Source organism: Conger conger, chromosome 6, assembly GCF_963514075.1.
Source record: "Conger conger chromosome 6, fConCon1.1, whole genome shotgun sequence".
Taxonomy (NCBI): Eukaryota; Metazoa; Chordata; class Actinopteri; order Anguilliformes; family Congridae; genus Conger; species Conger conger.
This window is the reverse complement of record NC_083765.1, coordinates 48,802,644-48,946,247: the sequence shown is the minus strand read 5'-3', so window position 1 is coordinate 48,946,247 and position 143,604 is coordinate 48,802,644. Positions and strand designations below refer to the sequence as shown.

Here is a 143,604-nt window from a genome sequence, read left to right as displayed (position 1 = left end):
GAATGAGCGTGATTCTGAATGGCTGTTTTTCATTCCAGTGTGGTTTGGGGTTATTTTCATAAGACACGGCTTGTACCAGGATGGGGTCTTTAAGTTCACCGTGTACATCCCAGATAACTACCCCGACGGAGAATGCCCCGTAAGTAACATGCATGACTGCTCATTTTTGCAATGTTATTGTGTCAGGAGTGTACAAAAGAAATAAATGGACAATTATTTATTTAGTTTGAACTAATTTATATTCATACTGGAGAATCGATAAACTGTTCCATACCTACCCGCTGAACAGTGTTCCCTGGACTTTAGAGAGTGGTGTTGGACATCCCGGTTTCCCATCCTTTGTGTAACGTGTGCTGTGTCTCTCTGGACTTTAGAGAGTGGTGTTGGACATCCCGGTTTCCCATCCTTTGTGTAACGTGTGCTGTGTCTCTCTGGACTTTAGAGAGTGGTGTTCGACATCCCGGTTTTCCATCCTTTAGTGGACCCGGTGTCAGGGGAGCTGGACGTCAGGAGAGCCTTTACCAAATGGAGGTCAGTTCCATTCCACACACTGGTTCTTAAAGGGACAGTTCACCCACGATTGAAATTAAAGACAAAATAACATAATTTTACTTACACTTATTTGGGTGGCTAGATGGCACTCCTTTAATGTGATTTTTGGGTGAACTGCCCCTTTCAACACTTTCTTTACTAAAGAAATGTTTTGAAACAGTTTGTTCAGAAACAGGGAGATAAAGCAGTGCTTTCCATCCCTCCTCTGGGTGTGCCCTGCCGAGTTCAGGTATTTGGGCTACGCCCCAGGCCCTGTGGTGATGAAAGGGGCTCCGTGGGGGAAAGGACACTGCTCTAGTTAATGGGTAAATCGTGAGCCGGGCTGGACCAAATTGCTTGTGTTCCTTGTGTTTTTTATTTTTTTGCCATATTTTAAGTGCTATTATCCTGAAAAGATTATAATGTGTGAAGTCCAGAGGGAATTGCATGGTATTGAATATAATTGCAAAAAGGCCCTTTTAAATCTGGCACCACAGACCAAGAACACTGACAATAGAAGGTACACTGAGCAGCAAATCCTGTATGCAACCTGGTGTCTCTATGCTGGGAGCCATATGTATGAAGGCATTTTCCTTACTCTGAAGTGGTGCTTTTTTCAATGATTTAGTGCATGATCCAACATTGAATTAGACCCTTAGATTTATTTTAGGTCCTGATGTCGATAAGATGTTTGTGTGGTTCTAAGTACCAAAAACGGATCCCCATCAGTGCTTCTCCAGTGCTTCTCATGAGCTTCACCGAGAACAGACTGTGTTAGTGTCTTTTAGGCTTTAAGGGAAATGTAATTTTCCACAATATGGGACCTTTAAGAGACTGGTAGTCGTCCCGTTCTCCGTAGGACACCAGGGCAAAGTTTAATTCTCTTTAAACTTTGAGATTTGTCCGGCTCACGTGTCCCTGTTCTTTCGGCTTACCCAGAGTACCATCCATCCATCCAGATAGGCCTGCTGAGATGTGACAATATTCAAAATTGTATGACTTTTTTTAGATTCAGTTCACAGTGATATAATGGACTTCTACAGAACGATCCTTACCTGGTACATAAAAACTCAACCTCGTCGTCTCTTTCCGAATATAATGCCGCAGTTGCTCGCCAAAGTTCACAGCTGGCTGAAGTTGACTTTGCCCCGGGATAGTGATTGGTGGAAAGTTGCTTTGGTGGAAACCTCTGCTTGTTCCAGCAGCAGATTAAATGCTTCTCGGTTGAGATGTACGTGTGACCTCGTCCCTGTCGACTCCTGCAGGCGCAACCACAACCACATCTGGCAGGTTCTGATGTACGCCCGCACCATCTTCTACAAGATCAGCACCGTGGAGCCACTGAACCCGGAGGCAGCAGTGCTGTGAGTTACCCCTCAGATACCCCTCAGATACCCCTAAGATACCCTTCCGTTTCAGGGCAGCGTGCATCACCACACCACATTCACCTCTGCAGCAGTGGGAGTCATCAAACCCCCTCTGCAGATTTAACATGTCACATTTTCGGGAAATATCACAACAAATGTATGTATTGTTTGACATTTTCAGGTATATTGTTAAGCATTGCAGTTACACCTTCCTGCAAAGAGCTGTGTATTCCCTTACTACGGGAAGTAGATGAAAATATATTATTATCATCATCTCATTTAGCCTCCCTGGGTTTCCCTTCTAGATTAACGAATGGAAGACCTAGATAGTCCATACACTTAATAAGTGATGTCACAGTTGAGAATTTGAGGATTGTAATAGTCTTGTTACATTACATTACATTACATGGCATTTAGCAGATGCTCTTATCCAGAGCGATGTATAATGAAGTGCAAATCAAACTCAAGTATGAGTGCTAAGAGGACCTGAGAGGACAGTACAGTTCCGAGTCCTAGTGTAAACACAGATAATCAGAACCCTTGAAGAGTACAATCAACTTTCAAACTGGCATACGTGCCATTACAGTCTAAGGCTAATCATGGTGGTGAGTTAGGGAGGGAAAGGTGTCGCCTGAAGAGATGAGTCTTCAGTCTGCGCTTGAAGGAGGTCAGAGACTCTGTCGTTCTGACATCCACCGGGAGGTCATTCCACCACCGTGGGACCAGGACAGACAGCAGTCCTGAGCGTGAGGTGCAGGTGTGGCGAGGGGGAGGCGCCAGACGGCACAAAGTGGCAGAACGGAGGGGTCTTGTTGGTGTATAGGTCTTGATAAGGGATTGAGTATATACAGGGGCTGATCCCTTAACTGCCTGGTATGCGAGCACCAAAGTTTTAAATTTGATGCGAGCCATAACAGGCAGCCAGCGGAGTTTGCGGAGCAGGTGGGTGACATGTGAATGTCTGGGAACATTGAATACCAGACGGGCTGCAGCATTCTGGATCATCTTGTCTCCTCCCCAGCTCAGAGCGGCCATTTTGATTGTCTCTCCTCAGTTATGACAAAGACGTCCAGCTCTTCAAAAGCAAGGTGGTGGACAGCGTGAAGCTATGCAACAGTCACCTGTTTGACCAGCCGAAGCTGGACGATCCCTACGCAATAAGGCAAGCGCCTGCCATTCGTCACACGCCAGAACTCTCCCCTATCACTCGCCATCCTTCATTACTTAAACGTGCAGGGTTCAGAATGTGGTCATAATGTTCTCTGCTGATTCACAGATCGTTTACATTACACAACCTGTTTTTTAAGTTTATAAGTTCGTTTTCTACCTCTAACTCTGACTGAAGCACAGGTGTCAGAATGAATCTACCTGTGATTACTCTAGCCTGTGGAGGTGATCTGTTTCTGTTCCATAAATACAAAATCTGTTGTTCAGTTTCTCCCCATGGAACCCAGCCGTCCACGATGAGGCAAAGGGGAAGATGTTCACGTATAAAGTGAGTACCGCGGGCCCTGCGTTCCTCTCACTCAGACAAACGTACGCTGGGCAAGCTGCCACCATTTTACAAAGTATGCAGTAACATTGTCACATACCAGTAGACCGCTTAAGAAGCCTGCAAGTTAGGAAAGTGTCACCTGAAATCTTTCTGTTAGATGCATCTAATAGTTAGAAATGTATAGTACAACGTGAATTGCAAAAGTATTGTATTGTCCCTTACATAGTTTGAGATGCATTATATTTATTTTCCTGCGTTCTGGCTCTCTTTATCTGCAACAAAGAAATCTGCACTAATGTGACACACAAACACACACCATTGGGGAAAAAAAGATCTGGAATGGATCTTGGCAAGAAATTGCACAGCATGGAATCAGCGTCAGTGTTAACGTATGTGCAACCTGTCCATTGTACAAAACTAAAATCAATGTAAAACTATGCTGAATGTTAACGTTGTTAAGATATTTCTTGGCTACAATGTTATTGCCTTGTTGATGTACAGCAAAGTAATAATTCCCCCTCCATCATTCTCCCCCAGAGTTATATTAAGTGATTGAGAAAGTAAGGAATTGAGTTTTTGTCTCGGTGTTGTGTTCCCTTCGGTATTGGACATTGCGCATGTGTTTACGTGGTTAAGGGCAGTTTTCTTGCTGCTTATCTCGTTTGTGATGCGCTGCTGTTGCCTAGAGACGGCCGGAGGATCACCATAAGGGGCTGCAAGTGTCCGGACTGTCCTGGGTAAGGCCCGGGTCGACCCAGCCCTTCAGCAAGGAGGACAGCACTCTCCAGACATGAGCCTGGAGTGCAGTGCCGCCTGTTCACCAGCAGAGGGAGTGCTGCCAGGGCGGGAGTCCTGACCGGCTCTGCGGAATCTGCAAATTCAGTGGGAACCAGATTTATGGACTTCATTTGCACCACTCTTGCTCCGCTTCAACTGTACTTTAGGTTTCTGCTCAGAAAGTAGAGTTAAAAGGCTTTTGTGTAATCCGTGTAAATCCGCAGCAACCAGCTTGGATATTGAAGCTAGTACTAGATGAAGTCAACCATTCGCAGGGTGATTGGGGAATGTGATCGTCAAGTTCTGGGGGCGTTGAGTTGGTCAGAATACGAGAGTCACGCAACCATTCATGTGTTATTTTGTCAGAATTGTTTTGAATCGAATTCAACAAAAAATGAGACGTTACACGTTCTTTCATTTTATTTTCATTTGTTTTAGAAGTATTTTCTTAATTCAGCCATATTGTGTATTACATGTCTTGAATAGTTTTAATATATACTGACATATCAAGTTTTAAGATGTATAATATTATACATATAGGTGACTTGGTTTGTTTCCATATTGTGCATGTGGTACTGACCGATAAAGTTTTAAGATGTATAATATTACACATATTAGTAACTGGGTTTATTTCCATATTGTAATTAATATTTTAATTCATCTTAAATGTGTTCATGATCTTTTTAATAAATCGATCAATGGTTTTCTGTAAATATACTGAACATGCCTAACTCAATGTGAAGGTGACTGAAATCAGCAGTTTTCACTCTGTCCATTTATACACAGCTGGATTTGGACAAACATTCATTTTGAAGGTTTTAGAGCTTGACGAGTTGACACTATTTGCTTCTGGACCGGTGAATACACCAAACGGTTGTTTTAGTTTAGCATTGCGCTTATTTTTATCCCCCGAGGTGATTGACTTCAGACAAAACTGTTTGAGATGCCATACCGTGAAGGTAATGTGTTTTTAAAAACCAATAAATGACTCATGAAGTTGTCTAGGTGGTCTGGCGTCATATTTTGAATCTGCATGCCTACGTCATGAAATGGATCCGCAGGTTCCACACCTGGGTTCCAGGCACCCCTTGCAGTCTGTGTGTGGCTGATGGTGGCTGTCTCAGTGTTTCCATATTTCACACATTGGTTACATATTTGATCATTTGATATTTAAAAAAATAAAACCTGTCTGGTTGTATCGTTTATGCCTTCAAAATTCAGCGTGTGAAAAGCATGATCAGTTGTATGGCCCTGAAAGGCTCCCCTCTCTTGCTTCAGCGGTGTGTTTGGGCTCACTGTCCTGCTGCTGTCCATTGAGTTTTGAAGCATGTGATTGGATCTGTCGGAAGAGAAGTTTAATGTGAATTCACAATGTGTTAATTCACAAATCCGTCAACGCCCCCACCCTCGTTTAATGTCCGGCACTCTCAACACCAGACACAAGTGTATCAACAGTTAAACCCTTCACTTAACCAACATGTAAAATGCATTTATTTCATTTAATTGATCGATTATTATCAAAAATATAAATTGCCAATTAAAATTATTTGATAGGCACAGCAACCTATAGGATCAACCTTTATCAAGATGCACAACTCACAGGCGGATTAAAATCAGGTTTATGAAGTTGCAACACAGATCCACGTCTAATCTAGAGACGGGTTCAACTGCCTTAAAACAATGAAGTTTACAGACATAGGCAAGTAACAGTCACGAGAAATGAATGAAAGAAAATACCGAACCTCCCAAAATTAGTCCCAAGGAAGCCAAAGTAAATGCTCAAAAATCGGAAAAAATATTCCAAAATGACCCGGGATGAAATGTAGATTGCCAGACCAAGGTGCCAACTTCCATCTCAAAACTGCCTGCTGTTAGTCAATAGCTTATGCATTATTGCCTCAATTATTATTACATATATTTGCATAATTTGGGCATTATGGTAGCAGGAAAGCGTAATAATCAGTATATATCGAGAAGAAGGGATGAGAATACTTAGCTAATGTCGATACATTGCACCTAGGTAGTTTGTTGGCTTGCTATATTCAGTAAGTTATCTCTCTCGAAAGCACTCGCCAGTCACATCGTTTTATCCTCGTCTTTGGACGTGGACGTAACTGATCTGTCATGATTGTGTGTGACATTGGCACCACGGGAGGGGGGAACGTGAATTTACGTAGGGCGCTGTTCTGCTACCTACCACCGGAGGACGCCGTACGCTGACGGCCGTTTTCCTGCACACTTTCCCGACAGCTTATCCATTAGTATCCGGGAGACTACAGTTTATGCGAAAACAAAGTAAAACCTGCGCCGATTGGCTTCAGCCACTACGCGGCCATCTTGTGCGTCCTCCCATTATAACCACTTGTCTCCTGGATCTCTCATCCGACCTGAGTATTAGCAGGTGCTTTCAGGACAAGTGTGCGACCCAAGTCCCCCGCTGCAAAGGGATTCAAAATCTCGACCGCCGGTGGTCCAAACTGTACAACTCACCGCTGTCCAATCCGAGATAATATCACTATGCAAATTAAATGTATCATCAAGTTGGCGGCAGTGGAGCAACTAAAACTTCGCAAATAAGCTTGCCCTAACCATAATAATTCAGCAATTATTGCCGTTTGCCCGGGATGATTACTCCACCTTGGTAAGTGTTTTTTTTGTTTTTAGGTTTGTTTTCAATACAAACGCTTAAAACGACAATTAAAGAAATGTTTTCAAATTTTTGCCTGTCACTTCGATTAAAGTAATTTATAACGTTATTGTTCTGTCTTAGGGAATCCCTTTGCAAACGGAACTTTGTTAGACCATCTTCAAAATATTTGGGCTAAAGCTGTCATCCCCCTTGATAATGAAAAAACGTGCAATTAACAATCGACTGTTCAAATGCTGTTCCTCAAGCAGGGGCTAGAATGGTGTGCGCATTAGTGGCAATGATGCCGGCAGTGACAATGATGTCGGACCTAGTTGCATTCTGACCGTAGAGTATTGACATTATTGATTGACATGTTGAGAAGTGGAAACACATTTGCGATGTCCACACTGATACAATGAAAGGTATAATGTCAACATCGGAGTACAACTTTTCATCTGGGTTCTTCTAAGTCCCGCTAACTGAAGAGTTTCCACATCAGTATGGAGACCCATCACGTAGCTACTGTTAGGACCTCTTATACAAGTGTCGGGTCAGCTGCCCAGTATGCGAATGTAAGTGATAATTTTAAAAAAACGTTCTGTAATGTATGTGCCCATCCACGTACAGTTGTTCAGTGCGTCATGATTGCTAGCTGCCTAGTACCTGGATCTGAACACACTCTTGGGTGTTTCAGAATTTGGTTTTTGCACGGTGGATACACCAAGGAGAAAGGACACCATGTATAGTTTAGATTCATCGTGATGGTGGTTGCTATCCAGGGCATGACATCGAATCCCGACATCCAGCCTGGCTTAAGCCGACGTGACCCAGCAGATAAGGGGCGAGTTTTAACTAACGATAATATTGTCACCTCTGTGTACGATGTAGGCGGCGCGGACATCCCCCTTTTTGCATTCTGGAAAGATATTTAGATAAGGTTCCGTCGAGTTCAAAATGTCAACGCCTATTTTGCTAACGGTGCGTGTTGGGCAGGGAAATATCTAGCCTACAGAGACGTTAACGTTTGCTGGAAGGCTAACACGACACGGTAGCCTACACCCCAGCGCAATGATTCAGAAGTTATAGAGAAGTGAGCGCACGCAATAAGCGGGAGGCTAGCCTACATAAAATAAAATAAAAACTACACAGTGCGTTATATTTTGGCAACCTGTTGCTTGTTTTTTACTTGCATTTTTATTAATCGAATATACAAGCTGACTGACTTGTTTTACTTAAATGCACCAGTTACTCAACTAGCTAAAAAGGAACTAGATCGAGGGCACCAACACGAATGCACAAAATATTACACCCTAAGTAGACCTACACTCATAGACCTACGTGCATCTTATGGATCAGCGACGTCAGAATTATTTCGTCTGAAGTGTCATCATAAGTCTTTGGGCGCGTGTTCAGACGAACACGAACGAAGCCGTGTAGGTTCAGACCAAAGAGCTTGTTCATCGCATTGCCGAGATCATCTTCATTTGATGTAGTAAAGATTGTCCCCAGGACACTGAAGCTGAAGGTTATATTCACTAATTGCATGTCATTTACATGTAGGCTATGTAAAATGATGCACATCTGGCTGGGTGTGGCTTTGGATCAAGAGCTATGCAGCTGTGATATCATGCCTGTTATATGAGCTGACACTTATTAAAACCTGTCAGTCATAATGACTACCTGTTACACTGGCATCGACAATAAATTATCTGATGAGAAATTATTTTCATTTATTCATTCTTTTTTTATTTTTTATGATGTTGTGTATGGCTTCCTGGCCGGGAACAAGAAGCCACAACAAATTGTCCTTTTATTGCTGTTGTAAAGACATGCTTTAGCCAGATGAGATCTAAATTTAGCTTTTTGGCCACGCCGGCCATGGATTTTGCATTGGTAGAAGAATGCTCCTGGGGCAGGAGGTAAGAGCAGTCTGGAAGTTGGAGGGTTGCCAGTTTGATCCCGCCCTGTCCAAGTGTTCCTGAGCAAGCCACTTAACCCCCAAAATGCTCCTGACGGGCTGGTTGCTGCCTTGCATGGCGGCCAATCACTGTGTGTGTGTGTGTGTGTGTGTGTCTGTATGTGTGTGAATGAGAAGCGCTTTGGATAAAAGCACTATATGAATGCCATTGTATGCGGGGGGGGGGACAGAGGAACCAAAAGCAGACAGAGCTGAAGAAAAAATGGCAGATTTAGTTGCAACAGCAGGGGCAGACAGAGCGGAGTCAAAAACCAGGGGGTCAGTCCAACAAGGCAGAGGTACAGATATCCACAACACGCAAAGAAGAGTCCAGGGAAGCAGGCAGGGGTCAAAACAGGAAATCCAGATATACAAAGGCAAGGAGTCAGGAACAAGGGCAAGGAAACAAGGAGGCTAGAACTGGGGGAAGGAATAAAGGGCTCGGGACTCAGAAAACTGGACAAGACGAACTAGCAGGTTGCAACTGAAAAGGACAGGTATAAATACACAGGGGAATGAGACGAACTAGGCGGGGCATGGGAGTGAGGGCGGTCTCACAAATAAATATCAGGTGAGACACATGAAATGGTGAGAGCACACTAACGAGGGGGAAACGAAAACGCGGACTAGATTCACAAAGACACACATGTAATACAAACGGCTCCGGACTAGGGAGTAGACAATTGCAGAGAATCAGGAGATGCAGAGATACGGAGAGACGGGTGCGAATACTTCGCTGAAACTGAGCAAGTAATTAGTGATAGAATAAGGAGGCGGAGTTACAAACAGAATTGAAACTGGAGATGCATTAGTAAGTTAGTTAAGTGATTTAAATTACAAATACCCCAAACTAGTGAATGTTAGTTTGTTAGTTTGACAAACATATTAGTGTGTTAGTATAATTAGCACTGTACAACTTCTATGTTAGTTGGGATTAGTATATTAGTGCTATGTACAAACATGAAATGGAGAGAAAGCAGGAAGTAAGGAATGCAAGATTGGAAGGAAGGTTGAACCCCAGAACTACCGTAAACACCCGAATAGTGAGGCACGCAAACAGGGGAGTGACTGGGCTAGTAAACATTCAGACTCAGACATCACAGGGGAAGACGAGTGCAAAGACTAATGAATATAAACAGAACCAGACATGAATATGAAAAATAATAAATTACATGAATAATGATAATAAACAATGATAAACTAACAGACAGAACACAGGAACATAACAGCATCACACCTACATTGAAATATGGTGGTTGGCCTTTGTTACGGAGTTGTTTTGTTATGGAGTTGTTTTGCATCAATAGGTTCATTGGAAGGTCAAGGGAATTGCATCCTCCAGCAGTGCCAAAACATTTTGGCCACAGGTCCCTCCTAAAGGCGACTTTCTGCAAGACAATCATCCGAAGCATACCCCAAAATCAACCAAAAGAAATGGCCACAAAATTGCTGTTTTGCAAGGGCTATTTCAGTTTATAAACTTGAACCTGGTTGAAGACTTGTGGTTTGAATTAAAGAAGACAGTCAACAAACTGCAGACAGAAGCATCTGAAGTATTTTGACAGATCATGGTGATTGAATAGCTAAATATGCCCCCAGCACATTTGCAAATCTCATAAAATGCTATGGAAGACAACTTGGTAGTTTTATCCTTGCACGTGTGCATATTGGTATGTGTGCACATTGCAGAAGTGGAATCTGTGTATAATGTTCTTGTGTTACAGTTGTGCAAGTGTTCAATGGCTGTGACTGGAAGCGTGTTAAATTACTGCTGCAGTCGTGTTTTATCGCTGCAGCTTCAGCTGAATCCTGTTTGCAGCTGTACGCTGGTCTCACAGCTTCAGTGACGTGACTGTTGCCGTAGCAAAAAAGCGATTTTGAGTGGCCAACAATTTTCGTGTAAGATAAAGGATATTTTAGACACAGAAGTTTCTGATGACCTGCCTACTTTACTCCCAGCGTTCATCAAATTACTGAAACAACGTTCTCAACCAGTGCCTTTATTCCTCCTGTATCTGTGCATATTACCTGATCATTCTTCTTCTTCCTTGGGAAGAGAATAGTATTTTGCTTGGGAGTGAATAGCTTGTTTTGTTTCAGAAATGAAAAGAAAAGAAGTACCAGCAGAATATAAGAAAAAACTATTGTTTATGAATACTATAAAATGAATCTGAATTTACACTGGGAAAAATGTCAGTGAATTTTATAGTGGAAGTCGGTAAAGCAAAGGTACAACATTGTAAACAGCTGAAATGTAAATAATTGTATTAGTTATGGTGAAATGGTAATACGTTTTATATTTTTATACAGCTTGCTGTATGCTAACTGTATTCTTACTGTTGTTCATATCATACTGTTGAGTATCCAGAAGTTGAAGTGTCTACTGCATCACCTGGATTTGCTAATTAGTACAATTCTTCAGCCAAAAGGTAGAAGTAATTAGTTAAATCAGCTTCAGGGGTGGAAGAGACAAGGAAGTACCTGTACTCTCTGGACTTTTCACCTGTGGTTATTTATATGGCAAGGTTCTGGCAACACAGTGACCAGTATTTTGCTGTAAAATGTACTATTTCTTTACAGTAGCCTCAGTAAGCCTAATATTTTGGCACAAGCCTAAAATAAAGGCATCAAATAAAATGATGCCTAAAATATTTGCATACTACTATTGAATAATAACAAGCATGCACAACATAATATAACATAACATAATGAAGAGAATAGGCCATTCAACCCAGAAATGTCTTGAAAATCCCCAGCATTTCTGCCTCCACTACATGTCCCGGCAAGCTATTCCACACAATGACCGCTCTCTGTGTGAAAACATACTTCCTGATGTGCAGAATGTTTCCTTTGCTAATTTCCACTTACGCCCCCTTGCTCTGCTGACCAAACTCAGCTCTTGTAGCTCACTTTGGCCATGTCACATTGTGTACCGTCTCGAACGATCTTCCAGCTGGAGGCGAAGGACTCTGGACGACAGAACGAATGAATAACGAATCTGGCAGCGCTGCAGCGGTGACCAGAGGCGCGCGTCAGACGCTTTTCCGGAGCCCTGCTGTCCGTCATGTCGGCAGTCGGCGGCTGACTGCAGCACTCCGTCGTTCCGGGTCGTCGCGGGGTCAAGACGAGCAGCAGCCAGACATTTGAAATGTTATCAGCTGTTTGTGCCTCCCCCCTGCAGGATGGCAGGTGGCGTGCCGCTCAGTGCTGCAGGCGGCTGCGTGCTTCCATTCGAGGTGTCTGAAGGGAGCGGACGACACAGCAGTGTTGCTTGGAATTTGGCACACGTCTGTCCGTGGCCGCACCTGTGATGTACCTGTTTAAGGGATAAGCACTGGTGTCCAGTGCAAGGGTGACCCATCTTCTAGCAGTTTGGGAGGAATAGGGGGAAACGGGGGCACCGAGCCTACTTGCTACTGAAAAATGAAACCTGTAGATACATACAGGCACCCTTAATAAAAAGAAAGAAAAAAGGCTGCATATAATAAAGAACACAGATAATTTGTTAGAGATGGGCGATATGGCCTCAAATCAATATCCCAATAATTTGATTTGTTTACCTCAATTACGATAAATACACAATAAATGGTCATTTATATAGCGCCTTTATCCAAAGCGCTGTACAATTGACGCTTCTCATTCACCCATCACATACACACACTCACACCAACGGCTCAGGAACACTTTGACACACCCACAATAATTTTTGTTGTTAATACTTTTCAAGGGCTGCATTTTTGGAACTTATGAAAGTACCAAAAAGGTGCTATTTTTGCGATAATATCTTCACTATTAATGGCAGATGGTATAGTGGTCAAGGCAAGGCAAGCAAGACTTGCAACAACTGTAAGTCACTTTGGATAAAAGTGTCTGCCCAATGACATGTTATGTAATGAATTCACAAGTGAATATTTTATGAAGTGGGCCTGACTCCACCGGAACACCAACTGACGCTTTGCTGTGACTACATTACAGCAGTTTATTGCGTCCCATATGTTCTACCGAGCTCTGTAGAAGACAAAGGGAATCTGCAATCATTCTCCACCTGCAGGACTGCCAGATGCTTCCCTCAGAAAAGAGCTGAGGGAATTGTGTAAATGTTTAGAGACATGTTTTTTTGTTTTTTTTCCCAAGTTGACTGTTGAAAATGGTGAAATTTTAGGCTTCTTAAAGAAGGTTAAAGTGTCCGTAATAAGCTGCATCATTGACTTCACACTCGCATATAAATAACAAGCATGAAAGCTGCCAAATTGCTCGCTTCTTAAAACTGTAAATTTTGTTCCAAATTTCATGGTTTTATCACTGTCCTTTTGCGATGCATCTAATCTGCAGCCTGGTCATTTGATTCAACAAAATACACAAGTGACACGTTCTTTTTAGTTTCAAATAGACCTGATTAGTTGCTGACTGATTAATGTAATTCATCAGCGTGAATTTGGACTAATTTGCAATCTTACTACTGTTGGATATTTCCATGGTAATTTTCTGTTTTCACCAGTATTGTCTAATTGTTAAGTTCAGTATAGGGTTAGATGGCCCAGAAAATGCGTTGCGTCTTTGTTAAACCAGCGCACTGCATGCTGCATCGTATTGCAGTAGCTTACAGGAGCATCTCCTTGTGTGACTGATGTTGTGCTTGGGAACTTGCAGAGTCTGACTGGCCTCTCTATTTCACCATACAGGAACGCTTTGGGACGTGTCACAGAGCAATCTCAACACCATGTGCTCCCGTAGCCTCTGAGGATTTCGGCCAGCCGACAGCTTGAAGTTGGCTGTCCTGTCCGTGGGCCCGGAGACACCACGAGTTGGACACAATGGCCGACCCCATGATGGACTTCCTTGACGACCCAAGCCTGTTTGCGGGGGCGCTGGACGGGCTGTCAGAAGAGGGCTTCACGGCGGGGCCTGTGTCTCTGGTGGATGAGCTCAGCCTGGGCCCTGGGTTTGGGCCCATGCAGGGGGACCTCTTGGCTGCCGGGAGACCTGCTTGCCTGGACCCCCCTTCATCATCCACGTCCTTCCACCAGGGGTTGAGTTTTGGGCTTGAAGCTGGCCATTTCCACACCACGACGGCCTTTCCCCCGACGGGGCAGCCGTTCCCCAGGCACAGCTGCGTCCCTTGGGCTCTGAACCAGCTCCACGGTCCCTCCGCCCACCAGGGCCACCAGTCCCACGGGCTGCACCCGGGCGGCAGCCCCATGTGGGGAAACCAAGACCCCGACGGGAATCACATCCACCCCTCACCCCAGCAGCAGCAAAGCCACCACCGACGCCTTAACCATCATCACCAGTTCCAGAGCTCCCAGCAGCAAACCTCTGCCTGGTTTGTGCATCAGCACGGACATCTCTTCACAGACTATAACCAGTACCATCCTTCCTTTGGACTGAGCAGCCTGGCCCAGAAGCACCAGCAGCAGCAGACCCATCATCACTCTCCTCATGCCCCAAAGCTGAACGCCGCGCAGAACGGAGGGCCGCTCCAACAGAGCGGCATGCCCAATGCCTTGAACCAGCACAGGTCCTACCAGGAGATGTGCAACGCATCGTTCTCGGGTGGCCCTGAGCTGCGGCACGGCTTCCAGGGGGGTTCACCGTACCCCGCCCCGGCAGGTGTGGCCCCGCCGTTCCCCACGACGTCCGCCCCCGCGTCATCATCACACGCCCTTCCGCCCTGTCCTGTGAGCTCTGTCACCGCCTACTCCCCATCGCCGTACTCTTTCCCCCGGCCGCCGGGGCCCGCCTCGGGCAGGCCTTCATCTTCATCTTCTTCATCATCTTCAGCTCCGGCCCCGGGGAGGCCTTCATCTTCAGCTCCGGCCCCGGGGAGTACCCCCTTCCCTGCCGGACCTGCCGGACCTGCTGCCCTGCGGTCGTCTGCACCGGACTTCTCGGGGGCCGGAGACGCCTTCCCCCTGCTCACCCGGCCTGGACAACGCCAGCCGCAGGCGCCTGCCGTATGCCTGGGCGGGGAGTGCCCTTACCAGGGCGTGCGATCCCCGGGGAATTACAACCACCGGTCAGAGACGTTCAGTGATGACCTGTGTTGGCTTCCTGCCGCTGTGAGCCAGCTCCAGTCAAACCGGCAAGCAGGTCACGAGTCAGGCCTATCGGCTGAACCCTGCAGCAACGGCTATCTGGAGGAGAACCTGCTGGCAGGGGCTCACGGCGAAGGGTTTGAGGGCCTTCAGACCTCGGATAACCTGGGAGATGAAATCCTGCCCCAGGATGCCCCTTTGAAACAGCTGGATGAATCAGATTGCTCCTGGACAAATGGCAGTCAGGGAAAAAAGGTCTGCTCTGTCTCCTTCCTCGTCGTGCAGGTAAGGCACGAGGCTCAGGTGTGCTAGTTACAGCTGAGTCATCGGCTAAACTGCATCGCGGTCTCCCCAGAGTCTTAACCCTTGGTGATGCTCGAATATGAATGTGATACATTCTGGAAATAGTGATTTAAGAAAGCCGCTATACCGAGGTTTGTGAAAGGTGATAGTTGGAATGAGAAAATATTTGAGTATTTGTTGAGTACCAGCTGTCAGTGTTGTTTGATGGTCTGTGGCTTCATAGAGTAAACTACTGGGAAAAAGCTGGGCTTGTAGACGGTCAGGTAACACAGTCGTGCTTTTCCAAGCATGGCAGGGCAAACGCCTGCCGCCCGTGTAATGTTTAACCAGGCTGGAAAGAGCTTCTGAATGTGTTTTTTGGAAGCTATCAAACATGGCTGAGTGCTTTTCTCCTTGAAGTGATGACTCACCTCAGCCACTCAGTCCTCAGGCAATAGGTACAAGCTAATCAAGAGCAGCAGCGGAGTCTTCAAGACTTTAAGACTGTAAGCACGCTGAGGGCTATAATGAGATGTAGGTCAGTGAAGTCCCTGTGTGGTTGTGAGTCGAAGTCTGGATGTGGTTCAGCTACTGTACTGCGTGCGTGTGTGTGTGTGTGTGTGTGTGAGTGTGTGTGTGTGTGTGTGTGTGTGTGTGAGTGTGTGTGTGAGTGTGTGTGTGAGAGTGTGTGCATGCGTACATGTGTGTGTGTGCATGTGCGAGTGTGTGTGCGTGTGTGAGTGTGAGTGTGCGTGTGCGAGTGTGTCCATGAGTGAATACCCTCTATTGCTTTTTCATTAGTTTCAATACTGCAAGCACACATTTCAGTACTGCTCTCGTGTTATTATGCTAAACTTTAAACCGATTCCACACTGTCAGGTTATTAGAGACCTGAGTGGCATCCCAGGTGTAATGACAGTCGGACTGTTGCCAGGTGAGCATGTGGGCGTCTGTGACCCGCATCGTCATGCTGGTGTTTATGGTTTGAGAAAGGCCCACGGAGTGCAGTGACCTCAGATGCAGGTCTCAGCTCATTTTACATTACATTTACATTTTAGTCATTTGGCAGACGCTTTTAATCCAAAGCGACTTACAAGTGCATAGGTTCTACCATAAGTCAGAGCATCACATACAGAAACTAGCAAAATACACAGGAAATGCTGTTCTAAACATAGTTGTCATCAGAATTTATTTATTTATTTATTTATTTTTGGGGGGGGGGTTAGACAAGGATAGGGATATCAGAAAGGAGGGGCAGGGGAAATCAGGAGGGAGGACTAAGGTAGAGTTGGGTAGAAAAGGTGGGTTTTGAGTCTGCGTCGAAATAGGGGGAAATAGGCTCGAAATAGGCTCGCCTCTGAACCCGTAGCAGAGCCTTACATGCCCATCCAGCCAATGGCAGAGCTGCTGTTCTCCGGACAGTCAGCCAGTCAGCATTCATCGAGCTGACCAGCACAATGTAGGCTAACTGTGTTATGTGTCTAAGTTACAAAGGTATGTGGCCAGTGGCTTCTCTGGCTGCTGGTTAAAGTGACCCATAGTTCTGTTGGGTCATTCCTTGTCTACTAAAATTAAGTTTCTTCCATTGTTTGTGTTTGGTAGGCAATGATCAGGACACCTGAAAAGGTGAGCTTCATCTACGGCTTAGATTTTATGCTAGAGCCTTCTAACATTAAGGAGGGCACCGCTTAAAAAGTGCATAGTTGCATGAGATCTGATTTTTAAAAGGCCATAATTCTACAATCAAACTAGATATTTGGTGTCTTGGGAGTATTTAGCGTGTGGAATTCAAATCACGGGTCAAAAAACATTCACCTCTTTTAAAATTGTAGTACATGCATATTTTTACACCAAACATTTTTTTCCATCCACTTCCTGGAAAACAAGATTTCCTAGGAGATTTGATGTCATAGTGTACCAATGGGTGTTTTTTAAGTGATGGTTTAGAAGGCTCCAGCACAGAAAGTGCCGTATATGAAGAGCATTGCCTACCACCACACAAAAAATACAAAACTGAAGAGATGTGCAGCTGCAGTGTTGAGTTGACACCTCCAGTATTTTTGTTGTTTAAAGCTATTATTTATTGTTTATTATGAAAATTTATTATTTTACTGTTCTTGGCACGGATGGTGCAGTGGGTAGCACTGCCGCCTCACAGCAAGGAGGTCCTGGGTTCGAATCCCCGTCGGCCAGGGCCTCTCTGTGTGGAGTTTGCATATTCTCCCCGTGTCTGCGTGGGTTTCCTCCAGGTACTCCGGTTTCCTCCCACAGTCCAAAGACATGCAGGTTAGGCTGATTGGAGAGTCTAAATTGCCCGTGGGTATGAGTGTGTGAGTGAATGGTGTGTGTGCCCTGCGATGGACTGGCGACCTGTCCAGGGTGTATTCCTGCCTTTCGGCCAATTTATGCTGGGATAGGCTCCCAGCTGCTGCCCAAAAGGCAAAAGAAATAAAGAGATAAATCTTGTGAATTGTCATACACTCAGTGTCGTGTTTGTTTGTGAAGGTCCTGATTATATTCAATAGCCCCTGTATATATTCAATCCCTTATCAAGATCTATACACCAACAAGACCCCTCCGTTCTGCCACTTTGTGCCGTCTGGCGCCACCCCCTCGCCACACCTGCACTTCACGCTCATGACTGCTGTCTGTCCTGGTCCCACGGTGGTGGAATGACCTCCCGGTGGACTAGTTTGAAAGTTGATTGTACTCTTCAAGGGTTCTGAATTTCTGTATGTTTACACTAGGACTCGGGACTGTACTGTCCTCTCAGGTCCACTTTTGCACTTGTTCTTGTGTTTGATTTGCACTTTGTTGTACGTCGCTCTGGATAAGAGCGTCTGCTAAATGCCACGTAATGTAATGTAATCATTAGCACAGGGTGTTTGGTCTCACGTTCCCAGGCATGTATATGTACACTCAGTGAGCACTTCATTAGGTATTTATTTGACTTATTTTTTAGACTTCTACTGCTGTAGCCTATCCACCTAGAGGTTTGATGTGCTGTGTGTTCAGAGATGCTCTTCTGCATACCACTGTTGTAATGTGTGGTTATTTGCATTACTGTTGCCTTCCTGTCAGCTTTGACCAGTCTGGCCTTTCTCCTCTGACGTCTCTCATTAACAAGCCATTTCTGTCTGCAGAACTGTTTGTTTTGTTTTTTTGCACCATTCTTTGCAAACTCTAGAGACTAGTGTGCGTGAAAATCCCAGGAGATCAGCAGGGTCTCCCCATCTACTTACTGTGATGGGGAAAAAGGCGTCATTGAAAAGCATAAAATTAATGCTCATAGAAATGTATTGAATTAATCAAATGAATTGCTATGAATGTTTTACAATAAAATTGAGGCCAAATCTACTTTACCTTTACCTGACAGGGACCCCCTAAAAAACTTGTATTGGGCCAATTTGACCCCCTCTAGCCTAAATGAATTCAGGATCACACACTGCACACACTTCTTACATGCTCTTGTTTTTCTTCTTTTTTGGTACACTGACATTTCACAGTGCAGTGTTGCTCATGCTGATTCATTTTTCTTGCACATGCGCCGTTTTTAATTTATGTTCTGATTGTGGGTGAGTGAATGTCCTGGAAATGGTACAGTGACTCACCCCCTGATTGAGTAGCTGGCTAACTCCCTGAGTGGCCAGGCTCAACTGTAATGCTTGGCTTCCACTAGGGGCACTAGAAGGTTAAAACCAGAAAAGTAGTCGCAACCAATGACAGGCACCTCTGGCTCTTTCTGTTCCTCAGAGGAGAAAAGACAGGGTTAACCATCAGCTCAGCTGTCTGTGAGAACATTGTGGGAAATTGTGTTGTGAAGTGAACATGTCACTACTAGAAAATCTGTTCCTAAGAAGCACTCCGAGGAGCAAAAAAAAAGATCAACTACAGTATGCTCAATACTGTTATTATTGGAAGGTGATGTACACTGATGCGTGAACTTTTTATATCAGAATGTAAATGAGATCCCCATCACTGAGGGGGAGAGGCGAGCGCGAGGAGGGCCCGGGGGGGGGGGTTGTTAGCTTTGTCACTGGGGGGAGAAAAACTGAAAAAGATTTATATAACTATGAGCCAGGCACAGCTGCAGTCTGACCTGAAACCCAACACCATGTCCCTGCGCCTATTGGGGGAGGCGGTGCGGTGTGGTGCTGGGGGCCCGCCCCCTGCCCCTCCGATTGGCCGTCTGCTCGTTCCTCCAGACGTCCTCCTCCCAGCCCACAGCACCAACTGCCTCGCAGAGCTGAGGGAGGGGGGGTCAAAGGTGAAGAGGAAGTAGGTTTTGGATAAACCGGGCGTTCCTGGCCACGGGCGGGTGGACGGAGGGGGGGGGGGGGCGGAGGCGCTGTAAGAGAGGAGGGAAGTTGCTCCTGCATTTAGACTCTGAAGAGCATGTCCGATCCCCGGCGCTCCAGAATCACACAGTAGGTTAAATGAACTTTCTCCCCTTCTTTTCCCCCTTTTTTGGGCAGTGGTGTCTGTGACGTGTTCTGTCTTGAAGGCAGCGGTTCGAGCCGGCCGGCGGCAGGAAACTCAGGCTCGCGGGCGAGTGACGCAACGTGAACTCAGCCAGCCCCGGCCTTTAGCCTTTTAACCCCGCGGTGGCACGAGACGCTTTGTGCTAGCAGCCCAGCGAAACCCGTTTCCTGTCATGTGTGCGGGAGAAGGGAGCGGGAAGGGCTTTTCTGTGACTCCGAGCAACAGGTGTTTCTGCTGCTGTGAAAACATAGAGCCGTATGCAGCTTGACTTTTATCTCCATGTACTTTTTACTTCTCAAAGGCGGTATTAGAGGTTGGTTTATTGCGACTGTAGTCAGTTTTGTAACTTTATATCGGGTTATTCGCCCATAGCGACGGTAGTTGGCGTGTGAGTTACTTATTGTTGGAGGGTTGAGGGAATCATTGTGTGAACAGGTTTCTCAGGTAGCTAGGAGATGTAGAAAGGTCGTTGGTTGCCATGGATTGTGGGCACTGAGTTGGGGTTTGTTTACATAAAGAAAGCTGTGCTTCACAACATTCCTGTGCTCGCAAGGACAAGGCTTACATTACATTATTTATTATGAATGGCTTAAGATCAGTGTGGTATTCCTACAAAACCAAAAGGCAAATTTCTTTCAAGCTGGCTGAATAGAAATTCTTTTTTATTTTTATTTTTATTTTTTTACAATTGTTTATTCAAAGTTAATGTGTTGGTCGCAAGGTGCATCTCCTTCTCATCTGGCTACAATAAAATGTGTAACATTTAGATTAAATCAATTTGCATTTGTTTCATTATCGTTTGATGACTGTCAATGGACTTTGTTTTGTCTATAGTCGGCATTTCATAGAAAAACCTTGCCATAAAAAGTCAGGTACAAATAAGGTACAGTAAAGACATTATGCTGGCCTGTGGTTCTACCTTTGTGTGTGTGTATGCCATTTAATGTCGTCAGCATGCAGACGTGATGCTCTTTGAGAGCAAAAGCATGTTCTTTAGTTGGTAACACTAGTAAGTGTCTTCACCTGCATGGATATGCCACTGGTCATCTGGGACAGGTCTGTTTAGATGCCTTCTTTGGGACATGTATGGCCGAAAGATAATATCATACAATACAATACAATATTATATAATACAATAATATTCACTAGATGTTCCAAAGGACTGAACTTGACGTGATTGTAAAGAGGTTATTTTGGTTCGTAAATGGCTACCATTTGTTTTTGAATCATGAACTGTTTCCGATCTAGTTGACCCCTGTGGTTCATAGTTTGCCCAGCAATCTGTGTGTGTTTACCTTCCAGTGACCTGAAGTTAGCTTCTCTGGAAATCCCCCCCTCCTTTCCTGCAAATTATATCAGAAGTACTTTTTTCATAAACCTGTGATGTGGGTGGCTAATGATAAGTCGTTTGGTTCAATCTATTATCATTATTGATGTTAAATCTGCAACTTGAAGTTCAGAACGATTTCTCCTCTTAAGAGGGAAAATTGCCTGCATTATGGGAGATGGATTTCTAGTTGAATGTTCTTGTTAATCCCACTGGCCCTCGATCCGACGGAACGCACCTACACGACCGTATGTACTGTATTACGGACATCTTCGTTTTGGACAGTTGTCTGAAGTTAGGTGCGCTCGTTGAATCTGGCGTAGCGTATTCGTATGAGCTGTTTGTTCGAAGAGAAATTTATGAAACTGTTACATGACTGTATGTAAAAGTATTTCCCTATTACTACCCTAAAAGGACATACACAGTAATTGCAATGCTTCTCCTAAAAGCCTGGTAGTGTCACGTTTCGGGTCTGTCTCACTATGTTTTATGTTGATTTATGTTTATTCATGTTGTCTTAGTCACGTAGTGTCTTATCATGTATTATGTTAGTCTAGGTTCGTCATGTTGTTTAGTTTATTTCTTGTTACGATTTATTTTCTCGTCATGTCTAGTTATGTTTCGTTACGATTATATTACCTGGTTATGTTGAGTGATTATTGTCTTAGTTTCGCTTTGTGTTACGTTTCGATTTATGTTTATTGTTACGTTAACTGGTCGTTGTTATGCATACACTTTTACATGTTTTTCCGCAAACCTTGCGTTCCGCCTTTTCTCTCTCTCTCTCTCTCTCTCGTTCTGTCCTTCACTCCCCTAATGTTTCTATTTGTCTATTTACTAAAACTACTAACGCTAGATCAGGATTGGGTAGAAACTAACAAGACTAATCATGTGTTCATGTTACCTTACGTTTCTCGTGCATGTCATTTACTAATTTACTAATGCTAGGGCAGGATAGGTTTATTACTAACGATTACTAATCTCCTTGTTAAACTTGTCATCCATCGCACCTGTTTTCCATTTCCTTGCTACGCTCTAACTAATTGTCTACACCTGTCTACACCTGCATTTATAGCCCAGTTGCGCTACTGTTCACTGCGAAATTGTCTGCCTCTGTTTACCACGCAACTCTTGAGCATTATTTACTGTTTGATTACACGTTACGATCCACGCCTGTTTACCGACCATTGTTTATTGATTTCTGTTTTGTGACCATCGTTTGTTTTTTGACTTCGTCCTTGCCTACCGTTTTTGTACTTTTGCTTCGCTGATTGTTTCATGGTTTCGACTCCCGCTTCGTCCACGACTACGCCTCTGCCTGCCGTCCGTCTGTTCATCTGCCCCGCTGACAGCTCTCCTGCTACCGGACCTCCCTGCACGTCTACCGACTACGAGTTTGCCTCTTCCCTCGGCACCGTGCTTTTTGTTTGTTTACTTTTTGTTTGGCTGGATCTACGTGTATGGACTTTGCTTGTGTTGACTACTCTCCTGGGATTCGTCCCTAATAAAGCCCTGAGGGGTCTTTATATTACTATTGTTTCTGAGTCGTGCATTTTGGGTCCAACCCCCACGCACCCGTCTCAGAACAATTTCGCCACAATGGACCCTGCTGACTCTACTGCCATGTTCCACGCCCTCCAGGAACAAGGAGCCATCGTCCAGCAGCATTCACAAGGAATCTCCGAGCTTCACCTGGAGATTCGTGAACTGTGTGCGGAGATGAAGAAGCTTGCTGTCGCGGTCCTGCTACAACCACGGGAGGAGCCTACCCACCCACCCGCATCCCCAGCATTCAACCCCATGGAAACCTGGCAATTCCGGGAGCCCCAACAACCCCCCCCGGAGAGGTTCGGTGGAGAACCTGAGAGGTGCAAGGCTTTCCTACTCCAATGTGACTTCGTATTCAGGCAACAGCCCCAGACCTACAACAGCGACGACCGTCGGATAGGCTATGTGATGGGACTGCTGAAGGGGAGGGCATTGGACTGGGCTACTGCGGTGTGGACCGGGGGTTCATCTCCTCCTCGTTACCCGGCCTTCGTCGAGGAGATTCGGAAGGTTTCCCAACATGCATCCAGCGACCAGGAGCCATCCCAGAGACTGATTGCTCTGCGCCAGGGACGGAAGACCGCGGCAGACCACTCCATCGACTTCCGCACCCTCGCGGCGGCCACTAGTTGGAACGACGCGGCGTTGGCGAATCTCTTCCTGGCCAGCCTGAATGAGACTCTCCAGGACGAGTTGGCGCGACTGGACCCCATCACCCAGCTCGACCAACTCGTGCGCACCACAATCCGCCTGGACAACCGTGCCAGACAACGCTGGTCGGAGAAACCGATCCCTCCCGGCAACCCGTACCCCAGGCAGGGGCCAGATCCTCGACAAGAGGAGCAGCAGTCGGAGGGACCCGAACCCATGGACCTGTCCCGGGCCGGTACCAGGATCTCCACTGAGGAACGAGCACGCCGCAGAACCACCGGCTCGTGCTTCTACTGTGGGAGGCCGGGTCACACCCAGGCTCGGTGCTCCTTCAGGACCAGGCGACCAGTAGAGGTGAGAGCAGTCGACAGGCATGAGGGTTCTGACAGAGACAACCATCGTCCCACGCTCACCACCCTGCTGATTCTTCCCGACGGAACAACCCGGGTTAACGCATTGGTGGATTCCGGAGCGGACGCCAACCTCATCGACGAAGTTCTGGTGTCTGAACTGAACATTCCCACCCTCCCTCTACCCCACCCTGAGAATGCGCGGTCGCTGGATGGAAGGACTTTCTGCTGCATCACTATTCCCGTACAACTGATCATTTCTGGGAACCATCGGGAGATGATCCAGTTCCGCGTCATCCAGTCCCCCAATGACCAACTCATCTTGGGATTACCCTGGCCCCAGAAACACAACCCCACGATCAACTGGAGTTCTAATCAAGTTCAAGCCTGGGATTCTAAATGTCATCTGTCCTGCTTGCGTTCCGCCCCACCACCAGCAGAGGGAGCACTAGCCCCACCACAGACTCCCAGGCCCTCCCTGGAAAGGGTTCCCACACCTTACCATGACCTGGCCACGGTGTTCTCCAAGACTCAAGCTCAGTCACTGCCGCCCCATCGACCCTACGACTGCGCCATCGAGCTCCTTCCCGGTTCGTCACTCCCCTCTAGTCGCCTATACAACGTCTCCAGACCAGAAAGGGAGGCTATGGAGAAATACATCCGTGACTGCCTGGCTAACGGACTAATTCGCCCATCTTCCTCCCCCGTCGGTGCGGGATTCTTCTTTGTTCAGAAGAAGGATGGCTCTCTACGCCCGTGCATCGACTACAGGGAGCTGAACAACATCACGGTGAGGAACAAGTATCCTCTGCCCCTGATGGACTCCGCGTTCCACCCACTTCACGAGGCCACTATCTTCACCAAGTTGGATCTTCGCAACGCTTACCACCTGGTCCGGATCCGTGAGGGCGATGAATGGAAGACCGCCTTCAACACCTCTCTCGGACACTTCGAATACCTGGTCATGCCATTCGGCCTCACCAATGCTCCTGCTGTGTTCCAGGCTCTGGTGAATGATGTTCTTCGGGACTTGTTGGGCCGCCATGTGTTCGTCTACCTGGATGACATCTTGATCTACTCCACTAATGCCAAGGATCATGAAAACCACGTCAGACAAGTTCTACAGAGACTTCTAGAGAACAAATTATTTGTCAAGGCGGAGAAGTGCGTCTTCCACTCCGACACAGTTGAGTTCCTTGGGTTTATCCTTGAGAAGGGACAGATCAGGGCGGATCCCAAGAAGATTCTGGCGGTCACCGACTGGCCCACACCCACCTCACACAAGCAACTCCAGCGCTTCTTGGGATTCGCCAATTTCTACCGAAGGTTCATCCGTTCCTATAGTCAAGTGGTCTCCCCCCTAACCAAGCTCACGTCCCCTGCGGTGCCATTCCGGTGGAGCCCCGAAGCTGAGACGGCTTTCACCAAGGTCAAGAGACTGTTCTCTTCCGCTCCCATCCTGGTACATCCCGACCCTACCCGCCAGTTTGTGGTCGAGACGGATGCCTCCGACACAGGGGTGGGAGCAGTGCTCTCTCAGGTGGCGGCTGCGGACAACCGACTACACCCCTGCGCCTTCTTCTCCAAGAAGCTGTCCCCGGCTGAGAGGAACTATGACGTTGGAAACCGAGAGCTGCTGGCAGTCAAACTGGCGCTGGAGGAGTGGAGACATTGGCTGGAGGGGGCCGAGAAGCCGTTCATCGTTTGGACCGACCACAAGAACCTGGCATACCTCCAGACAGCCAAGAGGCTGAACTCCCGACAGGCTAGATGGGCGCTGTTCTTCGGGAGGTTCAACTTTTCTCTGACCTACCGCCCGGGTTCGAAGAACGTTAAGCCCAACGCCCTGTCCCGTCAATTTAACACCTGTTCTGAGCGTGAGGTTCCCGAGAACATCCTTCCTGCCTCCTGCACTATCGGATCTGTCACATGGAAGATCGAGGCGGTGATCCAGAGGGCTCTACGGGAGGATCCCGATCCCAGGTCCAACCCCGGATTACGCCTATACGTTCCCTCAGCCGCTCGGACACAGGTGCTGCAATGGGCCCATTCATCCCTCCTTTCCTGCCATCCCGGCTTTACCCGCACCTTGGCGGTGCTGAAGAGGAGATTCTGGTGGAGCTCCATGATCCCTGACACCAGGCGCTTCATCAAGGCATGTACCACCTGTGCCAGAAGCAAGGCCTCCCACCAAGCCCCCGCTGGTCTACTCCAACCCCTGCCTGTGCCCAGCCGACCCTGGAGCCACATCGGCGTGGACTTTGTTACCGGACTTCCCCCTTCCGAAGGTAACACCACCATCCTCATGGTGGTGGACCGATTCAGTAAGGCGGCCCACTTCATCCCCCTGCCAGGGTTACCCACTGCCCAAGAGACTGCGGACGTACTTATCAAGGAAGTGTTCCGCATCCATGGAATTCCCTCAGACATTGTATCTGACCGGGGTCCACAATTAATTTCTCAAGTATGGAAAGCTTTCTGCCTGGCCCTCGGTGCCACAGCCAGCCTCTCATCCGGCTACCACCCTCAATCCAATGGGCAGACCGAGAGGGCCAACCAGGATTTGGGAGCCGCGCTACGTTGTGTCTCTGCCCAGAATCCGTCTTCATGGAGCAAGATGCTCACCTGGGTTGAGTACGCACACAACACCTTACCCTGCGCCGCCACCGGGAAATCTCCATTTGAGGTCTCCCTGGGCTACCAACCTCCACTGTTCCCTGACCAAGAAGCCGAGATCGCTGTTCCCTCCCTCGCCATCCACATGAAACGGTGCGCCAAGGTTTGGAGGGATGCCAAGGCCGCGCTGCTAAGCACGGCAGACCGTAATCGGCGTTTTGCTGATCGCCACCGCACTCCAGCTCCGGCCTACAAACCAGGTGACTCCGTCTGGCTGTCCACTAAGGACATTCCCCTCCAAGCCACTTCCCACAAACTGCAACCCCGCTTTATTGGTCCCTTTAAAATCCACAAAATCATCAATCCTTCCTCTGTTAAACTGTCACTCCCTGCTTCCCTTAAGATTCACCCCACATTCCATGTCTCATGTATTAAGCCTGTATCCTCTCACCCCATATGTCCCCCGGATCCCCCACCACCTCCCCCCCGCATTATTGACAACCACCCCGCATTCACTGTTAAGAAACTCTTGAACATTCGTAAGAGGGGCCGTGGGGTGCAATACTTGGTTGACTGGGAGGGCTATGGCCCTGAGGAGCGTTCCTGGGTCGCCCCCAGTCTCATTCTGGACAAATCGCTCATCAGAGACTTCCATCGTGACCACCCTGATAAATTCCAAGGACCGCCAGGAGTCGGTCGTTAAGGGGGGGGTCCTGTCACGTTTCGGGTCTGTCTCACTATGTTTTATGTTGATTTATGTTTATTCATGTTGTCTTAGTCACGTAGTGTCTTATCATGTATTATGTTAGTCTAGGTTCGTCATGTTGTTTAGTTTATTTCTTGTTACGATTTATTTTCTCGTCATGTCTAGTTATGTTTCGTTACGATTATATTACCTGGTTATGTTGAGTGATTATCGTCTTAGTTTCGCTTTGTGTTACGTTTCGATTTATGTTTATTATTACGTTAACTGGTCGTTGTTATGCATACACTTTTACATGTTTTTCCGCAAACCTTGCGTTCCGCCTTTTCTCTCTCTCTCTCTCTCTCTCTCGTTCTGTCCTTCACTCCCCTAATGTTTCTATTTGTCTATTTACTAAAACTACTAACGCTAGATCAGGATTGGGTAGAAACTAACAAGACTAATCATGTGTTCATGTTACCTTACGTTTCTCGTGCATGTCATTTACTAATTTACTAATGCTAGGGCAGGATAGGTTTATTACTAACGATTACTAATCTCCTTGTTAAACTTGTCATCCATCGCACCTGTTTTCCATTTCCTTGCTACGCTCTAACTAATTGTCTACACCTGTCTACACCTGCATTTATAGCCCAGTCGCGCTGCTGTTCACTGCAAAATTGTCTGCCTCTGTTTACCACGCAACTCTTGAGCATTATTTACTGTTTGATTACACGTTACGATCCACGCCTGTTTACCGACCATTGTTTATTGATTTCTGTTTTGTGACCATCGTTTGTTTTTTGACTTCGTCCTTGCCTACCGTTTTTGTACTTTTGCTTCGCTGATTGTTTCATGGTTTCGACTCCCGCTTCGTCCACGACTACGCCTCTGCCTGCCGTCCGTCTGTTCATCTGCCCCGCTGACAGCTCTCCTGCTACCGGACCTCCCTGCACGTCTACCGACTACGAGTTTGCCTCTTCCCTCGGCACCGTGCTTTTTGTTTGTTTACTTTTTGTTTGGCTGGATCTACGTGTATGGACTTTGCTTGTGTTGACTACTCTCCTGGGATTCGTCCCGAATAAAGCCCTGAGGGGTCTTTATATTACTATTGTTTCTGAGTCGTGCATTTTGGGTCCAACCCCCACGCACCCGTCTCAGGTAGTATTCAGCAGGAAGGGGGGGGGGGGGGGTTAAATTATTTTTAATACAGTAATTTTCAGGCAGTTATGATTTTTGGATAAATGGTTTGATATAGGCTGTTGTTTGCACTGTTGTTTTTTTGTGTTAAAACATTGTTACAAGACCATTGTAAATCCCTTCCTACCATTGAAAAAGGCTCACTGACATGTTGACTCACGCTCTACCTGTGTTCATAGTCCTTAAATTCGGGTTTCAGAATATACAGTTGACGGGCCGGCACTCTGTACCAAAACATCGTAAAGCTGTACAATAATTAAAGCTCATTGGTTGAAAATTGGTTCTAATTGCTACAGCCAATGGCTTTTCAATGTCAGTGCATTCTCAGAGAAGGGGGAGCGATAACCAGTGTTGTGGTTTGAAGGTGTTTGTTGCTGCAATTACTCTCTTGACCGTTAGAAGTCTGGAATTTACCTATTGTACCTTTAAATTTGGCCTTACTAGCACCAGTGCGACTGGCAAAAAAATGTTCATTTACTGCCCCTCTCAGATCTCAACATTTCCGTAACGTTATGTTCACCATTTAGCGCCATTCAGCGCCATTCAGTGCCATTCAGTGCCATTCAGTGTCATTCAGCACCATTTAACACATTTGCAGTGCCGTCCCCAGCCCCCCTAGACCTGCTCCCACACAGCTAACAGAGTGCAGTGTCGATCATAGTGGAGACATGACCAACTCCATTCATCACATTACACGTCATTTGACTGACATTTTTTATCCAAAGTGACATACAGTTGATTAGACTAAGCAGGAGACAATCCTCCCCTGGAGCAATGCAGGCTTAAGGGCCTTGCTCAAGGGCCCAACGGCAGTGCAGATCTTATTGTGGCTACACCGGGATTAGAACCACCGACCTTGTGGGTCCCAGTCATGTACCTTACGCTACCGGCCGTCCCGTTCAGATGCACATGTGAATCAGCCTGGCCCTCGGGATGAGGCGCACGCCCACGGTTTTCCCTCCTTTCTCTGGGAAACCCGGACCGCCGGTCTCTGGCCGTGGGCCGGAATGTGGCCTCCTTCCTGGATCTGGAGGATTATTGCTGCTGACGGGAGGCACCGACAGGCTCGTTAAATAAGGGCTGATTTGGTAGGAAGATTGTAGGGAGACTTTTGTTTTCGTTACCTCCCGTGTTTCATCCCTTCCCCATCCTCCCCGTGCGACTGATGGCCTGGTGCCGTCTCTGGTCGGGCACCCTGCTTATGATGTCAGCTGTTCCCCAAGGCCTGAGACGCTATGGCAGGGTCTCATCTTTCCCTGTGCTGTCTGTCCCGCCTGTGTTTCTGTGGGCTTCTGGGCCTGTGTTTCTGTGGGCTTCTGGGCCTGTGTTTCTGTGGGCTTCTGGGCCTGTGTTTCTGTGGGCCTCTGGGCCTGTGTTTCTGTGGGCTTCTGGGCCTGTGTTTCTGTGGGCTTCTGGGCCTGTGTTTCTGTGGGCTTCTGGGCCTGTGTTTCTGTGGGCCTCTGGGCCTGTGTTTCTGTGGGCCTCTGGGCCTGTGTTTCTGTAGGCTTCTGGGCCTATGTTTCTGTAGGCTTCTGGGCCTGTGTTTCTGTGGGCTTCTGGGCCTGTGTTTCTGTGGGCTTCTGGGCCTGTGTTTCTGTGGGCCTCTGGGCCTGTGTTTCTGTGGGCTTCTGGGCCTGTGTTTCTGTGGGCCTCTGGGCCTGTGTTTCTGTATTATAAACTGCCCGTTTATATAGGCTTTACTGCCTGTGTTTCTCTACAGTCTATCCTCCATGTGTGTCTGTACAGTACAATGCCTGTGTCTGTGCAATCTATCCTGCCTGTGGACTATACATAAGGCTTATCATTAACCGATTGCCCCAAAAAAATTCCTGGATTTTCGGATTGGTGTAATTGAGCCATTAAGGACCAGAAGGTTGGCAGTTGTACTTTTTGAGAGTATTTAATTGGTTCCAATATACCAGAGGAAAATTATTTTAATCCAAAATGATTTCATATTTGTCCCCAGTCTGGTTTCTGTTGGCAGTTCTGCCTGTGTATCTCTAGTGCCGGTGTTTCTTTAGACCTTTTTGCCTTTTAACTAGCCTAAGAAGGGGAAAATCCCCCCAAGGCCCTTAACCTGTGAAATATGATTGTTATTACGCATTTGACTGACCTAAATGTTTGTTCATATGGTTTATCTTCCGGGTATTTCTTAATAATGTAAGACTGCAGCTAAATGAGAGTTTTTACCGCTGGTGTCACTCGACTCCATCATGTGTTTCAACAAAATTCTGCACACGTATTCTTTGCATGGTCACGTCACGTTTCATTCAAAACGGTTTAACTCTGCTTGTGTTTCCATATGGACACTGCCTGTGTTTTTGGTATTTGTAATGTCTGCGTTTCTGCGTTCATTAAACCTCAATCACCAGGCTATTTAAAGGTAGGGTGGGGGGCCCCCCTTCCTCTGAAAACTGAGACTGCTACTATTGATATTCTCACATGACGTAATAATGACTGTATCTGAACAGGCTTAACATAGAGTACGAAACTGCACTCTGGCTGCCTGGGTATAAATATCGATGTGGCTTGTGTGGAGAAGCCGTCTTTGAGTGACATTTCCGTACCATCGGTTTGCTGGCCACAGCGACGGCCAGCTGAAGTTGAAGGCCCCTGACAGGACGCTTCTGCTCGTACACGCTTCATATGTGAATGGCTTCCCCTCGGCCCACGTCAGTTGATTTATGGGGGGAGTCTGGCCGTCTCTACTCCAACTGTACGTCTCTGGCCTGCTTTCAGGGAAGACCCGTCTACCACTGGGCATTGCATTACAGTGCATTCATTTGCCAGATGTTCTTCACCAGAGCAACTTACAGGAGAATAATCGGTGCATTCACAAGATTAGTGTGAGCAGTAGTGCCTTTCCTGAGTAACAGTAAAGATACATTACTGAAGCTCTCATGGAAACTTCTGAGAACATACAGGTTGAATACATAGGGCCAGTTTCACAGACACAGATTAAACGTAGTCCTGGACTAAATTAAGTCTTGTATTGCGAATTTCCATTCCAGATTAAATTTAGTCTAGGCTTGACATGTTTGTGAAAAGTGGCCCATAAAACATTAAAATATAAACGGAAACCATAAAAATACCATAACCTGAATTAGTACAGAAGGTGGGCGTGCTACAGGGTGGGAAAGGGAGGGGAACCATGAAGAGGTGTGAAGAGGCTGGCCTGCCGTCAGAAGATGGCAGTGAGAAGTTAACTATACCAGTGTGGGGCAATTGTAGATGACCATCCTGACTGGGCATGGCAGGGAATTGTGTAGCAGGGTTGTTGAATACAAGTTTTTTTACTACCTTGACTCACTGTCATGACATGGACAGAGACGGAGAATTGGTCATCTAGGGTTACCCCTAGGCTTCCTGTAGTAGATGAGCTCTGAGCACGCTCTCCTGGGGCACGTAAGAAGAGGTCTGGCAGTGCTGAGAACTTTGAGGGAATGTGAGAGCCCACCACCTATCAAAAGATGTTCTTCAGACCAGTGGAGATACCCATCCTCTCTCTCCAGTCTCCGGTCAGAGAAGAAGCTTCTACTCTCTGTCCCTCCCCCATCCCCAGCCTCCAGTCAGGGAAGCCTGGTATCTTACCTGGCCTTCTGGAAATACCTGCCAATAATGTCAGGTCTCATAAAAGTCCCACGGACTACCAAAAACTTCTCACACAAGGGGGGAGCTGGAAAAATCATAGGAAATGATAAACATCTTGTAATAGCCTAGTCAAGGTGTGTACTTTTAGTCATTCTTGAGCAACTGCACTTTACTTGATCTATTACCTTATGATAAAGGGCTGGGTGGATTGCTAATTCGACGAAACCAATTGCATTTGACAAGACAAGGAACAAACCTTGGATCTTTGTTGTGTTTTTCTGTTTCTTTGGTTTCAGCAAACCCGTCAGTTAATGTAACTGCCTTTTCTTGAATTACATGACCTGGCAGTTGATTAACATTGGGAGAACTGCTGTAGGAATAGTGCAGTTCAGAATAGCCTCCAAGGTAGCAAATGGATATATTTTAAACCCATACCAAACACATTTCTCATGCCTCATGTCTCACCAGGGTGATGTGAGAACATCACGGGCTAGCAGTCCGATGCTAAACGTGAACCCACTCACAGCTTTTTCTGTGTGGACTTACGCCAGGGACCAGGAACCAAGTAACACGTTTCCATGCTTAATTACTGAGCTTGTCTGGGGTAATGGCACCTATAAAATACTCTTAGAACGTGCAAACCCCTCCTTCTGGTCCTCATGAGTGGCTCACTTGCATCAGGCAAGATCAGTTGAATACAGACAAGTATTTGAGTCCAAAGCAATGACGTATTTGGACCATGTCTGGTCTCCGTACACTACTCTGGCATGAGAGCAGACCCAGCAATGGCCAAGGGGATAGGACTGAGGCGGCCTTATAGCACCCTGCTGCCTTTCGTTCAGAACGGTTTTCTGCTTCACGCGTCTAAACTGAGTTTTCTGAGGAGCGCCTGCCATCATCACGGTTACTAAATTGGTGATATGGAGAAACAAAAATCAGTGATAATTCGCAGGAAATTGAGCGATAAGTCAGTGCAGCGGCGGAAATGTGTCCGTGTTTCCCTTTCTCCGTGCATCCGCAGGCACTGTTGCTTACGTGAGGCCCGTCAGCGCTTGCAGAAAGCGTCCCCTGAGAGACGCGCACCGTATGTCACTCATCTGAAGAACTGGTTGGATCGGTAGCCATTTCACCTGAGTGGTCTGTGGAGTGGTCTGTGTTGTGCTTTAAATTTAAGGTTGTCATTACTCTGCGAGTGATTTATAGCTGAATGACTGAATGGATGTACTGTCCACACCACTGTTGTGTTGTGTACACACACACACACACACTCACACTCACACTGCAGACTGCACCACACATCTTGTCCACGGTAAGTCTTAGTTTCGAAGCAATTACGCATTAACATAGTGTAGAGGTTTGTGATCCATATGGTGTTTGTTGAAGTCCAGTACTTTTGGGGTTAAATTGTGAAAGTTGATGTAATAATAACCGCTAGCACCATCTGCTGGCCTACTTCCTTTCACAAAGAGCAAAGAGAGAGAGAGAGAGAGAGCGAGAGAGAAACGAGTCTGGATTTTAATGACATCTCTAATATTCATGCTGATGCATTTTGCTGCTTTGTGCTTTCATTTTCCACCACTGTGCTGGAGACTCGTGGCTCGTGGCTCACTCCTCGGCGAGGGAGAGGGGAGGGGAAAGAGGGAAGAGCAGGAGAAAAAAAGAAGCAGAAAAAAAACAACAGAGCGACGAAGGAGCGCAAAGCCCTTTTGTGTACAAAGTAGGAGCAGCCAAGCTGCGGGATGTGAGGAAGGCAGCGGGGAGGAAGCCAGAGCCGGAGCACGAGAGAGAGAGCGCACACGCGCGCCCGTGCGTGTTTCGGAGAGGCCGACCGGCCGAGGCGATCAATGAGAAGGGGGGGCGCGCGGAGGCAGGGAGGGAGAGAGTGACGGAGAGAGCAGAATGCCACGCACCTCCGCTCCGCGTGCTGCAGACTGAGACCCGCCGCCCAGCCGCTAATGCTGCTAATGCTGGCCCCCTGAGCTCAGCCCAGCCCCGCGCCGAGCGCCCGAGACGCGCAAGACCCACTGCCGGGGCCGGGGGGGGAGGGCGGGGGAGAGAGAGAGAGAGAGAGAGAGAGAGCACGAGAGAGAGAGAGAGACAGCGGGCTCGAAAGAGGCGGCTGAAGGGAGAGGGGGAGACACGGAGAGAAAGAGAGAGTGAGTGAGAGAGAGAGAGAAAATCCCGGCGAAAGGGAAAGGGCTTTTGTTTGGCGGCTGGGGAGAGAGAGAGAGAAAAAAAACAAAAACATGTCTTCAGTGAAGAGGCCGAGAGGAAGGGTAAGTGAGTGGCGTGGAGCCGGGGGGGCGGGGGGGGAATGGCTGACAGGAACTGAATAACCTTCCGCTCACACTGCAGCCTCCACCATCGCCATCTTGTTACTGCTTTTTCTTTCTGTTCTGGTTTTTTTCCCTCCCCTTCGGACTCGTTGGTCTAGCTGCGGTCCTTAAGGTGGCACGATGGCTCGTACTTGTGTGCTTTTCTCTCCGCACTTTCTCCTTCCCTCTCTTCCTTTGGCTCCTACCCCCTCTCTCTCTCTCTCGCTCTCTCTCTCTCTCGTTCTCTCGCTCTGTCCCTCCTCCAGTGCCGCAGTTGATCCGTGTTCACGCCATCCGGATGTCACATGTGCTGGAAGTGTCGGTCACGGAGGGGTCCGCTGTGTGTGGGGGGGGAGGGGGCACTCAGTACCTTTGGGTTTTATTACAGTCCGACACGTTCCTGGAGCTCGGAGAGGCTGAGAGATTCAGATCACTGCAGTGCTGGCAGGCTGTAATATTAGTTATTTATAGACATATTACACAGCTGCAGCTCTGTTCTTTCAGTGCATTTTTCTTCTCTCTCTCTCACTCTCTCTCTCTTTCGTTTTCCAGCTTGTTCTACCTTTTTTTCTCAAGCCATACGGGATTAATGAGAACATTCCAGCGTGGGGCAATAATTTTCTCTAACAGCCTTGGTACCACACGCGTGAACCGTATTACGCCTCTTGTTTACCTGCGGAATGAATCGCTTTTTATGGCCTCCCCCCTTTTTCCTATGGTTCCAGTTAATTATTTTTATTTAGCACACTTAGATAGCAGCTGGGCTTAGTGTGCTGGCGCGTTTATAACACGTTCAGGTTGTGACTTACCGGCGTTAGGCTACGGGGTTGGCGGTGAACACAGCGCAGTGTGGTGTGCTAAGGATGTTTACGTCTACTGTTTGTGTGTGTGTGTGTGTGTGTGTGTGTGCCTGCATCCATTTTGTTTTCTGGCCCAGTTGTGGTGCTCTCTCGGTGTTGTGGATGTTAATTTTGTTGATGTGTCGGTGCTGTCGATGAGGCCTCCTTCAGCCCCGGTGAGCCAGTCCGCGATCACGTGCGTGTGTGTATGTGTGTGTGTGCGTGCGTGTGTACGTGCGTGTGTACGTGCGCGTGCACGTTTATGCGCGTGTTTAAAAACAAAAAAGGCCTCAGAACCCTCTTTATTTTTCGACGAGACTTGTCTCCTGGCATCTGAAGGCGAGTTCTCTTCAGGGCTCATTGTGACCCTCTGCACTTTATTGTGTAAATGAAAAGCCTGGGAGAATCGATCGGCATCAGCAATAATGGGAGTACAAACAGTACTCTGAATGCATAGATGTTGGTATGCTTGTATATCCGTAGTGACCAGGATTTAGCTTACCCCAGGGTCCCTCAATGAGCACGTTTGGTTCTGCAATAGCTTAAGGTTCAGTTTGGTCTCTCGATTCAAGTTAGGTCTGTTTAGATTTCTGCTATATTAGGTTTTCTTCTCAGTTTTGCAAGATGGCCTGTTTATCCGCCGTTGACACTAAAGGGTAAGCGTGAGGAGTCATTTTACGCATACGCAGTTAGCGTTTCATGTTGTGAGGTGGCCTTGGTCTGCGTCTCTGAGGGGGGAACCAGCTGGTTTTGCAATAGCAGGTATAGGGGCACTCAGGGGTTTTGTAATTTAAAGCCTGACGTTTATTTTTATTTTTTCGCATATCCTATAGGTCTGCCATTGTAAAGCGGCAGGTTGTCTGAAGCTTCTCTAAATATCTAAAATATCCTTCATTACACGCAAATACTATTGGCCATTCAAAAAAATAACTGATGAAGTATGGCCTTATAACCAGTGGTGATGTGTCTGCTGACAGTATGAGACCTTTCACCTCTACAGTAAGACTAGGTCATTTCACAGTAAAGGACTTCGGAAATATATTACATTAAGTTAAATCTTGTACAATTGTTTGCTGTTTGCAAGTCTTTAATTTGATATGTTCCAGTCAAAATGTGTAATCAATTGATAGCCCAAATGATTACAGTTTTCATTTTAATAATACGCACATGTTTTTGCACTGGATGAAATTAACGTTTGGCTGTAATCTCCAGGCTGGTGGCTTGTGGGGGGGTTTGGAGTTATTCAAGCACTTTGCTGTTGGGTTCAGATCGGTGTGACACTGTATCACTGTGCACTCTTCAGCCACTTTATTATTCAATAAAAATCCAGCTGTATATCCAGCGTTGGTCATATAGAAGCGTGCAGGACGTGGAGTTGAGTAGCACTGCAGGACGTGGAGTTCAGTAGCACTGCAGACACTGCAGGACGTGGAGTTCAGTAGCACTGCAGACACTGTAAACACTGCAGGACGTGGAGTTGAGTAGCACTGCAGGACGTGGAGTTGAGTAGCACTGCAGACACTGCAGGACGTGGAGTTGAGTTGCACTGCAGACACTGCAGGACGTGGAGTTGAGTAGCGCTGCAGACACTGCAGGACATGGAGTTCAGTAGCACTGCAGACACTGCAGGACGTGGAGTTGAGTAGCGCTGCAGACACTGCAGGACATGGAGTTGAATAGCGCTGCAGACACTGCAGGACATGGAGTTGAGTAGCGCTGCAGACACTGCAGGACATGGAGTTGAGTAGCACTGCAGACACTGCAGGACATGGAGTTCAGTAGCACTGCAGACACTGCAGGACATGGAGTTCAGTAGCACTGCAAACACTGCAAACACTGCAGGACGTGGAGTTCAGTAGCACTGCAGGACGTGGAGTTCAGTAGCACTGCAGACACTGCAGGACGTGGAGTTGAGTAGTGCTGCAGACACTGCAGGACATGGAGTTGAGTAGCGCTGGCGCCCGCAGGACGTGGAGTTGAGTAGCGCTACCCTACAGCATGCGGGGTAGCTACGTTGACCTTGCGGTGCCTTGAAAATGTGCATGGCGACGACCAGGTAGGTCACCTGGGGGGGACCTATAAGCGCCCTATGATGTGGAAACGCTCCTCGTGGTATGACCTTTGACCCTCCTCGCGGAATGACCTTTCATACCTGAGGGCAAGGGGTGACCTTTGGTCTTATAACAGAGCACATCCAGTATCCAGTGGGAAAGTCTCGGTTTGGAGAGCGTCCGCCGTATGTCCTATGTCTGCCGTGGACAAAGACCCATCATTTACTCATTTGTCTCTGTACTCCACAATCTGATATTTGTCCTAAAGAAAATCATGTGCTTGAGGTGCAGATTGTCAAGATTTTAGGGCATTTTGGTTTTACCAAGTAGAAATTACAGCAGTGTTTATACATAGTCACCCCATTTCAAGGAACCATAATCTTTGGGACGCAGCAATGTTATGTAAATGAAAGTAGTCATGTTTAGTATTGTGTTGCATATCCTTTGCATGTTTGAAGTCTGGGATTCATGGACATCTCCAGTTGCTGGGTGTCTTCTCTGGTGATGCTCTGCCAGGTCTGTATTGCAGACATCTTTAGCTCATGCTTGTTTCAAGGGCTTGTCCCCTTATGTTTTCTCTTCAGCATATGAAAATCATGCTCAGTTGGGTTCAGATCGAGTGATTCACTTGACCACTCAAGACTTGACCAATCTTTAGCTTTGACAAACTCCTTTGTTTCTTTAGCAGTATGTTTGGGATCAGTGTCTTGCTGTATAATTAACCGCCAGCCAATGAGTTTTGAGGCATTCGCTTGAACCTGAGCAGATATGTGTCTATGCACTTCAGAATTAATTTTGCCGCTACCATCAGCTGTTATATCATCAATGAAGATAAGTGAGCCAGTACCTTCAGCAGCCTACTATGCCCAGGCCATAACACCCCCACCAGCATGTTTCACAGATGAGTGGTTATTCTTCGGATCTTTGGGCAGTTCCTTCTCTCCTGCTCTTGCCACCACTGTGATCTAAGTTCTCATCTGTCCAGAAGACCAGTAGTTTGCATCTTGCAGTGTAGCCTCTGTATTTCTCTTCATGAAGTCTTCTGGGGACAGTGGTCATTGACACATCCACACCTGGCTCCTAAGGAGTTTTTCTCATATGTCGGACAGGTGTTTGGGGATTTTTCTTTATTATGGAGAGAATTATTCTATCATCAGCTGTGGAGGTCTTCCTTTGCCTGTCCCTTTGCAATAACTAAGCTCACCAGTGCTCTCTTTCTTCTTAATTATGTTCCAAACAGTTGCTTTTGGCAAGCCTCAGATTTGGCCGATGTCTCTAACCGTTTTATTCTTGTTTCTTATACCTGCAAGGAGGCAATTAAACACACCTGAACAATTACGCCTGCGAAGCCATGTGTCCCAAACATTATGGTGCCCTGAAATGGGGGGACTATGTATAAACACTGCTGTAAGTTCCCCGAATGATTCATTTAACACTGTGTTCTTGAGACCCACAGTTTGCAGCCTTGTATTGACAGTTTGTTTTAACTGTAACCAAAAAAATGGAAGAAATATATTTTTTTGTCAGATTGGTGAGAGATGCAGCCTATATTTTGCATCTGTATATTTGTTTCGTATGTCCTACGTTAATAAAATTATAAAACAAAATGTAGCTAAAAAGTCATTAACAAAATTATTTCTGACATTATTTGGTAATGTCATTTTATTTAGAACTTTGTTTCCTCTGCATAATGGAGTGGAAATTAAGTTTCAGATGGCAACACGTCACAACTTTTTTTAGTGCAGTGTTATCAACCAGAGTGATCTTTGTGTTGCAAGCAGTAACATTTTTGAAGATGTGAGTGACATCTATTAAAGAGGCCAAGCCAGCCTTGAAATATGGCCGTGGTAAATCTAAAGGTCCGTACCGTGTATTTGAATTGTATGAAATTTGAACATATTATAGTTCAGATTGACCTGTGTTGTAGTTTGTTATTTGCTTGGGCTGTGTTGTGGTTTGTTATTTGCTTGGGCTGTTGCTCTCTGACCCAGATATGTTGCATATGTTGTATCCTATATGTATCCTCTATGCCTATCTTTAGGGGCATTTAGGCCTTGGTAGAATGTGGCTTGTTTCTGACTGGCTAACTTTGACATTTTGCCTTGCTAGACAGAGCCTGAGGCTGATCATTCAATCCAGATGCCCTAACAACTTGTAAAAGCACTGTTATTCTGGTTGGTTTATATATTCGCTAGCTAATGCTTTCATTCCAATTGTTTTGCTTTGTTTTACTGTCCTTTTTATTGCTTTGCGTGTTTGTAATTAGCATGCAAGCTGGCTAATTTGCTAATAATATGTCAACTGTCTGCATAGCAAGGATTGCCACAAGCTGACATATTTTTTCTTCAGTTTCCGTCTACAAACACGTAGCTTACAGGTTTTGTTTGCGTTTGAGCCTTCAAGCGCACTTTCACAGACTGTCTTCCCGCTGCATACAGATGTTTCTCTGCACGTACTGGAGTATTAGTTGCATTGCATTACATTCTGCGTTCAAGCATTGCTTCACCGTGTGTTGCATGGGGCATCCCAAAATTACAGCACACTCAATTACTAATCACTCATTTTGCAGGATATGCGACAAGGTAGATTTTTTTGCATTCTGTGACTGGTATATGAAATAAATTAAATATTTGCTGGTAGCGGATAAATACGCAACTAATCGGTGCCTGGATACACAGAGAATATTTCCTTTGTCATAATATAAGTAGTTCTGTCCGAATTTGCATCTCATTATGTGAGTGCCCGCTGCCACCCGATGCAGTGGATTGTAAACGGAAGGACATATGGCGATTGCAGCACAATGCATGTGAAAATGCAGAACCGCGATACGCCGGAGTTAATGACATCATTATGTATGTGAGGCACGCTCCCTGCCCACCCTCCCCCGCTGGCAATAACGTTGTGTATCTGTGCGTTTTCCCTCCGCGGTATGGCAATATGACATTTCAGATATTAAATATCTCCACGGCGATTACTCGTCATGCGAGGGGCGGTGGAGGTAGACCTGGAGAAAAATTTAATGGCGATTTAATGTATTGCTTTTCTCCGCGACGGCGACGTTTCCTTAAAAAACGCATTTCCTCTCTTTCTCCTCCTTCAGCCCCCTAAAAACACGAATGGTTCCAGCAGCCACCTGCGGGTCGTCAACCCTCCGATGAAGAGCAGCTCGTCATCCTCGTCGTCCTCCTCTTTCTCCTCCTCCTCCTCCTCCTCCTCCTCGTCCTCGTCTTCGTCCTCCTCCTCCTCTTCCTCCTCGGAGAAGCGGGGGAGGAAGCAGCCGCCGCCGCAGCAGCCGATGGACGGCGTGTCCGAGGACAAGCAGCTGAAGGCCAACCGGATCATCTCGGAGGCCATCGCCAAGGCCCGCGAGCGGGGCGAGAAGAACATCCCGCGCGTCATGAGCCCGGAGAGCTTCCCCTGCTCCTCCCAGCACCGGGCCCGCGGCAAGCCCCGCTCCAAAGAGAAGGCCTCCAAGAGGGCCAAGAGGGCCCGGATCGTGCCCTCCTCCAGCCCAAAGCAGAAGGCCAAGATCGGGTGAGTGCCGGCCAAATGTCGCGCTGCAGCGGCTAGACGTGTGTTTATTTCACCGTGTGCAAAATGTCCGCCCGTGGGACTTTCCTTCCCTCAGTGATGCCTGGAAGACGGGTTCAGCTCGGCCAACCACAGATTATGTGCACACACTCCTTCACAGGCACTTTTTCTTGAATGTACTTTTATCAGTTGTATCTGCATTTATGTTACTGAGCTAGCTAGTTTGCTAATCTGTCGCTATTCAGTTTTGTAGTTCTAAAAGTTGCTGGCTTCCAGGCTTCACTGAAGTACGGAAAGCACCATGGGCCAAATACCCTGGTTATCTGTGTTTGGCTTGGCTGCTGTCTTTCACTCTTGGTATCTCAGTAAGCCAGACCTGAGTCTTGCACTATTTCAGAGTATTTAATAGTTTTCCAGTACACCAGACAAGCTCAGTAAAGCAAAGAAAAGTGCACTTGAATCCAAAACAATGACGTATTTGACGCCGGTCTGCAGTTAAAATGGCATGCGTTGCATAGGTAACCCTTTGAGATCCCGTTTGTATTGCAATATTGAGTGCAATTGGTCTTTAGTGCTGGTGGCCATGCTGGCATTAGCTGATCCAGCATCTGTCGAATGTGTGACACGTGATAAAGATCTGGGTCAGGCACCTCTTTATTGCCACATCTCTGTTGCAAGAGGAAGTGAATGTTTTGAGCTTGTGTAAGCCATTGTAGCACGCCTGCCAATCAGGCTGTCGGGAGAGACAGGAGCTGTTTGTCTGCTAGCGCACACGCCTCGAACCAGACCTTTGGAATGAATACATAAGTTTCACAGTTTCATATTCCCACCTCCTCCTAGCTTTTTTAGCTTGTGTTCTTTCCTTGGTCCGCGGAGACTTGAAGGTCGAGCGTGTGTGGAACCGTGGTTAACGGTGGCTACGGTGTCAGCGGAACATGCTAGAACCGTTCTCCCTTCACCTGGGCATGCCCCCCTCCACCCCGTCCCGCGCCCGGTTTCCCCCTCAGTGCCTTCTGCCAAGCCCCCTGGTCTCTAGAGGCCCTTGAGCCCTGACGACCATCATCCAGTGTTCTCAGGTCACTGTGACGAGTATCAGCAGGGCGGCCTGTAGCGTAGTGGTTAAGGTGCATGACTAGGACCCACAAGGTCGATGGTTCGATTCCCGGTGTGGCCACAATAAGATTGCTCCAGGGGAGGATTGTCTCCTGCTTAGTCTAATCAACTGTACGTCGCTCTGGATATGAGCGTCTGCCATTAAGAGCCATTAATGTAATCGCTGCTATGCGCCTTATGGGGATTCTTTTCATCTCTGTTTCCACAATTGTGTCTGATCCCTGTTGGGTGGGGATTCACTAGACATCCAGGGAAACACACAGCCTACGCCCGTGTGGGACCCGGCTGCGCCCGTGTGGGACCCGGCTGCGCCCGTGTGGGACCCGGCTGCGCCCGCGTGGGACCCGGCTGCTCGCTGCTGCTTGACCACACAGCAGACACGAGTGGCAACATCTTAAACTGGAAGTGTTCCACGCGGCCCCTGGGTTTCTGAGATGCACTACTGCATCTTAGACGGATAGAGGGGCCAGAGAGACAAAGGTACACTGAAGGGAACTGATAAATGATACGCTCGGAAACATTGGCTAATCATCATGACATTTTACCGGCCAGCCCTACCTCTGAGCGACCTTGTTTTCAGGCATCAGGGAAAGAGAGCCATCGGGCCGAGAGTGGACGTGTCTCCCGTTTTTCCCCACAACAACCGGACCGCCGAGATGCGTCCGGGGACGTGGGCAGGGCACGGGCAGAAGATGGGATTTTATTGCCAGGTCACTCAATTCTTTAGACCCCATGGGACAACGGGAGGCCCGTTTTCATGATTAATGGTCTTACTCTATATACCCACCTCAGAAACGGGAGAAACCGGAGGCAACGTTAATTCCTTTTTCTCAGGGAGATGACAGACGTTGTGAGCTCAGTAATGTTGCGAGAGCCTGTGTAAAGTGAATTAAACCAAGGGCTTTTACGGCTCTCCGCCCACTCTGCGGGGGGTGAGGTGGCATTAGGCTCTGGGAGTTCAGGAGTGTAAAACATTTTAAATGTAACTGTACTGAACAGACAGTTCAGTCCAGTGCAAGCTCCAGGTTTTAATAATTATTTCACCTTCTGCGCCACGTGAACTCTGTTTCTAATAAACTCTGTTCATGTTCAGGCTCAGAACCAGTTTTAGAACAGGAAACGGAGGGACCGTAGGACATCAGTGTCTGAATTCACACAAAATGTATGAAGTATGAAGAACCGAGTAAAATTACAGACACTGTGTTATCTTCTGCATTTTTTAAATGTGTATTCATTGATTTACATCTGTTGTTGGGGCCATAGTGTTGCATCACAAATGCTCTGCATCAAGGCTGTGTTGGTCATTCAGTTAGGAGAGCCAGTGCCTGCTTGACTATTTGCTGGTATTGGATTTCTGTGAAGAGAATAGCAACAATATTTCTTTACTGAGTTGATTTTTTTCATTTCAAGCAGTTCTTTTAAGTCTTTTAAGTTTAAGTTTTAAAAATGTTTTATTAAAAGAGCAAATGCCTGATGGCATCGGCTCTGGCCACAAATTATTGAGTCTTCCGCTGCTGTAGCCTATCCAATTAGAGTCTGGCCCTTCTTCTCTGATCTCCTTCGTAGCATTCTCTGCCCATTCTCTATCAGCTGATAGGTGTGAAAATCCCAGGAGATCAGCAGTTACAGAAATACTCAAACCAGTCTGGCAGCAACAATCATTCCATGCTCAAAAGTCACTTGTAAATCACATTTCCTCCCTGACTGCTCCTACCTCCTGAGCTAATATTGCCCCCTTCATCAGGTCTCCCACTGGCCTGGTCCCACAGGGCACCTTCATCAGGTCTCTCACTGGCCTGGTCCCACAGGGCACCTTCATCAGGTCTCCCACTGGCCTGGTCCCACAGGGCACCTTCATCAGGTCTCCTACTGGCCTGGTCCCACAGGGCACCTTCATCAGGTCTCCCACTGGCCTGGTCCCACAGGGCACCTTCATCAGGTCTCCCACTGGACTGGTCCCACAGGGCCCCATACTGAGGGCCCAGACCCTAACACTAAGTGTGCTCACTAACTGGCGTGGCCAAACAAAGACGTTTATGGGTGCCCTGGAAAGACTATAAATAAAGGCCTGAGAACACTCCACTGAGCCATGGGGGTAATTTTAGCTCCTGTGTAGGTATTTGGTATTTGGCAGTGTTTCAGAAGCGGTCCAAAACTAAGCTCTCTCCCGTTTCTTGTGATATCGCACAAAGCGGTCGGCACTTCTTCAGAGGTGCTTCCGCTGTTTTTCTGTAATGATCGTGTGATTCAGAGCTCAGGGGTTGATGGTGTGATTCAGAGCGCTCAGGGGTTGTGTACATTAACCTTCTCCCTCTCATAACAGTTTGCAGTAGTAGGACTTTATGCTGTAAACATGCAGCACAGCTTTTGTTGTGCAGGCACTGTCTCTCCACTCCACCTCTACAGTGTATAGTGCCGTCTCTACCCTCTTTTAGTCTAGTGTGCACTATGGCCACCCCACTTTGCTGTACGTTACACTGGGCTTTACCTACACTCCTGTAGTGTACACTACAATCTGAACTCCTGTAGTTAAGTGTACACTAGAGTCTACTTCTCCAGTGAAGTGTACACTACTGTCTGTTCTCCGATAGTTAAGTGTACACTACCACCACTGTTCACCTGTAATGAAGTGTTCACAGTGCTGTCCCTGCCCCCCTGTAGTCTGGAGTAGGCAAGTAGAGGCGCTGTGAAGGATATTAAAGGTACAATAGGTTATTTCGGACTACTAACAGTCAAGAGAGGAATTGCAGCAACAAACCACAACACTGTTTATCCCTCCCCCTTCTCTGTGAACGCGCTGAAGTTGAAACCCCCCTACACAATTGGCTGTGGCAATTAGAACCAGTGAGCTTGAATTATTGTACAGCTATACAATGTTTTGGTATAGTCAGTCGGTTCGTCAACTGTATATTTTGAAACCCGAATTTAAGGACTATGAACACAGGCAGAGGGTCACCATGTCAGTGATAGGAAGGGATTTACTACAATGGTCTTGTATCAATGTTTTAACACAAAAGTCTGACCTATTGTACCTTTTCTTCTAGCTAGCACCTAGTTTTCAGCCTTTTCAATGCCTAGCCAGTTGGGCGGCATTGAATTGTGTCCTTTTTTCCTGAATTCGGTCTTCCAGCATTACAGGGACCTAGCCTTGTGTCATCACAGCTTCTTATTTAATGTATTTAATGACCTTCAGAGGTTGGGTCATGTTGTTTTGTTTTGATTTTGCTGTAACAAAATTTGAGGGCTCTTCAGTGTCATTGGCTTAGCAGCAAATTGTTAAATTGATCTGAAAATAATGCTAGCTCCTGATCTGATGATTGGCACTGGATGACTCGCACTGTCTAATTAGCACTGCCTAATTACAGCCAGCATCAGATCAGAAATGTACAAAAATCTAATTAAGCTATTTCTCCTGAAAAAGATAAAAATAAATAAAATAGAAAGTGGTAAATACAATCTACCATTGCATATGATTTTAATCGTCATTCTATGCAATAGTTCAGGCATTTGGCATATTATGATATTTATGATTAAGGAGATACCTTTTTTTAGCAGAGCTTATCCACACATGTTCTGCAGCTTGTGGGCTGCCTAACCTGTTACCCATTACAGCACCTCTGCCCCCTGAAGAGCGTCAGGGCTGTGTGCAGTCATCTGCTGCACCGGGCCCAGTGCTAGCTGCTCTCAGCTCTGCTCGACCAGTCCTGTCCTGCCTGGTGCCGCCGCATTATAAACTTAATTTATTTAGCTACAAGGACACTTTTATATAGCATGAAAGCAATACAAGTCCATAACCTTGCTGTCAATTACTGGAATGTTTATAATTCATTTAACGCCAGTTTATATAATAATACTGCTACAATAGGACACCCTGAAGACAGTTTTGTTTCTGCTGAGTGAGCATTGTAGGAACAAAACATAAATCCCTGTGTGTTGGTTCATCTACTCAAGGGGATCACTTTATTAAGTATTTATTATTAGGCCTTTTTTTTTTTATGAGAATACTTATTAAGTATTCTGCTGCTGTAGCCTATCCATTTCGAGGTTTCTCCTCTGACTTCTCTCCTTAACGCATTTCGCACCATTCTGAGTAAACTATAGACTGTTGTGCGTGAAAATCCCATGAGTTCAACAGTCAAACCACCTTGTTTGGCACCAACAATCTAGCCACAGTCGAGATATTTTTTTTTCCCCATTCTGATGGTTGATGTGAACGTTAACTGAAGCTCCTGACCCATGTCTACATGACTGTATGCATTGCACTGCTGCCACAGTATTGGCTGATTAGATAATCACATGAATTAGTAGGTGTACAGTTGTTCCTGATAAAGTGCTCAGTGAGTGTATTTACATTTTTTAAATAATGATAGTAGCTACTGTAGCCAAACTAGCCTATATGTTTAGGTGTTTTGGTGTTTTGGTGTCTGTTCAAACCTGTGTAATGTTGTGCTTCTCCAATCAGTTCTGAAAAGTCTTGTTTTTAAGCCATGGCAGATTTAAATGTTAGGTTTTATTTGTAAGTTGTAGCAGACAATAGTGTATTGCAATTTCTTTTAATTAAGCCAGTGAAACAAAATTGATACTTTGTTAATTAAGTTAACAAATTAATTAACAAAGTAATTATTATTATATTACCAGGATGGTAGAAATACGGCTTGAATTTGCAACAGTGTGATTTCCCGTGGTTTAACGTCTTCCCATACTCATAGTGAACACTCTAAATTCAGTGTGCTAGAACTTTGCAGACCAAACCAACACACTCAGCACAAAAAGGCAGGCACCTTCATTGTATCCAACCAATCGATTGCAATCCTCAATGCAAATCACTTAAGGACTCATATTCATTGACAAGAAAGAACCTCTTGTATTTGGGAGCCATGCAGACTGTTCCAAATGAATTCAGTAAGGTCTGTTTTCATTTGGTTGAATTGCACCTTCCTTTAATTGGTCTCACTGCATTCGATTTTAAAGGTAATCACCGCAGATGGAATCTATTTTAAAACAGGAGGCAGCTGCTATTGAGGGAACCGTGTTTAATTAGCCCGGCTTGTTAATGATATAAGAGGATCTTATATTTCTATCTTTGTGAGCCAAAATGTCCCTGGAATTACCCACATAGAAGTCCATTTATAATATAATTTTTAGAGGAGTAGGAAAACTTTCAATGCCAATCGAGTTGTGTGCTCAAGCTAGCATAGCGCCCTGAAGAAAGAACATTACCCTGTTCCTGTTCCAGGTAGTGGATTTCCTCCCTACCACAATACACTGAGTTCATTTGCATCACATTGTACTATTACAATGTGTGATTAGGGGGTCAGGACACATTTTTATGTTATATAACAAAGTTGGCACTGAACTGTTAGGGGGCATTCTGGCAGAAATCAGTCACTGTCTAACCTCACCCTTTTTAATTTGAGCACATTTTTCTAGTCATCTTAACCACGGTGGTGCAGTGGATAGCAATATTGCCTCACAGCAAGAAGTTTGTGGGTTCAAGCCCCACCTGGGCCTCTCTGTGTGGAGTTTGCATGTTCTCCCCGTGTTCGCGTGGGTTTCCTCCGGGTACTCCAGTTTCCTCCCACAGTCCAAAGACATGCAGGTTAGGCTGATTGGAGAGTTCTCCTGCCATTGCCCATGACCAAAGCACTGGCCTCTACTGTGTGTGTCAGTGAATGTGTGTGCACAGCACTTGCCTCTGCTGTGTGTGTCAGTGAATGTGTGTGTACAGCACTGGCCTCTGCTGTGTGTGTCAGTGAATGTGTGTGCACAGCACTTGCCTCTGCTGTGTGTGTCAGTGAATGTGTGTGTACAGCACTGGCCTCTGCTGTGTGTGTCAGTGAATGTGTGTGTACAGCACTGGCCTCTGCTGTGTGTGTCAGTGAATGTGTGTGCACAGCTCTGGCCTCTGCTGTGTGTGTCAGTGAATGTGTGTGCACAGTTTCCGGTAGCTCTTTGTAATGTAATCTACAGCGCAACAGCATGGAGAGGATTCTCAGTGCTCTTTGTTTTTGCGGTGCCTTTTGTTGTTTCCTGGAGGGGGGGTTCTGTATACAGGGTTTCTCAGCTGTTGACAAAGCAGGACGGAGAGGTCCGGATCAGGATATAGCACCGCCGTCTGGTTCAGACAGAATATCTTCTGTCTCACTCAATCACGGTCACCTGGCCCCTCTTACAGGGACTAACCCCTCTGTCTCACTCAATCACGGTCACCTGGCCCCTCTTACAGGGACTAACCCCTCTGTCTCACTCAATCACGGTCACCTGGCCCCTCTTACAGGGACTAACCCCTCTGTCTCACTCAATCACTGTCACCTTGGTCCCTCTTACAGGGACTAACCCCTCTGCTCCACTCAATCACTTTCAGTCTGACTCTCCTTTCTCTCCCTCTTTAAGTGACTGTCCATCTCTCCAGTTTATGCATTTGCTTTGAATTGGCCATTGACTGTTCAGAGAAAGTGCATGCACTAACCCAAATGCTGCATCTTTTCTTGTTTGTAAGCAAATAGGGTCGTACAATCTCGTATCTAGCTCACATGGAACATAAAAATAGGCTAGTATAGCTGTAACAATATCCCCATCAAAACCAGTCCTGGATGTATTTAGAGTATGTAGGGAGAGTATTTATGAAAATAGCTTCAGTATGGATATTAGTCTATAAATCCAGACATGATACTTTCACCTGTTGCTCAAGCAGACCTTGCCATCTTCTGTTTTGAAGTGCTAGCCTGTGTACATGAGTTATTTTTCCATGGCTATACTGTGCAAATAATGATGATTTCAGTGTTATTACACTGAACAGAAATATTAAAAGGAAAAACACTGGGATTTAAACTAATTTGCTCACAATTTCAGAGAAATAAGATTTTTGTGCTTTTTGTTATTGTGTTATCATTTGTTTCAGCTCACGAAACATGGGACTAAAGCTTGTTTTGTGTTGATGTTGATGTTGTGTGTCGCCTATAATTAAGTTTGTAGCTACAGTTGCAGTCCGTTTACCATTTAATATATTTAAAAAGCAAAATGAAGTAACCAGATTGTGGCAAGGATGGCCATTTATCTTCTGACCCATCGTACTATGGTGGTTACACAGTGAATGTTTGTTGTTGTTCGAGCAAATATGCTCATCTGAACCAAGTGATTTTGTCCTGGAAAATAATGCAGATAGAAGACAATAGATCGCTGATTTCACACACACATTTTTGCCTTGAATATCCATCTAGGCCTGAATTTGACAAAAATTTCAAATATTACAGTAGTGGGAACTTTTTTTTTTCCTCCTGTGTTTCAAAACACAACATCCTTGGCGTTGCCAGTTAAGGTTTTATTTTGATTTATAGCCACACGCACTGACACTGGAAGCACGTGATTTATGGAAGGCCCCGCTAGTTTCTCCACCGGTGGGAATTTGGTGGAATATGTGATCTCTGTACATTTTGGGTCTGATTTATCTTCCTTTCTCAAGCGTGTCACTATGCTTTCAGCACCAGACTGTGGGACAATGCCCCATGGTGTCACACCCAGCTAGTCTGCACGCAGGGGGACACAACATCACCATCATCCCCACACCAAACAATGGGCCGCAGGTCAGCGTACGCAGGGTCTGGGGCAGGGGACTGCGCTGGGTCTCCACTCCACACTCGACACAAACTGCCAGGAGCCGTCGCTTTCTGCACCTTTTTGCAGGCTTTAAAAATGATTACATTATTTTGCTGTCAGTGATGTAGAAGATACAAGACGATAGGCTGTATGAAGAATGTGAACTAAGTTCCTGTTGCATCACCGAACGGGGCAGTTGCAGTGCGCATACCTGCAGCAGGGCTGAGGTTTGACCTGGAGTAAATTCCGGAAAGGTTTTGAAAGGCCCTCCGGCATCAGACCTCCTCTGCGACGGCAAAGGTGAACGGGGCGAGGACACTTCTCCCTCAACCCTGCTAGCCCCCCCCCCCCCCAGCACTCATCCACCCCAAGTCCACGGTGAGGCCTCCACCATCACAGCCAGCCAATGGACATTTGGGCATAAAAATAAAACGTAAATCCTGACCACTTTGCATAAAAGGCCCAAAAACAGGTCGCCCCCTCTCGTTTCTGTGATTCGTTCCGTGAGGCAGTCGGTTTTGATGTAGCTGGAAAAGCTCAGGCCTGTTTTTATCTGATTTCCCGGAGCACCAGCAGATGCTGAACAGGCAACACGGTGACATCACTCCTTACACGGTGAAAACGGCGAGCATTCACGACTGTTTTCGAGCTGGCAAGATCGAGGCAGCCCTCGCGTAGCTTACTGTAAGATACGAGAAAGTCTGGAAGGCATGTTTCTGTTTGCCACTTTCGATTCTCTGACGATAGAAGAGAATCCAAAATGGCTGCATTTGACTGAATAGCGGTCAAGAAAACCTTGTGACCGCCATGCTTTTGCAGGAAACACAGATGGAGGAAACATGATCCCAGCGTTTCAGTTTCGTTCGCTGAAATATATTTTTAAAAAAGGGTCAGAATTAGAAATAATTTTTAAACGTTGGTTGTAAAACCCGTGCAAGAATGGAAATCACCTGGTCAAATCACGTGTTTCATTTGGCGTTTTGCCTCTGCCGCCGGCTGGAAAAAAATATATAGCGCCATAGCGCGTTTGGGTTTGTTTTTCGCAAAAGTGAGCACTCTACTCCACTGCTGTCGTGACCCTTGCCAGCGTGATGGACTTAATTTCCCCCACAGTAACAGATAAGCACCAGAGACTTTCATAGTGCCTGTTATTGATCCCGCTCTGGTAGGCAGTGGCCATCATTATGTGATGAATTATCAGTATTGAGACGCAAAAAATAAATTAGTGAGCGGTCCTGACAGGAGCTACTTCTCAGTGTGTTAATAAATTACTCTCTTAATCAACGGAAAAGGCTTTCAGCTTACACTGAGGGAGCTATATGAAAAATATGTTTTAATAATTTATATATGCATAGTTTATTGCCCTCTGTATTGAAGCACTAAGGGAGGCTGACTGAATTTGACGGCTGAAAGTCCAGACTGCCTTAAAGACACATGAGCACTCACTAGCCTCTCGTCCTCTCGTCGCCAGTGTGACGTGTGAGCTGCCAAGTCACGGTGTCACTGTCAGGATGCCAGGTAACAGCCCCCCCCTCGGTCCCGCCCCCCCAGGCCAGACTATCGTACGGTAGTTAGACGGCCGGGCAGCGAGGCGCCCTGAGCCAGCCCATCCACAGTGTCCCTTCTGGAAAGATCTGTCTGGGGATCGTCCACCCAGAGCAGACCCAGGCAGGGTATTACTCAGCTTGTGAACTATGTGCACTCTTAAAAAAAAAAGAAAAGAGTTTCGCTCCCGTGTTTCTCTTTGTGTGTTCTTGGGGCTGGAGCAGCATTTGTCTCTGCCAGCGTGTTCTGGCACAGGACTCCCGCCAGCAGCTGTGCTGAGGCCCGCACAGCCAGCCGCCACTTCCAGACATATACAACCTTCTTATAATAAATATAATAAAAAAATAAATAATAATAATAATGTATTATTTAGCTGACACTTTTATCCATAAGCAACTTAGAGTTGACTTGACTAAGTAGGGGACAACCCCCTCCGGAGGAATGTTGGATTTGGGGCCTTGCTCAAGGGCCCAACGGCTGTGCAGATCTTATGCTGGCTACACCCGGGATTGTACCATCTGCCTTGCAGATCCCAGCCACTAATCTACAAGCTTCTTCCGTGTTAAAAAGAATGTTTCTTTTTGTTTTCAACTTTGAGGAAGATGTCAGACGTTGAAATGTCAGTCTGCCCTGTCCAATAAACAGAGTGCATTGCTCTGCACTGTGGGCTCCAGCCGGTGAAGTTGTCCAGGTAATCAGTCTTTCTCAGTATAGTCTGGTTGTTCTGGCTGTTGGCACAAAAGGCTTTTCATTTCCAGTGGGGGGGGGTTAGCGGAAATCTCGGACGATGAGCACGGGAGTGTGTGGACTGTGTGTGTGTCGGCCGACGCATGTGGGGGCGTGTTTCAGTGGAAGCACACGCATTATTGCAGCAGGTCTTACGGGCTGTTTCTTTCTGCCCGCTTGACCTGTATTTGTGGGTCATTAATGTCTTGTCTGAACCTGCCTCAAATATGCTTATGGTTTTTGAGACCTCAGTGCCGAGCAAATAATGAATGCAGTGCTCAATGTCTTCACGTGTAGTTGCTTAACCACGCATTTATTGCTGAATGAAGAACAGCTTATCAGATGATCCTTTTTCACTGGGAAAAGTTAAGGCATCACGTTGTAATCTGCCCTGATTTCTTCATCCCTACATTGATTTTTTTTTTTTTTATCGTTGTCTGTGAGCAGTGTGTTAGTCTGGATCTCTGACCTGTGGCTCTGATGGGGGGGAGGAGGGTCTGGCAGTGTGCCAAACTGCTGGCCAGTTTCTCTGGATCCATGAGAGATCATTACTTTAAAGTTCATTACACTGGAGTTATTTTTAAGCCCTATGATGTTGATGGTATGTACTGGAATATATTACAATTAAATTATATATTTTTTCAAGGATTATATGGTGACTTTTTTTTTCTGTTGGTTTATAATCAGTCCATGATGGAGTGTGAGAGAATGAGAGAGTGTGAGAGACTCTGAGTTACAGATCTCATGTTGTGTTCGAGCAGCGTCATCTTGGCCACGGGGGGCAGCAGAAAGAACGTGTGAAAGGAAAAGAGAAATGCTCAATCAAGGCCGAACAACATGACATCCAGTCTTCAGCATACAGGAATGCTAGCCTCGTGCATATATCTCATATTGGTAAATAGTTGGCATTTTATATAGCGCCTTTATCCAAAGCGCTATACAATTGATGCTTATAAATGCACGTGATATCAGAGTGTCGTGATCGGGGGATAAACTGCAGCAGACACGGGCCAGTCAATCATCAGGTCTTTCCATCGTCACAAAAAGTATGTTTTGTCTAATTTTTCTTGGAAAGGCAGCTGTCTTTGAACTGAAAAGGATAGCCCTCTCAAATGCAGGCTTCCTGTGTGAATTACATTTTACAGACAATCTGCACTTTCTAAAAATCCAAGCCAAGCCTAGGCACTGTCATGCCCGTGATGGTTCGTTCAGACATGTCTCTCCCACCATTCTGTCCGTGGAGGAGAAGCTCAGTTTGTCATCTCTCTCTTTCCTCAGGAAAATAGTCATCAAATTCGGGAAGAAAAGGAAGCGGAAGAACGAGTCTTCGGAGGAGCCGTCCGACAACGAGACGTCGGCCCGCCGCTCCTCCAAGGGCGACCAATCGGTGAGTGACGGTCCTCGATCCACGGGACAAACGGGCGCAGCACGCGAGACCGGGAGGCGCACGCCTCCGCTCACACGCGTGGAGGAAGGGGACGACCGCTCCCGGAGCGTCAGTCTGCCCGTGAAGATGTGATTATCCCAGTGGAATCACATCCCGTATGACGACTCAGTCGGTCTGCCCGTGAAGATGTGATTATCCCTGTGGAATCACATCCCGTATGACGACTCAGTCGGTCTGCCCATGAAGATGTGATTATCCCTGTGGAATCACATCCCGTATGACGACTCAGTCGGTCTGCCCGTGAAGATGTGATTATCCCTGTGGAATCACATCCCGTATGACGACTCAGTCGGTCTGCCCGTGAAGATGTGATTATCCGAGTGGAATCACATCCCGTATGATGACTCAGTCGGTCTGCCCGTGAAGATGTGATTATCCCAGTGGAATCACCTCCCGTATGATGACTCAGCTGGTCTGCCCGTGAAGATGTGATTATCCCAGTGGAATCACCTCCCGTATGATGACTCAGTCAGTGTGCTTCAGTCGTATAGACCGTGGGAGTGCCCCGCAACAGAGAGGCCTGCTGAAGTTGGCATCAGACGGACAAACAGAAGGTTTGGCCCCGTCCCCGCGCAGGTTCACATCTGTCCTCTTCTTGATCCGCACTTTGTCTTCGTTAGCGCGCTGATGTTGAGTGCGCCCGTTCGTAAGAAATTAATGCGATCAGTATGTCATGTGAAGGGTCCACCATATGTGTTGTGCTAATAGATACGGTGATTATGATTGTGATGACTGATTATGAAGGTGATTATGATAATTGAGGTTTCGCGTCCTGTCATTCCTCGTAGTAGCCTGGAATGTCCTCTCTTTGTGAAAGAGGCCGTATGTAGCCTTATTTATTTTATTTATTTGACGCAGCCTAACTATTATGAAAATGCGCCATCATCAGAATGTGGGAATGATTGCATGTGAAAAACATTACGTCACGGGAAGCCTCAAATCACTGTCTTCTGAAGGCATCATTTAAATTGAAGCCTGTTTATTGAAATATTGGTGATCTCTTGAACCAACATCCTGCCAGCCACCACCCTTCACCATAATGGGCAGTGTAGGTGGCAAAACAGTTATTTTAGCCAGAAAAGAGGTTGAGTATTTTTTGGCTTTAGATCTGCTAGTTTTCATGTTTGGACTGCATAGTACAGAAAATCACTTGCATAAATTATCGTCACTTACCTGAATTTCAGGTGTGGATATTTCATTTGTTTGTTGTCTTCATAATTTACCTCACTTACATGGGGACTGTAAGTGCTCTATGGCAGCCAGCCAGTCATGTCCATCAACAAACGCTGCCAGATTACTGTTTTCAGTGTTCCACGTAAGACACATTATCAAGTTATCTAGAACTGTTGACAAAATCATGGGACCAATTTTGTGGCAGTGCTCAGTAAAAACTTCAGGTGTTTTTGCGAAGGGTTGTGTTAGACTGTGCACACGCTGTTCTGTGGATTGATAGCAGGAGACGGGTAGCACTAATGTAGACTCACCGTGTTCCCAACTGCGGCCGCTTCCAGCAGTTAATGTCCCTTCAATGGTAGTTTTTCTCCTGGGGAATGTGGTTTATGGTTGCTTATTGGCTATCCCAGACACTAAAACACTTTGATTCATGTGAATTGGAACAGTAATTATAGAGAAAACTTCCCTGTGTTCGGAAGACTGTGTTAGTTCACTATGTTCCAGCACCTGAACCACTACAGTTTACACTCTGTTATGCAGGCAAATCTCTATTAACTCCTTACATGGTTAATCATAACATTAAATAAATACTGATACCGTCTATATAAAACGATGAGTGTGAACAATTTCACAAGGAATACTTTTGGCTGAGCCGTATAAGCCTGCCTGGTTCATAGTTTCTCACACTGTCTCAGGGGAGCACCATTACCATGTCACTGTATGCTGAAATAGATCACATACGTGACTCAAGTTTTTAATGAAAACGGAAGGAACTATACTTTGCAGACACACAAAACTAACTTGGTGTTTGGAGCACGGTAAGCCTACGTTGGGATACAGCCTTGGTTGTAGTTGGAACCTCTGCTAAAACGGTTGACTGGCAGGTGTTGATGACGCAGTCAAAGTAAAGACGGCAAGAAACTGTTGGAAACACTGTTTTACTCGCCGAAGTCAAATAACCTGATTGATTGATTATTTAAACATTCCAAAACACAGAAATATGGGTCAATCAGCTCAGCAATGAAACTATGTTGCAAGCACAGAGCTATGCTGCTAGAACAGTGCTATACAGCTAACGCAGTGCTATGCTGCTAACACAGTGCTATACAGCTAACACAGTGCTATGCTGCTAACACAGTGCTGCACTGCGAACACAGTGCTATGCTGCTAACATAGTGCTATACAGCTAACACAGTGCTGCACTGCGAACAGTGCTATGCTGCTAACACAGTGCTATACAGCTAACACAGTGCTATGCTGCTAACACAGTGCTATACAGCTAACACAGTGCTATGCTGCTAACATGGTGCTATGCTGCTAACACAGTGCTATACAGCTAACACAGTGCTATGCTGCTAACACAGTGCTATACAGGTAACACAGTGCTATGCTGCTAACACAGTGCTGCACTGCGAACACAGTGCTATGCTGCTAACACAGTGCTATACTGCTAACACAGTGCTATGCTGCTAACACAGTGCTGCACTGCGAACACAGTGCTATGCTGCTAACACAGTGCTATACAGCTAACACAGTGCTATGCTGCTAACACAGTGCTATACAGGTAACACAGTGCTATGCTGCTAACACAGTGCTATACTGCTAACACAGTGCTATGCTGCTAACACAGTGCTATACTGCTAACACAGTGCTATGCTGCTAACACAGTGCTATACAGCTAACACAGTGCTATGCTGCTAACACAGTGCTATACAGGTAACACAGTGCTATGCTGCTAACACAGTGCTACACTGCGAACACAGTGCTATGCTGCTAACACAGTGCTATACTGCTAACACAGTGCTATACAGCTAACACAGTGCTGCACTGCGAACACAGTGCTATGCGGCTAACACAGTGCTATACAGCTAACACAGTGCTGCACTGCGAACACAGTGCTATACAGCTAACACAGTGCTATGCTGCTAACATAGTGCTATGCTACTAACATAGTGCTATGCTGCTAACACAGTGCTGCACTGCGAACACAGTGCTATGGTGCTAACACAGTGCTATGCTGCTAACACAGTGCTATGCTGCTAACACAGTGCTATACTTCTAACACAACTCTGTGTTGCGAACACAGTGCTGCATTGCTAACACAGTGCTGTGTTGCTAACACAGTGCTATACTGCTAACACAGTGCTGTGCTGCTAACACAGTGCTATAATGCTAATACAGTGCTGTGTTGCTAACACAACTCTGTGCCAACAGCTGTGTTATTGTGCATGTCCTCAGAAAAGAAGGTCTAACCGGCAAGTAAAGCGCAAGAAATATGCAGAGGAGGTGGAGTGCAAGGTGTCTGATGAGGAGGTGAAGGTGATCGTCAAGGCCAAGAAGACGAGCACAGCCGCTCGGAAACAGCCCGCAGTGCAGCTGTTTGTGGTGGGTCACCCTCAAACCGCTCAGTGACCATCAGGCTATACCATACAGTGACCATCAGACCATACCATACAGTGACTGTCAGACCAAACCATACAGTGACTGTCAGACCTAACCATACAGTGACTGTCAGACCAAACTGTGCAGTGACTGTCAGACCAAACCGTACAGTGTCCGTCAGATCAAACCATACAGTGACTGTCAGATCAAACCATACAGTGACTGTCAGACCAAACTGTACAGTGTCCGTCAGATCAAACCATACAGTGACTGTCAGACCAAACCATACAGTGACTGTCAGACCTAACCATACAGTGCCTGTCATACCAAACTGTACAGGGATCGACGGACTCCCTGACTCCCTGTATTCTCTGTGCTCTTATTAAATATGCTTTGAAGAGGAGGAAGCTCAATGCTAAAATGCTAATATTCATAATAACAGATACTCATAAACTCTGCAAATAACCATGATGTTGCTTCGCCTCTGTAATGGTAACTGTCCAAATGAGATGGAAAAATGCTGGTGTTTACTTTTATCTGCACAAAAACAGTATGGTCAGTTTCAGTGGCAGACTGTGAGTCCCATGCAGGAGCCTGCTAATGGCAAACGCTGCGCTATTTATTTCTGCAGGAAAACCCCAGCGAAGAGGATGCTGCTGTTGTTGACAAAATTATGTCATCTCGAATGTCAAAGCGTGAGGTAAGAGCCTTCATTCATTTTCTCCAGGTTTTTTCCCTGATAAATGTCAGGGTTTTGATAATTCCACAAACACGCGTTCTTCACTGCGCTCTGCCAGTTCGCTTGTATTCTGTTTGCTACTATTAGAATACTTTTAAATCAGAAAAATCATGATTCAAACCTATACCGAAACAATTATTGCAAGTATTGTAATAGCAGCTAAACAAGTAAATTGAGATGGTTTTCTGTTTTCAGAAAGCTTTCTACCTCATCTCATACGGCATTCATCAGTGGGTGTTGACGAACTTGTCCTCACTTGCCCTTTTCCGGATTAAACGTGGCAAGGATTATAGGAGGAATCTGCTTAAATGTTGTCTGTCTGCAGAGCCGGCAAGACGGCCTGTAATTAATGCTTTTCCACCTCATGAGATGCTCCTGAGCCCACCAGAGCACCTCAAGGTTTTATTGGTCAATAAAAGGGCCTCTTTAAAATCCACTGTCCCTGAGATATTTGTTGACACAAGTCAGCAGAAGGCTGCCAAAATGTGTTCGACCAGCATACCATTATACTGCGTTCATCCTAAGGAAACACCCTTCACTTTTCTTTCATGTTGCACATTAAATATAAAAAAAAAACATTTCCATGCATGATTCCCAAAAAATCATCTAGGTTTTGAGAATTTCCTATTTGCTGTATATCATCTAAAGTTCAGTAGTGAAAGTTGCTTATGATTCAGTCATCATTCATAAATGCAACGGCAATCTCATGTTTGTAAACATACTGCAATTTAGCTGCCTTGTTTTTTAATTTACCATTTGGGGATTTATAGTTTTCTCATCGTACTACCTGGGAGTTATTAGTTTAGGCAGGTGGAGATACTTGTTTTTGTAAGCAATATCAGCATGTTTTATTGATATCGTTATGTTTACAAATGTTATTGGTTCCCATCCTTTTCCTTAGTGCTGATGCCTTGTGATAATATCTTAATTTATATAGCACCTTTCAAGCAATATATGAACAACTGATTTACAGGCTGACAACTGATTTATAAGCTCCTTGCACAAGAAGGTGTGATTCTGCTCAGCTCACCTGTCTTTGGTTATAAACTTGGTTAGCAGTTACCGCAAGGTTGCACAACAAGCATGCTCTCTGCCAGTAGCAAGACTTGCAGTTATCAAATGTCACTGCGAGTGATACTAGCCATCAGTGGATGTAGGTTCTTGTAGACAGGAAATTCACTAAAATGTCATTATGAAAGTGAGCAAACGGGTGCTCTCACCGGTATAAGAAAGACAAGTGGTGGATAAAATAACTGTATACAGTAAAAATAATATACAGCATCTGAGTATTGTGAATTTGTAGCTGGCAGCAGAGGGTAGAATGTGTAACACCTCCAGTGAGCACAGCGAGTGTTCTGCCACACCGTGAGCGTCCTGGTGTGATGTAAATCTACTGACCACTGCAAGGGTGCGCAACTGAGTCATCAACATGGCCGCCACCAAGAAGTCGCATGACTCAAATGCATGAATTTATTTTTCGATTCTTTGTGTAAAGCACATTATGGTAGATTGCTATAGTATAGTAGAACGTAGTAATGTTTATTTATAAAATACAAATTTTCTCCCGCAGGTCTCTCCTGGAGTTGTGGTGGAAGTTGAGGAGTTCTATGTTAAATACAAAAACTAGTAAGTCTTTCTTTTGTTTTTGGAGTAAAGTTGCGAAGTAATTATCCTTTTAGAGATTGTTAAAAATGAGATTCGTCAGACCAGGTAATGTTTTTCCAATCTTCAAGTGTCCAGTTTTGGTGGGCCTGTCACCTCAGTTTCCTGTTCTTGGCTGACAGCATTGGAACCACGTGTGGTCTTCTGCTGCTGTAGCCCATATACTTCATGGTTTGATGTGTTCAGAGATGCTCTTCTGAATACCACTGTTGTAATGTGCGGTTATTTACATCACTGTTGCCTTCCTGTCAGCTTTGACCAGTCTGGCCCTTCTCCTCTGACCTCTCTCAAAGCATTGTTACAGAACTGCGGCTCACTGGATGTTTTTTTTGTTTTTCGCACCATTCTCTGTTAGCTCTAGAGACTGTTTTGTGCGAAAATCCCATTTCTTCCACATTCTGATGTTGGTCTGAACAACAACTGAACCTCCAGACCATTTCTGCATGCTTTTTTGCATTGAGTTGCTGCTGAGATATTTGCATTAACGAGCTGGTTTGCAGGTCTACCTAATAAAGTGTATGTCTATATTTATATAGCGTGCTCGAAGCTTTCATTAAACAGCAGAATTCTCTTAATTTATTGAAGATACATTTTTACTCTGTGTTCTCCACCCCTTGTGCTCAGTGCCTGTGTCCCCTGTTTTTCTCTGTGTTCCTTGCCTCTTTTTGGTTCCTCCCTCTATCCCTGTTCCCTCTGTCTCTGTGTTCCGTCCCTCTGTCTCTGTGTTCCGTCCCTCTGTCTCTGTGTTCCATTCCTCTGTCTCTGTGTTCCATTCCTCTGTCTCTGTGTTCTGTCCCTCTGTCTCTGTGTTCCGTCCCTCTGTATCTGTGTTCCATTCCTCTGTCTCTGTGTTCCATTCCTCTGTCTCTGTGTTCCGTCCCTCTGTCTCTGTGTTCCATTCCTCTGTCTCTGTGTTCTGTCCCTCTGTCTCTGTGTTCCATGCCTGTTTCCTGTGTTCACCCTCTGTCTCTCTTTCAGCTCCTATTTGCACTGTGAGTGGGCTACGGAACAGCAGCTGGTGAAGGACAAGAGAATCCAGCAGAAGATCAAACGCTTTAAGTTTAAACAAGCACAGAGAGCGCACTTCTTTGCTGACGTAAGGCAAACTGCTGTGTGTGTGTGTGTGTGTGTGTGTGCGTGCATTTGTGTGTCTGTTTATCAGACAATATCAGTGTCAATCAGAAAAAAACACTTGCTTGTTTACTGAAGTAAAAAGACATAAACAGCGAGGGATCCTGATGAATACCGTCCTGTCTTTCAGATGGAAGACGAGCCCTTTAACCCTGATTACCTGGAAGTGGATCGAGTGCTCGAGGTGTCGTACTGTGAGGATAAGGACACCGGAGAGGTAACAGGGCTATGATACTGTTTATTTGCCCACAGTTATTGTCTGAGTGCATTCAAGCATTCAAGCATTCAAGTGAAAAGAAAATCCAGGCAGTGCAACTGATAGACGAAACACAATCCGTCGAAAATGGAAAGTTTCTCTCAAGTGTTCAGCCCTTGGAACACTTTTTCGGGACAAAGCTAAGACCTTGACAAGAGCCGTCTGCACATAGCATCAGCTTATTATGTACATTAATAACGAACCCTCGCAAAAACTGAATGTTGTTGAATGCCTGTTCTCTCCAGGAGAGGGAAAACTATGGAAAACTGTGGAACGGGGTTTGAACTGGTTTCATGAAAATGGTCATTCCTGAATTAATGATGTGAAGCCTGTGGAGGTAGTTCAGGCAGACAACTCAAGAAGCTCCGCCCCTTCACATGCTAGCATCTAATGGGAGGGCCTATATTAAGAACAAATCTTATCTGTTCTACCCTTGCTCATTTTGCGCTGTTCTGTGTGTGTATGTGTGTGTGTGTATGTGTGTATGCGTGCATACGTGCATGTGTGTGTCTCTCTCCACAGCCAGTGGTGTATTACCTGGTGAAGTGGTGCTCCCTGCCGTATGAGGACAGCACCTGGGAGCTGAAGGAGGATGTGGACCAGAGCAAGATCGAGGAGTTTGACCAGCTGCAGGCAGCTCAGCCAGACTCCCTCAGGGTGGTGAGTTCACCCCGCTCCCCTCTCCACAGAGACCCGAGACTGTTCACCCCGCTCCCCTCTCCACAGAGACCCCAGACTGTTCACCCCGCTCCCCTCTCCACAGAGACCCCAAACTGTTCACCCCGCTCCCCCCTCCACAGAGACCCCAAACTGTTCACCCCGCTCCCCTCTCCACAGAGACCCCAAACTGTTCACCCCGCTCCCCCCTCCACAGAGACCCCAGACTGTTCACCCCGCTCCCCCCTCCACAGAGACTCCAAACTGTTCACCCCGCTCCCCCCTCCACAGAGACTCCAAACTGTTCACCCCGCTCCCCCCTCCACAGAGACCCCAAACTGTTCACCCCGCTCCCCTCTCCACAGAGACCCCAAACTGTTCACCCCCGCTCCCCCCTCCACAGAGACCCCAAACTGTTCACCCCGCTCCCCCTCCACAGAGACCCCAGACTGGGACACACGCCCCCCTCAGGGCACTCAGCTGTGTTCAGTGGGCACAGGGATATTCTCTGCCACAGCTTATTTTTTATGCAAACAATTATTTATTAATCCGTTTGTTCCTTGTTTTTTAGATGATTCACTGCTTTAAAATTGCCCCTTATTCCCTCTACGGTATATCAAAATAAAAATGACTGAAGTTCAGTTTGCGTAATTAGGCACAGTGATTTACAGCGATGTTGGCATACAGGGAAGGTGTCGATATTTAGTTCAGGGAAGGTGACTGAAATTGCTTTTTTAAACTTGTTGGTTTCATTTAGGATCTGAATGATAACAAATGGTTCCACAGGTCCCAGAAGCGTGGCGTCTCAAGTCCAGCCAAGTGTAGTGTGCATACACAAAGCTGTGCAGCTCTGTCTGGTGCAACGCCGTTTACATTACATTACATGTCATTTGGCTGAAACTTTTACCCAAACAACTTACAGTTGATTAGACTAAGCAGGAGACAACCCCCCCCCCGGAGCATTGCGGGGTTTAGGGCCTTACTCAAGGGCCCGACGGCTGTGTGGATCTTATCGTGGCTACACCGGGGCTCAGTTTCGGTCAGTGACAGAGGCCTGACCCACGAGCCTGTGTCTGTCTGTCCCGCAGGAGAGACCGCCCGCCGGCCACTGGAAGAAGCGAGAGCAGTCGCGACAGTACTGCAACGGCAACACCCTCAGGGACTACCAGCTGGAGGGCCTGAACTGGCTCCTCTTCAACTGGTACAACAGGTCAGTGGAGCGGGCGGCCAGCCTGATGCCCCACTCTCCAAGTCCCCCTCCATAGTCCCAGCACTCGACCAAGGCCTCTACACATGCGGTCTCACTCCATAGTCCCAGCTCTCAACCAAGGCCTCTACACACGCGATCTCACTCCATAGTCCCAGCTCTCAACCAAGGCCTCCCCTACACATGCGGTCTCACTCCAGGGCGTGTAGTTACAGCACTCTACCATGGCCTGCTCTACACTTGCTGCACAGTGAAAGAAGCACTGAAGGATTGGCGAGGATAGCTTGTCTTTTTTTTGTAAAGTCAAAAGAGAATTTGTAATGGCTGCTCGGTTCTCTTGAAGCACGACAGCTGTTGTGAAAGTGCGAAAAGTGCCTTTTTTTCTCGTGACTGAAATTCCGTGGTAAATACCTTTAGATGCGCCAGCTCTTGGCGTGGTGTCGACTCCTGTTGAATAGCGCAGCTCACCTGTATCACAGCCTGTTTTGACAGCCAGGGGAGGCTGCCGGCAATTAACTGCTGTTAGGCACTGTGGAGGCAGGGCCAGCCTCCTCCCGGCTTAAAAAAACACACACAGTCGCTGTGAGTACGGCGTGCGGTGGAATACTATAGACCGGCGGATCCCAAACCTCTCCTCCGATGCCCCCAAAGCCAGATCCAGGTGTTTGATGTGTTCCCTTTGAAGCTCTCCTGGGGCCGCTTTCCTGGGGCACCTCACCTGGGGCAGCTCACCTGGGGGTACCCGAGGAGAGGTCTGGGAGCCACAGCCTGAGGCCGCGTGTGTGTCTGTATAAACACAGACTGGCGTGAGCTGTGGAGGAGTAGCCGCTAAGTCCGCTCTTTCCTCGGAACACTTGAAATGAGAAGCGATGAGTCGCAGAATGCTGAAGTTGAGGTCGGGGGCGTGAGTCTCTGCGGTTGAGTGGGAGTGCACAGCTGGCTCACTCAGGCGGGCACCACAGGCTTTTATCCCAGCGAGCTCATCACATCTGTCTGAAACCCATAGCAAACTTACCCCCCATTACGTGCGGTGCAGTCCATAAGTATTCGGACAGTGGTACAATTTCAATTCTTAAAATTGTTTCTTTAAATTCAATTTCAATTCTTTCCATTTTTTACCACTGTCGAAATACCACATTTTTATTCTTTAAATTGTACCACTGTCCAAATACTTATGGACTGCAGTGTAGCCACGATGCAGACAAGGTTAGTTCATACGGGTTGTTTAAGTAAAGGCGATCTGTCAGGTTTTGGGTCACAGCAGGCTTAACATCACTCGATGTGAAAAGTTTTGTGACATGGCTCACGCCCCCACGCGAACACAGGTCTAACTCTCAAACCGGCACCAAAGCACCAGCCAAGCACATGGGAGGCAAAGGGAGTGGGCGGGTGATATTTCCTCAGTGGAACTGGGGGGGACGTTCTTAACGAGCCTCTCCACCCCCCCACACACACACACACGCAGGCGGAACTGCATCCTGGCTGATGAAATGGGCCTGGGGAAGACCATCCAGTCCATCACATTCCTGGAGGAGATCCACCGCGTCGGGATCCGCGGCCCCTTCCTCATCATCGCCCCGCTATCCACCATCACCAACTGGGAGCGCGAGTTCCGCACCTGGACCCAGCTCAACGTCATCGTGTACCACGGCAGCGGCGTCAGCCGGCAGATGCTGCAGCAGTACGAGATGTACTCCAGAGACGCCCAGGTACCGGCCGCCCGTGATTGGCCCATTCCTTTTGGAGATACGGATATGGAGATAGGACAGTATGTATCTGACAGAAGTGAATTTGAGAAATCAGCCTGCAAAGTTTTGTGAACGCTTGTCACAAGTGCGAATGCTTCAGCCAGTGGCATGAAGGGGCCTGAGTGTCGGGGGCTGTCAGGCAGAGCTGCTTAATGTAGGCAGAGGCTTTAGCGGGGAGGCTTAAGAGCTATGTGGTTTAACACTAGAAATGCAGCATTTTTTGTAAATCTTCTATTAGCAATTTCTATGTCTAGCAAAGTGTATCCAGTATTACAGCATTGATATCTTCATCCTGAGCGACCTATAATAAATATTATGAAATCCTACACTGTAAAACTATTTTCTAGTAAATAATAGGATACAACTGAATAAACTTCACTTTTTGGAGCATACAGTAGCATAATTGTGACTCGATGGCAAGTCACAATTGTGCTACTGTATGCTCGCCAAGAAAGGAAGGACGTTTTCCCGACTTCACTGGCATATGTGATTGTTTTGGACTTTCTATAGTGCTTATGGTGAGCTCTGCAGAATGAGATCAGTAGGGGCCAGCTCAGCAGAATGAGATCAGTAGGGGCCAGTGAGTGCAGAATGAGATCAGTAGGGGGCCAGCTCTGCAGAATAAGATCAGTAGGAGCCAGTGAGGGCAGAATGAGATCAGTAGGGGCCGGTGAGTTGACGGCGCTCCTCTCCCGTCCTGTTTCCCCAAAGGGCCGCGTGGTTCGCGGGGCCTACAGGTTCCAGGCCATCATCACCACCTTCGAGATGATCCTGGGCGGCTGCCCCGAGCTGAACGCCATCGAGTGGCGCTGCGTGATCATCGACGAGGCCCACCGTCTCAAGAACAAGAACTGCAAACTACTGGAGGGCTTCAAGCTCATGAACCTGGTACTGCTCACTCCCCTGACCCATTTCACTCCTGAACCTGGTACTGTTCACCCCCCCTAACCCATCACACTCAGGCCCTGGTACTGCTCACCCCCCCTAACCCATCACACTCAGGCCCTGGTACTGCTCACCCCCCCTAACCCATCACACTCAGGCCCTGGTACCGCTCCCCATAACCCATCACACTCAGGCCCTGGTACCGCTCCCCTTAACCCATCACACTCAGGCCCTTGTACCGCTCCCCATAACCCATCACACTCAGGCCCTGGTACCACTTGCTCTCCCTGACCAATTATGCTCAGGCCCTGGTACTGCTCGCTCTCCCTAACCCATTCAAGCTCATGAACCACCTCTAAGCACAGCGTCCCACTGATTACCCCCAGGGTGCCCAGGCCATCCCTCCCCCAGCACTGACACCAGTGACTTCATGCCCAAGACCTTGACATCCCACATTTCATTACCGATTATAAGCTAACGACAGCAAGATCCTGACCTCATCCACCAGTGATTGTAGATTTAGTAAATGGGACAGAAAAGGGCCTGACCTTTCAGACATGAGCATATATGTCCACCTGTTTTACCACTTGGATCCTGATCCAGCCTATTCCCCAGGGCCTAGACCCACTGCTACATGGCAGCTTTCTCATACAAACCGCCCCTGGTCTGTACTGGTTGGCCACAATCCTGCCCTAATACTCCAAATCACAGCCTCCGCAGTGTACTTCTATATGCAAGTCTTACTAGAAAATCTCTCATGAACTACTGTAATCAGTTTAGTTTAATTAATCTTCACCTATGACTCTTGTCAAGTGTTTGTACAGTAATTCTTGAAGGTGCACTCATTATGGTCCCTGTATTGGTTGCATTTAGCATTGAGAGATTAAACACGTCCCTGCCAATTTCAGCAACGTCAAATCTGAGGCTTTTCCCCTTACTGCCTGGAACACAGTCCTGACTCCAGACAGAAGGGAGTGATGGGTCTCGTTCGAGGGCGGTATGGTCTCAAAGTGTCAGAATTAACCCTTGGTTCTGGGTTTTGGCCACGCTCGGTCGGGCTCAGGCCTTTGGTAACTGTTGCCGTTCCTCTGTAGGAGCACAAGGTCCTCCTGACGGGGACTCCTCTCCAGAACACGGTAGAGGAGCTCTTCAGCCTGCTGCACTTCCTGGAGCCCGCCCACTTCCCCTCGGAGACCACCTTCCTGCAGGAGTTCGGCGACCTGAAGACTGAGGAGCAGGTGGGGGCTCTCCCGGCCGCCCGGCCTCACCCAAGTGTAGGGTCCTCTCACGGGCCACCAAATAACGTGGGGATTTTACACTCTTCAAAATAGTGAGGATGACTATGAGAAATTTATACGTCTCAGTCCTCACACGGGGCCCAAATTGTGTGGAATACGCCCCTACATACACGCTATGTGTAGATTGCTAGGATTGATACATACAACGTTGGGTGCTAATAATCGTCATGTATTGTGCCAGCTAATGTTATGTAGCAGTATAACTGCAAAGTAATCAGTCTCACAAAATTGCTGTTATCTGAAATATCTTACCAGATAACTCTCTGCGTTACAGTATTGGTTTAACGGCAACTAGACGTCACGCTGGGGCTCCCTGTGGGATCTTGGGAAGTGTACACTATCATCCTCATCCAATCCCGACCGATACAGTAACTGCTACAGTAACACTCGATACACGCTCACCCAGAAGCCTCGTGTGCAGAAGGGGTGTCCAGCATCTTCTTGGCGAGCAAATGTACAACATCTGGGGCAGGAGGTCCGGCTAGTCTAGTTGAACTGCAAGCGATGTAGCTTTCCAACTCTGTCACTCATTTGGCAGAGAGATATAAACTCAGCGATTAAGCTTTGCAGCGTATGTGTCTTGACATGTGTGATTTGTAATTCTTTTAGATTAAATAAAGGAGGGTTTCCTTCCTCAATTTCACATCTAAAGTAAGAAAATAGTACTACTCCGGGTGCTACTGTCCTTATTCACCAGTCATAATGAGCTTTCTGTTGTTCTTCAGAGGCTTTCAACATTCATGTTGAGTTAAGGGTCTCAGTAAGAGTAAGAGTTGAATGTGCAAACATGTCTTGGGGTCTCCTTGTGTGCACTCTGTTGAAGACAGGTCTCTTGTACACCGGTGCTCATGATAATAGGTAGTTTGTAATAGGCCATACAGCACACATTTTACCTCTGATTTCGTTGGCCTCTGATGCTAATGGGTGGGGCATCCTCTACTGCTGTCCTGTAGAGAAGTTAATTTTGGAAAAGCTAAGGAAGACACATACGCGTTCTGCACACTCCTGCTCTCAGTGTTTCAAAGGAAAGACCAGGTGTGTCATCATCAAAACGGTGGAACAGAATAGCTCAACAGTAATCATTCACATAGCATGTTTGCATTTGTCCATTTATTCACGGGCAGGTTTCATTTAGTTTACGACGATGACGTCAGACTACGGCCACACGTTGCTCGATGACCTTGGCCTTGTGTTATCTCTCCGTGCGTGCAGGTCCAGAAGCTCCAGGGCATCCTGAAGCCCATGATGCTGAGGAGGCTGAAGGAGGACGTGGAGAAGAAGCTGGCGCCCAAGGAGGAGACCATCATCGAGGTGGAGCTCACCAACATCCAGAAGAAGTACTACCGCGCCATCCTGGAGAAGAACTTCTCCTTCCTGGCCAAGGGTGCCGGCCAGGCCAACGTGCCCAACCTGGTCAACACCATGATGGAGCTACGCAAGTGCTGTAACCACCCCTACCTCATCAAAGGTACCCAACACTAACCAACACTACTGTAACCACCCCTACCTCATCAAAGGTACCCAAGTCTACCCAACACTACTGAACACTGCTGTGACCACCCCTATCTCATCAAAGGTACCCAACACTAAACAACACTACTGTAACCACCCCTATTTCATCAAAGGTACCCAACACTACTGTAACCACCCCTACCTCATCAAAGGTACCTAACACTACCCAACACTGCTGAACACTGCTGTAACCACCCCTACCTCATCAAAGGTAACACTAATGACACAGCCAACACACTGCTCCTAGCGCTTGCCATAGACTGGCAGTATACACAGTCTAACCAGTGGCGTTGCGCAATTCAGCAGCCCCCACGTAAGGTTGAGACAAGAAGCCCCTCCCATTAATTGTCCGTTTCTACTCCTGGTCACTCTCCTGCATAGTCCATTTCTGCTCCTGCTCACTCTCCGAATTAAAGATGATTGTTTGGGTGCATGAAACAGAGTGTACCTGACACTGCTCTTTATCATTTTCTGAACTCTAGTCATGCCCTGTCAATCCATCACAGAAAATAGTAAGAAATGGCTGGATAATGTTCCTTGAGCAGATGGATGTTCCAAAGCCTTGAAATACAGAGCCTGAACCTGAGCTAGTTATCAAACTTCTTAAAATATTGATATGCAACATATAGAAGATGCCATTTGGTGGCTGTCATTTGAGTGAGATTTTACCTCAATGCATTGATTGGTGCTGAGAGATTGTTCCATGTGTGCTTAAGTCATGCTCTTACAATGCACCAAATTGACTGAAATTCATGAGTTCATAGTTCATAGCTGGTTCATCGCTGGTGCAGAGTCTTTGGTGCTTTGTCGAGTCTCATGGTTGCATGTCAAGTGGCACAAGTCACATTATTAACTTCTCCACAGATTCAAGTTTTTAAATTCATGAAGTTGGTCCGACCCTATTAATAATACAATGATTACAGTTGTACCATCGTACATGGTGTTTAGTGCAGGTTCCAAAAATATTCAATTGCAGTGAAAAAAATCTATATATAAACGGCAGGGCAAACTTGAATTCAAAGCTTAAAGCCGGTTTATTGAGGAGCCTTTCCTTCCTCCTGTCGGGCAGGAGCTGAGGAGAAGATCCTGGAGGACTTCCGCGAGGTGCACAGCCCCACCGCGCCAGACTTCCACCTGCAGGCCATGGTGCAGTCGGCGGGGAAGCTGGTGCTCATCGACAAGCTGCTGCCGAAGATGAAGGCCGGGGGCCACAAGGTCCTGATCTTCTCCCAGATGGTGCGCTGCCTCGACATCCTAGAGGACTTCCTCATCCAGAGAAGGTAGCGACCGCGGGCTGCAAGCGTCCCTCACACTCACATCACACCGCTCACATCCGCCAACCGGACGTGGACAGCAGAGGGCCAGATGCTTCCTTAGTCAAGTTTCCCGCTTATGTCATTACAGAAGCCAACACATTTTGAAAAAAATGCCACGGGCGATTAGTTTTGCTGGTACGCTCTCTTTTAGAGCTGGATTCATAGTTGTTAGCGTCAAGATTAGCTGCTTAAGTATCTCATTTTCTTAACACAAGTGACATACCAAAAATAAAATGGTTACTACTCTTGAACCCTTTTGACTACAGGCACAACCCTGGTCTCTTCTGAAAGGTAACCCTTGGGGGTTTGCAGAATAACTCGAAATATTACTAAAGCTAGGTTACAGATGCTCAAGCACAGTGGAAGCGAGTATTTTTTTCCTCACTCAACAGATATTGTATTGGAGTGGATACAGATTCCTGGCTGTGTCTGGTGGGCTTAGAAACACAATGGGACCACCGCAAAAACGCTGGATAAATCCCTAAGCTTTTTCTAAGCTCTGAATTATAAGTAATATATTGATTGATTGAGGTCCATTGATTGAAGTTTTTGTCAAATAAAAAAAAAATGTAGGCTCTCCAGCACCAAAGTTGGCAACTTGAAAAATCCTGGTCTTGAAATTGTTTTATAAAAATGTCTACCATTGCATGTAATATGTGCTCTGAGTATACATTGTGGGAGGACTGGTAACACATCACTGATGATCAGGGCCCCTTCAGCCCTCCTGCCCTTCTCTTTGATTCCCAGATATTCTTTCTCCTGGCGTTGGCAGTTAGTGGAGAAAAGAAAGTATATAAATGTGTACAGCGTGCGGAGCAGAGCCTGGCTGGGTTCAGCTGGAGGTTTCTGTCCCCTTGGGCCTCCCCGGTGAAGAACAGGAGGGGGGCAGGAGGGCTTTAGGAAGCAGGCTGGGCCACAGCAGGGGCGGGGGTGTAGGTATGGAGGGAGGGGGTCAGGACGGGGGGTGGTGTAGGTATGGAGGGGAGGGGGCGGGGGTGTAGGTACAGGGGGAGGGGGGCAGGAGGGGGCCGGGGTGTAGGTACGGGGAGGGAGGGGGGTAGTAGGGGGGTAGTAGGGCTTTAGGAAGCAGGCTGGGCCACAGCAGGGGCGGGGGTGTAGGTATGGGGGGTAGGGGGGGCAGGAGGGGGTGGGGGTGTAGGTACAGGGGAGGGGGGCAGGCGGAGGCTCCGGGGGAGAGAGGTGGTTCGTGGGAGAGTTCCGCTGCCCCGAGGCCTGGAGGAAATGAACGTGAGGACAGCACGCGTGACGGGACGAACCGTGCATCTGACCCGATTCTCTTTCATTTCAAATTGTGTCAGCTCAGCCCCAAAGAAAACCAATGTGGGGATGATTTAGATGTGGAATTTCACATGGTTTGCAGGTTTACAGGATTACCACGGTGAATCATTACCAAAAAGGTTCGCTTATAATCTCGGGCGTGCTGTTGCGTGATATGTATGAAAATTCAACACATCCATTACTGAGAGCTGGGCTTCAAGGTGTCGTAAAAGCTCCGAGACTGGATCCATTTCCCATTGCTAATGCACGAGGCTCCTGCAGCTCTTATTATCAGTATATAACTAGGTGATGAACAAGTTAATGAGTCTTGCAGCAGCAGCATTTTTTTTTGCTGAAAGGATGATCAAATAAGACAACAAACCAACTTTAGATGCTCAACTTCTAATCAGGCGGCACGGATGGTGCAGTGGGTAGCACTGCCGCCTCACAGCAAGGAGATCCTGGGTTCGAATCCCCGTCGGCCAGGGCCTCTCTGTGCGGAGTTTGCATGTTCTCCCCGTGTCTGCGTGGGTTTCCTCCGGGTACTCCGGTTTCCTCCCACAGTCCAAAGACATGCACGTTAGGCTGATTGGAGAGTCTAAATTGCCCGTGTGTATGAGTGTGTGAGTGAATGGTGTGTGTGCCCTGTGATAGACTGGCGACCTGTCCAGGGTGTATTCCTGCCTTTCGCCCAATGTATGCTGGGATAGGCTCCAGCCCCCCTGCGACCCTGATCAGGATAAGCGGGTTCAGATAATGGATGGATGGATGGATGGATGATCAAATAAGACAACAAACCAACTTTAGATGCTCAACTTCTAATCAGGCGGCACGGATGGTGCAGTGGGTAGCACTGCCGCCTCACAGCAAGGAGATCCTGGGTTCGAATCCCCGTCGGCCAGGGCCTCTCTGTGTGGAGTTTGCATGTTCTCCCCGTGTTTGCATGGGTTTCCTCCGGGTACTCCGGTTTCCTCCCACAGTCCAAAGACATGCAGTTTAGGCTGATTAGAGAGTCTAATTTGCCTGTAGGTGTGAGTGAATGAATGGTGTGTGTGCCCTGCAATGGACTGGCGACCTGTCCAGGGTGTATTCCTGCCTTTCACCCAATGTATGCTGGGATAGGCTCCAGCCCCCCTGCGACCCTGTTCAGGATAAGCGGGTTAGGATAATGAATGAATGAATGAATCTACATTGCCTCCATAAGAACACATTTAAACGGAGAGTGCATGCACCTGTAACAGGAGCGGGTTGTGGGATAGCACGCTTCATTGTTAATTCTCCAGTAAACGGTTTATAACGGCGTGGTGATGTGTGGCAGGTACCTGTACGAGCGCATTGACGGCCGCGTGCGGGGGAACCTGCGTCAGGCCGCCATCGACCGCTTCAGCAAGCCCGACTCGGACCGCTTTGTCTTCCTGCTCTGCACCCGCGCCGGCGGCCTGGGCATCAACCTGACCGCGGCCGACACCTGCATCATCTTCGACTCGGACTGGAACCCCCAGAACGACCTGCAGGTACGGTGACCCTATAAAACCTTATGAAGGCCCGATCAGGCCCAGGACAGTTATAAACGTGCGCTCTAGTCAGGCTCAGAGTTTTACCTGCTCTGTAAGTCTTTTCAGTATCCGCTGTTTGGGAGAGAATGTACTTGTTTGCTAAGCTTCACAAAAATTGGTTGGTACGGCTGGATCTGTTGGGAGACTGCCCTTCTTTGTAGCCATTACTCTGTTGTTTGCTTACAAGTAGGCGGTCCCTACTTGCAGAGGTAAAAGGTAATTGGTTAACTAAAGCAAAGTAGTTTTTTTACATACAGAATTAGGAAAAATCCTGTTCAGATTCAGGAGAGGAATTACTAAAATCTGAGCTACAGCTAAAACTTCTATTTCAATGCTATATAATCGTAACAGTCTGCAACTCATTGAAATGTGAGAGTATCCTTTTAAGTATTGTAATTGTGTGTACCAGGTAATTATTTGGAATGCCATGCTTGCTCTTTGAAGCTGGGTTTCCCTGGGAAAACTACAGTGGTTTCCTGTTCCATTTGATTCTCCGTCTTGTTTCTATTTATACACAACTCAGATAAAAACTTTTGAACGTGGATTTCTTTGTAAGGGGCACAAATTCTGTCTCTTTCTCTCATAATGCGGACAAGAGACATAATGCGAAACCACAACTCATCTAATCTCGCAATAAACTAAAAATAAACTGCATTCGGAATTGGTTGCTGGATTAAACGTCCATGCAGATAATGCTCATATGCGCATGTAAATGGTAAGACGTGTTGGATTCACCAGCCTTTGACTTGTATTAAAACAAAGCATTTTTTCAATTTCATTTTCCGACGCTGTTTCAACATGCCCCAGAGCGGTTTCAACTTGCCCTGTAGTCGGCAGGTGCTCTTATATGTTGTATATATATTTTTCATTATGCGAAAACCTAAGTGTTAGATTGTTCCCCTGCCTCCCCGATCATGAAGCGAATTTATGAATATCTGAGGAAGCCCAGGTTGCTCCTCTACAGTGAATGGGGCGGCCTGTAGCGTAGTGGTTAAGGTACATGACTGGGACACGTCGGTCGGTGGTTCTAATCCCAGTGTATACAATAAGATCCGCAAAGCCACTGGGCCCTTGAGGAAGGCCCTTAACCCTGCATTGATACAGGGGAGGACTGTCTCCTGCTTAGTCTAATCAACTGTATGTCGCTCTGGAGAAGAGTGTCTGCCAAATGCCATTAATGCCATTAATGTAATGTAATGAATGATGTGAGACAACATGGCCCTTTAGCTGACTGTTTGAACGGCCTGCTTTATTTTCTTCAGCCTGCTTCTCTATAATGGACATGCATGTGCACTGTGAAAATAGTAATGATATAAAACAAGTTTCCAATTGTTACCTAAAATTCTCATTTTCTCCTTCTCCTATCCTGAGGTAATGGGGGTGGATATGAGTGGAGGAAAGGAGGATTAATTATTTTCACAGTGGCCTGTTTGGGTTGCACCATATACAAATAGCACCGAGGATAGGGGTTTTGCTTCAGTGCTTTTGCACCGCTGTTCTGGATATTTTTTCTATTCTGTTTCTAGAAACTAATTCTAAAATAAGTTGGTAGGCTATCCTGGCTGTATGCTTCGGGTCATTCTTGTGCTGAAAGGTGAACCATCGCCCCAGTCTGAGGTCACATGCACTCTGGAGCAGGTTGTATTCAAGGACCTCTCTGTATTTGGCTGCATTCATGCATCCCTCTATTCTGACCAGACACCCTGTCCCTGCCACTGAGAAGCACCTCCATAGCATGATGCTGCCACCATCATGCTTCACCTTAAGGATGGTATTAGCCAGGTGATGAGCAGTGCCTGGTAGACGTAGTGCTTGGAGTTCTGCCCAGAGAGTTAAATTGTAAGATAGCGTTTTCATCATCATGCCCTTTAAATGGCATTTGGGAAACTCCAACTGGTCTGTCTGAAGTGAAGGGGACTGAGTACATACTTTTTTTTTGCCTTGTAACAAAATTGAAGAAATAAATAATTTCCTAATTTCCTCTGTTTAAGGAACCCAGCTTGGAACTCTCCATCAATGCTTCTTCATAGACTCTTATAGGCTACTTTTCTACCTTCTCATGCTAAACTGCAGGTTCCCCAGAATATTTCCTGAATAGGGCAGTTATATTTATAGGCCTTAGAGGCATTCCCAAAATGCTGTATCTTCTGATTTTCTGTATCCTTGTAAAATCAGCGGTTTAAGGTCAGGAAAGCTTCCTTTTTTCTGCATCATGCTTGAAATTTGGATTTGTGCTGCTGGGGGGTGAGCCCTGTAACTTAACTTCCTTGCAAAAACGTTAGAGGCAACTGCGGGACATTCATTTCATTGTGAATCACAAACAGACGTTACGTAAGGTTACATGTCATTTAGCTGACGCTTTTATCAAAAGCGACTGACATTACAGACACGCTGTTCATTTCGCAGTGGCTGGGGATGGCCCCGTGTATATTAACAAATACAGAAATTAGACTCCAAAGTCCGCTTGTTTATGGCAGCACAATGTGGGATGAGACACCATCAGCACCCGTAGGGTAGATATGGAGGTATGGAGGTCTAAGCTGTTATGGGAGTTTGGTCATGCAAGCTGTTACCGTTGGTAATCCAAATATAATTTTAATGATGGGCGAACAGCTGGCATGATTGTTCTAACTTTCAGAGGATGACTGGTTCGTTTGGTGATTGCCTGGCAACAGCGGTCTGGCTTCCATTTTGATCTATCTTTGTGTACAAATTAAAGAGATTTTAGCTTTTAGAAGCTTACTGGTAAATAAAAAATAGTTTTTATGTAATGCAATACCTCTTTGGAGCTTTCTGTATGTAACTTCAAGTTGTAGAAGACGTATATTTTATTTGTGAGACACAATGATACTTGCAGATTTCAGTTGTGCTGGTGTCTTTCAAAAACAGACACATTTTTTGTTCAAATTCATGTTTTGTTGGTTAGCAGCAATGGCCAAAAGTCCGATGCTTGTTTAAAATTTTGTGAACAAAACTGTCCACGGCTCTCCTGAGCAGTGGTTCCCAAACTTGACTGGGAAAGAATGCATTGATTATTACTATATGAATACTTTATCAACTAGTCATTTTATTGAGTAAAAGGATTGCAGGTTTGTGTGTTTCCACTATTATTTACTTGGAAAAATAAATCTTGATACATTTCAACAATGTAGGCATGTTACGTCACATGCAGGACTGTGATTGATAATGTGTGTCTGGGTGTGTATACGTGCACTAAGGTGTTTGTGTCTGTGTGTTTGTGTTTGTGTCTGTGTGTGTCTGTGTGTGTTTGTGTCTGTGTGTGTGTGTCTGTGTATGTGTGTGTTTGTGTGTGTGTGTCTGTGTATGTGTGTGTCTGTGTGTGTATGTGTGTGTGTGTGTGTGTGTCTGTGTATGTGTGTGTCTTTATTTGTCTGTGTATGTGTGTGTGTGTGTATGTGTGTGTGTGTCTGTGCCTGTGTATGTGTGTATGTCTGTGTGTGTGTGTGTGTCTTTATTTGTCTGTGTATGTGTGTGTGTGTGTGTGTGTGTGTGTGTTTCTGTGTGTGTGTGTCTGTGTCGGTGTGTGTGTGTATCTGTGTGTGTGTGTGTATGTGTATGTGTGTGTGTCTGTGTCTCTATGTATGTGTGTGTGTGTGTATGTGTGTGTGTGTGTGTGTGTGTGTCTGTGTGTGTGTATGTGTGTGTGGGTGTGTGTGTGTGTGTGCATTTGTGTGTATGTGTGTGTGTGTCTCTGTCTGTGTGTGTGTGTGTGTGTGTGTGTGTGTGCATGTGTGTGTCTTTATTTGTCTGTGTATGTGTGTCTGTGTGTGTGTCTGTGTCTGTGTGTGTGTATCTGTGTGTGTGTGTGTCTGTGTGTGTATGTGTGTGTGTCTGTGTGTGTCTGTGTCTCTGTATGTATGTGCGTGTGTGTGTGTGTGTGTATATGTTTGTGTATGTGTGTGTGTGTGTATGTGTGTGTGTGTGTCTGTGTGTGTGTGTATATGTGTGTGTGTGTGTCTGTGTGTGTATGTGTGTGTGTGTCTGTGTCTCTGTATGTATGTGTGTATATGTGTGTGTATGTGTGTGTGTGCGTATGTGTGTGTGTGTGTGTGCCTGTGTGTGTGTATGTGTGTGTGTGTCTGTGTCTCTGTATGTATGTGTGTATATGTGTGTGTGTGTGTGCGTATGTGTGTGTGTGTGTGTGTGTCTATGCAGGCCCAGGCGCGCTGCCACCGGATCGGGCAGAACAAGGCGGTGAAGGTGTACCGGTTGGTGACAAGGAACTCGTACGAGCGGGAGATGTTCGACCGCGCCAGCCTGAAGCTGGGTCTGGACAAGGCCGTGCTGCAGAGCATGAGCGGGAGGGAGACCGGCACGGGCGGGGTGAGCCAACCCATTCCCGCAGGGGTCTGAAAAACTGCTCAACATCTTGACCATGCATGTATGCATGCTTTTATGCATTGAGTTGCTGCCACGTGATTGGCTGATACGTTCACATTAACAAGCTGGTGTACGGGTGTTCCTAATAAAGTGCTCAGTGAGTGTATGAAGTTGTGTGCTCACTGCTCTTCTGCAGCAGTCCAGAGGCTATGAATGCCCTGTGGTATGACGTTGTGATGACATTGTTATGACCGTTGTGGTATAACATTGTGGTATAATGTGCTGACGTTGTGCTGACGTTGTTATAACCTTAGCAGCAGCAGCAGCTCTCTAAGCAGGAGATCGAGATGACGTTGTGGTATAACGTTGTTATGATGTTGTGCTGACGTTGTGCTGACGTTGTTATAACCTTAGCAGCAGCAGCAGCTCTCTAAGAGGGAGATCGAGGACCTTCTGCGACGCGGGGCATACGGAGCCATTATGGACGAGGAGGACGAGAGCTCCAAGTTCTGCGAGGAAGACATCGACCAGATCCTCCAGCGCCGCACCCAGACCATCACCATCGAGAGCGAGGGCCGCGGGTCCACCTTCGCCAAGGTACCGCCCACCAAGTCATGTGTTGTATAACAGAACGATGTTACATTGAGTGCTTCCCTGTAATCAACTAATGTTTGACACAAAAATCGGATCCCATTGTGGGCTCTTGAAATCACTTAGTGGTTTAGAGTAGGTCACCCCTGATAATTGCAAAATTACAGATAAAAATGTTTTTTCGGCACTTACCTGGAATATGCGCTTAAATACTGTGCCAGGAAAGGCAGTATGCATTTATGTAATATGCAGTTATAATCATTGGACTGTTTTAACTTTTGCGTGGTTATGAATGGTGATCCACTCCAGGTATATTGGATCAGAATTTCAACAGCGCTCGATACTCATCCTGCGCTCTTTTTTCTTCTTCCTGCGCCCAGGCTAGTTTTGTGGCGTCCGGAAACAGGACGGACATCTCGCTGGACGACCCCAACTTCTGGGACAAGTGGGCGAAGAAGGCCGAGATCGACGTGGACATGGTGAACGGCAGAGTGAGTGAGGGTCATCACGGTCACCGATGCCGCTGCAGAGCGTCTGCTGTTTCCCTGCTCTGCACCCTCTTCACCACTTTCACAAAGGTTTTATCTGGTGGTGCTTCACCCGTGTTTGAGTCGCATTGCATAGCATTCAATTTAAAGGCCCACACGCATACCTATTTATGAGCTTTTCTTATCATCCTGGATCTTTCGATTTGTGTTCCACACTGATCCAGGTAAAACAGTTGCAATTTTGGTAGAAGTCTGCATGTTTTCGGGTCTAAATATTTTGTGTTTTAAAAAAAATTGTGCATTTTAGATAATAAAACCAGAAAGAAAAGGCAGCTGCACATTTAACGTTATATAATACATTATAATGAGCTAGCTGGCTACACCAGTAACGTTCGTGTAGCTGTCCACTCGATCCTGAGGGTTCACGTAAGGGACCCCACGAAGGGAATCGGTTACTAACTTTATCTACAAGAGGGTCTGATCTGCGCTCATCGGCACTGACTAGTTTTAGCTCGATCTGTGCTCCATCCATACGGCCCAGTGATCCATAAGCAGGTCAATAACCAAGGAATTCAAACTCAAACTACTTTTGTGCTACAGTTGTGCTCCTTGAAGGCTATTCATCAATAGCACACATTCATTCCACTAATCAGAGCCATGCGCTATATGAACTTGCCGAGGTCTACAAAGTGTTCCAGACCGCCTACAAAGTGTTCCAGACAGCTTACAAAGTGTTCCAGACCATCTACGAAGTGCGTAATTGTAACGGGAATGTGACGTTTGCTCTCTCCCCCCGGGCATGCCGGCACACAGAACAGCCTGGTGATTGACACGCCTCGCGTGCGGAAGCAGACGCGGCCGTTCAGCGCCACCAAAGACGAGCTGGCCGAGCTGTCGGAGGGAGAGAGCGAGGGCGACGACAAGCCCAAACTGAGGCGGCCGTACGACCGGCTCAACGGCTACGGCCGCACCGAGTGCTTCCGCGTGGAAAAGAACCTGCTGGTGTACGGGTGAGTCACGCGCTGTCTCTCTCTCTGTGAGTCACACGCTGTCTCTCTCTCCTTCTGTCGGTCACACGCTCTCTCTCTCTCTCTGTGAGTCACACGCTGTCTCTCTCTCCCTCTGTGAGTCACACACTGTCTCTCTTCCTCTGTGAGTCACACGCTGTCTCTCTCTCCCTCTGTGAGTCACACGCTCTCTCTCTCCCTCTGTGAGTCACACGCTGTCTCTCTCTTTCTCTCTCTGTGGGTCACACGCACTCTCTCTCTCTCTGTGAGTCACACGCTGTCTCTCTCTCCTTCTGTGAGTCACACGCTGTCTCTCTCTCCCTCTGTGAGTCACACACTGTCTCTCTCTCCTTCTGTGAGTCACACACTGTCTCTCTTTCCTTCTGTGAGTCACACGCTGTCTCTCTCTCGCTCTCTCTCTCTCTCTGTGAGCCATGCGCTATCTCTCTCTCCCTCTGTGTGCATGGGTGTGTCACGCTTCTGAAATCAGTGTCAAAGTGATTGTAAAAACTTGTGCTGCTGTTACACATAGATTTACGCAGACACACAGCGCCATCTAATGGTAGTGGAGACACACTGTCAACCTCAGAAATCGATTTGAGAACATGAATTTTTTTTTTTTTTTTAACCCACATTCAGAGTATCAGTGGTGTGGCGTTTGAGTGTCTGAGGTGTGGTGTGGCGTTTCAGGTGGGGGCGCTGGAAGGACATCCTCCTCCACGGGCGCTTCAAGAGGCAGCTGAGCGAGCGGGACGTGGAGATGATCTGCCGGGCGCTGCTGGCCTACTGCCTGGTGCACTACCGCGGGGACGACAAGATTAAGAGCTTCATGTGGGACCTGATCGCCCCCACCGAGGACGGCCGCGCCAAGGAGCTGCAGAACCACCTCGGTAACCCCCTCCAGAACCACTTCCAGAACCACCTCGGTAACCCCCTCCCTCACCTGTACTGCCCCAAACACAGACCTGCAGAACCACCTCGGTAACGCCGTCCTCCACCCCCACCCCATACTGCCCCAAACACAGACCTGCAGAACCACCTCGAGAACCACCTGCAGAACCACCTTGGTAACCCCCCACCCCACCCCCACCCACACCCCCATACTGCCCCAAACACAGACCTGCAGAACCACCTCGAGAACCACCTGCAGAACCACCTCGGTATTGAATTGCTGGTACCTGATGGACTGATTAGATATTTGCATTAACAAGTTGGTGTACAGGTCTGCCTAAGATAACATGAATGAATCGATGAGTCGTGACGTACAGTGATGAGCTCTCTCTCCTCCCCAGGCCTGTCAACGCCGGTCCCGCGGGGGAGGAAGGGGAAGAGGATGAAGAGTCAGGCCAGCTCCTTCGACATCCACAAGGCCGAGTGGGTCAGGAAGCACAACCCAGAGCACCTCCTTCAGGACGACGGCTACAAGAAGCACCTCAAACACCACTGCAACAAGTGAGGGACTCTCATCCGGTTTAACGGCTTTTTCACATTTTAACTCCTCAAATAAACCTCTCCAAAAAGTGGAGGACCGGTCCCATGTGGTGGCTTATGAATATGGCGCAAGGTTGTCCACACACAGATACCACAGGGACTCTTCAGAGAAAGTCCAATACAGTTGTACTTGAACCACCAGCCTTCCGGGTCAGATACCATATCCATGAGGCTACAGGCTTTATGGGCTCTGGCCAGGAATCTGACCCTTTAGACTGGGGGACCCAGTGGGGTCAGGGCCTGTGGGTGCAGTTCCCTCAGGTCACTCAGTGTTGGGGTGTGCTTCTCCTCTGTTGTAACACCCCCCCCCCCCCCCCCCCCCCCCCTCTCTCTCTCTCTCTCTCGGACAGGGTACTACTTCGAGTCAGAATGCTCTACTACCTGAAACAAGAAGTGATTGGAGTCCAGTCCCAGGATGTGTTGGACGGCATTGACTCCAGGTGAGAACCAAAGAACTGAACATTTCCAGCCTTTTTTTTTTCCTGGCCTCAATGTTCTCTGTTAGCCCTGCTGCACGGTCTACTGTTCAGTAAAGAGCTGGCCTCAATGTTCTCTGTTAGCCCTGCTGCACGGTCTACTGTTCAGTAAAGAGCTGGCCTCAGTGTTCTCTGTTAGCCCTGCTGCACGGTCTACTGTTCAGTAAAGAGCTGGCCTCAGTGTTCTCTGTTAGCCCTGCTGCACGGTCTACTATTCAGTGAAGAGCTGGCCACAGTGTTCTCTGTTAGCCCTGCTGCACGGTCTATTGTTCAGTGAAGAGCTGGCCTCAGTGCTCTCTGTTAACCCTCCAGCATGGTCTACTGTTCAGTGAAGAGCTGGCCTCAGTGTTCTCTGTTAACCCTCCGGCATGGTCTACTGTTCAGTGCAGAGCTGGCGTCTCTGACGGGTGCTTTCCTTCCCCCAGTGAGATCGCGATCTGGGTTCCAGAGCTGGACCACTCTGAGCTGCCAGCGCTCTGGTGGGACAGCCAGGCTGACAAGGGCCTGCTGCTCGGGGTCTACAAACACGGTGAGTCTGAGACGGACGGACGGACGGACAGACTCACTGAGACAGACACTGCATTTATGAACCAAAGCTGTGGTGTGAGACAGAGACAATGAACGAAAGCAGTCTCTCCGTAATGGAAAAGGTAGCCGATCTCGCCGCCCACATTAACGGGTCCCCGTGTGACGATGTCGCCAACGCAGGGTACGAGAAGTACAACACCATCCGCGCGGACCCGGCGCTCAGCTTCCTGGAGCGGGTGGGCCGGCCAGACGAGAAGGCCATCGCCGCCGAGCAGAGAGCCAACGACTTCATGGACGGGTACGTGTGCTGCCACCCGCCATCATTCCACAGCCAGTCACTGAGATCACATGTTTACCCATTCTGCTGGTTGAGGTGAAGCTGAACTGACCCACTGAAGCTAACTGAAGCTGCTGACCCATATGTGCATGATTGTATGCATTGCACTGCTGCCACACAATTGGCTGCTTAGATAATCGCCTGAATAAGTAGGTGTAATAAAGTAAAAATGTTCTCGGTGAGAGTATATGCAGTCACCCATTGTTTGTCCCGGGTCCTGCTGCGTCACCCTGTTTTAGATGTTGACAGTAATGTATTACCTTTGTTTTGCCCTCAGTGTTTGCTCTGTCTGAGAGCAGTGCAAGGCATTTTAATGCAGGCCTTAATTGTCTGGCCTGTCACACTTGTGTATCATGTGATGGGTTGTGATAAAAACACACGGCTCTACACACACACACACAGACACACAGACTCACACATGCATGCACGCACACACGCACACGCACACGCACACACACACAGGTCAAGCCTGTCCTAAACTGCACCTCCTCCCTCTTCCGCTGCTCTTCACTCCTAAGGGCTGTTTTCTCTCTGCACAGGGACGTGGATGACCCAGAATACAAGCCTGCCCCCACCCTACTGAAGGACGACATGGAGGTAAGGCCGGGGGGGGTCGCGGGAGGTGTGTGTGTGTCTGAGTGTGTGTGTGTGTGCCTCTGTGTGTGTGTGTGTGTGTGTGTGTCTCAGTGTGTGTGTGTGTCTTAGTGTATGTGCGTGCGTGTGTGTGTGTCTGTGTGTGTGTGTGTGTGTGTGTGTGTGTGCCTGTGTGTCTCAGTGTGTGTGTGTGTGTGTGTGTCTCAGTGTGTTAGTGGGGACAGTAATGCTCACTATGTCCCTCTCTGTCTGCAGGATGACGTCTCCTCCCCTGGGGACTTGGTCGTCTCTGATTCTGCCAGAGGTCAGTTTGATTCAGTTATTCATTTATGTGGCACATTTATTTATTCATTTATTTTTAAGGATCCCCATTAGCTGACACCTTATCGAACAGCTAGTCTCCCTGGGGTCCAAGACAACATAACAAAAGTACAGAAACAGTAATTATCTACAAACCAGAAAAAAGCAGTAATAATAAAAAAGAATGAACAAATAACAGACAGAAAGTTACTCAAAACAAGATGAGACAGCATTAAACAATACACTTAGAAGTTATTATTATTGACTGTTATTATTGCTTTAGAAATCCATTAATAATGTCATTGTTCAGTACTCTTAACCAGTAACCTGAAAAGAGTCCAGAGACATGATTCCATAAAGCCTGTAACTCGTTCTCCGCGGCGGACATTTTGTGTTGTAGAAGGCGTGGTGCCTCCGGAGGGCGACGCCCAGTACTGGCCCACGCCCTCGGCCCTGACAGCCCGCCTGCGTCGCCTCATCACCGCCTCCCAGCGCTACACCAAGAGCCGCCAGATCCAGCACATCCACCAGACCCAGCAGACCTGCCTCACGCTGCCCTGCACCACGCTGCCCACCCTCAACGACAGCTCCAAGATGGCCGCCAAGATAGAGCGGCAGCAGAGGTCAGAGCAGGGCCAGAGAGGCGTCCTGTCATTGTTTCATATCATATGTCATTTTGCCTGACGTTTTTTTATCCAAAGCGACCTACAGTTGATTAGACTAAGCAGGAGACAATCCTCCCCTGGAGCAATGCAGGGTTAAGGGCCTTGCTCAAGGGCCCAACGGCTGTGCGGATCTTATTATGGCTACAAGGGAAGTTTGACCCAAATAAACTTGTCAGCGTTCTGTTTTTTTTCCTTCAGATACACTTTGGCAAGTTACTTTAGATGATTGCAACTCTTCAAACTGTGAATTAGTCGGTGCTTCAAACTGAATTAGTCTGTGTATTGATTAACCATTTAATGGATGAGACCACATACAGTATGTGTGATTAGAAGAAGTTATTATGGTATGCATTAAGCATCAGCAAATATCATATCAATCTATTCCATCTATTCCTGTGTGGGGATTGAATGGGTGGAGTAAAATTTATTACCAGTGCTATTGGGTCAGGGTCCTTGATGACATAAAGAATTCCCTGACCTAATGGCCAATAAATGTTTTAGTCTCATTGCATATCTCCTCCCATAGTTTCATGAGTTTTGTATATAGAGAGCTCTGTATTTTGAGCTATGCGGGGGATGGAGGTGCAGTGGATGACACTGTCGGAATGTGAAGTTATAATAATTATTCACATTACTTTTAATAGTTATTTTGATGGCTGTGTAGTGGATACATCCCTCTGTGATAATTTATGGTTACTTCAATAATTTTCTAGCCACTTTTTAACAATCACTACCGGTAATGGAAGGCAATGGAGTTCTTGGACATTGACCTGCAATTTTTTTCTTTACTTTTTTTTGTGTTAAAACATTGTTACAAGACCATTGTAAATACCTTCCTACCATTGAAAAAGGCTCACTGACATGTTGACTCACCCTCTGCCTGTGTTTATAGTCCTCAGCACATTCACAGAGAAGGGGGGGTAAACAGTGTTGTGGTTTGAGCGTGTTTGTTGTTCCTCTCTTGACCGTTAGAAGTCTGAAATGACCTATTGTACCTAGCCAAGTCTTTTTGGAGTGCTGGAGAAGACTGTTGATCCGCTCGCTCTCCCTCTCCAGGTGGACCCGGCGAGAAGAGGCCGACTTCTACCGCGTGGTGTCCACGTTCGGCGTGGTGTTCGACCCGGTGGCCGGCCGCTTTGACTGGACCAAGTTCCGCGCCATGGCCCGGCTGCACAAGAAGACGGACGAGAGCCTGCAGAAGTACCTGTGGGCCTTCACCGCCATGTGCCGGCGTGTCTGCCGCCTGCCGGCCCGGGACGGGGACGGGGGTGAGTGAGCGCCTCTAACCGCACCTCGGTGTTTGAGGACGGGGGTGAGTGAGCCCCGCAGCGCCCCCTGTGGACCGCGTCGTCACTGCGAGCGCCTCTAACCGCGCCTCGGTGTTTGAGGACGGGGGTGAGGGAGCCCTGCAGCGCCCCCCTGTGGGCCGCGTCACTGCGAGCGTCTCTAACCGCGCCTCGGTGTTTGAGGACGGCTATGTGTCCTGAGCAGAGGTTGTGTGAAGGCTGTGTGTGTGCAGTGGGGGAATTCGCTGTTCCAGCCGCTGCTCTGGCTGGATTTAGTCCTGCTTTCGGTGGTTCACCAAAGTCATGAATCAGTGTTCATAACAAGTGTCAGTTAAGCTGCATTGTGTCTTTGCCCGTCTAGTTGCAATGATGATGTAATGGGGAAGCGTTCTGCGTGAGATTGAGGCAGTGCTCTGTCCGCAGATTTGGTGGACCCCTCGCTGTCCATCCAGCCGATCACAGAGGAGCGTGCCTCGCGCACGCTGTACCGCGTGGAGCTGCTGAGGAAGGTGCGTGAGCAGGTGCTGCGGCACGCCCAGCTGTACGAGCGTCTGGCCCTGTGCCAGCCGGGGCCCGACCTGCCCGCCTGGTGGGAGCCCGGCCCCCATGACCGCGACCTGCTGATCGGGGCCGCCAAGCACGGCGTGAGCCGCACAGACTACCACATCCTGCGCGACCCGGAGCTCTGCTTCATGAGAGCGCAGAGCTGCTACAGCCAGCAGCCCCCGCACCAGGGCCAGCCACGCCCGCCCGACCCCCGCGCGCCCCGCGAGGACCAACCCCGCGCCCCGCCCGACCCCCACACACCCCGCGATGACCAGCCCCGCGCCCCGCCCAGGGAGGAGGAGGAGGCCCGGCCGCGGCCTGAGCCCTGGGGCCCCCCGGAGGCCTCTCCCACCGGCAGCAGTGTGGATGAGGGGGCGGCGCCGGGGAGGGAGGAGAGCGAGAGGCGCATGGTGGCGGCGCGGACCAAGCCCCTCACGCCCAACAGCTCCGCCTCCAGGAAGCAGAGGAAGCTGGGTAAGAGGAGCTCGCGCGCGGCCCGCAGGGACTCCGGCTCCGACTCCGGATCCTCCTCCTGCTCGTCCTCGCGCTCCTCCTCCTCCTCCTCTTCGTCCTCCTCCTGCTCCCGCTCCCGCTCGGGCTCCAGCTCCTCATCCTCCTCTTCCTCCTGCTCGTCTGGCTCCTCGTCCTCCTCTTCGTCCTCATCCTCTTCCTCTTCGGCGGGCAGCGAAAGTGAGGGAGAGGAAGGAGAGAACAGCGGTGAGTCTGTTACTTACATATCCGTTATTTACAGATAATAAACTATCAGGTTATTTTTGCCGTCATTCTGCCACCACTGTATCTGCGACTATTCTGTACAGGTGAAATAACTGTTAACATGGCAGCAGGGCACTGAATTTACTAGCCTGAGAAAGTTTATACGTTCATTTTAGGTCACAGTTTATTTCTTGGGTTAAGGTGGACAGTCTTCCTACCAAGGGTCTAAAAACAGTCGGCACTGAAAGGTGACACTGGAGAAGATGGCCGTACGGGAGTAGGGGTTACGTAGGGATGTGGTGTGAACGGCTGCTGACGTGTGTGTGACCATGTCCCTGAAGCACCAGCGGTCCCCATGATGAAGGGTTTTGACGAGGACAGCGTGGCGTCGCTCAGCACCACGCACGACGAGACGCAGGACGGCTACCTCGCCGAGACCAGCCTGCCCAACTCCACCCACCCCTTCCCCGGAGGCTACACGCTGGCCGCCTCCTACTGGCCCAAGGTGCGAGCGCCGTCTCTTCCAGGCTGAACCCATCGGCGCAGTGGGCCTGAACCGATCCGTGTAGTGGGTCTCCGGCCGTCCGGCCGTTGTGCTAACAGCTCCCTCTACCCCCCCCCCCGCAGGACCGCGTCATCATCAACCGGCTGGACAGCATCTGCCAGGCCGTGCTGAAGGGGACCTGGATGGCGGTGCGGCGTAACTACGAGGGGAACGTGGTCTCCTCCTTCTACACCACCAAGCTGCTGGACTGCCCCAGCGGGGCGCAGGACGAGCCCCCCGCCTCCCCCCAGACCTCAAAGGTGAAGTGTCCCCAAAAAATTACGTCTTAATGTTCAGGGGGCGGAAAGTAACAGTCCTGCCGAGTGTTTGCTCCACTCGTGAACTCTGCCAGCTGATTTTACTCATTAGCTCTGCGTCCTGGCTGAGGAATTGTGCTGCTAAGCAAATCCAGGTGTTGGGGAGGACTTTCACTTTCTGAGGCTGGATTCTCCACCTGCGTGTTTTCCCCTGTCGATTCCCTCTCGGATCTGAATGCTTTCTGCAGCATATGCCATGTTTTGTTCCACTGCAAATTGGCTGCCAACAACTTTTCCATCACATACTGCTAGTTAAGTAAGGGATAGTACCGTGTGAACGAGTCAGTTATGAGGAAATAACTGCCCGACAGGGTGGTGGTACGGCCCGGCCCAAAGCGTTGTTCTATGGTACTGAGCAAGGGCCAGTTCCCCCTGGAACAATGTAGGGGTTAAGGGCCTTCCTCAAGGGCCCAACCGATGCGCAGATCTTACTGTGGCTACACCGGGGCTTGAACCACCAACCAACCTCCCAGGTCCCAGTCAAGCACTTGGCCACAAGGCCATAGGCTGCCCCTTTTATTTTATTGTGCTTGGAAAGCACTTGCAGCTGCCTTTTAATGTGTGAAAGGTGCTTCATAAATCAAGCTATTATTATTATTATAATAAGCTGCTGTCAGTGATTTCATTCTCCTCTGGCCTTACGTATCTGTGCTGAGGGGTTCATTCTCCTCTGGCCTTACGTATCTGTGCTGAGGGATTCATTCTCCTCTGGCCTTACGTATCTGTGCTGAGGGGTTCATTCTCCTCTGGCCTTACGTATCTGTGCTGAGGGGTTCATTCTTCAGAGCCTCTGCCTAACCTGTGCTTTTACTCAGCAGGACGGCGGTTTGAAGCTCACTTTCCAGAAGCAGGGCTTTCCCCAGAAGAGGCCCCAGGAGGGTGAAGAGGGGGCCCTGGGCCAGCAGCAGTACCTGGCCCGTCTGCAGGAGCTCCAGAGCGCCTCCGACATCAGCCTGGCTGACTTCACCAAGCCCCAGCCCCAACCCCAGCCCCACATCGCCCAAGGTACCCCACTGAAGTCCTCAGCATAGCCCAAAATACCCCACTGAAGTCCTCAGCATAGCCCAAAATACCCCACTGAAGTCCTCAGCATAACCCAAGGTACCCCACTGAAGTCCTCAGCATAGCCCAAAATACCCCACTGAAGTCCTCAGCATAACCCAAAGTACCCCACTGAAGTCTTAGTCCAGCATAACGCAAAGTACCGCACTGAAGTCCTCAGCATGACCCAAAGTACCCCACTGAAGTTCTAGTCCAGCATAACCCAAAGTACCCCACTGAAGTCCTCAGCATAACTCAAAATACCGCTCTGAAGTCTTCAGCATAACCCAAAGTACCCCACTGATGTCCTGGCCTAGCACTGCCTAAAGTACCGCACTGACATCCTCAGTGAGCTCCTTTGACTTCATGGCTTGGTTTTTGTCCTGATATGCAGTGCAATGAGAGATTTCAGTTTTTGCAAAAAAACACAAAGTGTGCAAAAACTGAAGGGGTCTGAATAGTTGCTGAAGCCACTGTACTGTTCACTGAACGGCAAAAAACATTTTCTTTACTATGATCTTTGTTGGTCATGTTCTGATTCTGATAAAAGCTGCTGTCGCAATGTAATGAACATAGTACATAGGGGCAAATGAAAGTGAGCCATGTACTTATGCCGGTCTTTGAATGATTTGATAAATCAAGATTAGCTACAGAATAAAGATGCCTAGATCAATATTTTATCCGAGACGTTTGGACTTTGGTGCAGGGTTTCATCCCGTTCCTCTGGTCCCTTGGGATCAGGGCTGGATGCAGGGGTATTAACCTCTACCCTGTATATCTAAAGGGCTCCACGAACAGATGAGGGTGAACGGGGTCATGGACGGTCTGCCGGTTGGGAAGAAGAGGCGAGGGAGACGGAAGAACGTGGAGGGGACGGACTTCCTGTTCATGAACCGGAACAGAGCGCCCACCGTCTCAGAACAAGTATGAGCTCATTCCATTTCTCGTTTTCTGTCCATGTTCCTCCCTCCCTCTCTCTCTCTCTCGCTCTCTCTCACTCTCTCTCTCTCATACTCCTCCATGTGCACCCCATCCCTTGGCCCCCTACTGTCTCAGTACAGAGCATCTCACTCACAATCCGTGCTTTACTACTGTACCTACAATGAGGAAAATGCAACTTCTGTCAAAAAATGTAAAACTAAAAAGGCCAGGATGGATTGTTCTAGAACAGGTTAGTTTTCAACCTTTTCTGACCCCCTGAGTTGAAAACCATTATGACATAATGACATGGTCCAGTTTTATTGAGGCCAGTGACTGTTGCGATCTGCCTGCACGTTTCCCCCAGATTGCCCAAGCGTGGTGTGGTAGCGCCCAGCCTGGCCCGACCGTGCCCCCCGGGCTGGGGTACAGCCAGGGCCACGGGCACCTGGACACGGAGAGCAGGGTACCCGTCATCAACCTCAAAGACGGCACCAGGCTGGCCGGAGACGATGCGCCCAAGAAGAAGGACCTGGAGCAGTGGCTGAGAGAGCACCCAGGATTCGTGGCCGATGTTGGGGCCTTCATCCCCGTGAGTCCCACCCTGCCGTCTTGAGCATTCGTAGGGCTGCTGCATTTCCTTTTTTTAAAGGGAAGATATTAGGAACATATTGGGAGCATGTTTTCATGTTCACACACCAAACAGGTGTAGTTAATATACAAATCCTAAATGTCTATTTATTTACACCTATATTTCTTCGGGGAAGTATAGTTGAGTGGATTTCTGTTAAGCTCACTGCTGGGCAAAAGACTGACTGTCCGACTGTCCCTCATCTCTGTAGTCCACCACAGAAACGAGTTTGGATCACTCGATTAGAATTGAAGTTGTGCTCGTATCGCTCCAGCATCAGGCGTTGACGTGTTCCTCGGTGTCGCTCGCTCTCCAGGGCGTCGACAACAAAATGCAGTTTCAGGACGGGCGGCCCAAGCAGAAGAGGCATCGCTGCCGGAACCCCAACAAGATGGACGTGAACAGCCTGACGGGCGAGGAGCGGGTGCAGATCATCAACCGGAGGAACGCCCGCAAGGTGAGTGGGCCCGCCGCGATCTCGACCGCAATACCTCCATCCCTCCTCTCCCTGCCGCGATCTCACCTTGATCCCCCCCCCCGCCCGGTGCGGTTGATGCCATCGCTCTGCTCCTCTCGCAGGTGGGTGGGGCCTTCGCCCCACCTCTGAAGGACCTCTGCCGCTTCCTGCAGGAGAACCCGGAGTACGGCGTTCCCCCGGAGTGGGCCGACGTGGTCAAGCAGTCGGTGAGTCGCCTCACATCCTGTGGTCGTAGCAAAAGAGGGCCACAGTAATACGGATTCTTCAGTACGTTTCTCCTGACGTAAGGTTGTTGTTTTTTAAATGCTTTGGGACCAGAAACTGTCAGGAAACTGCAGGAGCTAAAAACTTTAGATTAGGCGGCACAGATGGTGCAGTGGGTAGTACTGCCGCCTCACAGCAAGGTCCTAGGTTCGAATCCCCGTCGGCCGGGGCCTCTCTGTGTGGAGTTTGCATGTTCTCCCTGTGTTTGTGTGGGTTTCCTCCGGGTACTCCGGTTTCCTCCCACAGTCCAAAGACATGCAGGTTAGGCTGATTGAAGAGTCTAAATTGCCCGTGGGTATGAGTGTGTGAGTGAATGGTGTGTGTGCCTGTGATGGACTGGCGACCTGTCAAGGGTGTATTCCTGCCTTTCGCCCAATGTATGCTGGGATAGGCTCCAGCCCCCCTGCGACCCTGTTCAGGATAAGCGGGTTAGGATAATGAATGAATGAACTTTAGATTATTATTATTGGCAGAATATAGTTGTGGAGGAGAATGAAGGAAGGATGAACACTAGAACTAGAACTAGAACTAGAGAGAGCCGAGTGAAGGCACAGAATGGTCTGCTGAACCCTGGGCTGGCCTCTCTCCTCCAGGGTTACCTTCCGGAGGTCATGTTTGACAGGATACTGACCGGGCCCATCGTGCCGGAGGAGGTGAGCCGCCGGGGCCGACGACCCAAGAACGCTGCGGCGAAATCGACTCCGGCCCCCGGAGCCGCAACGGCGTCCCTGGCCCTCAACCCCCTGCTGGCCAACGGGCTGCTCCCGGGCATGGACCTGTCTAGCCTGCAGGGCCTGCAGCAGAACCTCCAGAGCCTGATGGGCCTCCCGGGCATGGACCTGTCTAGCCTTCAGGGCCTGCAGCAGAACCTCCAGAGCCTGATGGGCGTCCCGGGCAGCCTCTCCGCCACGGACGCCAGCAGCCTGGCCGCCATGTTTCCCATGATGCTCTCGGGCATGGCCGGGCTGCCCAACCTCCTGGGCGTGAGCGGCCCGCAGGGGAAGGCTCCAGATGGCGCTGCGGGGCCCGAGGACGGCCGGGAAGACGGGAGCGCGAGCGGGGGCCCCTGCACCCCCGGGGGCCCCTCACAAACCGCAGACTCCACGGGGGAAAGGACAGAGGTCCAGGGCGCTGTGGACCCCTCCTCCTCCAGCTCTGCCACGGCCCCACCAAGTGCTTCTACCACCACCACCACCACTGCAGCCTCCAACCACCCGTTAGCTCTTAACCCCCTGTTACTGTCCAGTATGCTTTACCCAGGAATGCTTCTCACCCCAGGCCTTAATCTGCCCGTCTCGACACCGGCTCAGTCCAGCACGCTCCACACACCGCCGCACGGCGCACACAGAGACCCAGAGGCTCCCCCGACCCCCTCCCCGGACACTCCCGAGGGGGAAGGAGAGGACGGGGAGGGGAGCGAGAGGGAGGACTCCCGGGAGGAGCCCAGGGGACAGAAGGAGAACAGCGGCTCGGAAGGCTCGGAGAAAGCCCAGTCGTCCTCTTCCGAATCCAACAGCTCCTCTTCCTCGTCAGAGGATTCCGACTCCAGTGATGAAGACTGATCCCTGTATAATCCCCTATAAATATATACATACATATACGAGTTACTCTGCACATACGTTGTGTTTCTTTTTCTTCTTTGTAAATATCTAAACTTAAAAGTGTTGTAATAAAGAAAAAAAAACTGAAAAAAGAGATCCGCTTCTAGAGAAACTGAAATGAAATTTCAGTGTTCGTTCAAAGGTACAGTGTTGAGAGACATTTGGCATGTTAAATTTACTAGATTTCTGAAATTTGCAGACTAGTTTCACACACAGTGATGTACAATTGCAACAAACGAAAAAAAGGCATTATTATAATTATGTTGGGATTTAATTTTATAAACAAAGAAAAGAAAGCTCAAGCCAAGCTTTAGATTTAATATATTTGGAGTGGCAGGAAAAGTAAAAAATTTATAAATATTTTGGTTTGATTTGTAAATACTTTGACAGGTTCCTTGACACTTCTGATTTACAGATGATACTTTAGTCAGCAATAACTCGGGCAGCTGATGAATGTCACAGAAGCTGTAGATTTTGTGTGGCAACCATTTCTCAGATGCTAATGTAGCCGCTCCAATTGAAGAGCAAGCGCTTTGGACACCATTCTCCTCCATCGGTCTCCTGTTGTCCTCCCCAGAAAATAGGAAGTGCCCTCGGCAGTAAAACTGAGATTTTACACACACACACACGCGCGCGCTTATAGGCTGGGATTCAGTCAATCTTTCCCCTTAGTTTTGGCCAAAGTTGATTGAATACAGTCCATAATCCCTGACCAGTGTGTTCTCACGGGGACGTTCAGATTCGTTGGCGATGGGTATCGCAGAACCCCCGTTTGTTATCACGATCCCGTTGATATCCGAAGAGACTGTGGCTCTGGAATGCATACTAAGCACCCGCTCTCAGTGGAAGCGAGGCTAAAGGAAACACAGTCTGGTGTTTGTTGTGCACTGCTGATTACATTTCAAATTCAGGTACAACGGTGTGCTCTGAAGTGGAAGACGATATTCCCGTCCGTGGCTCGTGCTAGCCCATACCTCAGCTGAGCAGTGCAACAGTTGCCGTAGGCGTCAGTTTGTGGCTCAAACAACAAAAAATACGTCTGTCCTGTTTTGTGCTGCATTCTTTTTTCAGCCATTCTGGAGCATCTCTCCATGCATGTGCCTCCTCTGTGCAGTGCAGTCCGTAAGTACTTGGACAGCGACACATTCCTGTTGTTTTCTCTGTACTCCAGCAGACAGACAATTGACACAAAACAATCACTGCGTGGTTAAAGTGCAGACTTTCAGCTTTAATTTGAGGGTTTTTACACCTGTGCATCGAGCTGTAATTCAGTTACCCAACACGGTTCGCCCAATATAGACCCCAGTAAAAACCCTGAAATTAAAGCTGAAAGTCTGCACTTTAACTACATGTGGTTAAAACTGTTTGTCTTAACTGTTTGCTTGCTGCAGTACAGAGCGAGAAAGCAACAAAAGATTTGTCACTGTCCAAATACTTACGGACTGTACTGTTTCTCATTTTCTTCTCCAGATGCCCTGTTCTGTACTACTTTGCTGGCATATTCCTTTGAAAGCCAAGAAAGTCTGATTCCATATTTAAGTGTTATCTGGCTCCCAGGATGGTGTTAAATTAGTTATTTAATCTGGAACTGCCCTTCATAAGCATTGATTCATGAATATTGATTTTAAAGATTCTCTTTAGTCACTTAATGGACATTTGTAATACAAATCCAAGTCTTTTATTTGTGAGATATGCCGAGAAGCCCTTTTTACTAACACATAACTTTGCTCTCCTGATGACGGTGAGATCCGGGTCATGACAGTATTTATTACCCAGTAGCAGTTCAAACAATGCGGCTAGAATCGTCAAGAAATTGGAAACAATTCAGATTACAGTCATTACCCCCTAACGCATAACGCTGCCCTAACAGTTGGACTGGTTGCAATATGAAGTGAGGGAAATGCTATATTGGGCTATATTAGCTTTCACTGCGATGCTTCAGAAGGCATAATTCTATACTCTGTTGATCTTAAGCAGGCTTTGCTGGGTAAATCCATTCTCATTTTACACTCATCTTGTCATTAATCTACTCTGACTACCTGTGTTCCAGTTTTTTCTGAACAATTTCTTGAGTTGGGTTAGGTGTTTGATGTTATGATTGCATTTTGCTAATTTAGCTGTGCTCATGTATTGTGGGAAGATGTACCCTCTTCGTGGTATTGAGTGGTTATGTGTGCTCACAGCCTCATATCTGTAGACATCTGTAGTTTTCCCCCCAGTGGCTCAACTGAAACTGTGTAGAATAATCAGGTGATCAACGCTGTGTCGGACACCCTGTTGTCTTCCTTTGTGAGATTATGACTCACTCTACATAACTGAAATATCAAGTCAGTATGCTTCAAAGAAAAATCCAGGGAACATCGAGTGAGTTTTAGAGTTTGTTTTGCCTGCAGAAGAATGTGTAATGTTAATGACCCTCTTGGTACTCTTGTTAAGGTGAGTAAGCCTCTTTAAAGGGCTCCAGCAATTCCTGTGTCCTGGTCTGCATTTGTCCTTAGTGCAGGACCGTCACATGGGTTCTGAGACACAGACTACCTGAGACACTTGGGCTACATGACTTTCCTGGACTTGGCCCAGGGGAGTGTTTACTGACTGTTCCTTGGTTGAATGAGTCCGTGTTATGGAGATCAGGCTGTGATCTAGCTCCGTAGTGCCAGTTCTCTGGATATGCATTACTCTATACAGTACTTGCTGTTTATCTCTGGTGAGTCCAGCAGCAGATCTGGAAGCTACCCTGGGCTGTACCTCACAATTTGGATCTGCTCCACACGACGAACCAGGTCTGGAAATCAGATCCACCAGTTTAAACGTTTAGATTTATGCTCCTTTTGACTATATGCAGTTATTATCATCAGATGCTCAATGGGTGACTTTGGGTGTTGCTACTGGAATTAGCCTTTGTTTTTTTTGTTTTTTTGCAATTCATGTTGTATGTCAGAATACCACCATACTGTCTGCTAAGCCCCTTACTTCTAATGTGTTGAAAGCACTAATGAAGAAAATTGAGGCTTTAAGCAAACAATAAAAATAAATGTTACCAGGGAAAGCAAGGCTGACTGTGGATTCAAAGTGGAATAGAGTGATATTAAAGGATCAGTACTCTGCTCATTTCTGTCAATGTAAAGACTTGCATTGACCCGATTCATTCAGTTCGACCACATGGAAAAGATCTATTAACGTGGTTGCTCAGAATCAACTACTTGATGTTTTCATCCTTGTGTTAAGGATCGACAAAGAAAAGCTGTACAAATGAGTTCTAAGGTCAGTGCTAGGCAATACCATCTGCCCGACCTGCTGTGGTTATGAGCAGTATTCAGGAGCTGTGTCTGGTTCTTCAGACGTCAGCTAACAGGTCTTTGTTTCAAAGTATTTAATTCAGTGACTGTACAGTATATTTAATTTTGCTCACTTCTGGTATCACTACATTAAGAATGGTGATTATTCTATATGACGTCCATGGTACACTGTATTTTGACTGGATGGGAATTTATTTAAAGCCTTTCGAGATATCCCATCTTCATTATGATCTAGAATATCTGGAAAAAAAAGCAAGAACATGCATTATTGTAGATTTCTGACAGCCTTCCAACCACGCAATCCCAAACAGTGCCCTTAGGTGTTCAACCAATCATGTCTTCTTCCAGGATGCGGCTCGCAGGTGCATGCGGTGGAAAGGGTCTCGGATACTGTGTGCACTGAGTGAGGACCTTGCATGTCATGTTATTTTAATGAGTACATCGGTGAGAATGAGAAATTACGGTTATAGTTAAAGCAAGGTTTGGCTATGAACGCATTTCTACCATATACTTTAATATTTGGGTAGCGAGTCTCACTGTGTTAGACAAGACTCAACATGACCGGTGAAAGGAAATGACAACCAATATGCAAACTGGAAAGGAAAAAGACACTAATAGATCAGAATTTAAAATATATGAAGTAGTGGCTGGAAAATGCTATTGCCTTGTATTTGTACTTTTGTTCTAAGCTTGATAATATCTTAAGTCATTTTGAGGTCCACTTTCTGTTTTGTTTTTTTTCTTCCCTTTTTGGACAGTTGCAAAACCTGCAAATTGTGGTCTGTGTTCAATTATTCAAATAATGCTTTATGTAGTGGAGGAAAAGCGTCTTAAAAAGTATTTGTAATTTATTGAATTACTTTCTATGAAGTTCTATAGAGGAAATGGAAGTTTAATTATTTTTATTAAACATATTCTTTGACTATCCATGAGGTCTGTCTGTGTCCGTTAACTTCTTTCTTCACTTCCTGGGCATCCTAGCAGTGCTGTCGTGGTTCTGTTGATTTATTGTGGGTCAAAGTTTGAGTGTCTAGCCCTTAAAGACCCAGTGCAATCACAATAGGTATAGATATGCAAAGAAAACAAATAATGTTATTCTAAGCACGTGTTAACCTGTTGAAACTATGTTTCCTGGTCATGACTGGAGGGATTTAGTATTTTCCTTTGAAGATTGCGATTTCATTATCATGGCAATTTCCAGTTTGTTTGTTTGTTTGTTTGTTTTTCCAGCGGTGGTGGCCCGGAGTGGCTTGCTGTGTGGGGGAAATGTTGTGGGAGCCAGGCCAGTCCAGACCCTCTTCTGCTCTGGTCTGCAAAACGGTACTGACCCGTGATGTGAAAAGGACACTGGTACGGCTCAGTTCTACCGGATGCCGAGCTACATTTGGCCCAGAGCTGGGACAGTGTCAGCTCGCAGTCTGGGGTAGCGTGGGACCAGCTGAGTGTAATGAAATGGCAGTTCTGCATCCCCCAACCCCCCACACCAAAAAAAAAAAATTTGAAAACCCACACATATACCATACACAGGACCTACAAATGGCCTAATTTACCATACAGAATTTTCCTTTTTTACCCACATTCTGTTCATGCCATTCTGGATGCTGATGCTAGGTAGTTTAGTTAGTAAGTAGAAAGTTTAAAACCATATAGAGGGATGTAGAGTCTGCCGTTCGGAGGGGAGGGGGATGAGTCTGCAGGAGTGCAGAAATAGGAAGAGCCACTAGAGGGTGCCATTGGACCTGACGACAAAATATGTTGTTTGAAAATGTACAAGTGTAGCCAACAGCTGAAATGCATTCACCGCTGGACTGAAGGCAGCAGCAGAGTGAGCTATTCTGAAAGTGAAGGCTTTGGCTTTACAGGAGATACCTGCTCTTCATATTGAAGAGGCCCACCCGAGCGCAAGGAGGGGAAATGCCAGCATCGGACGCTGAGCTGAAAGCCAGGGATGCTCCTGTCAAAGTTTTCATGTGATACAGCGTGCCAAGTCAAGAGCAGGACAGGTGAGTGGAGCGGACTGTGTCTGACCGTAAGGCGTCCAATGTGTCAGACTGTGATGTGTTACTGAACACACGGCTCAGGAGTGTCCCAGTCGTCAGGCAGTCCCAGACCACGAAACAGGGAGTGACAACAAACCCCCCCTCATGGGGGTCTTGAGAATGTTGGCATGGTGGTGGGAGCGGAAAAGGATAATTCCAGCAAAAGCAGCTGGAAAAAGTGGCAATAGCATGCAAAAGTGGCAATAGCGTGCAATAAAGTGAGAATTCAAAGCCTTTTCGTAGAACACGATGTCTAGGCAGAAGAGGCTGTTGTCTCTGTGTTTTCTTTGGAAGCAGATTCTTTGTATTTGGAAGCAGCTGATGTAATGGATACAGACAAAATCTATATTTCGCCCAGGACTACAAGTGGAGGCAGAACAGCACTTTACTGTATTCACTGCTGATATGGAGGCAGAACAGCACTTTACTGTATTCACTGCTGATATGGAGGCAGAACAGTACTTTACTGTATTCACTGCTGATATGGAGGCTGAACAGCACTTTACTGCATTCACTGCTGATATGGAGGCAGAACAGTACTTTACTGTATTCACTGCTGATATGGAGGCTGAACAGCCCTTTACTGTATTCACTGCTGATATGGAGGCAGAAGTCATTCTCCTCAACAAAGAAAAATGACTTATTGACTGCTGAAACAAACAAAAAAAAGTTTGTGATAGAACATTTTAAGAATCCTAAAATCAGGTACTGGACATGGGAATCACCAGATGATAAAAATACTATTAAAAACATGATAAGATTAAAAATTCAAAATGTGTGAGGACACAGGGAGTGATGAATCTATGTGAATCACAAAGTAAAAAATGATTAATAAAAGTCTACAAATAATCCATGGTTACGTCAACACCAAACAACCTTCCGCTTGAACTGAATAAATGTGAAGCCTTGAAACAAGACGTGTGAAGGAGAAGGCAAATGAAATGGGGAAACCAAGACAAAGACACAATGATGGAGATAGAGATGAAAGAGACAGAGATAGAGATGACAATTTTGTATGTGCCCCATAAAAATGAATAAAATGATTCCAATCCTATTTTAGATAAAGGATGGCATATTACATTGTGGGTTTTCATGAAATGTTCCTTTTTATGGAGCAAAAAATGACTGTTGAAATGTACAGAAAGACAAATCATTGCAATGTTGCTACATTCCACAAGAGGTCATTACGGCACTGAAAAGGTTCATTACATTTATTGAAAACATCTCATTTGAAGTGTATATTTAAAGTTTATTACCCCTAGATTAATACAGCTGGAAGTGACAGGCTATTCCAGAAATCTATATTGCAATTACCCATTAGGAAGGCTGTTGGAAATGACATAGAAAGTATTACCATTATAAAAACTGAAAGGGTTTTTAAAAGGCAGAAGGTAATAACACATTTCAGCAGATGAATGAAAAGCACTAGGCTGGAAAATGGAGAACTAAATGGATTTTTAATTTCAAATAACGAAAAAACCCCTCAAATTTTACCCAATTTCACTTGGAAAAGATTAGAAGACCAACATCCGCAGAGAAAATGTTGTCATCTCATTATCGGTTAATTAATATGTATACTTGAATGGAAATTATCTTTCATTTACATTTAGGCAAAGTGGAACATTCGTATTCTGTATGGCAGGAGTGCAGCTCACAGTTCCTGTAAAATAAGTCTGTCACGATGAATACCGTTATCTGGGACCACGATGACTCGCGAGAAGCAATGCTTTTGAGAAGACTCAAACGCTAAGCCCGTTCTTTCTCAGAAATGTGAATTCATACTGAGAGGTACCCAGAATCTATCTTTCAGATGGTTAATGGCTATTGCTCATGGTTCATATTGAATGAATCGACTGCCATTACATGTTCAGTATTTGGTCCACGAGCAGAAAAAGAAAAGGTTCTCCTGTCAAAAAATATAATCAGTGGATGGATTAATTAATGCCTACCAATATTGAATGAGTTGCTTTGAAAAAACCTACATTCAGTGATAGAATAATTTTCACTGCAAATTATTTTCTATTTATGTGTTAGCTTCTGAGACATTGTTTCTATTTTGGGGGCTAGAGCCTATCTCAACATGCAGATCATTAATCCAAGATCTGCGTTTTTCCATTTTTGTGTCTAAGTTCTTAGCGTTTCTGTATCTTATTACCCTCTGTGCTCTCTGTAATCTATCTGTCAGTTTTATTCATTCCCTGTCATCTGTTTTGACCTGTGTCTCACTTCCAGATTGCACACCCGTTTGTTATTTCCCCTTTGTTATCTATTATTATTATATATGTTATTTCAACCTGTCTATTTTGTTAGTTTGTTGCCAGATTGCTTGATTCGACCTGCTGTTTATGGTCTCCTTTTGATTTGCCGGTTTGTGATTTTGGTTTTCGATTCTGTTTATCTGCCTGTTTGGACTGCCTTATTGCTTTCGACCCGCTGATGACTCCATCAAACTTGTAATTTGTAAATTGTAAACCATAAGCATGGCATGGGGGAGGCTGCTGTAGTATTGCCCTGCATCGCAAATGAGGCTGATAAGAATCTTAACTGCTGTTCTTGCTAGCCGAGAATCTTTTTAACAATCTGGCATTGCAGTTTTGTGGTTTTATTCCGATGCAGTTTTTTGTGTGATATACATAAATATGAACACAACAATAATTAGAGACATCAACAACTCGACCACAAGGGGGCAGCGAGGATGGGGTTAAAGTATTTCCAGCGCATGTGTCTTTGCTCATGACTCTGAATGCAGCGTCAAAAAAATCTCAAAGAAATCCCAAAGAATAAAGATTCTGTCTATAGCTAGCTAACATTAATGCATTCCAGTTGCTTCATTCACAATTCCTTTCTACCACAAAAATCTACCCAGCCCTTACTACAATATGCAGATAAGATGGAGTATAATTCAAAGACAGCTTGTTATGTTCCTGTGTTCTGTCCTCTTGTTAGTTTCATTTTTTATTATCATTATTCTTGTAATTTATTATTTTTCATATTCATGTCTGGTGTTCTGTTTATATTCATTAGTCTTTGCACTTGTCTTCCCCTGTGATGTCTGAGTCTGAATGTTTACTAGCCCAGTCACTCCCCTGTCTGCGTGCCCCACTATTCGGGTGCTTACGGTAGTTCCGGGGTTCAACCTTCCTAACAATCTTGCATTCCTTACTTCCTGCTTTCTCTCCATTTCGTGTTTGTACATAGCACTAATATACTAATCCCAACTAACATAGAAGTTGTACAGTACTAATTATTCTAACACACTAATATGTTTGTCAAACTAACAAACTAACGTTCACTAGTTTTGGGTATTTGTCATTTAAATCACTTAACTAACTTACTAACGCATCTCCAATTCAATTCTGTTCTGAAACTCCGCCTCCCTATTCTATCACTGATTACTTGCTTAGTTTCAGCGAAGTATTCGCACCTGTCTCTCCGTATCCCTGCATCTCCTGATTCTCTGCAATTTTCTACTCCCTAGTCCGGAGCCGTTTGTATTACATGTGTGTCTTTGTGAATCCAGTCCGCATTTTCGTTTCCCCCTCGTTATTGTCCTATTACCCTTTCATGTGTCTCACCTGATGTTTATTTGTTAGACCGCCCTCACTCCGATGCCCCGCCTAGTTTGTCTCATTCCCCTGTGTATTTATACCTGTCCTTTTCAGTTGCACACTGGTAGTTCGTCTTGTCCTGTTTTCTTGTCCAGAGCCCTTGATTCCTTCCCCCAGTTCTAGCCTCCTTGTTTCCTTGCCCTTGTTCCTGAGTCCTTGCCCTTGCCCTTGCCCTTGCCCTTGCCCTTGCCCTTGCCCTTGTTTATCTGGATTTCCGGTTCTGACCCCTGCCTGCTTCCCTGGACTCTTCTTTGCTTTGTAGATATCTGTACCTCTGCTTTGTTGGACTGACCCCCTGGTTTTTGACCCTGGCCTGTTTTTTGATTCCGCTCTGTCTGCCCCTTTTGAAATTAAACCTGCCATTTTTCTGCACCCCTGTCTGCTTTTGGTTCCACTGTTCCCCCCGGCATAACACAGCTATGCTCTATTTATAGCAAACATTTAGACTTGGAGGCTACACCCTATTTAGCAAACTTTTTATATGTATTATGGAATTTATATTCAACTCCACTTAAGGATTCATTAATCATTAATCATTGATAGTGAATTCACTCAGCATCACTTTTCAGTTTTGCAAATTAAATATATCAAAATTTGCACACTCTCTCATTTGTTAGTAGTGTAACATTGCATAATCTAAATCCAGAAAATATACACCTGACTCACTGTTATAAAAGGTTTTTGCAGTAATGCTTTGAATTTATCTGACTGATATGTTAGGAGTAATCTACATTGTTTGTGTTTTTGATGGCTTGTCTGTGCCATATGATGGCAAAGTTAAATATTGATGGAAGAGTAAATATATTTGAGTTTGGCATGGATGTTTGAGGTTTGTAAAAGGGGAATTGTTTCATAAAATGTGTCTTAGCAATCAGAAAAAACTGTAAGATTCTCTCCTTTAAGCCCTAAAACAAATGGAGATGTTTGTTGGCAGGAAAGCTGTCATCTTGTCAACAGACACCTCAGCATCGTGGGTGTAAAATCTAGTTCACAAGCTTTTATTTATTTGCAGCCTACAGTGAACAGTCTTTCCTGTTCATCTTATGGTTCACTGAACGCTAGGTAATCACATCACTTTGTGTCTGATGAGAATATGACACAAATATGACACCTAAAACATATAGCAAATATATCCTAAAATCTGACAAAATGAAATTGAGAAAACATGTGTTGCCAAACATTCATTCATTCATTATCCTAACCCACTTATCCTGAACAGGGTCACAGGGGGGCTGGAGCCTGTCCCAGCATACATTTACATTGCGAAAGGCAGGAATACACCCTGAACAGGTCGCCAGTCCTGTTGCCAAACAGATTTTATTATTATTATTAAGTATTACCACATTACACTTCCACACTTCTGTATGTAATGTATTTAACCCACTGATTTCATGAAACACATCATGAGATCCCACCTCATGTCTATAGCCCCCTCTGCCATTTTTATGGGATGAAAATGTTATTTCATTTGCATGAGGCAGCATCTCAAACCACAATAAAAGAGGGATTATTGGAGTGTATCCAGCAGCTCCCATTAGCTGATTAATATCACAGCATGAGTCTATTACTTTCCTCTGAAGAATTATTTCAGGTACAACTCAGGTACAAAACCGAAAAAGAGAAGTGGAAAAAAAGATTGTAGTGTACACTCTGTTCTGTAATGACTGCTTTGTCAGGAAGAATCCATCAACGGACACGGTGGGGGATGTCAAGGAAAGTTATGGGTTGCTGGTTTGTTGTTTTCCAACCCACGTGGCCAATCCCTGCAAAGTAATTGAAGTTCAGAAAATGTCATGTTATCTTGTCTCTTTGTACAGCTGCCTGACGGGATAGATAGAAACATTTCCATAGCAGCACACTGCACAGCTGGGATGCCTTGCCTCTGCAGGAAAAGCAGTTTCCTTCAAATGGGGGGGGGGGTACAGATCCGTCTCCTACTGCGGCCCCTTCAGCTTGAGCAGGGTGTGCGGGGGCATTCTGATTTCCTCTTCACCTCCCCACACCTGGGCCTCTCCGGTGTTGAGACTCAGCGCCGGTTCTGTGTTCAGTGCCGGGCCCCAGCAGGGGAAATAAAGCACAGGACTAGGCAGACTGAAGAACTGACCTTGCATCCCTGGGAGGGCATTTCAGGGAAGAGACCACAGAGAAAGGAGAACAAGGAACGCTGTGCAGCACAGCTGTTCATCACCGTTCATCGTGTTGGATGTGTACTGCCTCGCAATAACAGTAACAGTTTTGTTTTAAATAACTGTAAACACTCATTTACAGTAATTGTGCGCATCTTAAAGTGATATCACCTGTAGGGCTGTGATGAGTGGGGCCTGACAGTCCCCTGGCCACTGTCGGAGGTGTTGGATGGGTGAGCTGCTGCTCTCAGGCTGACCACGAGCTCTTCAGGAATGATCTAAAGAGCTGTGGTTTAATATTGATCCCCTCCCCCCTAATCTCCCAACACTGCCCCAGCCAAAGGGGTGATCCCCTTCCCTCTAATCTCCCAACACTGCCCCAGCCAAAGGCTATGAGACTCTCCCCCCTAATCTCCCAACACTGCCCCAGCCAAAGGGGTGATCCCCTCCCCCCTAATCTCCCAACACTGCCCCAGCCAAAGGGGTGAGACCCTCCCCCCTAATCTCCCAACACTGCCCCAGCCAAAGGGGTGAGACCTTCCTGAGAAAGCCCCTAGTTCAGCAGTGCTCCAATAATGAGGCTCCATCACATGTCAATGTCAAGACAACAAGACAATACAACTCCTATTGAAACCCTTTCTACTCCTCCAAGCACCCACACACACATGCTCTATCTCTCTCTCTGTCTCTCTCTCACACACACGCACTCTCTCTCTGTCTCTCTCAAATTCAAATTCAAATTCAAATTGCTTTATTGGCATGACAAAATTTGCGTTTGTATTGCCAAAGCATGGAAAGGAACATTTTAAAACAGGTGAAAATAACACAGTAATATGATTATATAAAAACAGGATAATAATTAACAATAATAAATCTATATATACATATATATACACACATATACATGCACATGTGTAGCGTGGGTTGCTTGGCTAGTTCGCTAGTAAGCACGGATGGTGCAGTGAAAGCGAAGGCTGGTAGCAGGTGACCGCGACAACACTCCCCGATGACGTAACCCTCAAATTCAAAAGGACGTTGTTGCCCTTGGCTAGTGGCAAGTTCATCTTTAGCTGACTGGTAACGGGTTCGTTCAACAAATAATTTGGACAAGTGAGAGGCCGGGGTTCAAATCCCACCTCGGACTCAGGCAATTTCTCACCTGTTACACATGCATATTCATACACACGTATATACACATATATACACACATACATATAATAAGACAGAAATTTTTCTAACAAGCTAATCTAATAATAACTGTTTATATAACAGGTAAATTCTATGTCAATATGTGTCTGTGTGTGTGTGTTTGTGAATTGTGGAATTTGTCATTCACTGTCTCTGAGTATGTGACATTCAGACACATATTTTACTACAATATGTGCAGTTGGTCCCTCCCCCAAGACTATCGGCAGTTGGTTACTCTCTTCTAGATGGAGAAAGTTGGGGATATGTTTTTTAAATTTACTAAAATATTTGTCTCTGATATTTTTTGTATTTTTCACATTTTAGAAGGAAGTGCACCTCCGTTTGAACCTCACCTGTCATACAGTGACCTCATATCCTCTGTTCTTTTGGGAGCCAGGACTTTTTATGTCTACCTTTCAATGGCTAGGTTGTGGTCACTGAGTCTGTACTTGGTAAGGAGTCGTCTCTGCTTCATATCTCGGACAGTCACAAGATATTCAGCCAATTTGTATTCTCGTTTTAGGGCCAGGTAGCAAGTAAGCTTGTTTGGTGTTTTGGTTTGGTTGTTCCAATGTTCCAGATAAATGGTTTTATTTTGTTTAGCAATTTGGTTTATTCTGATTTGTGTTTGTGAAGCAGTGCTGGCCTGAGAGATGTTCTTGTTAGATGTGAGATGATTAGTTAGTCTCAGTAACAGCTGACTGAGTGGACTCTTTTCTCTCACACACACACGCACTCTCTCTCTCACACACACACACACACTCTCTCTCTGTCTCTCTCTCTCACACACACGCACTCTCTCACACACACACACGCTCTCTCTCTCTCACACACACGCACTCTCTCACACACACACACGCTCTCTCTCTCTCACACACACGCTCTCTCTCTCACACACACACTCTCTCTCTCACACACACACTCTCTCTCTCACACACACACACTCTCTCTCTCACACACACTCTCTCTCTCTCAGACACACACACACACACACACACAGGGAAACAGGGGAATGCTTGTGGTTCAGGTAACCAAGCTGTTTCACAGCATGTGAATGTCCCCCTTTGATCTGCGTCTGTCTATTTTATGAATAACCAAATTCTTCTGTGGAGAACCTGTAGAGCAAAACAATCGCCTTCATACATGCAATTTGCTCTGCTCAAGAGCTGAGGCCAATTACCTGCAGGTTATCACCTCAGCTGGTTCAACGCTGTGGTTTCTGTCATTATACGTGTGCACTTGTGACCTGCTTTCACTGACCCCTCTGACACCAGAATGATGTGTTTAACAATGAGTGGACCCCACCGTATCATTCTGTTAAATGAGCCCTGCACACAGACATTCACAGCCCCCCTCTCTGAGAGAAGATGGCGATGGGGCACAGGACTGCTCTAGACAAGCCGGATGTGCACCGCTCAAACAGATCATAGTGGATGCCGTCCGCTCAGAGTACATGAATCACTGGAGCACGACACTTTGCATCTTAAAATAGGCCGAGTGGTATGACTTTGCATAATTTGTATAATGTCATTCATAGGAATATGTGCGGGTCATGAAATTTTAATAGAGACTGGAAATATACTGCAGCACCTCTGTGACTGAACTTACAATACCCCATTCCACCCCTCTGTTTGTGTGCCAGCGCCATCATGTATCTTCTTTTATTATACCAGTAGTTTTTTTTGACATACTTGTGAATATTGTCAATATTTTGACTTCCGCATAGAGCTGAGCAGAGTAGACGTTAATAACAGGAGTGGATCTGAACAGGCTGATGGAAGGGACTGCATGTGGAGATGAACTGAGGCTAAATCTGCTACAATACATCAAATGGCAGCATTTATGTTTAATGTTGTACACAAGCCTTTGGGGGAAATTTGCCATATACAGTGCAAGAAACCTTGCAGTATCGGCAATGTAGTCTTGACTCGAGGCTTCTGAACGCCTTTGGAGTTTGTTATTGATATTTGTCAGCATGAGCACCAGAGTTATGTCAATACCCGTCAAGGAAGCCATTATGAGGCTGATAAAAAAGAAGAAAAAACGTCACGGCAGGAGCAATAAACTTCTTCAGCCCTCTCTTGGCTCTGGCTTCTGCAACTCCCTCTCGCCCTGCTCCCAACATTCAGACAGGGGCTGAGTTCTCCTCAGAGTACCAGTAGGGCTCACAGACACACCTAGCTTACCTTGTGGTAACATAAAGTGGCCTCTATTGAGTGGAAACTGTTGTAAGCGAATTGCTACATCGGCTCACCACTATAAAACTGCAGCGAACAAACTTTTCCCACACGGAAGAAGGACCAGCGGAACCGAACAGACCAGACGACACTGCGCAGCCCACGAGAACATCCCAGCTCTGCACATCTGCTCAGGATAACGATTCACATCACCCCACTGCTTCTACGAGGACATTTTTACATTTACATTTTAGTCATTTGGCAGACGCTTTTAATCCAAAGCGACTTACAAGTGCATAGGTTCTACCATAAGTCAAAGCATCACATCCAGAAACTAGCAAAATACACATTTTTTTTTATTTTTATTTTTTTTGGGGGGGGGGGGGGGGGGGTGTTGAACAAGGATAGGGATATCAGAAAGGAGGGGCAAGGGAAATCAGGAGGGAGGACTAAGGTAGAGTTTGAAAAGGTGGGTTTTGAGTCTGCGTCGAAATAGGGGGAGGGATTCTGCTGTTCTGACAGTGGTAGGCAAGTCATTCCACCACTGAGGAACCAGAACGGAAAACAGGCGTGAACGTGCAGCTCGACCGCCAGGTGCATGTAGAGAGGGAACCGTAAGGCGACCAGAGCTGGCAGACCGGAGTGGTCTAGCTGGGGAGTAGGGAGTGATCAGGGATTGTATGTAAGGTGGGGCAGCCTGAAATGCCAACACTAGGGCCTTGAAACGGATGCGTGCGGCAATAGGAAGCCAGTGGAGGCCAATGAGAAGCGGGGTGACATGAGCCGACCTGGGCTGACTGGTGATCAGGCGGGCTGCAGCATTCTGGACCAGCTGGAGGGGCTTGATGGCACACACTGGGAGACCGGCTAGGAGGGAGTTGCAGTAATCCAGGCGGGAAATGACGAGCACCTGGACTAGGAGCTGGGTGGCTTTCTCAGTCAGGAGATGACAGATACGGCGTATATTATACAGAAAGAACCTGCAGGTTCTGACAGTGGAGGATACTTGCGGAGCCAGGGTGAGGCAGTTATCAAGAGTCACCCCAAGATTCTTTGCCGTACGGGAGGAGGAAACTACAAAGTCCTCAACAGTCAATGAGAGGTCGATTGACGGAAAGGACTTAGCAGGGATGTAGAGAAGCTCAGTTTTGGCAAGGTTGAGCTTCAGGTGATGGGAAGTCATCCACTCAGAGATATCAGCCAAGCAGGCAGAGATCCGTGTGGTGATTTGGGTGTCGGGGGGGAAGGAAATGAAGAGTTGGGTGTCATCAGCGTAGGAATGATAAGAAAAGCCGTGGGAAGAGATAACAGAACCAAGAGACATGGTGTATAGCGAGAAGAGGAGAGGCCCAAGAACCCAGCCCTGCGGGACTCCAGTTCGTAGGGGTTGAGGGTCGGAGACTGAGCCCCTCCAAGTCACCTGGTAGGAGCGACCAGAGAGGTAGGAGGAAAACCAAGCGAGTGCAGAACCTGTGACACCCATCCCAGACAGCGATGAGAGCAGAATCTCATGGTTGACTGTATCGAAGGCGGCCGACAGGTCGAGGAAGATGAGGACAGATGAGAGGGATTTTGCTTTAGCAGAGTGGAGTGCCTCAGTGACTGCGAGCAGGGCGGTTTCAGTGGAGTGGCCACTCTTGAAGCCAGACTGGTTGGGGTCATGGAGATTGTTCTGGAGAAGATAAGTGGACAGTTGGGAGCAGACCGCCCGTTCCAGAGTTTTAGCGAGAAAGGGAAGAAGAGAGACAGGCCGGTAGTTGTTCAGGGCAGAGGGGTCAAGAGTAATTAGAGACCTTGATTGTGATGATGGCAAGAAACCTGTGAGTTTGTGAGTGCTTTTGCTTTATTTCCAAGACAAACCCTGCTTAATGCATGCAACGCAATACATGGGCTGTTAATTAAATTGTGATTCAAATAAAGAGGACATTTGTTTGTTCTCCAGGGAATCCACAATTATCCCCAGAAAGAGAGGGCTAAAATAAGACTTGCTGGAAGAACTTTCTGTTTGTGAAAATGAATGATGCCCCTTAGTCTTCTCAAATCTCGGGCATTGTTGTCGGAGTGGTGCAGCTGCTATTTTCAAAAGACCCACTCTGCTTGAACACCTGGCTGTCAAGCTCCTTATCTGAAACAGACTAATGAAATCACTATCCCAGGTGCAAGGCATGAGTTATCAGGACTTTGTGCATTGGTCTGTGGTTGAACTCAGCAGTTACATGTATGGCATGGACGTATTGTGAAACAGGAGAAAGTTCTTCCCTGGGAACGTGGGACTCTGTAAACAAGAAAAATGTCTCCCTGCTTCTTGCCTTGTACTCTCAACAAACTACTCAAGTCAGTCAGGCGAAGTCTTAATTATCATATTGCATGGGATGCGGCGATCATATTGTGGGTGATTTCAATGATACCCTTGTAGTTCATGAAGAGCAATTAGCCCTGTCTGATGTTACTAATTAGGAAGAAGATTGATGAGAAAAGAAAAGATGCTGTAGCAGGACTGTAGCACTAAAGGAAGCAGTGGGTGTTAAAGAGCCTGTCTGTGATCAATTATACTCCATGTAAATGACCAAGGTCAGACCGTGTAGCGGTCGTTATATTTGGTTTTGGTCATATTTGATTGCATCTGACTTTTTGTTCTACACTGCTTTGTGTTAACCCCTGAAATATTGTCCATTTGTCTTAACACTGGCTTTAAATGACATACACAAAGTTAAATGGTTAAATAAATATATTAAATAATATAGATGGTAATCTTAAAGCCTGAAGGTAATCTTAAGCCTTTTACTACAGGCATAAATTTGGTCTCTTATGAAAGGTAACCCTTTTCAGAGTTAAATTTTTTTATGAAAACAAAGTCACAGAAGATCAAACTGTTTTTTTCTGACCAAAAATATTTTTTTGTTCACATGCCATGAGACATCATATTTAGATCGGTCTTTATTAACTCACAGCAGATTCAGTTCAACATTTCTTTGCTGCCATAATGGGCGATGATCATATATTAACAAGCTGGCAGTTGAGAGTAATATGAAGGAAAACTGGGTCGTTTATTCACTGTTTTTTCTGTACGGTCTGTCACCAGACTGTACCAGTCTGTCCCTTTAGTCTGCTTTTCAGATTTAGTGGTTGTTCGTTTGTGAACAGCTTTCAGGAACCCTGGGGTCTGTGTTTGGCCTAACAGCCTCCCACCCTATACCCCACCTTACACTTTCATATTTAATGTGGGAAATGCTTTTTTACAGGGCTCTCTCTCCATAGCTCTGGCTCATAAGCAAGTATCGAAAATGGTTAAGTGTTAAGCCACAATACAAAGAAACACTCTAAACTTTCCTACTTGATTCCCTACTTGTATTTAGCCAGGTAGGCTATATACTAACATTATTTTGTTTGGCTATATTAACTGCACTAACAAAAACAACAACTCAATACAATACCACAGCCAGACAACAGAGGAAAGGCCTGAAAGATGCAGCTTTTTATATCATATCTGATATCGCAATCTGATGAAAGGTTTAATTTTGCTTGGAAGCTTCTCAAAATGAATTCAACAGAACGCTGGGCTGGGATGCAGACAGGAATATTAAGCACAGTAGCCTGGTAATATGGAATATATATTAGTTTATTTTACACTGCAGAGCTCTAGAATCTGATGCAAGGACCTCTCTCTTCGTAATAAATCATTCCCATTCAGACAGCCTTGGGCTCTGAGGGCATTGTTTAATACTATCTGCAATTGAAAAACAAAATTGGTTTACATCGCGGGAAAGCTGGGAATGGATGACGCTCTGATGAAAGACAGAATGTAGCTGGGTTAGAGATGATAATGAACCTGCAGAGAAATGTTACGCAACTGTTCTGTCAGGGAACGGAAAGATCCTCGGCAGCACTGAATGCAGTGGAGCTCAGGTTTTCTGCTTTTGTTTTCTTGTTCCTTTCATGTCTTAAAAAATAAGAGCAATTTCAAGATTATTTTTTTTACATGGTGATATGCACAGTGCAGAAATGTATATTTCCAAGGGATGCAAGAGACTTTATACACTCACTGAGCACTTTATTAGGTGTTTATTAGACTTATTTCTTCTGCTGCTGTAGCCTATCTACTTAAGAGGTTTGATGCATTGTGTGTTCAGAGATGCTCTTCTGCACACCACTGTTGTAATGTGTGGTTATTTGCATCACCTTCCTGTCAGCTTTGACCAGTCTGGCCATTCTCCTCTGTCGTCTCTCATTAACAAGGCTTTTCTGCCTGCAGAACTGCCGGTCATTGGATGTTCTTTGTTTTTCGCATCATGAGATTTGCATATTCAAACCATCCTTTCTGGCATCATTCCACGGTCAAAGTCACTTGCATCAGATTTCTTCCCCATTCTGACATTTGGTCTGAAAAACAGCTGAACCTCTTGACCATGTCTGCATACCTTTATGCACTTAGTTGCTGCCACGTGATTGGCTGATTAAATATTTGCATTAACAAGCTGGTGTACATTCAAACAATATCATCAATGTCAATGTAACAATGTATCGACATCTTATTCTTGAATTATGTTGTAAAATGCAGGGATAATTTAAGTATTTACAGGGGCTTTAAGTATTTACTCCTTGCTTTTAATTAACTCTTTTGTGGAAGTTATTTCTGAACTCTGCTGCACTTGTCTGGGAATCAAGGTTAATGATTTCCATGAGAAAATGTTATGTTTGTTCTTCAAGGATGTTATTTCTGTTCCTGGGTGTCTGGTTATGCAAGTGTAAAGGTACACCGTGGCACTTTTTTTTTCTTGCAGAATAGTACTCATTTTTCTCCCATTTCACACGCACACTCCTGCTGCAGGGTCAAAACTCAATTTCCCAGCGCTTGAACAGACATAAATTGCACAGAGCTAACTCAATTGAAAGGACAGAGTGGCATGGCCTCTTGAATAAATTGGAGACCACAGCTTTAATGCAACACTGGCCATGTTCCATCTCAGAAACAACCTTCATATCTGGAAGGTTGGATTTAAAAGGAAAATTGAGCTTATTTGAAAAAAAAGAATTTACATTGCTTTTCATAAAACTTATACAATGTATATATACACTCGCTAAGCAGATTTCTCAGCTGCACATTCATGCTGTGAATCTCTGTTCTACCACATCCCAAAGCTGTTCTAATGGATCCCAAGTTTTGCTTTGTGACATGGTGCATTATCATTCTGGAAGTATCCATTAGTAGATGGGTACATTGTGGCCATGAAGGTCAGCAACACTACTCAAACAGGCTGTGGCATCCAAGATGATGATTGATTGGTATTAACGGCCAAAAGTGTGCCAAGAAAACATTCCAGCACTGCCACCAGCCTGAACTTTTGTACATAGTCAACCCCATTTCCGGGCATCAAAAAATATTTGACAGTTTCATATGTTGACTAAAGCAATAATTTTTAATAGTTATTTTAAATAAACGTCTCAAAGCACCGCCATGTGATCCTCTTAATTTCTAAAACCTTCACAGACCTGAGGTGCTTTCATTTTACCCGGCTGTTATACATCGTCATTACAAATGAGCAGGTGCTCAATATGATTACTGACCAAGCTTTGAACAAGCAGGAGCCTTCCTATGAATTTAAAAATACTGTAAATATTTCCATCATGTATTGACATGAGACCTTTAAAACCCTAATAAATTATTAAAGACCTGCATACATTCTGGGGAAGCCTGCCAAACCTAGACTAGCTCCATTCTTTCTAATCTTGAGCCAACACTAGTACAGCTCTTCTGAAACACAAGCACACGCTCAGCATGGAGAAAATATTGATGCTTCTTATTAAATCGATCACACAGGAGTACCAAAATAGCTCAGCTCCAGCCCAACTTCAATCTTCTCTGTTTGAAGTGCACGGCTCAGAGGAGAAGAACGGTGATCAAAGAAAGAGCAAAGCCAGAGAGGCGGTGTTTATGGAGAGGTGCACTGCATGCTTCCAGCGATGAGGAGCGGGAGAACCTTTTCTTTCACACTACCTCCGGACTGCCCTTACACTCTATCAACATTAGCCCTGTAAACATTAATCCTGTAAAATAAGCCTCTTTATTTCATGAAAATATAAGCTGTATTTTGTAATATGCTGGAAAAGTGGAAGCTGAGATTTACTTTCAGGTTTCACTTTTTTTTATTTATACTCACATCCCCATTGTAAGGCGGCACGGATGGTGCAGCCTCACAGCAAGGAGGTCCTGGGTTCGAATCCCTGTCGGCCGGGGCCTCTCTGTGTGGAGTTTGCATGTTCTCCCCGTGTTTGCATGGGTTTCCTCCAGGTACTCCGGTTTCCTCCCACAGTCCAACGACATGCAGGTTAGGCTGATTGGAGAGTCTAAATTGCCCATAGGTATGAGTGTGTGAGTGAATGGTGTGTGTGCCCAGTAATGGACTGGTGACCTGTCCAGGGTGTATTCCTGCCTTTCACCCAATGTATGCTGGGATAGGCTCCAGTGACCCTGCGACCCTGTTTAGGATCAGCGGGTTAAGATAATGGATGGATGGATGGATGGATCCCCATTGTAGAGCTAAACAAGAATCCACTGAGGATCTCTGGCCCCATAGTGTGTTAGAAATGATTCTATTTCCTCATTCTGTTCAGAGATATGCAATAACATGCATTGAGTGTGGGATGAAGAAAGTCAGAACTATCTTTGATGTAGGGTTTGATAGTGTTTGTTCCGTGTATCATGATCTTCCTCTTATGAATCCCTTATAACATTTTAAAACCTGCTTTATACAAAACCCTCTTTTGTGTTCTCCCAAGCCATGTGTCCCTGTGATTGAATGTGAAAGATAGTAATAAATCAGCTGTCAGTGTGGGGGGGGGGGGGGGGTGAACTGCGCCTGTGGACTTGGCTATTGCACTGTATTCTTAAACACACATATTAAATAATGCAGGGTTACTTAGAAAATCCATGCATATCAATAACCAACATGACTTCCGGTACCACTGAAATAGCTGTGTTAATTATTTTTTAAGAGCAAATTTCACATCATTCAAATCACTTCATCTGCTGTAGTTCATGAAAGCAGTCATGAAAGATTCAGACTTTCCATGTCATGTTTTATTGCCAGAATTGGTAAGGTATGCTCCCCACAAGATCAGTTTTGGTCTGATCGCTGTAAAATGGTTACTTTTGGTGACATTTGGGGGAGGTTTCCACTTACTTCTTCCATTAGTTTCTATTACTTCCACTCCATTAGTTCCATTCTACAAATGCAATATAATGCACTCTTTTCTTTTTTAACAGAGCTTAATGTTACACACTGTGCACTATGCAGTCCATCAGTATTTTGCATGACAGACATGTTGTTGGCTCTGTACTCCATCAGGTGTGTAGTGTGAATGCTGTGTAGTGTGAATGGTGTGTAGGGTGTAGTGTGAATGGTGTGTAGTGTGTAGTGTGAATGCTGTGTAGTGTGTAGTGTGAATGCTCTGTAGTGTGAATGCTGTGGCGGCACGGTGATGCAGTGGATAAGACTCACAACAACATCGTCAGTTTGGATCAGGACCGGGGCCTGGTAGAGCTGTCATTTATTCAAGTGTTTCCCTTATTGGCTATTTACGCATAACTGTGACTGTGGTCACTTTCATCATCTCTTTCCATCATTTCAATAGATTTTGAAATAGAATAGTTTTTTCTTCCACCGTGGTCAAAGGGAGATTGAGGAACACAGCAACAGCGAGATTGATACTGTGAGATGATCTACCATCATGATCTGATTCATTTTCTCAGGCAGGGCATTAATGGGATTTTCTGCTGCTACTTTCTGACCTGAATAAACAGTGAGTGTTCTGCCACAGAATGACAGCGATTCAGCCAGTACTTTGATATATTTGAATGAAAGGCTGTGTGCAACAGCTTCCCATTAACATGTCTTATTATCATTTATAGTCCAGTGACATTTTGTAGGTTCTGTGAATAAAACTGATGAGCCCAGCTCCTCCTTGATTTTGATGCTTTTTATTGTTGCAGTGTTTAATCCGGTCCATCTCATTTCCATTTGAGTGTGCTGAAAGAAGGGTACTAGACTAGAAGGTTATAAACTGCCTTCAGTAAGAATACAATCATACTCTCTAAAGCCTTTTTGTCCACATTCCCGCCCTGTCAAAAAAACACAGAAGAAATGTATGCCTCTATACTTGTTATGTTCCTGTGTTCTGTGTTAGTTCATCTTTGTTCATTATCATTATGCTTGTAATTTATTATTTTTCATATTTCATGTGTGGTGTTCTGTTTATATTCATTTGCACTCATCTTCCCCTGTGATATCTGAGTCTGAATGTTTACTAGCCCAGTCACTCCCTGTGTGCCCAGTCTGCGTGCCCCACTATTAGGGGGTTTACGGTAATTCCGGGGTTCAACCTTCCTTCCAATCTTGCATTCCTTACTTCCTGCTTTCTCTCCATTTCATGTTTGTACATAGCACTAATATACTAATCCCAACTAACATAGAAGTTGTACAGTACTAATTATTCTAACACACTAATATGTTTGTCAAACTAACAAACTAACATTCACTAGTTTTGGGTATTTGTCATTTAAATCACTTAACTAACTTACTAACGCATCTCCAGTTTCAATTCTGTTCTGTAACTCCGCCTCCCTATTCTATCACTGATTACTTGCTTAGTTTCAGCAAAGTATTTGCACCTGTCTCTCCGTATCTCTCCATCTCCTGATTCTCTGCAAATTGTCTACTCCCTAGTCCAGAGCCGTTTGTATTACATTAATCCAGTTTTCGTTTCCCCCTCGTTATTGTCCTATTACCCTTTCATGTGTCTCACCTGATGTTTATTTGATAGACCGCCCTCACTCCCATGCCCCACCTAGTTTGTCTCATTCCCTTTATACCTGTCCTTTTCAGTTGCACGCTGCTAGTTCGTCTTGTCCTGTTTTCTTGTCCAGAGCCCTTGCCCTTGCCCTTGTTCCTGAGACTTTGCCCTTGCCCTTGTTTATCTGGATTTCCGGTTCTGACCCCTGCCTGCTTCCCTTCTTTGCTCTTTGCTTTGTGGATATCTGTACCTCTGCTTTGTTGGACTGACCCCATGGTTTTTAACACTGGCCTGTTTTTTGACTCCGCTCTGTCTGCCCCTTTTGAAATTAAACCTGCCATTTTTCTGCACCCCTGTCTGCTTTTGGTTCCTCTGTTCCCCCTGGCCTAACAATACTGTTTCATTTCACCATGACTGTCTTTCTGGATCTCAACGTTGTTTTATTAACATCAGCACATTATCACTATTTTCTATTTTCTTGTTATGTCCTTACATTGATATTTTAAAAAGGCTTTATTTGGTGACTGTTGCTGTGGCTATCAGATAAGACCAAGTAAATATGACTGCCTCTAAGCTGTCAGGATTTCTGCTTGTGTGTCTCTTCTCCAAATGCCTTATAGCTCAGACAGCAGGATTGTGAATCACTGAAGAACATGGTGAGGAACTCATCCAAAGTCATGCTTTATCTGGACACGAAAGGAAAAAGCTTTTTAAAAGCTTTTAGTTTACCAGCCATTCTGTATCATGTGCTTTGTTTGTTCCTCAAAGCAGCACAATCACTAGGGCAATAGTTTTCAAACGTTTACATTTTGGAATGTTGGGTCATTAAGGGTCACTTACAGTGTGTTTAGCTGGAGTTTAAATGCCCAGACCATAGCACTGCATTACAATTTGTCTTCAAAACATCTTTGCGAGGGAAAAGACGACACCATGGCAGCAAGATCTTCAGGAAAATCAGACTTTATTAGCACATGTGCATAAAGCCGGATCAGCTCTCCAGAACTGAACCCCGACTGTTATTTTTACACCCATTTTATACACAGTTACTCCACCTACAACTCCTCCTCAAACCTCATTCTGGCAAATCACCCACACTGTTCTTATCGTAACTCCTCCCAACGCTCCTCCCACAACGTCATTGTGGCAAATTGCCAACGGTCCTTATGCTCTGCCAACTCTGTACAAAGTTCAGGGCATTCTGGCAACTACGAACAAAGTTCAGGACTCCCCCTGTCCTCACTTCACCCCGCACCTGCTCTTGGCAAACTACCAAAGTTCTGGATGCCCCCCCCTCTAACACACAAGTCATCCATACACGTCACTCTGTATCTTTCGCTTTTATAAGACGAACTAAGCAGCAGTAATCATTGAAACTATACAGACATACTAAACATTTCATTAATATTCACTTCTAATATCCATCCATTATCTGAACCCGCTTATCCTGATCAGGGTCGCAGGGGGGCTGGAGCCTATCCCAGCATACATTGGGCGAAAGGCAGGAATACACCCTGGACAGGTCGCCAGTCCATCGCAGGGCACACACACCATTCACTCACACACTCATACCTACGGGCAATTTAGACTCTCCAATCAGCCTAACGTGCATGTCTTTGGACTGTGGGAGGAAACCGGAGTACCCGGAGGAAACCCACGCAGACACGGGGAGAACATGCAAACTCCGCACAGAGAGGCCCCGGCCGACGGGGATTCGAACCCAGGACCTCCTTGCTGTGAGGCAGCAGTGCTACCCACTGCACCATCCGTGCCGCCCACTTCTAATATGCTTTTCTAATATACAGACATACTAAATATTTGATTAATTATTCTCTTCTAAGGGAGTAAATGTACGTTGCATTCTTTGCTCTCATTTCAACAGTTTTCACTGTGGTTTCTTGCGTTTTCATAAGCTTAGCTATAATTAATATTCTAGGTCAAATAGATACACTTCTGGCATAAAACATCGAGAGTCCCGGAGAACTCAGCTGTAAAGTCATATCTCGCTCTGCCCGTGTCCTTGACAGTTTGGTCTACACAGTTCAAGACGCCCCCCCCCCCCCCCCCCCCCCCTGCCAGCTGGCTGCTGTGTAATTCTAGCACAATTTAGCAGTTAATCAGTTTGAAACTATACAGGGTACATATCATACTTTAATACAGATATATTGATAAACTTTTAGCACACATCGTCGAGAGTTTTGGAGGAACCAGCCTGCTCACTAAGGTGGAGTCTGATTTTGACTTGTGATTGTTTATCATGCTTTTAGGAGGGAGATCTTTTGTTCTGTGAATTTTCCCCTACAGAACAATACATGGTCTTATAGAACAATTACTACAACTTCTAAGCACAAAAATATGAATGTAAAAAATAAAATTGTGTTATTTAGAATAATTATTTGGCTTTATCATGCTTTTCTTTCCAACCTGCCCAAGGTAGGCAGCATAGGCCTTTGTAATCTCACTGACCCAACTGGCTTTCTTTACTCTGATGGGAATTTGTAAACTATCAATTGCACCAAGGACTTTTTCAGAGATCAAGTAGTACGTCAAAGTTTCACTTGACGTCAGTGTGAATTAAATCAGTATTTACGATACGTTGTTATCTGTGAGGAAGGCTTACTTATTCTGCTTATGGTGAAAGAAATAAACTGATGGTAACATTGAGCGGTCAGTGCTTTTTCTGAACGAAATCCCAGGCTATTTAAAGTTTGCTTTTTTTTTTTTACTTTCCAGAAGTAAATGTTTTTCAAAATAATTAAAGGATACCTCTTTAGTATGCAGACGGTAGAATAAATGGCATCGGCTACAGGTAGGCTATGTGTTACATGAAATACTTAACTGTAGGTAGCCAATAATAGTCAGAATGAGTTTTGTGATTTAGCCTACTTATACATGTGAAAACGTATTGCCCTACTTAATAAACTAGCATAAGCAGCATATACTTTAAAAAAACCCTACTTTTATGTACCCTCCTTTCTACACTTTAAATGAGAAGTTCATGCTACTGTTAGTGACTGACCTAAGATTTCTGTCCAGTAGATTGCATAAACAAAATGTCATGCAGTGGAAATCTATATTGTTCAATTATTTCATTAACTCCATAAGTATCTAAAGGGTTGGTGTGATCACAGAAGATTATTCCTGCCTGTTTCAGCACTATCAGAGAAAACACGGTATTTGTGAGGATAAAAGTTCTGCAAGAGGTCTGTAGTCACCGCAGTTTTATTTGCAATACACAAGGGAAGCGCCTTGGTTTACACCTGCTCTTTAGAGGCAGACAAATTTCACACACAATAATCGACCCTCATTAAGTGTGTTAACTTAAATTCAACAGAATACATAATCAGCCACACTTATAATATCCTTGCCATTTATCTGCGTGATCCACCCTTTAATGCATAGGCATTAAGGAGAGAAGCGCACTTCAAAAAGTTGTATTGTTTTAATATCATGCCATGACTCACCTAGATACTGCTGTTCCAGCTCTGTGCGTCAAAATTCACGACTACATTTTTGAAGCCAGTTTCCTCAAAACTGTGTTTTGCAAAGATATCTATAAAACATATAATTGGGTGTCTCGATGGCGCAGCCTGTAGAGCTCTCTCTCGCTCCCATTCTTCCTGACTCTCTATACTATACTGTCCAATAGCTGAAAAAGGCCTAAAAAATATCTTATACAAAAAACACATATAATTGGCAAGGAAAAATCACCACGGTCATGTTTTCTAACCTTGATATATAAGTTACTGTAAGAATGAGAAATTTTATAAGGCAAAAATGACAATTTCCAGTCATCTTGGTCGCACACATTTGAACACATGGCAAAATATGAGAAAACACATTTTCATCAATCTATGAGAGCTTGATAAATGTCCTCTTTAAACAGAATGGCGGAAAAACAAGGCCAGGCTGAAATGTTTGAAGTGGTTGAACGCATTTCCCATTTCAACCTTCTGCACACTTCAATTTAGTGTGCCATTATTCAAAAAGGAAGGGGAAATGCAAGCCTGCAGCATTTGTATATTAACATAAAAGGAGAAGTAGATTATGAATGTGCAAAACATAATTTCTATTACAATTCCATCATTCTTCTATTAATCACAGATTCCTCTCCTTCCTCTGAAGCAGAAAGGTGCTCATGCACTATTCATGTCAGTTTAAAAGAGGAATTCATGAGGCCATGTTTCATTTATGGTGCATACTTTCAGTTTGCGATGACTAGCCGAAAATATGTTGGAGAATGTTATGTTTTAATCAGTGCACAGGCAGTGATAATTTTCCCAACATAAATCTTCAACCAAAAAATGGTATATTGCTCCTTTCCTTTCTGTGTAAAACTAATATTAATAAAGTGAGAGGAAATTCAATGCATTTTGATTACTCTAGAGACTTAGAGGTCTAGTCTTGGAGAAAGCAGCAATTAAAGTATTTTCATTATCCATAAACTGCACCTTTAGACAGCTGGGCAGCATTATGCATGTCCGCCCCACTGAGTTTTTAACAGTATTGTTTAAACTGAGCAAATCTATTTAAAGTATGGAAGCCTGTTTTAACCCTCCACTCCGTGTTCAAACACTCAGGGGACATGCAAGGTGAATGTGGATATGGCACTTGCAATGCTGTGGGTGTACCACACAAATGCACGCACACGCACGCACGCACACACACTCTCACACACACACTCAGGGGCGTGCACTCATTGTGGTGGCGGGGGTCTGTAAAAAAACATTTATAGACCAAAATGAAACTTTATTACATTATATGTTATTTAGCTGATGCTTTTGTCCAAAGTGACTTACAGTTGATTAGACTAAGCAGGAGACAATCCTCCCCTGGAGCAATGCAGGGTTAAGGGCCTTGCTCAAGGAATCTTAGTGTGGCTACACCGGGCATTGAACCATCAACCTGGCAGGACCCAGTCTTGTACCTCAACCACTGCGACAGGCTGCCCCAGGCTGTAAACTTTCTTAACAAATGGTCATTTGCCTTAATAAATTAAATGCACTAAAGTGTATTTGTTTAGGATCTCAGGTGGCCATGTCACCATGCAGATAAAACATCTGAAAAAGCGAGTTGATCAGGCCCTACAGACTACCCCCACAGCCTGTCCTCCTGGGCCCTCCAGACGAGGGTCTCCCACATCCTGCCCCCTCTTGGAGTGTTCTGTTTATGTAAATAATTTTAGTTTGAGAATTTTTGGCCATTTTTATTGGCGAGTTTAATAAACGGCAGCCTGCCAACTAATTATGCTCTCCTCCTGCCTGTTCACTGTGTGAGCAGTAGCCCTAGCCCCGCCTCACAATAGCCGCAACATATGACAACACAATTCATATTTATAACTTCAATAATTTGGTGCAGGAACTTTATAACATTCAAGAAGCTTTCATTTCTTCGCGGAAATTCAAAAGTTATAAATATTTATGGCTGACTATTTTCCATTCATCCTTCAGTAACATAAAATATCCAGAACTATTTATTCAAATAATAATTAGGATCACTGTGGTAAAATAATTAAGATTCTGACTGCAGTTTGAGAGAAACCTGAACAACTGGATTAAAATGTAAGAAATGTTTAAATGAGAGTGAATTCATCGGAGCTGGAGAAATGAAGCAGCGTGATATAATGAGAAAACGTGGTCTTGTTTGCCTGGAAGCAGAATGGCTCTGCTTATGTGTGCTCTAATTACAGACAACATTAGAACTGGCAAATTAAATTGCTACAAGCAAGTGGTTGTAATTGCTACAAGCAAATGTTTGTAATTATGAACAGATTGCTTTAGTGTCGATAATTAAAACAACAAAACTTACTTAATTACTGTCTGGAGATTGTTCTGTAGAAAGAGACAACATAACCACTTTAAATTATTCTTCTCTGTCCCTGCCTCTTCTTCATCTAGATTTTTTGTATTTCCATTAAGAGTCCATTAAGGTTTTATTCCCTTTATAAACCCAAAACAAGGGACAGTCTCACTGACAGTGTTTTGTTTTTAATGAGAACAGTGTTCTCGTTAAAACCTGAGAAAATGAATTGTTCTTGCATTGGTTACTTTAAGGTGTCATGACTTCTTGCTCGTGAAAGCTCTCAAAAGGAATGAAGCTTGTCAGTTTCATGTCTTATCATTCAAAAAAATATATTTTTTCCTCAAAACCTGTTTCTGTTTTTCCAGTCTTTTCCAACACATTTGGAGGGAGCATTGCTCCATGCAGAACTTCAGAATCATTGATATCCTTGGGTTTGTGCTTATGGACCCCCTCTTCAGTTCAGACAACAGGTTTTTGATGGGATTTAAGTCTGGAGACTGAGGTGGCCATTGCAGAGCATGGATGTTGTTTTCACTTAAACTATTTCTGTGTGGATTTTGATGTATGTTTGGAGTCATTGCCCCGCTGGAAAATCCACCTACAACCAAGATTCTGCTTCCTAGTCGAAACAACCAAATTCTATGCCAGGAATTCCTGGTGCTTTGTTGAATTCATTGTGCGATTGATCCTAAATAGTGCCCCTGGACCACTAGCAGCAAAACATCTCCAAAACATCAATGGCCCACCTCTGTATTTGACAGTAGGTATGAGCTGAATGAGTCTTCTTGTATGCATTCCATTTCTTCCATTCCATTTCTTCGCCAAATGGTGTGTTTGGCCAAATCTGACCACAGCACTGTCTTCCAGGCATAATTCCAATGAGGTTTGGCTAACTCCAAATGCTTGGTTTTGTTTTGTTTGTTTTCAGTAAATAAAGTAATAAAGTAGTTTCATGTAGCCATGAAGAATAAATGAACCCTTTAAGTCTCCCCAACCCAGCCCTGGGCCGGTCAGGTTTTTTTGCATTCAGTCATTTTTAATTGTAATAGATAGGGAACAATTGGCTACAAATTGGGAGAAAATGGAGGAAAAATGTTAAAAATTTTAAATGTTTTTTGAGACGTCTACGTCTAAACAGAGAACTTGTGTGCCCTGCTATGGACTGGCGACCTGTCCAGGGTGTATTCCTGCCTTTCGCCCAATGTATGCTGGGATAGGCTCCAGCCCTCCTGTGACCCTGTTCAAGATAAGTGGGTTAGGATAATGAATGAATGAATAAACAGAGAACTTCCTTTGGAGGAGTTCCACGGAATATCTGGTCTGAGCTAATATTTCTGAAGAAGACTGTGAAAACACTGTTGACAACACAGTCAGTAACGTGATATATTTTATATAGGTGAGCATCTAAATATATTCTCAAAATATTTTATTATTATTCAGTATACACTTTTTTCAGGATAAGGTTTATAGTTTAGGAAGCAAAATGCAGTATTTTACACCTCATAAGTATGAGGTTGAGGAATGGCGGAGAGCCAGGCGCGACTAAGGGTAATCCCTTGTAAGCGGGCACGCGAACGTGTCCGCCACTAAACCCCGGGAGGTTGAGGAAACGGAACACAACTCGGAGACAGCTCCGATCAAATAAAGAAAATAGCCCCAAAAAACGGCTAAGGAAAATAAAGCAACCCTTAAAAACCAGGGCAAATAACCCAACCAAAATGAGTGCTAAAAGGCAAGCACTGCAACCCCGGACCGCGGATCCCAAAATAAGTAAGTACAACCTAGTATAAAAGACTAGGTAAACAAAATAAACAACCGTGAGTCGCAGCTCCGGAAAACGCACAAACCAAAATACATACCGGGGACAACGTCCCTCACCCACAGCCTCACACGAGCTGAAAACAAAAGAGAAAAAAACAAAAGAACCTACAGGAAGGCGTTCGCAGTGTACGCACACAACGAGCAGAACACGTTACTTTCCTTTTTTTTTGTTTTTCTTTTAAATGCCAAAACCCAGAACCAGCACAATACCTGACTCATTTAACAGTGAGTCTACCGTGTGCTTACCAGCTTGGTGACAGAGCGAACAGTGACACCAAAGTGTCGACCGATGGTCAAAGAGGGCTTTAAATACCTTCTGGATGCAGACACCCCGTTGGCACTAATGAGTACCAGGTGAAAATAATAAACTACCTCCCAACCCTGACAATAAGACCCATACTATTGTTGAGTTTCCATGTGTGCTTTTGGAGTCTCCAAATGTCCTTTTTAGACAACTGCATAGACTGCATCTCCTTGATATATCAGGGGTTTCCAGTCCCAATGGACCTGCTAGTTTGCTATGGCTTTGATGCACAGGCATCAAAGAAGTGACCATCTGATTGGTCATGAAGAAAACAACCCACACCCACAGGTAACTTCCTTTCTTTCTCTCGGCACTGCATGCGTGTAGAAACTGAACAAACGGTGTGGTGACACGCCAGGCATGCATGTCACTGCTACACACACATATACAGTATAAGGCATGGTAAAGGTTGCATGTCACTGGTACACATATATACAGTATAAGGTATGGTGAAGGTTGAGAAGGTTCACATTGCAGTTTAAAAAAAGGCTCAATACTCCATTCAGTCCTGTTCATTGATCTGGTTCTATTTTCTCCCGTATGTATTATTCTAGCAGTTCCCATTTTACAGTGTTCCTGTGGTTTTTGTAGTTTAATAAGGCAGTCCTGGTATGACAACAGATGGCGTTTCATTTTGTCAGACCCCCTTTTGCAAAAGTGGCATGAGTTGTGATACATTTGATTTTATTAGAGATCGTATTTAACGCTTACATTCTACATTACCGCAACACTGCTCTCATTTCTCATTTATGAGAGAAAATGAAAGTCTGATGAAATATAATATAGTCCCCCTCCGGCAAAACTGGAGGGAATTGCAGCACAATAAATAAATCTACTGGATATCGCTGCCCAGCACCCCCGACACATACGGGGGGGCGCAGGGGGGTCGTTGCAAAAGACACAGCTGCTGCCACAAAATTCACTGTTTATCCATTTATATTTCGTAATGGATTTCAATCGCCAAGTTTTCAATTCAGACCTAATGAAGCGGTTTCTTTCCTCTGCTACACAATATATTTTCATAAGACTGACAATTTTATGAAGGAGAACAGTACCTACATACTGAATATATCACAATCTTAGTGATACATAATCATCACTCACTTCTGAGTGGCACATGACAGATTACTCATGATAACAGTGAGAGGACAGCGTCTCTGTGGGATGCTCAGGTCATGTGATTAAGGGGTAGGATGGATACTGGGTAATTAGTGGGAGTCAGGATGCGTTTGCTCACCACTGATGTAAATATTAGCCGTCAAAACCCACCTGAAGAGCTCTTACATGTCACTGAAAACAAGCACAGATACATTTTCCTAATTTTCCACTTATAATAATAGCTGCAGCTGCCATGTTTATGTATTGTATCATATCATACCATCAGAGTATAAACCAGCATAGTATTGAGCGAAAGCTGTTCAGCACTTAAATCAAAATTGCAAATATTACATTGACATTGTGAAATCTTTAACAGACACTATGTATACAGTATAAATAGATGGCATGCTCTTAATAACAACAACAAAAATAATCATCATCGTTGTCGTCGTCATCGTCATCATCACATTTATTTCTATGGTGACTTTGTAAATATTCAATGTTACCTTACATGATATTGATACAAATAACAGGACAGGAAAGGATTAATTGCCTATGAATACCAACAGTGCAGTCCATAGGTATTTGGACAGTGGTTCAATCCTTTCCTGATAAGAAAGCTTTCAGTATCTAGTCTTGATTCTAGGCTTTTGATTGCCTTTTGATTATTGGCATTTGTCAACATGAGGTCCAGAGTTGTGCCACTGACAGTTAAGGAAGTCATTATGAGGAAGAAGAAAAAAACAGTCATACATAGGCCAAAGAAACAGATTGTTTCAAAGAACAAGAATTTTTTTAGATTTGTTTTGACCCATCTTTTTCCTGTCTGATTACCTGTAGGTTTTCGACTTCTGATTCTTGGATTACCCTTCTGTTCGTATTAGACCCGCTGTGTTTGGACTCTGATTTACTGGTTTGTGTTTCTGGTTTCTGATTCTGTTTATCCGCTAGTTTGGACTGCCTTATTGTTTTCGACCCTCTGCCTGTGCAGTGACCATTCTCTAGATAACCTTTGTTTCGGTTTGCCTCGCTACCCGACCCTTTGCATGGATTATGGATTACGAACAGTCTGATCTGCATTACACCTGTTTGCTGGTTCTCGACCCTCACCTCTTCCCTACAGTAAAGTAAAAGACTTTTACTTGACCTCTTCTGTGGTCTTGCAATCAGGTTTGTTCTGAAGCCTGACAGGTGAAATTGATCAAATCTAAATCTCGAATGCAATTTTTTCCTCATTGTGACACATTCATTGGTGTATCTGAATAAGCATACACATTCAAGTGGGTTAAGCTTGAAAGGACCATAGATGCACCCTTCACTTGTTTGTTATGCAGCTTAACATAATGCCAGGGAAGAACCTCTTTTTTTTTTTTACTCTGATAAAAAATACCAATTGGTAAAAATGTTAGCAAAAATCCTGTTTGCATGAAGAGTTTGCAGTGGGAGGAATGGTAGACCTCACTATGATTCACTTTCTCAGAGTGAAAGGACAGATGGATGGCCTGTGCTGAACGCTTTATTCACAGGAAACCATCAGCCAGAATGACACGCCGTTTAACAGCTCATAGATTAGTGCCCTCTTGCTGATAGCCTTCAGTGCATCGCCCGGATACCTCTGCGTAACGATGGCTGATATAAATCTGGTTCAATCAGTGAGAAGAAGTGATGTTCACAACTAGAAGTATAGCTGCTTGGAGTGAAGAACCGAGTCCATCCATCCATTATCTTAAACCGCTTATCCTGAATAGGGTCGCAGGGGGGCTGGAGCCTATCCCAGCATAAATTGGGCGAAAGGCAGGAACACCCTGGACAGGTCGCCAGTCCATTGCAGGGCACACACACCATTCACTCACACACTCACACACTCACACACTCATACCCATAGGCAATTTAGACTCTCCAATCATCCTAACCTGCATGTCATTGGACTGTGGGAGGAAACCGGAGTACCCGAAGGAAACCCACGCAGAAACGGGGAGAACATGCAAACTCCACACAGAGAGGCCCCGGCCGACAGGGATTCAAACCCAGGACCTCCATGCTGTGAGGCGGCAGTGCTACCCACTGCACCATCCGTGCCGCCATCATAAATACATTTAAAGAGAAATAAACACCAGTTAAACATATTATGTTATGTTCATGAATCTCAACTTTTTGCACAGCAGTATCCGAATATAAATCCCACTTATTGCACTTAGAAATGATCATTATCACGACTGCTGCATTGTTAATTTACTGAAAACGTCTTTATTATCTTTAATTAACCAGACACAGAGTTGAACTAAACTCCAGTAATAAAACAGTTTTCTGAAATATGTATCAAAGTTCATGCTCATAATGAAATTACACATAGAAGCCATATTTCTATTTGTAGTCAGGGGACATCATTCATATGCACAGTTATGAAATTTTGATTAAGTGCAGGAATGTTTCCTCACAGGCCTATTGGCAAAAGAGAAATTCATCATAATACCCCAGAGGCCATATTACTGTGTGTTGTCCCCTCGAGCACCATGAGAAATGAGAGAATGGAGAGGTGGGACCTGAGTGCAGTTTATGGATTTTGCTGCAGTATAAAATGTTTGCTCTTGAATTTCTGGAGACTGGCTCAGGATAAGACATGTTGATTGATTAAATGAAAGTAGTCAAATTGTTTTGCCAATTTCACTTTGATTTTAACTACAATGATTGTTAGGGATGCCAATAATTCTGGCACCTGTGGTTTTTAAAAAGAAATTAGACTCCTAAATAAAAAACATTGAAACATGAGAGTAAACGTATTGAAATAAAAGTATATAGTTTTCCCGTTTGAGCATAATATATAGATCATTATCCACATTGTTTATTTTATGCAGCCTTTTTTCTCTTTTTTTAGGGTGGCAATAATTCTGGAGGCCACTGTATATATGTGAGTCTTGGGATGGGTTTATTTTCTCAGGGATATCAGACATCCCTCCTGTCTGTGTCACCAACAGAAGAACAGTTACAATCGGGTGTGTGTCATTTATGCCTGGGATCACACTACCATGGTTTATCGATTAATTCCCTGCAGAATCACATCTCTGCACAGCTGTATTAAATGGACTATTTAATGGATCTGAAGATCACAGGCTGAATGTGTGTTTAATGGATCTCACATGCTGAATGGGCACAACAAATAGATCAATTGTCCTTATTAGACAGGGCCTACACATTTTTCAGAGGTGATAGATTGTATTTACAATTCATAATATTGTGCTGGACACATTTTCTTTTAGAAAGTAAAAGCAAAGTAAATTGCATTAGATGCACACAATTCCCATTGCATAAATCTGTTGTTGACCTCATGATTTAATAAATATGTGTGAGCATTACATATTCCCTAATATGTTTATAATAACCTTTTACCAAGCAAAGCATTGTTAGTAAATATTAGGGGACCAATTGCTTTTCTGAAAATGTGAATATAATTTTCACAGGAAAGTCCAAGACTCTGCAATCATGATAAAAGCCAGCCCTCGCCCACCTGCGGGCCATCAACCAAAATAATAAATAGGTCCTATCTCAGTGAAGTGCCTCAGAATTGTCCCAAATTCGCCCCTTTCAAGGCATGGCTGTTTATTTGTTGTGATTAGCACTGGAAACTCACAGAATGTCCATTAAAGAAAAATAACACTTCAGTGAATGACCTCAAATTCAGTAGTATGAAAAGCAGCTGCTATGAATATTTTCAGGAAGCCAAATTAATACCAAGAAACCTGGCAGAGGCAAGACACAATGCTCTTTATCTGATGCCGCTCGACATACGAATGACACCGTGAATTGTTGCCATGGAGACAAATGTGTAGAACATATGCCTGCATCGCACAGGCAGTAGAGATTTAGCTAATGGTGTCGCTTCAGAGTATTTTCTGAATTGGTTCTGAAGGACAGACCATCATCAGACATTTCATCCCCGTTTGATGCACTAAAGAGCATCAGATCATTGTTAGCACTGTGAGCGATGTCTGGTCATGTGCATTACAGTGAGTACTGTGGGAGGGCCACTGCGTTTGTCACCACACAGCACGGTTTCACACTGCCAGGCTCCCTCAGCATGCCAGATGTGTGATCTTACACCTTCAGCCATGAAAGAAGTTGTATTGGAGACTGTGTGTAAAATAACCTGTTTGTGTGTGTGTCATTTTTTAATACAGGTGGCATGTTATTTCATTTTCTGACATATTACAATTGATAACCTGCATGCATGCATGTTCCCTATCTACTATTACATTTCAGTCCCCAAAGAAATCCTATATCAAGATACCCTCTCTATCTCCTTTAATATAAAACTCTGTCATTTGCTTGAGCCATTGTCTCCACTTCCCCTGAATGTAGACTGACCTGACTGATGGGCAGATCATATGATCAGTCATTCTCCATTTCTTCTGAAAGAACAGTTTGGCATTTTGGTAAATACCATATCCAATTCTTCATACATGGGCAATTATATACACAGGTAAACAGAGGCACTCCAGCAGAGTGACTGGTAGAGTTCACTCAGAGGCACTCCAGCAGAGTGACTGGTAGAGTTCACTCAGAGGCACTCCAGTACAGTAACTGGTAGAGTTCACTCAGAGGCAGTCCAGTACAGTGACTGGTTTGATATACACAGGTAAACAGAGGCATTCCAGTAGAGTGACTGGTTTGATGCAGCACTTTCCTTCAGTGCAGTTTATTTGATGGAGGGTTACCGTTTGTTCTTTGGATATGGTTTGGGGAATGAACCAATCCTTCTGGCTGGCCTCACATATGGGAACCACTGTTGCTGCGCACACAGGCAGTACTGGCAGGCAGAAGAGTCAATCAAGTGGTCTGATAAATCTGATTGGTTACACAAACTGGCAAATTTTCTTATTCCTATTGGCCATTACTTGCTAATGAAGAGTTTTATTTTCTTAATTCACTGTTACCCATCAAGTTATGAGGTGAATAAACTTTGAACAACTAGAGTATAAACAGTTCACTGATTATGTATGTATTTTATGTATCTATGTGTTTATTTTAGAAAAACCTCATGCAGGTAAATCTCTGAATAAAACAGCAAACCCATTTACCCATACCTAATCAAATCCAGCAAATAAATCATTACGTGTCTTTGGTAGCTTGAGGCAGCAATATTTTTAAATCATACACTTTCAAATGGGATTTAGCCTTTTGGCCTCTATCTTCTGAAAGAAATGTCAACATGACTATAAAACATAATGTCACCTCATATTCTGCTGAACACAAATGAGTGATACAAATACAAATGAGCAGTTGCCTGTCCACTCCTCAATGACACCTCGTTGTCCATTGATTTGTACTTCATAATTCATTTCCTTTCTTTTCGAGGATGCTCTCGTTTACCATATTGCTCGTTGTTCACTGTGGTGGGGGTATCCTGACTTTAACATTGAGGCAATACTGCTGCCAAATAAATGACAGGTATGAGAGGTATGCTCAAGCAATAACAATCCATCTTCACTCAGTAAAAACCACAGGCAACAGTGGAGAAAACCACAGCTTTTTTTTTTTGCTTTTTTTTTTTTATGTGCTCAGTGTGTAAGGGCTGTGTGTAGGGGCTGTGTGCTCAGTTGTGAGGAGGGGCTGTGTGCTCAGGTGTGTGTAGGGGCTGTGTGCTCAGTGGTGTGTAGGGGCTGTGTGCGCAGTTGTGAGTTTGGGCTGTGTGCTCAGTTGTGAGTAGGGGCTGTGTGTAAGGGCTGTGAGCCCAGTTGTGAGTAGGGGCTGTGTGCTCAGTGGTGTGTAGGGGCTGTGTGCTCAGTGGTGTGTAGGGGCTGTGTGCTCAGTGGTGCGTAGGGGCTGTATGTAAGTGCTGTGTGTAGGGGCTGTGTGCTCAGTGGTATGTAAGGGCTGTGTGTAGGGGCTGTGTGCTCAGTTGTGAGTAGGGGCTGTGTGCTCAGTTGTGAGTGGGGGCTGTGTGCTCAGTTGTGTGTAGGGGCAGTGTGTAGGGGCTGTGTGCTCAGTGTTGTGTAGGGGCTGTGTGCTCAGTGGTGTGTAGGGGCTGTGTGCTCAGTTGTGTGTAGGGGCTGTGTGCTCAGTTGTGAGTAGGAGCTGTGTGGTCAGTTGTGTGTAGGGGCTGTGTGCGCAGTTGTGTGTAGGGGCTGTGTGCTCAGTTGTGTGTAGGGGCTGTGTGCTCAGTGGTGTGTAGGGGCTGTGTGCTCAGTTGTGAGTAGGGGCTGTGTGCTCAGTTGTGTGTAGGGGCTGTGTGCTAAGTGGTGTGTAGGGGCTGTGTGCTCAGTGGTGTGTAGGGACTGTGTGCTCAGTTGTGAGTAGGGGCTATGTGCTCAGTTGTATGTTGGGGCTGTGTGCTCAGTTGTGTGTAGGGGCTGTGTGCTCAGTGGTGTGTAGGGGCTGTATGTAAGGGCTGTGTGTAGGGGCTGTGTTCACAGTTGTGTGTAGGGGCTGTGTGCTCAGTTGTGAGTAGGAGCTGTGTGCGCAGTTGTGTGTAGGGGCTGTGTGCTCAGTTGTGTGTAGGGGCTGTGTGCGCAGTTGTGTGTAGGGGCTGTGTGCTCAGTTGTGTGTAGGGGCTGTGTGCTCAGTGGTGTGTAGGGGCTGTGTGCTCAGTTGTGTGTAGGGGCTGTGTGTAGGGGCTGTGTGCTCAGTGGTGTGTAGGGGCTGTGTGCTCAGTTGTGAGTAGGGGCTGTGTGGTCAGTTGTGTGCAGGGGCTGTGTGCTCAGTTGTGAGTAGGGGCTGTGTGGTCAGTTGTGTGTAGGGGCTGTGTGCGCAGTTGTGAGTAGGGGCTGTGTGCTCAGTTGTGTGTAGGGGCTGTGTGGTCAGTTGTGTGTAGGGGCTGTGTGCGCAGTTGTGAGTAGGGGCTGTGTGCTCAGTTGTGTGTAGGGGCTGTGTGCTCAGTTGTGAGTAGGGGCTGTGTGCTCAGTTGTGAGTGGGGGCTGTGTGCTCAGTTGTGTGTAGGGGCTGTGTGTAGGGGCTGTGTGCTCAGTGGTGTGTAGGGGCTGTATGTAGGGGCTGTGTGCTCAGTGGTGTGTAGGGGCTGTGTGCTCAGTTGTGTGTAGGGGCTGTGTGCTCAGTTGTGAGTACGGGCTGTGTGTAGAGGCTGTGTGCTCAGTGGTGTGTAGGGGCTGTATGTAGGGGCTGTGTGCTCAGTGGTGTGTAGGGGCTGTGTGCTCAGTTGTGTGTAGGGGCTGCGTGCTCAGTTGTGAGTATGGGCTGTGTGCGCAGTTGTGAGTAGGGGCTGTGTGCTCAGTTGTGAGTGGGGGCTGTGTGCTCAGTTGTGTGTAGGGGCTGTGTGTAGGGGCTGTGTGCTCAGTGGTGTGTAGGGGCTGTATGTAGGGGCTGTGTGCTCAGTGGTGTGTAGGGGCTGTGTGCTCAGTTGTGTGTAGGGGCTGTGTGCTCAGTTGTGAGTAGGAGCTGTGTGGTCAGTTGTGTGTAGGGGCTGTGTGCGCAGTTGTGTGTAGGGGCTGTGTGCTCAGTTGTGTGTAGGGGCTGTGTGCTCAGTGGTGTGTAGGGGCTGTGTGCTCAGTTGTGAGTAGGGGCTGTGTGCTCAGTTGTGTGTAGGGGCTGTGTGCTAAGTGGTGTGTAGGGGCTGTGTGCTCAGTGGTGTGTAGGGACTGTGTGCTCAGTTGTGAGTAGGGGCTGTGTGCTCAGTTGTATGTTGGGGCTGTCTGCTCAGTTGTGTGTAGGGGCTGTGTGCTCAGTGGTGTGTAGGGGCTGTCTGTAAGGGCTGTGTGTAGGGGCTGTGTTCTCAGTTGTGTGTAGGGGCTGTGTGCTCAGTTGTGAGTAGGGGCTGTGTGGTCAGTTGTGTGTAGGGGCTGTGTGCGCAGTTGTGTGTAGGGGCTGTGTGCTCAGTTGTGTGTAGGGGCTGTGTGCTCAGTGGTGTGTAGGGGCTGTGTGCTCAGTTGTGTGTAGGGGCTGTGTGTAGGGGCTGTGTGCTCAGTGGTGTGTAGGGGCTGTATGTAAGTGCTGTGTGTAGGGGCGTTGTGCTCAGTTGTGAGTAGGGGCTGTGTGCTCAGTTGTGAGTATGGGGCTGTGTGTCCAGTTGTGAGTAGGGGCTGTGTGCTAAGTGGTGTGTAGGGGCTGTGTGCTCAGTGGTGTGTAGGGGCTGTGTGCTCAGTTGTGAGTAGGGGCTGTGTGCTCAGTTGTGTGTAGGGGCTGTGTGCTCAGTTGTGTGTAGGGGCTGTGTGCGTAGTTGTGAGTAGGGGCTGTGTGCTCAGTTGTATGTTGGGGTTGTGTGCTCAGTTGTGTGTAGGGGCTGTGTGCTCAGTGGTGTGTAGGGGCTGTATGTAAGGGCTGTGTGTAGGGGCTGTGTGCTCAGTTGTGTGTAGGGGCTGTGTGCTCAGTTGTGAGTAGGGGCTGTGTGCTCAGTTGTGAGTATGAGGATGTGTGTCCAGTTGTGAGTAGGGGCTGTGTGCTAAGTGGTGTGTAGGGGCTGTGTGCTCAGTGGTGTGTAGGGGCTGTATGTAAGGGCTGTGTGTAGGGGCTGTGTGCTCAGTTGTGTGTAGGGGCTGTGTGCTCAGTTGTGAGTAGGGGCTGTGTGCTCAGTTGTGAGTAGGGGCTGTGTGTAGGGGCTGGGTGCCCAGTTGTGAGTAGGAGCTGTGTGCTCAGTGGTGTGTAGGGGCTGTATGTAAGTGCTGTGTGTAGGGGCTGTGTGCTCAGTTGTGTGTAGGGGCTGTGTGCTCAGTGGTGTGTAGGGGCTGTGTGCTCAGTTGTGAGTAGGGGCTGTGTGCTCAGTTGTGTGTAGGGGCTGTGTGCGTAGTTGTGAGTAGGGGCTGTGTGCTCAGTTGTATGTTGGGGCTGTGTGCTCAGTTGTGTGTAGGGTCTGTGTGCTCAGTGGTGTGTAGGGGCTGTATGTAAGGGCTGTGTGTAGGGGCTGTGTTATCAGTTGTGTGTAGGGGCTGTGTGCTCAGTTGTGAGTAGGGGGATGTGTGTCCAGTTGTGAGTAGGGGCTGTGTGCTCAGTGGTGTGTAGGGGCTGTATGTAAGGGCTGTGTGTAGGGGCTGTGTGCTCAGTTGTGTGTAGGGGCTGTGTGCTCAGTTATGAGTAGGGGCTGTGTGCTCAGTGGTGTGTAGGGGCTGTATGTAAGGGCTGTGTGGAAGGGCTGTGTGCTCAGTTGTGAGTAGGGGCTGTGTGTAGGGGCTGTGTGCCCAGTTGTGAGTAGGGGCTGTGTGCTCAGTTGTATGTTGGGGCTGTGTGCTCAGTTGTGTGTAGGGGCTGTGTGCTCAGTGGTGTGTAGGGGCTGTATGTAAGTGCTGTGTGTAAGGGCTGTGTGCTCAGTTGTGAGTACGGGCTGTGTGCTCAGTTGTGAGTATGGGGCTGTGTGTCCAGTTGTGAGTAGGGGCTGTGTGCTAAGTGGTGTGTAGGGGCTGTGTGCTCAGTGGTGTGTAGGGGCTGTGTGCTCAGTTGTGAGTAGGGGCTGTGTGCTCAGTTGTGTGTAGGGGCTGTGTGCTCAGTTGTGAGTAGGGGCTGTGTGCTCAGTTGTGTGTAGGGGCTGTGTGCGTAGTTGTGAGTAGGGGCTGTGTGCTCAGTTGTATGTTGGGGCTGTGTGTCCAGTTGTGAGTAGGGGCTGTGTGCTCAGTGGTGTGTAGGGGCTGTATGTAAGGGCTGTGTGTAGGGGCTGTGTGCTCAGTTGTGTGTAAGGGCTGTGTGCTCAGTTGTGAGTAGGGGCTGTGTGCTCAGTGGTGTGTAGGGGCTGTATGTAAGGGCTGTGTGCTCAGTTGTGAGTAGGGGCTGTGTGTAGGGGCTGTGTGCCCAGTTGTGAGTAGGGGCTGTGTGCTCTGTTGTATGTTGGGGCTGTGTGCTCAGTGGTGTTTAGGGGCTGTATGTAAGTGCTGTGTGTAAGGGCTGTGTGCTCAGTTGTGAGTAGGGGCTGTTCTCAGTTGTGAGTATGGGGATGTGTGTCCAGTTGTGAGTAGGGGCTGTGTGCTAAGTGGTGTGTAGGGGCTGTGTGCTCAGTGGTGTGTAGGGGCTGTGTGCTCAGTTGTGAGTAGGGGCTGGTTGCTCAGTTGTGTGTAGGGGCTGTGTGCTCAGTTGTGAGTAGGGGCTGTGTGCTCAGTTGTGTGTAAGGGCTGTGTGCGTAGTTGTGAGTAGGGGCTGTGTGCGCAGTTGTGAGTAGGGGCTGTGTGCTCAGTTGTGAGTAGGGGCTGTGTACTCAGTTGTGTGTAGGGGCTGTGTGTAGGGGCTGTGTGCTCAGTTGTGTGTAGGGGCTGTGTGCTCAGTTGTGAGTAGGGGCTGTGTGTTCAGTTGTGAGTATGGGCATGTGTGTCCAGTTGTGTGTAGGGGCTGTGTGCTAAGTGGTGTGTAGGGGCTGTGTGCTCAGTGGTGTGTAGGGACTGTGTGCTCAGTTGTGAGTAGGGGCTATGTGCTCAGTTGTATGTTGGGGCTGTGTGCTCAGTTGTGTGTAGGGGCTGTGTGCTCAGTGGTGTGTAGGGGCTGTATGTAAGGGCTGTGTGTAGGGGCTGTGTTCTCAGTTGTGTGTAGGGGCTGTGTGCTCAGTTGTGAGTAGGAGCTGTGTGGTCAGTTGTGTGTAGGGGCTGTGTGCGCAGTTGTGTGTAGGGGCTGTGTGCTCAGTTGTGTGTAGGGGCTGTGTGCTCAGTGGTGTGTAGGGGCTGTGTGCTCAGTTGTGTGTAGGGGCTGTGTGTAGGGGCTGTGTGCTCAGTGGTGTGTAGGGGCTGTGTGCTCAGTTGTGAGTAGGGGCTGTGTGGTCAGTTGTGTGCAGGGGCTGTGTGCTCAGTTGTGAGTAGGGGCTGTGTGGTCAGTTGTGTGTAGGGGCTGTGTGCGCAGTTGTGAGTAGGGGCTGTGTGCTCAGTTGTGTGTAGGGGCTGTGTGCTCAGTTGTGAGTAGGGGCTGTGTGCTCAGTTGTGAGAACGGGCTGTGTGCGCAGTTGTGAGTAGGGGCTGTGTGCTCAGTTGTGAGTAGGGGCTGTGTGCTCAGTTGTGAGTGGGGGCTGTGTGCTCAGTTGTGTGTAGGGGCTGTGTGTAGGGGCTGTGTGCTCAGTGGTGTGTAGGGGCTGTATGTAGGGGCTGTGTGCTCAGTGGTGTGTAGGGGCTGTGTGCTCAGTTGTGTGTAGGGGCTGTGTGCTCAGTTGTGAGTAGGAGCTGTGTGGTCAGTTGTGTGTAGGGGCTGTGTGCGCAGTTGTGTGTAGGGGCTGTGTGCTCAGTGGTGTGTAGGGGCTGTGTGCTCAGTTGTGAGTAGGGGCTGTGTGCTCAGTTGTGTGTAGGGGCTGTGTGCTAAGTGGTGTGTAGGGGCTGTGTGCTCAGTGGTGTGTAGGGACTGTGTGCTCAGTTGTGAGTAGGGGCTGTGTGCTCAGTTGTATGTTGGGGCTGTCTGCTCAGTTGTGTGTAGGGGCTGTGTGCTCAGTGGTGTGTAGGGGCTGTATGTAAGGGCTGTGTGTAGGGGCTGTGTTCTCAGTTGTGTGTAGGGGCTGTGTGCTCAGTTGTGAGTAGGAGCTGTGTGGTCAGTTGTGTGTAGGGGCTGTGTGCGCAGTTGTGTGTAGGGGCTGTGTGCTCAGTTGTGTGTAGGGGCTGTGTGCTCAGTGGTGTGTAGGGGCTGTGTGCTCAGTTGTGTGTAGGGGCTGTGTGTAGGGGCTGTGTGCTCAGTGGTGTGTAGGGGCTGTGTGCTCAGTTGTGAGTAGGGGCTGTGTGGTCAGTTGTGTGCAGGGGCTGTGTGCTTAGTTGTGAGTAGGGGCTGTGTGGTCAGTTGTGTGTAGGGGCTGTGTGCGCAGTTGTGAGTAGGGGCTGTGTGCTCAGTTGTGTGTAGGGGCTGTGTGCTCAGTTGTGAGTAGGGGCTGTGTGCTCAGTTGTGAGAACGGGCTGTGTGCGCAGTTGTGAGTAGGGGCTGTGTGCTCAGTTGTGAGTAGGGGCTGTGTGCTCAGTTGTGAGTGGGGGCTGTGTGCTCAGTTGTGTGTAGGGGCTGTGTGTAGGGGCTGTGTGCTCAGTGGTGTGTAGGGGCTGTATGTAGGGGCTGTGTGCTCAGTGGTGTGTAGGGGCTGTGTGCTCAGTTGTGTGTAGGGGCTGTGTGCTCAGTTGTGTGTAGGGGCTGTGTGCGCAGTTGTGTGTAGGGGCTGTGTGCTCAGTTGTGTGTAGGGGCTGTGTGCTCAGTGGTGTGTAGGGGCTGTGTGCTCAGTTGTGAGTAGGGGCTGTGTGCTCAGTTGTGTGTAGGGGCTGTGTGCTAAGTGGTGTGTAGGGGCTGTGTGCTCAGTGGTGTGTAGGGACTGTGTGCTCAGTTGTGAGTAGGGGCTGTGTGCTCAGTTGTATGTTGGGGCTGTCTGCTCAGTTGTGTGTAGGGGCTGTGTGCTCAGTGGTGTGTAGGGGCTGTCTGTAAGGGCTGTGTGTAGGGGCTGTGTTCTCAGTTGTGTGTAGGGGCTGTGTGCTCAGTTGTGAGTAGGGGCTGTGTGGTCAGTTGTGTGTAGGGGCTGTGTGCGCAGTTGTGTGTAGGGGCTGTGTGCTCAGTTGTGTGTAGGGGCTGAGTGCTCAGTGGTGTGTAGGGGCTGTGTGCTCAGTTGTGTGTAGGGGCTGTGTGTAGGGGCTGTGTGCTCAGTGGTGTGTAGGGGCTGTATGTAAGTGCTGTGTGTAGGGGCGGTGTGCTCAGTTGTGAGTAGGGGCTGTGTGCTCAGTTGTGAGTATGGGGCTGTGTGTCCAGTTGTGAGTAGGGGCTGTGTGCTAAGTGGTGTGTAGGGGCTGTGTGCTCAGTGGTGTGTAGGGGCTGTGTGCTCAGTTGTGAGTAGGGGCTGTGTGCTCAGTTGTGTGTAGGGGCTGTGTGCTCAGTTGTGTGTAGGGGCTGTGTGCGTAGTTGTGAGTAGGGGCTGTGTGCTCAGTTGTATGTTGGGGTTGTGTGCTCAGTTGTGTGTAGGGGCTGTGTGCTCAGTGGTGTGTAGGGGCTGTATGTAAGGGCTGTGTGTAGGGGCTGTGTGCTCAGTTGTGTGTAGGGGCTGTGTGCTCAGTTGTGAGTAGGGGCTGTGTGCTCAGTTGTGAGTATGGGGATGTGTGTCCAGTTGTGAGTAGGGGCTGTGTGCTAAGTGGTGTGTAGGGGCTGTGTGCTCAGTGGTGTGTAGGGGCTGTATGTAAGGGCTGTGTGTAGGTGCTGTGTGCTCAGTTGTGTGTAGGGGCTGTGTGCTCAGTTGTGAGTAGGGGCTGTGTGCTCAGTTGTGAGTAGGGGCTGTGTGTAGGGGCTGGGTGCCCAGTTGTGAGTAGGAGCTGTGTGCTCAGTGGTGTGTAGGGGCTGTATGTAAGTGCTGTGTGTAGGGGCTGTGTGCTCAGTTGTGTGTAGGGGCTGTGTGCTCAGTGGTGTGTAGGGGCTGTGTGCTCAGTTGTGAGTAGGGGCTGTGTGCTCAGTTGTGTGTAGGGGCTGTGTGCGTAGTTGTGAGTAGGGGCTGTGTGCTCAGTTGTATGTTGGGGCTGTGTGCTCAGTGGTGTGTAGGGGCTGTATGTAAGGGCTGTGTGTAGGGGCTGTGTTATCAGTTGTGTGTAGGGGCTGTGTGCTCAGTTGTGAGTAGGGGCTGTGTGCTCAGTTGTGAGTTTGGGGATGTGTGTCCAGTTGTGAGTAGGGGCTGTGTGCTCAGTGGTGTGTAGGGGCTGTATGTAAGGGCTGTGTGTAGGGGCTGTGTGCTCAGTTGTGTGTAGGGGCTGTGTGCTCAGTTATGAGTAGGGGCTGTGTGCTCAGTGGTGTGTAGGGGCTGTATGTAAGGGCTGTGTGGAAGGGCTGTGTGCTCAGTTGTGAGTAGGGGCTGTGTGTAGGGGCTGTGTGCCCAGTTGTGAGTAGGGGCTGTGTGCTCAGTTGTATGTTGGGGCTGTGTGCTCAGTTGTGTGTAGGGGCTGTGTGCTCAGTGGTGTGTAGGGGCTGTATGTAAGTGCTGTGTGTAAGGGCTGTGTGCTCAGTTGTGAGTACGGGCTGTGTGCTCAGTTGTGAGTATGGGGCTGTGTGTCCAGTTGTGAGTAGGGGCTGTGTGCTAAGTGGTGTGTAGGGGCTGTGTGCTCAGTGGTGTGTAGGGGCTGTGTGCTCAGTTGTGAGTAGGGGCTGTGTGCTCAGTTGTGTGTAGGGGCTGTGTGCTCAGTTGTGAGTAGGGGCTGTGTGCTCAGTTGTGTGTAGGGGCTGTGTGCGTAGTTGTGAGTAGGGGCTGTGTGCTCAGTTGTATGTTGGGGCTGTGTGTCCAGTTGTGAGTAGGGGCTGGTTGCTCAGTTGTGTGTAGGGGCTGTGTGCTCAGTTGTGAGTAGGGGCTGTGTGCTCAGTTGTGTGTAAGGGATGTGTGCGTAGTTGTGAGTAGGGGCTGTGTGCGCAGTTGTGAGTAGGGGCTGTGTGCTCAGTTGTGAGTAGGGGCTGTGTACTCAGTTGTGTGTAGGGGCTGTGTGTAGGGGCTGTGTGCTCAGTTGTGTGTAGGGGCTGTGTGCTCAGTTGTGAGTAGGGGCTGTGTGCTCAGTTGTGAGTATGGGCATGTGTGTCCAGTTGTGTGTAGGGGCTGTGTGCTAAGTGGTGTGTAGGGGCTGTGTGCTCAGTGGTGTGTAGGGACTCTGTGCTCAGTTGTGAGTAGGGGCTATGTGCTCAGTTGTATGTTGGGGCTGTGTGCTCAGTTGTGTGTAGGGGCTGTGTGCTCAGTGGTGTGTAGGGGCTGTATGTAAGGGCTGTGTGTAGGGGCTGTGTTCTCAGTTGTGTGTAGGGGCTGTGTGCTCAGTTGTGAGTAGGAGCTGTGTGGTCAGTTGTGTGTAGGGGCTGTGTGCGCAGTTGTGTGTAGGGGCTGTGTGCTCAGTTGTGTGTAGGGGCTGTGTGCTCAGTGGTGTGTAGGGGCTGTGTGCTCAGTTGTGTGTAGGGGCTGTGTGTAGGGGCTGTGTGCTCAGTGGTGTGTAGGGGCTGTGTGCTCAGTTGTGAGTAGGGGCTGTGTGGTCAGTTGTGTGCAGGGGCTGTGTGCTCAGTTGTGAGTAGGGGCTGTGTGGTCAGTTGTGTGTAGGGGCTGTGTGCGCAGTTGTGAGTAGGGGCTGTGTGCTCAGTTGTGTGTAGGGGCTGTGTGCTCAGTTGTGAGTAGGGGCTGTGTGCTCAGTTGTGAGAACGGGCTGTGTGCGCAGTTGTGAGTAGGGGCTGTGTGCTCAGTTGTGAGTAGGGGCTGTGTGCTCAGTTGTGAGTGGGGGCTGTGTGCTCAGTTGTGTGTAGGGGCTGTGTGTAGGGGCTGTGTGCTCAGTGGTGTGTAGGGGCTGTATGTAGGGGCTGTGTGCTCAGTGGTGTGTATGGGGCTGTGTGCTCAGTTGTGTGTAGGGGCTGTGTGCTCAGTTGTGAGTAGGAGCTGTGTGGTCAGTTGTGTGTAGGGGCTGTGTGCGCAGTTGTGTGTAGGGGCTGTGTGCTCAGTGGTGTGTAGGGGCTGTGTGCTCAGTTGTGAGTAGGGGCTGTGTGCTCAGTTGTGTGTAGGGGCTGTGTGCTAAGTGGTGTGTAGGGGCTGTGTGCTCAGTGGTGTGTAGGGACTGTGTGCTCAGTTGTGAGTAGGGGCTGTGTGCTCAGTTGTATGTTGGGGCTGTCTGCTCAGTTGTGTGTAGGGGCTGTGTGCTCAGTGGTGTGTAGGGGCTGTATGTAAGGGCTGTGTGTAGGGGCTGTGTTCTCAGTTGTGTGTAGGGGCTGTGTGCTCAGTTGTGAGTAGGAGCTGTGTGCTCAGTTGTGTGTAGGGGCTGTGTGCGCAGTTGTGTGTAGGGGCTGTGTGCTCAGTTGTGTGTAGGGGCTGTGTGCTCAGTGGTGTGTAGGGGCTGTGTGCTCAGTTGTGTGTAGGGGCTGTGTGTAGGGGCTGTGTGCTCAGTGGTGTGTAGGGGCTGTGTGCTCAGTTGTGAGTAGGGGCTGTGTGGTCAGTTGTGTGCAGGGGCTGTGTGCTCAGTTGTGAGTAGGGGCTGTGTGGTCAGTTGTGTGTAGGGGCTGTGTGCGCAGTTGTGAGTAGGGGCTGTGTGCTCAGTTGTGTGTAGGGGCTGTGTGCTCAGTTGTGAGTAGGGGCTGTGTGCTCAGTTGTGAGAACGGGCTGTGTGCGCAGTTGTGAGTAGGGGCTGTGTGCTCAGTTGTGAGTAGGGGCTGTGTGCTCAGTTGTGAGTGGGGGCTGTGTGCTCAGTTGTGTGTAGGGGCTGTGTGTAGGGGCTGTGTGCTCAGTGGTGTGTAGGGGCTGTATGTAGGGGCTGTGTGCTCAGTGGTGTGTAGGGGCTGTGTGCTCAGTTGTGTGTAGGGGCTGTGTGCTCAGTTGTGAGTAGGAGCTGTGTGGTCAGTTGTGTGTAGGGGCTGTGTGCGCAGTTGTGTGTAGGGGCTGTGTGCTCAGTGGTGTGTAGGGGCTGTGTGCTCAGTTGTGAGTAGGGGCTGTGTGCTCAGTTGTGTGTAGGGGCTGTGTGCTAAGTGGTGTGTAGGGGCTGTGTGCTCAGTGGTGTGTAGGGACTGTGTGCTCAGTTGTGAGTAGGGGCTGTGTGCTCAGTTGTATGTTGGGGCTGTCTGCTCAGTTGTGTGTAGGGGCTGTGTGCTCAGTGGTGTGTAGGGGCTGTCTGTAAGGGCTGTGTGTAGGGGCTGTGTTCTCAGTTGTGTGTAGGGGCTGTGTGCTCAGTTGTGAGTAGGGGCTGTGTGGTCAGTTGTGTGTAGGGGCTGTGTGCCCAGTTGTGTGTAGGGGCTGTGTGCTCAGTTGTGTGTAGGGGCTGTGTGCTCAGTGGTGTGTAGGGGCTGTGTGCTCAGTTGTGTGTAGGGGCTGTGTGTAGGGGCTGTGTGTAGGGGCTGTGTGCTCAGTTGTGTGTAGGGGCTGTGTGCTCAGTTGTGAGTAGGGGCTGTGTGCTCAGTTGTGAGTAGGGGCTGTGTGTAGGGGCTGGGTGCCCAGTTGTGAGTAGGAGCTGTGTGCTCAGTGGTGTGTAGGGGCTGTATGTAAGTGCTGTGTGTAGGGGCTGTCTGCTCAGTGTTGTGTAGGGGCTGTGTGCTCAGTGGTGTGTAGGGGCTGTGTGCTCAGTTGTGAGTAGGGGCTGTGTGCTCAGTTGTGAGTAGGGGCTGTGTGTAGGGGCTGGGTGCCCAGTTGTGAGTAGGAGCTGTGTGCTCAGTGGTGTGTAGGGGCTGTATGTAAGTGCTGTGTGTAGGGGCTGTCTGCTCAGTGTTGTGTAGGGGCTGTGTGCTCAGTGGTGTGTAGGGGCTGTGTGCTCAGTTGTGAGTAGGGGCTGTGTGCTCAGTTGTGTGTAGGGGCTGTGTGCGTAGTTGTGAGTAGGGGCTGTGTGCTCAGTTGTATGTTGGGGCTGTGTGCTCAGTTGTGTGTAGGGTCTGTGTGCTCAGTGGTGTGTAGGGGCTGTGTGCTCAGTTGTGTGTAGGGGCTGTGTGTAGGGGCTGTGTGCTCAGTGGTGTGTAGGGGCTGTATGTAAGTGCTGTGTGTAGGGGCGGTGTGCTCAGTTGTGAGTAGGGGCTGTGTGCTCAGTTGTGAGTATGGGGCTGTGTGTCCAGTTGTGAGTAGGGGCTGTGTGCTAAGTGGTGTGTAGGGGCTGTGTGCTCAGTGGTGTGTAGGGGCTGTGTGCTCAGTTGTGAGTAGGGGCTGTGTGCTCAGTTGTGTGTAGGGGCTGTGTGCTCAGTTGTGTGTAGGGGCTGTGTGAGTAGTTGTGAGTAGGGGCTGTGTGCTCAGTTGTATGTTGGGGTTGTGTGCTCAGTTGTGTTTAGGGGCTGTGTGCTCAGTGGTGTGTAGGGGCTGTATGTAAGGGCTGTGTGTAGGGGCTGTGTGCTCAGTTGTGTGTAGGGGCTGTGTGCTCAGTTGTGAGTATGGGGCTGTGTGCTCAGTTATGAGTATGGGGATGTGTATCCAGTTGTGAGTAGGGGCTGTGTGCTAAGTGGTGTGTAGGGGCTGTGTGCTCAGTGGTGTGTAGGGGCTGTATGTAAGGGCTGTGTGTAGGGGCTGTGTGCTCAGTTGTGTGTAGGGGCTGTGTGCTCAGTTGTGAGTAGGGGCTGTGTGCTCAGTTGTGAGTAGGGGCTGTGTGTAGGGGCTGGGTGCCCAGTTGTGAGTAGGAGCTGTGTGCTCAGTGGTGTGTAGGGGCTGTATGTAAGTGCTGTGTGTAGGGGCTGTCTGCTCAGTTGTGTGTAGGGGCTGTGTGCTCAGTGGTGTGTAGGGGCTGTGTGCTCAGTTGTGAGTAGGGGATGTGTGCTCAGTTGTGTGTAGGGGCTGTGTGCGTAGTTGTGAGTAGGGGCTGTGTGCTCAGTTGTATGTTGGGGCTGTGTGCTCAGTTGTGTGTAGGGTCTGTGTGCTCAGTGGTGTGTAGGGGCTGTATGTAAGGGCTGTGTGTAGGGGCTGTGTTCTCAGTTGTGTGTAGGGGCTGTGTGCTCAGTTGTGAGTAGGGGCTGTGTGCTCATTTGTGAGTATGGGGATGTGTGTCCAGTTGTGAGTAGGGGCTGTGTGCTCAGTGGTGTGTAGGGGCTGTATGTAAGGGCTGTGTGTAGGGGCTGTGTGCTCAGTTGTGTGTAGGGGCTGTGTGCTCAGTTATGAGTAGGGGCTGTGTGCTCAGTGGTGTGTAGGGGCTGTATGTAAGGGCTGTGTGGAAGGGCTGTGTGCTCAGTTGTGAGTAGGGGCTGTGTGTAGGGGCTGTGTGCCCAGTTGTGAGTAGGGGCTGTGTGCTCAGTTGTATGTTGGGGCTGTGTGCTCAGTTGTGTGTAGGGGCTGTGTTCTCAGTGGTGTGTAGGGGCTGTATGTAAGTGCTGTGTGTAAGGGCTGTGTGCTCAGTTGTGAGTAGGGGCTGTGTGCTCAGTTGTGAGTATGGGGCTGTGTGTCCAGTTGTGAGTAGGGGCTGTGTGCTAAGTGGTGTGTAGGGGCTGTGTGCTCAGTGGTGTGTAGGGGCTGTGTGCTCAGTTGTGAGTAGGGGCTGTGTGCTCAGTTGTGTGTAGGGGCTGTGTGCTTAGTTGTGAGTAGGGGCTGTGTGCTCAGTTTTGTGTAGGGGCTGTGTGCGTAGTTGTGAGTAGGGGCTGTGTGCTCAGTTGTATGTTGGGGCTGTGTGTCCAGTTGTGAGTAGGGGCTGTGTGCTCAGTGGTGTGTAGGGGCTGTATGTAAGGGCTGTGTGTAGGGGCTGTGTGCTCAGTTGTGTGTAGGGGCTGTGTGCTCAGTTGTGAGTCGGGGCTGTGTGCTCAGTGGTGTGTAGGGGCTGTATGTAAGGGCTGTGTGTAAGGGCTGTGTGCTCAGTTGTGAGTAGGGGCTGTGTGTAGGGGCTGTGTGCCCAGTTGTGAGTAGGGGCTGTGTGCTCAGTTGTATGTTGGGGCTGTGTGCTCAGTGGTGTGTAGGGGCTGTATGTAAGTGCTGTGTGTAAGGGCTGTGTGCTCAGTTGTGAGTAGGGGCTGTTCTCAGTTGTGAGTATGGGGATGTGTGTCCAGTTGTGAGTAGGGGCTGTGTGCTAAGTGGTGTGTAGGGGCTGTGTGCTCAGTGGTGTGTAGGGGCTGTGTGCTCAGTTGTGAGTAGGGGCTGGTTGCTCAGTTGTGTGTAGGGGCTGTGTGCTCAGTTGTGAGTAGGGGCTGTGTGCTCAGTTGTGTGTAAGGGCTGTGTGCGTAGTTGTGAGTAGGGGCTGTGTGCGCAGTTGTGAGTAGGGGCTGTGTGCTCAGTTGTGAGTAGGGGCTGTGTACTCAGTTGTGTGTAGGGGCTGTGTGTAGGGGCTGTGTGTAGGGGCTGTGTGCTCAGTTGTGTGTAGGGGCTGTGTGCTCAGTTGTGAGTAGGGGCTGTGTGCTCAGTTGTGAGTATGGGCATGTGTGTCCAGTTGTGAGTAGGGGCTGTGTTCTAAGTGGTGTGTAGGGGCTGTGTGCTCAGTGGTGTGTAGGGGCTGTATGTAAGGGCTGTGTGTAGGGGCTGTGTGCTCAGTTGTGTGTAGGGGCTCAGTTGTGAGTACGGGCTGTGTGCGCAGTTGTGAGTAGGGGCTGTGTGCTCAGTTGTGAGTAGGGGCTGTGTACTCAGTTGTGTGTAGGGGCTGTGTGTAGGGGCTGTGTGCCCAGTTGTGAGTAGGGGCTGTGTGCTCAGTTGTATGTTGGGGCTGTGTGCTCAGTTGTGTGTAGGGGCTGTGCGCTCAGTTGTGTGTAGGGGCTGTGTGCTCAGTGGTGTGTAGGGGCTGTGTGCTCAGTTGTGTGTAGGGGCTGTGTGCTCAGTGGTGTTTAGGAGCTGTGTGCTCAGTTGTGAGTAGGGGCTGTGTGGTCAGTTGTGTGTAGGGGCTGTGTGCGCAGTTGTGAGTAGGGGCTGTGTGCTCAGTTGTGTGTAGGGGCTGTGTGCTCAGTTGTGAGTACGGGCTGTGTGTAGGGGCTGGGTGCCCAGTTGTGAGTAGGAGCTGTGTGCTCAGTTGTATGTTGGGGCTGTGTGCTCAGTTGTGTGTAGGGGCTGTGTGCTCAGTGGTGTGTAGGGGCTGTATGTAAGTGCTGTGTGTAGGGGCTGTGTGCTCAGTTCTGTGTAGGGGCTGTGTGCTCAGTGGTGTGTAGGGGCTGTGTGCTCAGTTGTGAGTAGGGGCTGTGTGCTCAGTTGTGTGTAGGGGCTGTGTGCGTAGTTGTGAGTAGGGGCTGTGTGCTCAGTTGTATGTTGGGGCTGTGTGCTCAGTTGTGTGTAGGGTCTGTGTGCTCAGTGGTGTGTAGGGGCTGTATGTAAGGGCTGTGTGTAGGGGCTGTGTGCTCAGTTGTGTGTAGGGGCTGTGTGCTCAGTTGTGAGTAGGGGCTGTGTGCTCAGTGGTGTGTAGGGGCTGTATGTAAGGGCTGTGTGTAAGGGCTGTGTGCTCAGTTGTGAGTAGGGGCTGTGTGTAGGGGCTGTGTGCCCAGTTGTGAGTAGG

The 143,604-nt window shown here is 47.0% G+C and overlaps 2 protein-coding genes across 3 annotated transcripts in view; both read left to right on the top strand.

The window, feature by feature from the left end:
• Positions 1-5,171, top strand: part of LOC133130736 (AKT-interacting protein) — a 10,237-nt gene extending 5,066 nt beyond the window's left edge. Inside the window, exons 5-10 of the mRNA XM_061245542.1 lie at positions 39-139; positions 443-531; positions 1,797-1,895; positions 2,953-3,060; positions 3,333-3,393; positions 4,080-5,171. Coding sequence (XP_061101526.1) covers positions 39-139; positions 443-531; positions 1,797-1,895; positions 2,953-3,060; positions 3,333-3,393; positions 4,080-4,187 — 566 coding nt within the window. The 3' untranslated portion in view covers positions 4,188-5,171. The remainder of the gene's footprint in view (positions 1-38; positions 140-442; positions 532-1,796; positions 1,896-2,952; positions 3,061-3,332; positions 3,394-4,079) is intronic.
• A 27,962-nt stretch (positions 5,172-33,133) lies between these two features.
• Positions 33,134-94,864, top strand: LOC133131665 (chromodomain-helicase-DNA-binding protein 9-like). 2 transcript variants are annotated; one of them, XM_061247063.1, is made up of 38 exons: positions 33,134-33,796; positions 39,826-40,259; positions 52,515-52,623; positions 56,095-56,241; positions 56,870-56,938; positions 58,548-58,603; positions 59,618-59,735; positions 59,901-59,987; positions 60,549-60,686; positions 61,772-61,893; positions 63,356-63,599; positions 64,350-64,526; positions 65,618-65,761; positions 67,034-67,289; positions 68,403-68,613; positions 71,246-71,441; positions 75,660-75,827; positions 76,242-76,421; positions 76,796-76,906; positions 77,717-77,913; positions 78,601-78,800; positions 79,203-79,362; positions 79,752-79,841; positions 80,303-80,406; positions 80,586-80,703; positions 81,282-81,339; positions 81,592-81,640; positions 82,037-82,259; positions 83,358-83,569; positions 84,011-84,850; positions 85,189-85,352; positions 85,475-85,651; positions 86,527-86,713; positions 87,534-87,673; positions 88,035-88,259; positions 88,615-88,755; positions 88,878-88,982; positions 89,634-94,864. In XM_061247063.1, the coding sequence occupies exons 1-38, from the start codon at positions 33,767-33,769 to the stop codon at positions 90,600-90,602; spliced, it is 7,356 nt and encodes a 2,451-aa protein (XP_061103047.1). In that variant the 5' UTR covers positions 33,134-33,766; the 3' UTR covers positions 90,603-94,864. The 2 variants fall into 2 exon arrangements, with proteins under 2 accessions (XP_061103047.1, XP_061103046.1); XM_061247062.1 differs by having other exon boundaries at positions 76,239-76,421.
• The last annotated feature ends 48,740 nt before the right edge of the window (positions 94,865-143,604 follow it).

Bases quoted from the DNA above. Each gene is read 5' to 3' on its own strand.
- LOC133131665 (XM_061247062.1), top strand. From the start codon at position 33,767: ATGTCTTCAGTGAAGAGGCCGAGAGGAAGG. The intron at 67,290-68,402 runs GTACCCAACACT...CCTGTCGGGCAG, and splicing joins CCACCCCTACCTCATCAAAG to GAGCTGAGGAGAAGATCCTG. The intron at 88,756-88,877 runs GTGAGTGGGCCC...CTCCTCTCGCAG, and splicing joins ACCGGAGGAACGCCCGCAAG to GTGGGTGGGGCCTTCGCCCC.